General features: G+C 40.2%; 1 long non-coding RNA gene across 2 annotated transcripts; it reads left to right on the top strand.

The window, feature by feature from the left end:
• The first annotated feature begins 6,739 nt into the window (after positions 1–6,739).
• On the top strand, positions 6,740–91,250 carry LOC122070076. Of its 2 annotated transcripts, XR_006137662.1 has the most exons (8): positions 6,740–11,512; positions 19,734–20,228; positions 20,344–20,416; positions 22,044–23,004; positions 30,071–31,349; positions 42,613–42,687; positions 43,859–43,948; positions 91,173–91,250. It is a non-coding gene; the product is annotated as an uncharacterized LOC122070076 (long non-coding RNA). The 2 variants fall into 2 exon arrangements; XR_006137661.1 differs by lacking the exon at positions 91,173–91,250 and having other exon boundaries at positions 43,859–44,258.
• Positions 91,251–117,347: the final 26,097 nt, after the last annotated feature.

The raw sequence follows: 117,347 nt of genomic DNA, 5'->3' as shown, positions 1-117,347 counted from the left end.
GTTATCAAACGGGCCCTAAGTATCTCCTTCATCCCTCCTATGGTACTGTAGGAAATCACATCCTCCTCGTGCCTCTCTCTGAACAATTTCTCAGCAAGATCCATCTGCCTATTTGTTTCTACCCATGTTTCAGTTGGATAGACTGATCATGAAGACGTTGATGGCGATATGAATGACCGAGGGAAATGGAAAGAGAAAGCAAAACTCAGTGGAACACCTTAGGAAATTTGGTCAAGAGTGACCGGTGATGGTGCATATGAGAGAGAGAATATCTCAGAGAAGGTGCAAACACGTGGCTTAGGTAGGTGGAACAGTTATGGCTAGTATGAAAAAAATAACAATCCACTACCATGGCAGGAGGGCTTTTATGAAATGGATAACAATCCATTCCTCATAGTATTATCGTTCTCTTTTAATGGTATGCTTTTCTATCCATTACTTCATTTGAATTATGTACTTCTTTTACGTCTGATATTCATTTTAGCATTTTCCTTAAATGTCTATTTACACATCGTGATTAATTTAAGAAGTCCTTGGAGTGATCGAGGTAAGAGGAGAATACCACTGTCTGATAGAGGTTAAATTCATACATTGAGCTATCTGAAGGCTCTGGCATGCTTGCAAATGATTGACTCAACCAATGCACGGTCATTAAGGCCCCGTTTATTTGATGAATACAAATGGGTGGAAAACTTGTGCTGGTGGGTTCCACATGTTGTGAGTTGGGTTGACAAGGAAATGAAAGGAGAGGAAAGGAAATAATGGAATATGTAATTTTTAGTGGTTCCACCTCTATGGAAAAGATAAGAAATAGAAGTGAAAATGGGATTTTATGGGAAAAAGAGGAAGGACACAAACAACTTTTTGACGAAGTCCTATCAATTTTGGTAGGACTTTGAAAGTGAATGGGGTGGGAAAAATTAACCAACAGACAACAATTGTTGCATTAAATGATCTTGTCTGGTAAGTTTTCCACCACACTTATTCAAACACTTATTTGTGATTGTTTGTGGAAACAAGTACAAGTTTTTCATATTTTTTTTTTATCTTTTCCACTTTTCTCTGTCAAACATATAGGGTCCAAGGGAAATTATTTGCCAACACCATCTCTAGCGAAGCAACTAGAATGCCATTCCTCTTGACCTGATCACTGGACTGGAAGTTCTCATTGAAAATGTCTTGAACTTTCTATCTTGTAGGGTAGGGAAATGTGTGATGCCTAATTTAGTGTTTTTTTTTTTTTTTTTTTTTTTTTTAATGAAAAGAAAAATATCATTAAAAACAGAAAAGAGAAGTACATCATTATAAGACATCGGGTGGAGAATAGAAGCTTTCCTTGTGAGAACTCAAAAGGCCAACTATTTTAAGAAACTAAATACCTCATGAGAGGGTTTGAGATTGAAGTTAAATTAGTCAGAAAATTCTGAATATAGGCCATGTGCAAGTCCTGTGGTTTGTCAAAAAAATTTATAGAGCAGCAGAATCGATCCAGATGTCCCCATGTTGCTAGCCCTACTCTTTTGCATGTTTCACTCCCATAAGCAAGCTTCGAAGGTATGCTTCATCGATGCATCATGTCATGAGATAATCAACTTTAAATAAAACACATTGTTTTCATTGAGTATACAATAAGCCCAAGCAGAGTTTGTATTAATTTGATCAGTGACACCCACACATATGATGATCAATGGGGTCAAAGTGGGGGTAACAGGGCATGAGGTAGTCTCATGGATTGAGATCACAAGGGGATTAGATGTATCCTGTTTGAAAAGTAGTCCCATGACTCGATGTACTTCATCTTGGGCTACCTTCGTCTTTAGTAGCCCAAGACAAAGTACAACCCACACAAGAAAGAAGAAAGAAGAAAGAAGAAAGAAGATGGGAGAAAGGGTGTCAATTTGGAAGCAAATACTTAATATTGAAACTGACAATTTAAAATTGTGTCGAATCAAATCAAGGAAGGATTGGTACGAATTTAGTATCTAGAAAAGGAATCTTCTTTGGTATTGTATGATTTTGGTATCTAAGGTAAAAAAAGTTTATACAAAGAGAAACATATTGAACTACCTATTCTCAAACCGAACTGAGAATACTCATTAGATTGTTGATTTCATTGATCATGATCTAGTCCAACCATGGTACATGACAATGATGGGGAAGATGTTCAAGAAAATAATGAAGATGCCGATGAAAATGCTCATATGGATGATACATGCGATCTTGAATAGGGTTCCAAACCTCAAGAGCCACTAGTTTGACCTTAGTTGCGAAGATCTACCAGGGAGCGATAATTGTGTATCCACCAAATCAAGGCCCGGCTTTCTGAAAAGAGAGACATAAGGAACGCGAGGAAGAGGGTGACACGAAAAGAAAATCATCCTCCTGAAACGCTTACAATGCCTCGTTCAGACTTGACAGCTTCAACGTACAAGGACCCAGGCTAAGATCACATAGATAGATCACCGTAAGTATTAGGAGGGTTCATCCCCTTGGTAGGAAACACGTCCCAGTTCCTTGCCTTCAATTACATGTTGTCACTCCTTACCCCTGACCCCTTATCATACCATTAAAGCCCTACCCTACCATTCAACTAATGTATAATAATTAGCTAACCGAGAAAGGTATGTTTCCAAAGTTGGTCAAAAAAAGAACACAATCAGGGATGATTTGAAGAAATTATGGATGACCTTGAATGTGGAGAATGCACCTTACCTGGAGACCAACTATATACCATATCTTAGGTTGTGGGCTACTCTGAAAGGAATGGTGACCCGGCACAATAGCTTGCTTTTATTAATACTGGATTGGCTTGGTTAAGTCAACCTCATTTAGCTTGCCTTACAGTTAATGAGGTGACGCTTGAAGGAATGTATGCTATTGAGATGCAAATAGTTACCTTTTTAGCTTAGACGGAATAGCTACCAGGCTATGGCTCTGGAATGTCTTCTGCTCAAGTAGGATAAAGCCCCCGCGCTAACACACAAAATTGGTCCTTAGTCCTCGCCCCTAGACACAAAGGGCGGCATGTCACACAACCTTTTCTAAGATGTTGGAATATGACTCGGACACTTACCACACCATCCTCACCGACCTTTTGTGATCTTGAATGCAGTATCTTAACATTACAATCATATACACAGAATACTAAATACGATGCAACAATGTATAAAACAAAGTTTATTCGGTATCAAGTAGATCAAAACATATGAAATAACCCAAAATAGTAACTACATCAAAAACCCAAGTATCAAAATAGCAATGGTCAACACTATCCTCCTCACGACACATTGTAGACACAACAGTCACATGCATAATCAACATTGTGTTCCTCAGCCTCTAGCATCCACCAATCGTCGGCCATAGAAGAGGAAGGGTTGCTACCCACCAGCATCATTGTACAAGTATCATTATCTAAAAAGAGACACACACACACGTGGTGTGAGCTTCACTAAGCTTAGTGAGGGATGGAGAACATGCAAGTAGTCACAAATAGTCTATGATGCAGTGCATGAGTCCATTTTAATATAACCTTGGCTACAAAACTAAGGCAGAGGTGGTAGGGCTATTGCAACACATTAGGTAGTATCCCTAGTCTCGGAATCGTGCGTTGATCACCCATCGATACAAACCCTAGTTATAGTTAGGAGCTTGCCAGTCCTGGAATGCACCCTCGGTCACCCAGCAAACCCTTGAGCTTGGTCTGCCTCCGGCTATTATCAGACCGTACTGTAGAAGTGGTATACCATTATGGGTTATCCAACACCTGATCCCCTATTGGCAAAGGGTCGTAGCACAAGGTCAATGATTCTTAACCACATGTCCTTGGCATGTTAACCACATGTCATCTACATGTCCTTGGCATAATCACAGAGGTATATACAGTTAAGTATGGGAATACAGTACTGGAATCATCCCTTGACAAAACCACATCCAATATCCAATCCTGACTCTAATGCACATACAATCTAGCTAATGCAACATCATGGCGACCACGGTACCGGATTTCTTCCTCGATAACACCATGTCCCATGTCCACATACGACATGTCAATAGATTATATAGAATTTAAAGGATGGAATTTCATATATAATGTATACAATTCATAAGCAATTTAATCATGATACATATGCATCACATAAAATTTAGCATGTTAGAAAAATTTCGTAAAATAAAACCAAACAACCCACTAACCTGGTCTGTAGACTCGGTGATTTAACTTTGGAACCAATACCCCAACACCGAAAGGCTTCACCACGTAACTTGTCTTTGACCTAGTCAATAGGTGTAATATAGGTATTAATGATGGTGTTGAAATCCCCAAAAAGATCCCTGAAAGTTTCCCAAAAGCTCTAGGAATGGTTCAACAAGTCCCACCATTGAATGTTGTCTCACTAGTAGGTCTAACCGGTGGATGGGACAAGAGCTCCAAAACTAGAGTTTGTCCACCAGTAGGTCGCACCACTGGATTTGTGATCCACCGGTAGAGTGCCGAGAATCATTTCTCAGCTCATATTTCAACCCCCAATGGATCATTAGAGATTTTAGTGGACCTCTTTATTTTCCATTGTAACATCAATTCTATTGGTCCAATTAGGAGTTTGGTATGCATACCCACTTGAAACCCTAATATGTAAGTTTCCATCTGAGAACTTGGAAACAAACCTTAGGCCGCATGTCCCCATACCTGGGGAGTATGAAATGGCACTTTGCATTAATAGGAAGTTCACCCATACAAAGCCTATAACCCTGACATTGGGTTTCATACTTTCATCTGAAGCTCAGCTCAAGTCTAGCCTAGGTCACCTCAAGCTCAAAATTTAAGGAGGACAAGTAAGGAGGGAATTGCCAAACTTTGTGCTCAGTTACAAACAATTGGAATCAGAAACTCCAAGCTCCAAGCTCCAATCCTCTTCTTCTTCTTCCTCTCCCTCTCCCTTTCCAACGTTTTCCTCCCTTGGAAATAAATGAATGAGCATAAGGTTTAATCCTTACATAGGTTAGGACAACTAAGTTCCGTTTGCCCAATTAATGTGTTCTTCAAAGTCACTCAAATCATTATTAACTCATATGGGGCCACCTCCATCATGTCAGTAGGTGTAAATGGCCCCCCTAGAAGTGGTGGGCCAAGTGCAAGAGGACATCTGAGATGTGTAAATGCGAGGAAGCGGTCCCCACAATCAAATAACCCAGTCTGGTCATACAGATCCACCGGTTGATCCAGCCGATGGATCACTACCCATCAGTTGATTAACCAATCGGCTGTCCTTACTACACATGTTTTGACTATATTTCTTCTGTTTCTTAACCCAGGTGAGGAGAGGCCTCCACGGGGGATTTATGCATGATCATATAGTGATATGCTATATGCATACAAGGTACGTACATAGAGTTACGAATACTTACCTCTAAGGCTTATACAGTCTAAATTTCCTCCAATTCGATCGTCACTATCTGCACTGACATAAAGGGTCACTCCCTCCTTCTTCATAGTAGACTGTGGCAACCCAAATATCTCCGCTGTTGACACTCTCCCGAGCATCACCTATCATAAAAGGTCAAATTAGGTCATATTTGAGCATAGGTGTGGCTGAGAGAGACCTTAAACTTGGAACCTATAACCCATCTGATAAGGAGAAGCAACGAAGGAGAGAAGCATGGTGAGGCTGGTGGTTGTGTAGCAAAAGCAACCCTCCTTATCTCCTCTTACATCTTCTCTCTCTGACTTCAATTGCCTAAGATTGCACAACAAACTAATTCAGGTGGGTTATATACATATACATATACATTCCATCACTTCATAATGTATACGTTACATGCACTGTTTCCTTTAAATCAGTTTGGGGAGCTGAACTGATAAAGAAGGGCAAAACCCTGAACTATCTTCTCCTCTTTTCCCTTCTCAATTTGGAAAACCCTTTATTCAACAAGCTATAAGCCTAGATGATAACTAGGAATCTTGAGCAATTTGGTCTTCTTAGGCCAGAAGAATCACATTTAAGCTTAAATTCACCTGTTGATTTGGGGGTGATATTTGGTATTAGCAGTATAAAGGAAGACATGACAGACAATAGGTTGCAGGTGAAGGCATAAAGTGCAAAGAAAATCCTTATAATGGGAGGCACCAGATTTTATTGGTGTATTTTTATCACTTCTTGTCAAAGAAGGTCATCATTTATAGTTTTTTCTCTGAGTTTTTCTTTCCCTTTTCTGCCAAATAATTGAAACTAATAAGATTGGTCAGCTGAGCAAATTAAAAAAGAAAATGTATTGTTTGCACTTACGCAGGTTTTACCGGAGGGAAAGCACCATCTCGTTTATTGTTTGGTCATCTTTACTCTACGGTGAAGGGTTAAGGTTCAATAGGTTTGGATTTGTGTGTTAGGTAAAAGACTAAAATGATCTATTCAAATCAGTACTTTAAACAGATTGATGGTAAAGGGTCCGGTTCTAATTACCGGTAACGTAAAGAGAATTTTGTTCATAATGACACTCTACAGGGATGGCACCGTAAATTTTCCTAAAATACATATACATTTATTATTTTAACATATGCCACATCAACGCATCAACGCATCAGATTCATGCTCTTTTGATTGAACGATTTAATGAGTAAAGGCGGTATTTAGTTTTTTTTTTTTTTTTTTTTGTTGGTAGGAATATTTAATTGGATAACAGTGTAAACAAAAAAGAAAAAAAAAAAATACAAATAATCAGAAATAAGAGCTAGAGGAGCGAGGATATGTCGGTCCGGGTTTCGTGAAGAAAATTAAGTTTTAAGTTGGAAGCTCTCACTCTCCCACTAGCGAGGTCGGAATGTCGGATACGTTCATATGTGGAAGAGAGCGAGAGACAGGATATATAGGTTCTGGGTTTCGTGAAGACAATTAAGTTTTAAAAAATCTAGCCGTTGGACGCTCCCACTCTCGCACTAGCGAGGTCGGATCCGTTCATGGGAGGAAGGAGAGAGAGAGAGCAAGGATATGTCGGTCTGGGTTTCACAATTAAGTTTTAAAAAATCGAGCCGTTGGAAGCTCTCACTCTCCCACTAGCGAGGTCGGATCCGTTCATGGGAGGAAGCAGAGAGAGGCAGCGGAAGTGACCAGACCCACCGCCCTGAACCCAGTCCCTTTCACTCCGGTGACGAAAACTGCGGTCTCTTTTTCTCTCGCTAATTTTCGAATTTCTGTTTGTGCGGTTTTCGATGGTGCCGCCCCTATAATCAGTGACAAACCGTTGGCTGTAATCGGAGGGGGTAGCCGCTGGCTGTAAGCGCGAGCCACCGCCCTGGCTGAACCTATCCCGTTTCTTTCCGGTGAGGAAAACCACGGTCTCTTTCTCTCTATCATTATTTTTTCTGTAACCTATTTCTCTATTTTTCAAATTTCTGATAGTGCGGTTTGAGATGGTGCGGCCCCCATATTCAGGGACAAGCCGTTGGCTGTAATCGGAGAGGGTGATTCCGCCATGGAGGAGGCCAAGTTTTTTACCAAGTTTGGGTCTAGGGTTTTTATCAACAGCCGCTGGGATACTTTGAGGGTTTCGTACATTGACCAATCCTAAGATCGAGGTGGTGTGGAACTCGGTGGTCGAAGCCTATAGAGATGGAGATAAGGGGGTTTTCGGAGGTTTTAAAGGTGAATAACGTGGTGACTGGGCAGGTCTCAGATTCGAAGGTCCCTGGTTCGTTCTTTGCCGTCAGGTATGAGCCAGCATCCAGGTTCTTGGATTTCCAGATAGAATTTGGTTCTGATGGTTTACGTTGTGACGAAGCCCAGAACAACACATATGAGTGTTAGTGACTTTTGGCCCTGCTCTTACTTTTGTTTTCTCCATTCAGTCTTTCGGTATTCTCTGGAGTTGATTTTTTGAAGGTAAATGCAGTGTGTGGTATGTGTTTAATGTTTTTCCAGCTTCGAAACTTGGAAGTAGCCTCTCCTGTGAAGCAGGGGGTAAGGCTGCGCACTGGCCTCTTCCAGAGCCTGCAGTAGCTGGATCCTCCTGCACTGGGTTGCTCTTTTTTATTTTGTTGAACTTAGCAGAAATGGATGATATGTAAGAATAGCTTGCACTTTCCTGTTTGCTTGCCTTTTTTTCTTATTGAGTGGGTCTAATTTGTTTGATTTGCTAGTTTATTTGCATTTGGGGCTGTTTTGTTGCTTCATATAAATGCTGACTTTCTTTGGTAGATTGAATTTTTGTTTTGGCGTGTTGTAAATAGATCCTTTTCTATACATAGGCCCTATGATATTTTCAAAAAGTGATATGAATAATTATCTGGGCGAGAGGCTCATAGGATCTCCCCAACTTCCTCCAGGACCACCCTCAACAGTCGGTTTTGTGCATGGTTCTCCTCCTCTAAGTCTGTAATTCTTGATGAGTTGTGGCTCTGCATAATAAAATTCATGCTCTGTTGTAGTTCACATGCCCAGTGTCTCCCTTTATTACAAATGATAGAGAAAATGGTGGAAAAACCACCAATGTAGGGTGAAGCCTCCACTGATAGCTTAAATTGTTAACATGCTTGCTAGATTGCCTATCCATAAAGAACCAACCCAAATAAGCAGACCTATATAACAACTAACAAATTTATCTCTTAATTAAAAAACATTGTCTTTTTGTTTCATTATGGAGGACAAGTTTGAGTCTCTCTCTGTTTGTCTTTTGGTCACCAAGCTATCAAGTAGAAGAAAGTCACTCAAAATAGAATGATTTAACACATATTACTACATAGAATGGTATTGGTAGGGTTTTCCTTGGTCCTTAACAATCATTTGGTGGTAGGTGAGTTGGAAATGGTGCAAGGATCGATTCAAGAGAGGAGAGGAGAAGAAGAGAGAAGGAGATGGCAACCGAATGTGGGAGAGAAAGATTCCTCTCTTTATTTGATTTACTAACATGAAGTAAGAAATTACATACACCTCCCTAGGGAGGAAAAAGATAAAAAAGTAAAATTGCAACATAAGACAATAAGATACCAAACTAGTGCCCGAACTACCTTTATTACATCAACTCTAACAAGTTGTTATTGTTCAAAGACTGCTTATGAAGGTTTGTTCACCAAATTGTTTCTCCCTAACAATCCTTTGGTGCTACAGATAATATATCACAGGAAGAAGATAGAAGGATCAGCAACCAAAGATGATAGATATACTAGAGAAAGAAAGTACAAACAAGAACAGAGGTGGGATTCCATTCTGGTGCTTATCTCCATAAATGCTTCTGTTGAATAAAGATAAGGCCACCAAATAAGAATAGATGTTCCCATAACTGTCGAGCCCAATTTTGAAACCTCAAGCAGTGGATACTGACGCTTGAAGCATTTCCCTAAGAAATGGGTGAAAAATGGAGGTGCAAAATATATACTCATCTGCGAGAAACCAAAGACAATACAGCCAAATATAAATCCCTGCTGATAATAATTATTTGCCTATTTACCAAATGCATTTAAGGTCATAATTCCATGAAATTGAGACTTTGGTGAACATAAATCATGCTGTTGACATATTTATCCAACAAAGGGACCTTTGACCTAGTTAATGATTTAAGTCAAGGTAAGTAAGCAAGTGTTTCAAGCACTTGAACTCAAGATTCAAAATCACACAACATTTCGACAAACTAGTTTCATAAACGTTGTGAACTCAACTATACATAACTAGAAAATTATTAAAGGGGGAAAAGAAACAATTAAACTCTAGGGAAGTGGTTAGTGCAACACTAGATAAAGAAACAAACCTGTTTATGGCTGAGTGCAAGACTAGACAAGAAACAAGCTACAAAATCATTTTCAGAGAAGATGGCAGCAACAATCCAACTGTAAAGCCCAAACTAATGCAGTTGTACTGGCAAGTAAAAACTGGAATTTTTTTATGCACAATCGCTTCAGACCTGAAAATGGCTGTGATCAATTTTGATAAAAAAGGGGCTAACTAAAATCATAGCAAGATGCCATGTGATGCCTTCTTTGTGGCCACTGCGGCAACCAGTGTAGTATACCCAGATGAAACATAGAACTGCAGGGAAAAATATGAGGGCATTGGCTTACAAGACTGTGCACCTCATGAAAAGTTTTTTGTAGGAAAGAAAGAACTTTTAAAATCTTGCCAAAAATATGAGGTGTGGGTTTTGCTTGTTTGAAACATTATGTGGGTAGAGATTGGGTTTGGAAAAGGCTTGAGTTTCACAAGGAAGCAAAATTACTCAGGGATCTCTTAGGATCCAACAATAGTTGCTCCTGCAATTCAACCTCCAATCTGAAGGTTTTCTCCCTAACTTACTTATGAGACACCCTCAAGATCAAGGGGGTACCAGGGACAGTGGTGTGGAGTTTAATGTGAGCCCCACATCCACTCCTTCCAAATCCTGGGCAGGTCGCAGTTGAAGCTTTCCACCCGATATGGGGCTATTAAGTTCAGGCTCTAATGCAGCTGGATTCAACCACAATCTGATATGGGGCTTGGTCTAGGGTGACTTTTGGCCTAGTTCATTCTAGCTGAATGACCTTACTGGACTGAATAGTAGTCTAAGATCCAAATATCTAGATGATGATAATTTTCTGATAGTTGTTGGGTTTGAGACTCTAGTGGACAAATTTACTTCAATTAAGGTCTTATTACACAATAATAATAAACTGAAGACAATCTTAACCCCTAGGGAAAAAAAGTTTGCAAAGTTCTGTTTTATGCCCTAGAAAAAAAAAAAAGAAAGAAAAAAAGTTACAAAGTTATTTACATAATGAAAAAAAAAAAAAAAAACTTTTGATTGCCTTGTTCATTATCTTCTCAGTCTTCCTCTTGAACTTTCTCCGTCGCCCAATTGGTGCCATTCTAAAAGTCCTCATAAGGCACTCATCTTTGAAAATGAAATCCTATGACAATTCCAATTATCATTCCACATCCATAACCAATCAACACGGATTTCCAGTCAAATTCAAAGTCATTTGCTGACTTTGACTCCTCACTTGTGGTAGCGACATAGCGTAGCATTACTAATAGAGAGAAGAGAGGAGAAGAAGAGAGAAGGAAATGGCAACCGAATATGGGAGAGAAAAAATTCCTCTCCCCTATTTGATTTACTAACATGAAGTAAGAGTAAGAAATTACACACACCTCACCAGGGAGGTAAAAGGTAAAAAGTAAAATCAGAACATAAGACAATACAATACTAAACTAGTGCCCGAACTAATCTTATTATATAAGCTCTAACAAGGTGTTATTGTTCAAAGACTGCTTATGAAGGTTTGTTTACCCAAATTATTGCTCCATAACAATCCTTTAGTGCTATTCTTTAGTGTTCTTTGATTTAGGGATTTTCTTCATCTTGATTTGTCGATCTAATCTGCGGTTTTCTTCTCTATCTCTTTGTGTCGGTTTGAAGATAAGTTCTTTTAATAATTAATTGTACATGACTTTTCTAAGTAAAGATTTCTGACCTCATCATGTCTTGTAGCCATTCCATCATCTTCAGATGTGGTATTCAATGCAAATCTTTCCCTACTAATGATTGGTTATTACAGGTAAGTTTATCCTTTTTTTGCAACTAGAACATGTTTTAGAATATCGTTCTCTCTCTCGTGCTATTTCTCAATCAAGAACTGCAAAATTCTCTATGGTTCCCACAAGAAAGGATTAATGTTTGGTAAGGCGAGGGGCTTTAACCAGATGTGATGTTTATTGATGAGCATATTCTTATTGGTAGAATTCTATACAGTGATCCTGGTCTAGTTGCACAAATCTTTTGGTTTGGACATGATCATTGGGAATATTGATTATGAGGATGTGAAATATATTACCCAAGATTTCATTATTAGAACTGAAATATGTTTCTCAATCAAGAACTGCAAAATTCTACATGGTTCACTCAAGAAAGGATTAATGTTTAGCAAGGCATGGGGCTTTAAGTCTTTAACCAGATGTGATGTTTGCTGATGATCATAGTCTTATTGGTAGAATTCTATACAGTGATCCTGGTCCGATTGCAGAAATCTTTTGGTTTGGACATGATCACTGGGAATATTGATTATGAGGTTGCAAAATATATTACCCAAGATTTCATTATTAGAACAGTTAAATCACATTACATAATTATTCAGTTGTCTAGGTGAGTTGATCTGACTTGGTCTGATCTTATCCCCGATTCCATGTCGTAGTTCCTTGATTCCTACACTTTTTTTTTTGGGTGAATTAATAAATGCATTAAAAGAAGGGGGAGGGAGAAAACAAACCCAAAAAGGGTAACCAAAGTCAAATAATGACAATATCCAAGGCCCAGTGGGCTTCAGGACTAGAAGATTTATGACATGTCCATTACATTGCAAAGCCGACATGGGCTTAAAATAAAAAAAGAGCCTAGAAGCTTGAACAACTTAAAACTCTAAAGCCCATATGGACTGAACAAGAGCCAAGAAGCCCAAAGTAAGGAGGAGGGGTCAAACTCCAAACTCAAAATCCCACATGGGCTAAGAGACGAACCAAAAAGCCCAAATAATACAAGAAGCGCAAACAAGACAATTCCAAGTAGGGTTCCACCAAACCATACTCAACATGTGATGTAGATAAGTCACTTGGGCTTATTTTATTGCAAATAAGCCTTGGGTTGTGTTATATATGTGTTGGGCCTTTGATCCCAATGGTTTTTCTTTGAAGTAGACCACTTTAATCGGCCTTAAATATGGGTAGAAGGTAGTAAAACGGGATTTAATTCATTAGTTTAATTAGTTGTTATTTAATTCAATAAAGGCCCATTAGGCCATTGGTTGGTTTGTAAGGTCCTATATGGACTATTAGTTAGTTAGTCCTATTCCATGTTGGAGTCATCAAGTCAAGTCCTAGTCTTATTTTGAATTTCTAGTTGTAGTAGGAGTGTCTAGTCCTCTTTGGAAACTAGCTTCTAGTCATATTATGATTGTAAACTTCCTCTCTATAAATAGAGAGACATATGTACTGTTATTGGACAGATTTGAATGAAAAGAAAGTTTGCAACTGAATGCTTAGAGCAGCTGAGATAGCTGTGGGTGAGAAGCCCAGGCTGAGATAGCCACTTCCTTTATTCTCTTTCACCTTTCTCAACCCCCCATCGGTTCTATTATTTTTTTCTATTTTATTTTCTGTTCCTAATTACTGTTGCTGTGAGTATTAAAGAAGTTCAGATCTGTCCAAGCATTAAAAACCAGAATCGATCAGCAAAAGAGTTTCTGCTCTTGAAGCCAATCGACCCTCATTGCTGCCCAAGTCTGAGATCTAGTCTGAAGATCCTTTTGGGGATTGGTTCTACACTTTTAGAAGATCAATCGATCCTCTCTTGAAGACCATCTGAAGTCGACCAGTTGTTGTTCTGCAGAAACTTGAAGTTTTCTCTCTCCTAAGTCAGAAAATCAAGAAAGCTTGTAACTTCACAACCAGCCATCAGAATCCACTCAACTTTGGGGTTTTTTGTACCCTCCCTAGGGACTATCTACGCCCAAGAGTGCAACTCAATCGGACTCCTACAGACCTGGCCGCACCTCTCTCTCTCCAGCTCTATAGCAGGTCATTCTCTCTCCTATTGGGTTGGGTTTTGGGCTGATTTTGCTCCTGTATGGGTATTGTATCCTTGGAGTTTTATTTGATGGTTTTATTTCTTTGTTCCCTGGTTCTATTTGTATTGTTTGGGGTTATAAACTGCTGGGATAGTTTCTTGTAATCTACTTTTGCATTAACATGTTTCCACACTTTAGACTCCTAGCCGCCAAGACGAGAATAGGAGATCTGTCGGCAAGAAGGCAGGCACTACAGTTGGGCGTTGGCCTTGCGGAGGGCCTCGGCCAAGCAAGAAGTTGGCCAAGCGAAGGTGATAGCCGCGGCAGGGGGTGCCGGCCTTGCGGAGGGCAATGGCGAGGCGGTTGTCAGCCTCGCATGCTGGTCTTGAGAATGCTGGCAGAGCAAACCATTCCAGATTAGAGAGGAGATGGATGACATCCGATTTGGGCTGTGGTTAACGAAATGGGCAGCAGCTTATGGAAGGGTAGCTACAGGCAGAGCATGGAAGGGTAGAGCTTATGGAAGGGTAGCTACAGGAAAAGCATGAAAGGGTAGCTGTAGGTAGAGTGAGGAGAACTCAGCAAGAAGTCCAGATCTGCACCAACGGCAACGTCACTCCAGAGCTGAGTAAAGGCTTAAGAAAACACTGGATTTGAGCCTTGACGGTAGGATTCTCAAGGGAGTTGGCAAGGGTGGAACACAACCTCCCGAAAGTGTGGGACAGGGGAGGAAAGGAGAAAATAAAGGGTGAAAGCGAGAGAGAGAAGAAGAGAAGAAAGAGAGAAGAGAAGGAAAACAACAGTGGAGGGTGAGAGGTGGAGAAAGAAGGGTGCAAGAGAGGGAGGGGGGAGCAGCCTGGCTGCGGTGGCAGATCTGGAAAAACCTGCTGGGAGGGAGAGAGAGAGAGAGAGAGAGAGAGAGGGTTTCCTACACAGATTTTGTTTATGCTTTTGAAAGGATTGAGTAGATCCACTTTTTGATGCAAATCTAGAAGAAGCTGCTAAGATCCTGAGGTTGGTAGCTACAAGAATACCTCGCCATATCACAAGCGACGCATATATAGGGGTGGGCTTATAAATATATGACAATTGGTATTAATATTCTATCACTATATACCTCATTTTCTGATTTGGAAAAAGCATACGCTTAGAATCCTATGAACTCTAATATAATATCACTAAGTCCAGTATGGTTGATCAAATGATTGACATTCTCAGTTGCTTGGGTTCTTTTATTGTATCCATAGGACAAGTTATTGCATATCTTCTTTCTACCTTTTTATTTGCAACAACATTGTTGCATTAGAAGAAGGGGGGGGGGAAGGTTACGACTTACGATAGGTTTGAGAAAAATTACTTTGGTATAGGGAATTATTCTTTAGGTTAAATGATTCCTTTTTCTACAACTTATGTTCAATGAAAGAACGTCTATGTTTTATATGTTATCTTGTCATATTTAACTGTCTATTAGCACTTTCAGAATTATAGATTTTGAAACTGTTATTGAGCTATTTGGCTCCTTGTAAGAGGATTTGAGATAGGTTTGAGAAAAATTACTTTGGTATAGGGAATTATTCTTTAGGTTAAATGATTCCTTTTTCTACAAATTATGTTCAATGAAAGAATGTCTATGTTTTATATGTTATCTTGTCATATTTAACTGTCTATTAGCACTTTCAGAATTATAGATTTTGAAACTGTTAGAGCTATTTGGCTCCTTGTAAGACGATTTGCTGATGTAGATACACATTTTGGCAAGAGCTACCAAAGGAGGAAAGACCCAGCCAGGAAGGCCCAGCCAATTTTTAGTAAAACCACTTAAAATGGTTAATTTATTAATTAGGAATATGGGCCTCATGGACCTATCGATGCCCCTCTTTTAGGTAATTATTTTGTTAAGTATTAGAGGCCCACTAAGGCCTATCAATTTGTACCCCTAGTGGGCCTATTAAAGTGTACCCCTAGTGGACTATTAATGTATACCACTAGAGGGTTTTAGTTAGTCTAAGTTATGAGTCCTAGTTGTAATATGAATACTCTATTTGGAGTTAATTCCTAGTCCATTATGAACTATGATTGGTTGGTCCTGCCCTCTTTAAATAGGCAGGTTATTGTACAATTATTTTACAGATTGAAAAAAGAAAGAGTTGCAGATATTTGCTTTAGAACAATTGAGATAGTTGTGGGTGAGAAGCCCTGGCCGAGACAGCCACTCCTCCCCCACTTTCTCTTGTGTTTTTGCATCTTCTTTCTTACATTCAATCACCCTTTTATTTCTGTCCATTATTGCTATTGTTTACATCTTAAATCTGTCCAGAAATCCAGAAATCCGGAATCGATTAAGCAATCCTAGTTTCAATAGGAGAGGGGTCGATCTCCTTCTCTTTCCTTTTCTGTTCTCTGATCAGCAAGGTATCCTCAGAGGTTGTTCTAGGCTACAAGAGGGGACCTCGATCCCTGTTACAGCAGCAAGCATCAAGGCCAGCAGCAGCTATTGAGATTTCCTTCAGTTTTTCTCTCTCCAAGGGCTGAAATCAAGATTCTGTGGATCTCTTCAATCAACCATCAGAACCAGTTCAACTTTTTAGGGTTTTGTCGCCACAACAGGGCCTACACTCGATCCAAGTTGCAGCCCCTTTGGAGCTGTTTTGAGCCAGCCGCATCTCTCTCTTTGAACCCCAATCGCAGGTTTCTCTCTCCTACTTTTGGGTCTGATTTTTGGGTGTGATTTGCTACTGTTTTTTGGTTCTCATTACTGTTGTACTTGCTGGTTAATTACTATAATATTTCCTTGGGTCTTATTCTCTTGTAATTGAGTACCTTGTTGGGGAATTACTTTTGTATTTGGGGTTATACTTGTGGGGGTTAGTAATCTCTTACCTACTCCTACATTATTTGTCCTTTTTGCACTTGGTGGCATATAGTTGTCCTAGATGCATGCTTGTTTTTTATATGCACACCAAGATTGGATTATGGTCCTTTCTCCACAACATTACCTGGAATGTTTTCTTTCCACGAAATGGCGAGGCAACATTTTCTTAGATGCATGTTGTTGCCTTTTTATTTGCAATAATATTGTTGCATTGGAAGAAAAGGGAGGGGGAGGGCCGGAGGGTTATGACTTACGACAGGTTTGATTCTTTAGGTTAAATGAATCATTAACCTAAAGCATATGCATGTAGTTAATAGAGAAATCAACACTTGCCATATTTATGCATGTAGTTAATTGGAATTTTTGTGGCTGATTTTCAATTTTGTTAGTCATCACTACCAATTGGTATGCAGTATTTTGACTTTTGTTGGCTACTTTTCCCTTGCCTCAATTCTATAGTCGTTCTTCAAACTGGAGTATGAATTGTGGACAATGCATCTTGTTGCAAACCACAAGAAAGGTGGAAGGTTAGGTAAATGCCCCACCAATCATTGTCAGTTTCTCCTCTGCTTGGATCTAAATTAGGACAAAAGGCCTGGTTCAAAGTCCACATTCCCCGCCATAGCTTCACAACTTGGCGGGCTCTCACCAACTGCCTCCCTACGCAGTATTTCTTAATCTATCGTCATATCTAGGTCTCTCTTGTTTGCTGCCTATGCTGGAGAGGATCTGAGGATGTTGATCATCTTTTCTTCTCCTGCCCCTTTTCCTCCACCATCTGGAAGAAAGTTCTTTCTCATTGTTGGCCCTCTAGTAGAAGAGCCCTCCCTCTCTGTAGGGAATGGCTTTGGATTGATATAAGCCTTCACTGACCCACCATTTGTGATACCGTTGGTAAGTTTGCTTTTTGTGCCACCATCAACCACTTGTGGATGGAGAGGAACCTTCGTAGATGGACGTCTAAATCCCGCTCCTTTGAGAAGATTTAGAATGCCATCTTCTTCGACGTTAGCACCAAGTTTGCTACTTTCCCCTACTGCTCGGTCACTAACTCCTCAAGGAACAGGCTTATTGTTGCTTCATGGGGCCTCCCTTTTATCCATTATTTCCCCCTCCCCCTTGAGGATTTGTATCCATTAGTTGTTGTCCCCCTTTTTTGACTAGGTTTGTTCCCTTAGTTGGCTTATTTCCTTTTCCCCTTTTCTTCCCATGTATATTCTTTTCTCGTTGGGTTTATATATTTTTATTCATCCCAAAAAAAAAAAAAAAATAATCATTGTCTTTGATCGGAAACTATTAGTCGTACCATCATGGAATTCATTCAGACCGGGGATTCTAGTTTTTGTTTTATTTTATTTTTTATAAATTATGACCCATATATAGTTAGTGAAAATTTGTAGATGGAAGTTGCAAGAGTACACTAGTTTCAGTTTTAACTTGAATCTTTCTTCTACACTTTAGCAGCTAAATGGCTTGAGGAGGGAAAATTTTGTTGAAGAAAGAATCATTTTTTGCTTATATTTTTTTATCTTTATATATATACACCTGATAATTTATCCCAATATTTTGTCATATAATGGCAATGTATGAAATCTAGCAACCTAGCTTGTGGTTCCAAGACCTCCCATACCCCAACACAATTCCTTTTGGAATGCATTATATGAAGCTGGCTCAGGATGCATCTAAGGTGGACTTGGAGGATATGGAGAGAAAATCTTGGGGTCAAGCTCTAAATATGTGCAAAGCAATAGGTAGCATCTTATTGGGGCTATAGTTAGCAATTGCCCAAAATGTCTTCATTTTAGGGGTTCTTCCAAGGTGAATATTTTTTTGGTTATTTTTGGAATATAGTGTTTTTCAAGATCCGTATAGCAGACCCCATTTAGCACAGATTCTCCTGACTTGTTGGCTTGTGCCTCTTTCTTATTACTTTCATCTTTCACCTCTTACTTTTCATCTTGCATTTTTGCATTTTGAATCTTTCATTTGTCATGTTCCATTATTCACTTCTCTTACCCCCCCTTTTCCTTTGTTTAGAATTCAGTTCTCCTTATTTTTTTTGTTTGGATCCATGTTGTCGATCTCATTAAGTTGGGCTAAGGCTTAGTTTGTTGTTATTGTTGTAGTGTTTTTCAAGTGTGTATAATCATTAACTTTGTTTTCATGACATAAAGATGGTAATACTTATTGCTTCTTCTATTCATTACTCTTTGGTTTGTCTATTTGATCAGTTTCAGAATCCATATTGATTTATTAGGTTATTTGGACTCTTCAGCTTGTATTTGTATGCTAAAAAACACAAATATTTGTTTGGATACTTGTCTATATAGTAAATGAGATGATTGTCTATATAGATCAAATAAGTTTCCCAAAACATATGTTTGAGGTACCAGTTTTTGACCATGATAGTGATGTTTAGTCATGATCAAACTGTGCACTTAAATTGACTTTTGAATTTGTAAAACCTATGTCAAACCTTTTAAAGTGTGCCTATTATGGATTGGTTATTTAATGAACATGTTGGTCTGTATATATCATAAAATTATATGTACTGGGGCTCCACCGCTGATGTTTGTTGGAGGAAGGATTTGGTTAAGCTCTCTTCTTTGCTTAAGTCATAATTTTTTCAGTGTTATGGTAATTGGTTTTGCACATTGAATTATGGGTCAATTGTTGACATTGATTTTAAGATACTGCCAAGGACTCTAGGCTTTGCTTTTATGAGCTAAACTGACAACTAAGAATTTTTAGACTCACTACTGGTTTCAGGATTTCCTTCCCAACCCCTTGATACTCTTCTAGGCTATGCTTTTATGCCTGCTTTTGTGGTGCATGTACAAAGGTTTCTCTAATGAGGGTAAACCTCCTTAATATTGATGAAACTTATGCTATTGAATTTTATTCCACCTAACTTGGATTTTATTCCACCTAACTTGGGCCATTCTGCTTGGCCCTCAAATATTGAAATTAGATTGAGAGTTGGGGTTGTTGATAAGTAGTTTCTTTTGTTACCCTCGATTAGCGAGTTATTTTCTACAATCTTGATGCTTACTCTGTTGTTGCAATTTTGAATGATTATACTCCTTTTGTTTTTGGAATGATTACCTACTTCAATATACCTCTCTGTATTTTATATAGATTCAAGTAGGTACTTTGCTTCTCTTTGTCTCTCAATTGTTACAAATTGGTCTTCATAATTCATATCAAAATCAAGGTTACAAAAATATTTTCTTTGTTGCGGAAGATTTTCTTGTGTTTGTTTAGGGCATTTCATCTAAGGCTTCTTTGTTATCACCTGTATTTTTTTGAGGGGGTCAATGTTCTAATGCTTTATTTAAGGTGATATAGCCATGTTCAATGGAGGCCTTGGGATGCCTGAGTAATGAGGAGTGATCAGATCAAGATGGAAGGAGTTTAAAGGACTAGGGGCAGGCCTAAATGATCATAGATAATGTTGTAAGGACAGACATGCAGAAGCTAGGTCTGGACTCTGGTATGACCTCGAACATAACTGTTTGGAGGGCAACGATCCATGTAACAAACAGCTTTTAGGTGGGATGGCCTTGTGATGTTGCTTCATTTCCTCAAGGATCCATGTGGCCGACCCCATTTAGTTGGGAAAAGGCTGAGTTGTTGTTGCTCTTATGCTTTCCTTATTTGTATTTATTTTGTTGTTTCCTGTCTATTCCTATTTCCTATGTTTTGGAGCTCTATTTTTCTCAGGAGGAGAGGAGTTGGAGTTGTGATGATAATGTGGTGGAGGGACTGTGGTAGATTTTGAGATGTGGATTCTTCTTCTGCTGCTAAGATTTGTTTTTCCTTTCTTTATTTGGGATTCAAAAAGTTAAGGTTCCTTAGATGCATGCAACTTATTTGCTTTGACAACATTTTGTGTTTGTCTCTAAAGGAGGGGGTTGAAGGGTAAAATATACTTATATTTCTTTTTTCTTTTGTCTAGATAGTCTTAGCAAGTATGATTGTTCATTGAAGTCATCGAATCCTGTAGAATTGGAATTTACCTGGCAATATCCGTAAGTGAGAAGCGAAAGATTTGTTATATAAGAGAATAAGGTGACATATTTATTGGAATTGTTTCCTATATAGAATAATTGTTCAATAAGATATATACTTCTTTTACTTGTAGAATAATTGGTCTAACCTATCCTTTAAAGACATACTTCATAACTTCTTGGTTATGGGGAAGCACATTTCTATATTATTGGTTAGTGAATGTCCTAGCTGGAACTATATCACTGATTGCTTTGCCTCTTTAATTTCTTTAAATGTTGATCTTTTGACTTTGAACATTAAATGCAAAAAGCTCTTTGGGGTGTGGAATTCCGATTCCTAATGGACTTGTAATATTGGATTGCCTCCAAACACAGGCCTTACTTCCATGCCATTGATTGGTGATTGATAATATCCCAATTTGTTAGTTCCCACTTAATCTATGCTTAAGAAATATGATTACATTGATTGTTCTTTATTTTCTATAAATTGGATTTTTTTTTTATCCTTTTTTCTTGATTTATTTCCTCACTTTCTCAACAGATTTTTTTTTTCCAGGTGGCAACAAAGACACCCCCCACTCACATGTGTAAGCTTTGCAAAGGATCCCAGATAGTGGACCTTCCAAAGAAATAACTTTTAAACTTAGTTCCCAATGCATAAGTACAATTATTAATTAAGGACCCATGACCGCAGACAATTAAGCTGCTCATGGATAAGTGGGGGACCAGTTTACTCTGACTACGACTCCATATCGTTGGGTTATTGGAGTTGTTTAATTTCTTAGTAGGAAAACCATATTGGATTAGGTAATTTTAGTAAATTAAAAGTTGAGTCTGCAGAGGAACAATGAGCCAGACCAGGCAACACAGTGTATTGTGGACATTAAGCTGGCCCACAACCGGCCTAGACTGAAACTTGGGGCTCCAAAGGGATTCCCGTTTTTACCCGAAAAATAGACGGACTAGACAGTTAGACTTGTGAGGTATTGCAGTACAACAGAGATAGAAAGTACAACATACTTTAAATCAGTCAATATCACCTATTCACCACCCTGGTATGCAGATGCAATCGCAACCTTTCTTCTCAGAAGAGGAAGACAACATGGAGAGTTTAATCCCTCTGGTAAACAAGCTGCAGAGTACATGTACAGATGTACTTCTCTAAGTGACCTTGGAGAAGGGAGCGCATTGCCAGCCTTGTGGGATTTGTTGTTATTGGGCACTGTCGCCGGTGGACAGGTGAGCTGCTGATCTCGGACATAGTTGTCTTTCTCTTTTCTTTGTAAAGGGGCCAATTCACAGATGCAATCCAAGCTAATTTGGATGAAGGAGGTAGAAACTCTCCCCTTCCCCCCATTCCTTCTCTATCCTGAACTCTCTTTCTCACTTCACTTCTTAATTTCAGAAAAGAAGGAAAGTTGTTCAGTTGTGAGATCTGAGGGAATAGTTACCCCTGGTTATTTACACTAAGTAACTTCTTATTGCTTATTTGTGATGGACCCTAGACTTAATTTGTCCTGGGGCTGGTATATTCTTCATTATCTCTTTTATTTTCAATTGCTCTTCTCTTTAAAAAGAAGAAAGGGTTAATTTTTTTGTTGTCTTCCGATGGATAATTGCCTAATTTGGTTTTCTATTGTTCTTGTAGGGTGCTGAAAAAGCTGAGTTGCATGTGACGTGACATCCTGTTGGTGCAGAAAATACTGAAAGGGCTATTAACGATGTTGAATCTGTGTCACTATCTTCCAACAATCAGCTTCAAAGTGCAGCTGTTGCCCCTCCAACAGCAACTACGGATGACACTTCTACTCTAGCTTGTCTTTGCATATGGTAAGCCTGGAAAATCGGTTTCCAAGTATAGTCTCTCTAATTCACTTGAACTTAAAGTTTCAATTATTTGTTTTTCCTTTTCCCTTCATTTTTATCAGTTATTATTCTAGGATAAAGCTTGAACTAGATGCTTTTTCCCCACTAATAAGATTTGTTTCTATAAGTTTCTAGTCTTGATGAACTGATATCTTTTGCCTTATTTTATTTTATTATAAATTATTGGTATTGCATTTGTGAACTCTTCTATATGTCTAGCTAATATGGAAAATTTTCCGCTTGGGTGTATTTGAGAACCATTATGCTCGAGAAAATGGTGCAAGCTGGAAGGTTGTCTGCTGGGCTTTGAACACTCAAAAGGGTTGAGCAGACTTTACAAGATCTTGGGATTTGTTTACTTTGCCTTGCAAAAGTATATTTTACTTTATAATCGCATTTCTCAATGTTTCAGGAAGTATTCTGTAGATGATAGCATCAATTTGGCATGTTTCCTTTGTTAAATGGAGTAAGGATTTGGTTGAGCTTTCTTCTTTGCTTGTAGTCATAATTTTTTTTAGTGTTATGTTAGTTGGTTTTGCACATTGAATTATGGGCCAATTTTTGACATTGATTTTTCGATACTACCAAGGCCTCTAGGATTTGCTTTTATGAGGTAAATTGACAACTAAGCCTTTTTAGACTCACTATTGGTCTCAGGATTTCCTCCCTCCCCTTGATACTCTTTTAGGCTATGGCTTTATGTCTGCATTTGTGGAGCAGTTACAAAGGTTTATCTGATGGAGGTAAAACTCTTAATATTTATGAAACTTATATTATTTAAATCTATTCTTCATTTGACTTGGGTCATTCTTTTTGGCCCTCTAGTATTGAAACTAGATTGAGAGCTGGGGTTGTTGATAAGGAGATTCTGTTGTTTTCGTAGATTAGCGAGTTATTTCCTACAATCTTGATGCTTACTCTGGTGTTGCAATTTTGAATGATTATACTTCAACCTTTTATTTTTGGAATGTATTTAATTAGTGATGGCTTAGACTTAAGAGTCGCCTCTTTGTATTTTATGTAGATTTGTTTTTGGATGAATAAATAAATTTATTGCCAAAGGAGAGAGAAGAAAAAATAAATGGGAGAGGGGGGGAGAGGGGAACCTTAAGCCAATAAGGAAAAGCTAACTCGGGGGTGGGGGGAACAATTACATATTTACATTAAAGTAACAAAGAAACCAAACTAGCTGACCAGGGGATACATCCAAAATTTTTGGGGGGGGGGGAGGGGGGAAAAGGCAGGAAACAAAAAAAGGGGGGCTTCAAGTGTGAGGGATGGTGTCAATCAAAAGGTTCTAGGAGGCAATGATATGCCTATTCCGAAGGGAGTTTGGGACAGGGCGGGTATGAAGGGATTGGATTTTAGAGGTAACATCAAAGATGAGCGCTGCCCAACTCTTGTTTGGAGAGCGGGAGTTGAATGACCATCTACGGATGTTACGTTCCATCCAAAGGTGGTTTATGATTGCAGAAAAAGCATGTTTTTCAATGTTGTCACAAATGGAGGAGCCCGCATAGGTCATGTCAATACAGATCCATTCCCTATCAAAAGGCAGAATAGGTCTGCTGAAGGGCCAGCATCGTGAGAGGACTGCTTTCCAGATAGAGGAAAAGAGGGGGCAGGAGAAGAAATGGTGAGAGATGTTAATGCAGGAGTAGATTACAAGTAACTAACTCCGCAGTTTATAACCCCAAACAATACAAATAGGAGCAAGAAACAAAGAAATAATATCATCAAATAAACCCCCAAGGATACAATACCCATATAGGAGTAAAACCAGCCCAAAACCCAACCCGATAGGAGAGAGAAAGACCTTCTATAGAGCTGGAGAGAGAAAGGTGCGGCCAGGTCTGTGGGAGTCCGATTGAGCTATACTTTTGGGTGTAGATAGTCCCTAGGGAGGGCACAAAAACCCCCCAAATATGAAGGGCTTCTAACGGCTGGTTATGGAGTTACGCACTTTCTTGATTTTCAGACCTAAGAGAGAGAATGTGAAGAATTCTGCAGGAACATCAACTTGTCTTTTTCAGATAACCTTCAAGAGAGGATCAATTGATCTTCTTAGAGTATAGAACCGGTCCTCCAAAGGATTTGTAGATCAGATCTCAAACTTGGGTGGCAATGAAGGTCGATTGGCTTCAAGAACAAAAACTCTTTGGCTGGCTGATTCTGATTTTGTATGCTTTAACAGGTCTGAACTTCTAATAACAATAAATAGAAAATAAAAATAGAAAAAGAAGAATCGATGGGGGGGTTGAGAAGGGTGAAGGAGAATAAAGGAATAGGTATCTCACCCCTCAGGTTTTGGGTATCACACCCCTCAAAGGTTTAGGCATCTCACCTCTCAATAACAGTTTTTTTAGCTAAAGAGTAATCACTCAATAATTCATTCATTCAAATCTCTAATTATGAGTACATAGGCTCCTCTATTTATAGAGGGCAGAATAGCAATCAAACTACTTAGGAGCTAGTTTCCCAATAGGACTAGACACTCCTACTACAACTAGGAGCTAGTTTCCCAATAGGACTAGACACTCCTACTACAACTAGGAATTCAAAATAGGACTAGGACTTGACTTTATGACTCCAACATGGAGTAGAACTAGCTAACTAATAGTCCATATAGGACTTTACAACCAACTAATGGTCTAATGAGCCTCTATTGAATTAAATAGAAACAAATTAAACTAATGAATAAAATCCCGTTTTCCTACCTTCTACCCATATTTGAGGCCTATTAAAGTGGCCCATTTCAAAGAAAACCCATGGGATCAAAGGCCCAACACATATATAACACAACCTAAGGCTTATTTGTAATAAAATAAGCCCAAGTGACTTATCTACATCAGATGTCCTCCGAGCCAAGGGGCAGAGGCAGCAGGAGGGTTCACAACGATGTGGCGGTAAATGAGGAAGGATTGGGTTGGGAGGCAGTTGGAGAGGCACATCCACACAATGAAGCTATAGTAAGGAATATGACCTTTGAACTAGACGAGATTGCACCAAGGAACAACAGGGTAAGAGGATCTGATGAAGGACCAATAAGAGGCTGAGGAGAAAATCGCATTGGAAGAGAGGAGCTAAGTGCATTTATCTTCCCTTCCTCTATGCCGTGAGGTGAGCGGAGGGAGTGAAGATCAGAGGTCGGCAAGAGGGGGGAGAGCCCTAGGGAGAAATAACAAAGGAAATGGGAGAAGATTTGAGGAGGCCAGACGCCAGAGGAGTAGATGGTCCTGGGAGTGACCAGGGAGGAAAGGATACCGGAAGGGTGCCAGGGATCCAGCCAGAGAGAGGTTGATTGGCCATTGCCAATGGAGAGAGATGGCATTGAGGGCCAAGGGTCTGAGGTTTAGAATTTTCCTCCAGACCCAAGAAGCATCAGTAGGGGTGGGGGCAGTCCAAAGAGAGTTGTGATTAAGTAGGGGGAGTGGGTCCATTCGACTAGATACTTCTCTGCTTAGACACAATTTTTCAAATAAGCTTAAGGATACCCACAGAGTTGACCTCATCAATTCTTCTGATACCCATGCCTCCTTCAGCCTTATGGAAGCAAACCTTGCCCCAACATAGAGGATCGAGAAACTTAGAAGGGTTGGAACCCTTTCAGAGGAAGGAGCAAAAGAGTCATTCAATGGACTTGATAGTAGAAGCCGAGAGGACAAAAATGCTAGACTAGTAAAGGTACATGGACTAGAGAACTGATCTAATATGGGTGAGACAACTAGCATAGGAGAGGAGCTTACCTTTCCAGAGATGAAGTCTCTTCCGTAGGAGGTTAAGCGTGGGGGAGCAATGATGAGCAGAAAGCCTGAAGGAGATGAGAGGGAGACCCAGGGATTTGACAAGGAGTCGAAGGAGAAACCGGTGATTCCAAGGATATGAGCCTGGGTCTAGACAAAGACGCCAGAGAGAAATAGACTCAACTTGAGGAGGTTAATATTGAGACCTGAAAGACTTTCAAAGGATTGAAGAGAGGACATATTGGTGGAGATGGAAAGGGGGCCAGCCTTGGAGAAGATCATGATATCATCTATAAAAGTGAGATGAGAGAGATAAAGGGATTTAAATTTGGGGAGAGGAGAGATGAGATGGAGGTCAATAGCAGATTGGATGGAGCGAGACAAAACTTCCAGGGATAGGAGAAGAGAAAAGGGGAAAGGGGGTAGCTTTTCCTAATGCCACAACCAGAGGGAAAATAGCCCACTGGGCTTCCATTAACTAAAACAGAGAATCGGGGGGAAGAAATGCAGCAGTGGATGCAGTGGACAAAGGAGGGAGAGGACATATGAAGCAGGACTTTGGAGATGAAGTCCCAGCTTGACATGTCGAAAGCCTTGTGAATGTTAATTTTGAGGCAACAGAGGAGTGGGATTTCTGGTCAAATCCTCGGATAATCTCGTGGCAAAGGATGATATTGTCCATGATGCTCCTTCCAGCAATGAAAGCAGATTGATTTGGGTTCATTAGAGAGTCAATGACTTTCTGAGTCCAATTGGCGAGGATTTTGGCAATAAACTTGTAGAGGTTATAGAGAGAGATGGGTCTGAAATCATTAATGGAAGTTGCACCCTCTTTCTTGGGCATCGGCAAAGGAAGGTATGATTGATTCCATTGATCTGATTTGGTGATGTAGCAGCTCTATGATGGATCGACCCAAACCTGTTCAAGATCCTGGACCAAGAACCGGATCCAAGTTTGGTAGTTGATCAGTAGTATATTTAGAATATTTATTTTATTTGGCAAAGATTTGTAATCTTTTATTTTGGGTTATTTTTGGGTAGCTATTAGGTAAGTAGAAATTCCCGAATTTAGTTTTATTGTGTTTTTATTTTATTAGACTTTAATTTAGGAAGCAATTAGGAGTTTCTCTATTTCAATCTTAAAGTTTTTATTTTGAATTAATATAAGTAAGGCATGTAACACAAGGAACTGAGAAGATGATTAATGAAGAATGAATTGATTGGGAAACCCCCCTGCGTGGCTGTCTTCTCCCCCCGTGCAATCTTCCCTCTCTCTTCTTCTTCCCCTCCTTTTTTGGTGCGATCACTCTCCCTACCCCCTTTCTTCCTCTTCCCTGCGATCTCTCTATCTCCCCTCCCTTCTCCTATCCTTATTTCTCCTTGCTTCTTCTTCTTTGCTGGTTCTGTTCTTGCAAACTTAGCAGTCCAAAAAGAGAGGTATCGATCTCCCTTGACTCTTCATCTTTCCACCTTAGATTCTAGGAACTAAGCCAATACCCTAGGGCAATCCGGGTTGCCAAATCTGAGACGCAATAGTTCCCTGGACTGGAATTTCTAACCTGATTTTCAGTTCTGAATCCAAGCTCCACCGCCAGATCTGTTTCAGCAAACCTAGATCTTGCAATCGCTAATTATCTGACCTGATGGTTGCTTGCATTCAAGAGCCTTATGAGTGTAGAGGAGCTCCCTAAATTTTCAGACCCATCCGACCCATATTGAGGGAGTTTCTTTCCACCTGAAGACTCGCTGGACCTCCGCCTATTCTTCTTGGCTGGAGGTTGAAGTCAACCATCATCATGGGTTGTCAAGAAACCTATTTAATTCCTCTTTCCTCTTAATACCCCTCTCTCTCTCATATTCTTCATTGTCCTATTTATTTTTTCTTTCATTTAATTTATAGTTTACCCTTTCTACTATCACTTTGTAAACCGGCGCTAATGTCTTGAAGTTCTAAAAAATTACAAGTTTGCACCCTTGTGAACTTCACTTTCTTTACAGGAATGCCACTCCCTTCTAAACATCAACATATTTACACTCCCTTCTAAACATAAACATATTTACCACCTAATCTTAAACCTAAATTGTTTAAGTTCTTAAGTGGGCTCACAGCCAACCGGGTTGGGACTTTTGGGGCCCGCCGGCCCCGCATTAGAAAGACATGTAGAAGCTTGGTCTTGACTCTAGTATAACCTCAAATGGAGCTGTTTGGAGGGCAAAAATCCATGTAGCTGAACGCTTTTAGGTGGGATGGCCCTGTGATGTTGCTTTATTTTTTCCCTTTTTCTCTCTTTTTCTTTTATTTTGCTCTCGAGGATCCATGTAGCCGATCCCATTTAGTTGGGAAAATGCTGAGTTGTTGTTTTTCTTCTTATGGTTTCCTTGTTTGAGCCTATTTTGTTGTTTCCTTTCTATTCCTACGTTTTGTAGCTGTATTTCTCAAAAGGAAAGGAGTTGGGGTTGTGATGGAGGGACTACGGTAGATTTTGAGATGTGGATTCTTCTTTTGTTGTTAAGATTTGTTTGTCCTTTCTTTATTTGGGATTCTAAAAGTTAAGGTTCCTTTTAGATGCATGCAACTTATTTGCTTTGACATTATTTTTTGTCTGTGTCCGAAGGAGGGCTGAAGGGTAAAATATACTTATATTTTTTCTTCCTTCGTCTAGATAATGACAACAACGACAACAAAGTCAGACTTATCCCAACTTAATGGGGGCGCTACAAGGACATATACAAAACAAAATAGGAAAAAAGTCCAAACAAAAAAGGTGAAGGAAGAGAAAAAAGGTTGAGAAATGAGAAAAGAAAGAGGAGGGTAAAAAGATGTGAAGAGAGTGAGGCGAAATAGGCATGTCCTAACAAGTCGAGATAGTCAAAGCTATATGGGTCGGCTACATGGATCCTTGCTCTCCAATAGGCTCTATCCGAGGTCATATACTTGGGGCAAGACCGAGACTAAGCATGTCATTACTTACCACTTTGCCTATGGTCATTTTGGGCCGGCCCCCTAGCTCTTTGAGCTTCTTCAATCTGAATTGATCACTCCTTCTTACTTGGGAACTTTTGCATTATGTAGTTCTCTTAGATTGAATTATAGCATAGGTATTAGTTTATGGATTGGAATATGGGTTGATACAAAAATGTAAAGAAGTTTTCTTGTTGTGCAGACTTTTGATTTCATACTATTATTTTTGGGAGTTTGTGCAGCTATTTGTTTAGGATGGGGAATACCTGAAACAAGAAAGGCTGTATGGAATTCGCTAACGAAATATTATTACAAGAGGGGAAAAAATACACAATAATGGCAAAACAAAAAAGGAGAAAAGTGATAAAAAATGAGATTATTGTCACTAGGACAGTAAAGTTGCTGCTTCATAGTCCGCATCTTCAAAAAGAAAAAACGGAGGCTCTATTGTCACTAAGTCAACAAAAGGTGCATCACAAATGATTCAAATACAAGAACAAAATTTCCAACTTAATGTGTAAAGGGGATAAAAGTGGCAGCAGAGGCACAAAAACACTCCATGTAAAACATATTATTCTACAAAAATAGTCCAACAAAGACACCCCCATGCTCACATGTGTAAGATTTGCAAAGGATCTTAAATTGGGGTTTGCAAATGATCCTAAATTGAGGACCTTCCAAAGATATAACTTTTAAACTAAGTTCCCTATGCATAAGTAAAATTTAATTAAGGAGACCCATAACCTCAAACAATTAAGCTGCTCATGGATAAGTGGGAACCAATTTACTCTGACTATTGCTTTATATCTTTGGTTTCCTAGAGATGTTTAATTTGTTAGTAGGAAAACCATATTGAAGTACATAAATTATAGGTCGAGTCTGCACAAGAATAGTGAGCCAGACCAAGCAACATAGTGTATTGTGGACATTAAGCTGGCCCACAACAGGCCTAGACTGAAACTTAGGGCTCGAAAGGGCTTCCCTTTTTTTGCTGGAAAAACAGACGACTGGACGTTTAGACTTGTGAGGTATCATATGCTAGCATAGAAGGTATTTCATCCTTAAAAGCAATCGATATCACCTGTTCTCCACCCCGGTACGCAGATACAATCACAACCTTTCTTCTCAGGAGGAGAAGACAACATGGAGAATTTAATCACTCTGATGAATAAGCAGCAGAGGACATGTACTTCTCTAGGTGACGATGGAGAAGGGAGCGCATTGCCAATCTTGGAGATTTGTTGCTATTGAGCACTGTCGCCAGTGGACAGGTGAGCTGTTGATCTCCGACATAGTTTTCTTTTTTATTTCATATAGTTTTATTTTTTTCTCTTTGTAAAGGCTAATCTTGGAGATTTGTTGCTATTGAGCACTGTCGCCAGTGGACAGGTGAGCTGTTGATCTCCGACATAATTTTCTTTCTTATTTCATATAGTTTTCTTTTTTTCTCTTTGTAAAGGCCAACACACAGATGCAATCACAAGCTGATTCAGATGAAAGAGGTAGAAACTCTCCCCTTCCCCCCATTCCTTCTCTATCCCGAACTCTCTTTCTCACTTCACTTCTTAATTTCAGGAAAGAAGGAAAGTTGTTCAGTCATACATCTGAGGAATAGTTATCCTTGGTTATTTACACAAAGTAACTTCTTATTGCTTATTAGTGATGGATATTAGACTTAAATTGCTCTGCGACTAGTATATTCTTCCTTTTCTCTCTTATTCTCGATTTCTCTTCTCTTCAAAAAGATGGGTTAGTTTTTCTTTTGTCTTCTGATGAATAATTGCCTAATTTGGTTTTCTATTGTTCTTATATGGTGCTGAAGAAGCTGAGTTGCATGTGATGTTCACTGTTGGTGCAAAAAATACAGAAAGGGCTATTAAGAATGTTGAATTTGTGTCCCTATCTTCCAACAATCAGCTTCAAAATGCAGCTGTTGCACCTTCAACAGCAACTATTGATGGTACTTCTACTCCAGCTTCTGTTGCTTATGGTAACCCTGGAAAATCAGTTTCCAATTATGGTCTCTCTAATTCACTTGAACTTAAAATTTCAATTCTTCGTTGTTCATCTGTTCCTTTTCCCTTCGTTTTCATCATTTATTATTCTAGGAGAAAGCTTGTCCTAGATGCTTTTTCCCCACTAATAAGATTTGTTCCTACAAGGTTTTAGTCTTGAGGTACTGATATCTTTTGCCTTATTTTATTTTATAATATTTTATTGGTATTGCATCTGTGAACTCTTCTATATGTCTAGCTGACATTGAAAAGTATCGGCTTAGGTTGTATTTGAGAACCACTGTGCTCGATAACATGGTGCAAGCTGGAAGCTTATTTACTAGGCTTTGAACAATCAAAAGGGTTGAGTGGACTTTACAAGATCTGGGGTTTGTTTACTTTGCCTTCCCAAAAATATATTTTACTTTATAATCGCATTTCCATGTTTCGGGAGGTATTTTGTAGATGATAGTATCTGTTTGACATGTTTCATTAGTCTATATTAACACGCTATTGCCTATTGGACTATTTTATTTATTTATTTATTTGTTTTTGTGTTTCTTAGCTGTTTTTGTGTTGCCCTTACCTCTTTGGTTTTAGTGCATTTTTTTTTTTTTTTACATTCATACCTCTGAGCATATTGTAGTGCTTATATATTGGAGTCTCTTCCTCTTCTTGTGCTTTTCCTCTGTTGCTATTTTCTGCAATAATCCTAACTGAAAAGGAAATAAGAGTTTTAATAGGTCAAATTCTTCCCCCTCCCCCTCTCTTTTCCCCGCCTAGCTCACCTTCTGGAGTGCATCTAGTACTATTTCTTTGGCCCTTTGGAAAATTAATGCATCAGTGATGTATGAAAATTATAGGATTTTGTTACTCATTGACATTTTTGTTTCTATATTTTCATGTGTTATTGAACTTTTGGGACCCAATGACCAAATCTCCCATGATGTTCAAAGATTTGTTTTGTTTAATTCAGCAAAGTAAATAGTTAACTTTATCTTCTGAAATACATTATAGAACTCTCAACAAACAACTAAAGTTGTGTAACCTTGTGCATTATATTCAATATTATTCTAAGGAATTTATTCTGTTGAAACTGAGTTCTTGTTGGTCCTGTTGGGATCTTGTTGTCTACCATTTGTTATCAATTCAAGTTCTTCTGTGATCAATTCAAGTTCTTCTGTGCAAGTTGGTGATTTTTTTTGCAATTTTGGTTACATGACGATTCTAGTACTAAATCTACCAGTCTCAGCACTTGGGCATGGATGCTTTGCAATATGTTTTTGACAAATCATATGTTGGTGAGAGAATTCAAAATTATATTTTCATTTCTTATGTAAGAGATGCAATTACACCTGATATTGACATTAAGAAACACCCCCTGTAAAGGGGGGAAAAACAAAACTTTGCAATAGATACCTATTATATGAGATCATAGCAATGATGACACAAGTTTTGGAAGCAATGATGACACAAGTTTTGGAATAACATCTAAATTTTTTTTCCACAACTAGAATGCCATCTCTTTCTTCCAGGCTTTACTTGTAGAGAAAACAGTGCTCTTTTTCATGTTGTAAAAGGGGAATACAAGTATTGAAGAATAGAAGTTTGTAATAAGCTGGTTGGTTCAAATATCTTAACTCAAATTTTCAAGGTATATAATTTACCTTCTTGATTGATGCATGATACCCAAGGTTTTGCTACCAAGTGACATTATATACTATAACGGAAAAGGACGATAATAGAATATGCAAGTGAAATTGGGTTATGCGAAAGGCTGTCCATGTAAGGTTCATTTCTTTGTGTGGACAGCTTTCAAAAGTAGTGTATTTACCATTGACCATCCTATTGCTAGAGGTCAAACTTTTCCTAATCTCATTCTGTTCTGTCTAAAGGTTGCTGAATCAGTTTCTCATTTGCTTCCCATTTAATGAATGCAATTTTTGATAGATTCCATTTTCAACTAGGGTGAGATGAGGACATTGAGAATTAAGAAATATTTTTGTTTGAGATATGGAATAGGCAATACATGAATAATGGTGGAAGAAGATATGGGTCTGATTGCAGGTGCTATTATGTAGTGAATTTGAAGGCAGGTAATGGTATCCATAGCACAGAAGAAGACAAGTAATGATATTGACTTAATTGTGGGAGCTCTTTTTTTATTTATTTTTTTATTTTTAATATTTTTTACTTTTAAAAGATGAACCTGGATAATGACTTAATTTCTGCAAAATTCCATCACATGTTGTATTTCTTCAGTTTTGACAGAAAAAAGAACAAATAATATTATAATTTAGCTTAAATGATCTCGATCTTCACGAAAGACTCTATTTTCACATATTGATTATGAGTTTTAAACTCTTCTTTGTCTTTCATGTAGGTAGACAACTGCAGCTCTTCATGGTTGACCGTCTACAAAAATTCTTCTTCTTCTTCAACATGCTTTACTCCTAGTCTCCAAGGATTGTCCTCCAAAGATTGGGTCCCACTGCTCTTTATAATGTAGACTAGGATAAGGGTCTAACCAAGTCTTAAACTGTAGGAAAGTTTAATCAAAGAACAACCAATAACAAGTATAACAGCAACTCAGATTAAATCAGATCAAAGGAACAAGTCTGGAAACCAAGTCTGCCGACTCCACAGTTCAAGGATTCAGAGACCAGAATAGGGTTAACTGAATAGGGTCAGAAGGGTACAGAACTGAGCCCAAAAATCACTCAATACATATGATCAGACTTCAAGTAATCAGAGTAATCAAGCCCAACCAATTGATCCCTCTATCAGGTCTGAAAACAGAACCGAAATCACCACAGGGCAGGGATTAGATGATTTATGATATCTCACTAACCAGAGGTCAGATTAGCCTGGAAATTGGATCGAAGGGAGTCCTTAATGAGAGGAAGACTCGATCCAAAGAACAGCCCTGGGGGATGGCTAGTTTACTCTAGGAAATTTAGGAACCGATGCACAATTAACTCAGAAAATTCTGGACAGAACTGAGAACAAGTACTGATCTAAATACTTGTAGCAGTAAGGCAGCAATAGAGTCTTGTAGATAACCTGGAAGAAGAAAGAAAACACTTGAAGAAGAAGAAAACACTTGTAGCAGATCCTCCCGGGCTTCCCACCGCAAGGAGTCGAATGGATCAAACACCACTCCTTTCCACTCTGATCAAACCCACAACAATCCCAACAGAGACATAGCAGCAAGCTTCTTTTTTTCATTCATAAATCGTGCTCTACTAATGAGAGCTCTCCTTTGTTTATAATAATGATGGGGGGGGTTACAAAATAGAAAATCAGTTTAGTTTCCAAAACTGAAATAGGAAACTAAATAAAAAACAACTCTAGTTTCCAATTCTGAAAATAGAAACTAGAAAAATACAATTATTGAAATTAGAAACTAACTATTGATTGAAATTGGAAACTAATTAACCCCATTAAAGCCCAACTAAAAAGGAAACTAACTAGTAATCCCGTATTCAATCTTAGAGCCACTCTTTTAGACCCATAAAAGTGGCCGAATACACTCAAACCACATGGACTGAAGGCCCAACACATATACAACCCAACCCTAGGCTTATTCCTAATAAAACAAGCCTATTTTGGTTATTAATCCGCATCACTTTACATGTCTCACATGGATTAGAAGATTGAAACACACTTTAATAATGGTTTCCATGTCCAAAACATATCTATCAAAATGATATAATTCAAGGACACAAGGCTACCCTAGATTTTCCGCAAAGTTTTTCATCACCTGCGGTTTCCTGAAAATCTCTAGTTCAAGGCCGTAAAGCTACCCCGGATTTTCCGCTAACCCAGTTTTTCATATTCAATTTCATAATTTTCAGTTTTTTCAAGAGTCCTTTGGTTTAAGGCCTCAACACTACCCCCCAATTTTAAAAATAATTATATTATATAGCTTATTTCATTGAAAATCCTTTGGTTTAAGGTTTCAAAGCAAGCCCCTGGATTTCTCACCCTTGGTTATTCCTTCGATTTCAATTAGGCGACTAAGGGCCAATTTCGTTGTTTTTATCTTTATTTTACACATTAACATCTTTGAGCAAGGTGCTGAAAGTTATTCTCACCTTGACAAAGTGGAGTGTTTGAGGATCCACTTCTTTGACTTGCGACTTTTGCATAATCTTAGTCAAAGAGGGGCATTCTTTAGACACCAAATTTTTTTGTCACCCCTGGGGAACGATGATGAATTGAAATTACTTTGGATTGTGGTGGGATCTTTTAGTTGTAGCTGATAGAATTCTCTTTTCCCTTGGCAGTAATTTGCGTATCCATGCTAGTATTGGATGGTTTTTTTTTTAAAGATGTTTTTTAAATTTGGTTACTGGTTTTGAAATGTTTAGAGTAAAGCTCAAACCACCTTGATTGGTCCTAGTTTGAGCAAAGGGCCCAATTGGATCAGACCCATGGTCAGAACTATACTGACTCAGGCCAGCACCATTTGCAGATAGATTGACGTTTTCCATATGACCGGCGTCAGCTGCATATCAGCTCTGCGATATCTACGGGATTTACGGATTTTGACATGAGACCTTGTTCATATGACTTCCTTGTTGCCTAAGGCTTGCTCTTAGACATAGTTTAAGACCCTAAGAACATCCTACAAGACTCTAGATTCCCAAGAAACGAAGGTAACCCTTCCTTGGCTATGGAGGAGGAATAGTTTTTTCCCAAAAATAGCTACTTAGACCCCTCTTTTATGAAGAAAAGAAATCCCCCAAGAATGGAGGCTAATAGAGTCTTATTTGGCCGACCTAATGGCCCAAGGCTATAAATAAATGACCCTCTCACGTTTTTAGAGGATTCCGCACATATTGCATCGGTACTCTTATATGTCGAAATCATTTTTGGAGCTGTTCTGTTGCTCTAATTTCTACTTGGAAGCCATGTAGCTTGACCCTATGCCCCTCCAACCACCAAGCACTCTTTTGCAAAGTTGTAGCTAGGTGAGTCTTATTCCTTTTTATTTTGGTTTCATTTAATTCTTTTTTTTTTTTTTTTCAGTGAAGAGTTATATCTTCTGCACAGGTCACTGGTGCCCTCAGTAGGGGCAGTGGTGTTGTGCACCAGTTATATGTTTTCCGTTGGTTTTTTCGGAAACCTTTCTTCTTAAAAGTTGTAAATCTATGTCTCTAGTTTTAAACATGATTTTTATAGTTTTTTCAAAATTTTCCTTGTATTTTTTTAGCTTTGTCAGTATGTTTTTTGTCTAGATTTTCACCAGTTTTAATCAATGTTTTCAACCGTGTATATTATCATCTCGAGTTTTTATCCATGTTTTTCAGAGAGTTTTAAGATGATTTTGATAAGTTTTCATAAATTTTAAGTTGTTTTGAGTTTAGGGTTGATCCCCAGCTCCATTTTTTATGCTTTTTCTTCCTAGTCTAGAGTTTAGGTCTAGGGATATTTTTGTAATTTTCTTGGTATACAAATTTTCTATTGTTTATTTCGAATTTTCCCTACCTTGAGATTCTGTATATTGTCTTTATGTTCACATGACCCCCATCCGCATATTTGGACAATTTTCATATTTGAATGACAATCATATATTAGGGGTATCTTGGTCATTTCATATATGTGAAGTTTATATGTTTTCTTTAGCATTTTCTGTGGTTTATTTCGAATTTTCCCTTCCTTGAGATTCTGTATATTGTCTTTATGTTCACATGACCCCCATCCCCATATTTGGACAATTTTCATATTTGAATGACAAATATATATTAGGGGTATCTTGGTCATTTCATCTATGTGAAGTTTATATGTTTTCTTTAGCTTTTTCTGTGGTTTATTTCGAATTTTCCCTACCTTGAGATTCTATATATTGTCTTTATGTTCATATGACCCCCATCCCCATATTTGGACAATTTTCATATTTGAATGACAATCATATATTAGGGGTATCTTGGTCATTTCATATATGTGGAGTTTATATGTTTTCTTTAGCTTTTTCTGTTGTTTAGCATGTTTGTGTGATGATTTTAAGGTTATATGATCCCAATTCCATGTCCCCCATGATTTTGAATATTCCAAGAACGTGTATTGCGCGTATGCCATAATAGGGGTTGTTTAATAATTTCCAGCAAGTTAGAACAGTATAGGTGGAGTCATTTTTTTTAGATATTGGTCCTAGACCCTAAATCTAGGTGTTGACTCTTTATCATTAGACATGGTGGACCCATTTACCCTTCTTTTCACGAGAGAGTTGGAGTGGTTTCACGAATTCCTTTGTCCCCACAATAGTTCTTCTCCAGTGCCCTAACTTGCTGCTGTAGATTCAATTTTCTTTACAGCTATGTTCTTCTTCGTTTGGAATCTCTTTCTCACTCGCTTAGGAGCTGCAAAATTCTTCATGGTTCACACAAAAAAAGATTAATGTTTGGTAAGCAAAGTGCTTTAATCAGATGTGATGTTTACTGATGAGCATAGTCTTTTTGGAAGAATTCTATACGCTAATCCTGGTTTGGACACAACCACTGGAAATATTGGTTATGAGGTTGTAAAATGTATTACCCTAAATTTCATTGATAGACTGTTAAAGCACATTACATAGTTATTCAGTTGTGCGGGTGCGTTGATCTGATATGGTCTGATCTTATCCTTGATTCCATGCCGTAGTTCTTTATTTCCTACTAGATCCACTTTCTAATGCAACTCGGGAAGAAGCTACTAAGATCGCGAGGTTGATAGCTAGAAGAATACTTGGCCATATCACAATCTATGCATATATAGGGGTGAGATTGTACATATATGACAATCGGTGTTAATATCTTATCCCTGTATACGTATTTTTGTGGTTTGGAAAACGCATATGGTTAGAATTCTATGAACTCTGATATAATATCACTAAGTCCAGTATGGAGATCAAATGATTGATAGTTTGAGTTGCTTGGGTTCTATTATCGTATCCATGGGAGGAGTTATTGCATGTCTCCTTTCTTCTACCTTTTTATTTGCAACAACATTAGAAGAAAAAAAAAGCAAGGGGGAGGGGGAGGAGGGTTACAACAGGTTTGAGAAAAATTACTTTGGTATAAGGGATGATTTTTTAGGCTACATAACGTTTTTCCATTCTATGAAAACAAAAAACAGAATAAAGCGTTTGGTGCCAACTTGGTCTTTTTTGGTTTTTTTGGAACGAAAAAGGAAAAAAAAAATGCTAGAAACACAAAATGATGGAACGACGAAACCTTGTTCCGTTATTTCGGTTTCGTTCCAAATACAAAAAAAGTGAACAACTTGGGTAATCGTTCCTGAAACAGGTTCACCAAACACCATTTTTTTGTTTTAAAATGGCATTTTGACACAGAAACTGAAAATTATGTTTTTGACATGAAATGTCATTTCTGGAACTGAATGACTACCAAATGCAGCCTTAGAATGATTCCCTTTTCTACAACTTATTTTCAATGAAAGAATGTCTATGTTTCATATATTGTCAGTGTTGGTTTTTTCTCCTGATATTTGTTACATCCTCATTGAAAGACTGATCCAATGATGCATTCGTTTCAGAAAAGAATATTAGGCCTACTAGATGACAGTATCCTGCAAGAGCTTCTGTAGACTTGTTTCAGATATAATTGAAAGTAAAAAGGGTTGAGAAGACTAACAGAATTGTATAATATTCTGTGTTGTTTTACATGGGAGCTTTTTATGGTTAAGCTGTAGATTTCTTTGATAGGGTATTGACCTAATTATATGCTGCAATTTTCTTTAATTGGCTGATTTATTGGAATTGTCACAAACAGATAGAACTTTCTGCTGCAATTCTAGGTATGCTGGTTGGTCAAAACCGATAGAGGTTGCACATTCCATTTGTGACAGACCGTGTCTTGGAATCATCATCTGGCTTTAAACGTTATAAGATTAGGCAGGATCATGATCAATAAATGCACAATTAGAAAGCAAATACATGCATTTATTCGGCCCAGCTGTTAGAGGTCAAGTGTTTTTTTTTTTCCCTAATAAAATTGCAATGAAGTATTTATTTCTTCTTTGATCGATAACAAAGAAGAAATAATTATTATGACAGATAAAAAAAAAAGGGATACAAGTAAGGCCTTGGCTGTCAGGTCCCAAAGGGGGGAGGTAAGTCAACCCAGAAAAAAATACAAATAGAATAAACAGTTAGAGCAGCAACATACTTTACATTTGTAATCAGGCCAGTAAAATCTGGGATGGATTGTGAGCTAAGTTATAAGCTGGCCCTGGTATTCATTGGGATGAAATGTTTGACAGCATACCAATGCATGAGCCTCTTTATTGTTGTGAGAATCCACAGAGGCTGTTGCAAGGCCATGAAGCAAGCCAATGAAAATAAGGTGCTTGCTTCCAAAGCCAATCTGTGTCTCTGGGGAAGAAAAGTAATTTTAGATACCTCGGTTCAATCATAAGTAAAGAAACAGAAATGAAAAAAGATGTTACACATGGAATTACCGAATTAGAGAAGGTGGTTGAAGTGAAGAGGTACTTCTGGAGTGTTGTGTGATTGATATATTCCACTAAAATAGAGAAGGAAATTTTTATAGAACAGCCATAATAGAGCAGCAATGACTTGTGGAGCTGAATGTTGGATAGTGAAGAAAGAGCATATCATTAAAGTAAATGAGGATATCGTGAAAGCTAAGTAGCAAAACCAGAATAGAGAGAATAAGGAATGAACATATTAGAGATTTAGAGGTAATATAGGAGTAGCTCTGAATCTCTGATACATGGTAAGTTGAGAGTTAGTTGCTTGAGGTCGCATGTATGTATGCAATGAAGACCTCCAAATGCTCTACTAAGTAGGAGTGTGTATACTGGTATAATTCAGATCAGAGGAGCTAGAAAGCAAGGCATAGGTCTAAATGACTTGTATAGTGAAAAAAGTAAAATGCATGGATATTGAAACTCTTATTAAGCTAGTTGTATGGATGTATGTTTCTTTTTATATACACATCATGATTGGATTATGGTTCTTTCTCCACAATGTTACTTGGAATGTTATCTTTCCCCTGAAAGGCAAGGCAACATTTTCTTAGGAGGTAACAGGAAAATCACACTTGCCATATTTATGCATGTAGTTAACTGAACTTTTTGTGGCGTAATTTCAATTTTTTTAGTCACCACTACCAATTGGTATGCAGTATTTTGACTTTTGTTGGCTTCTTTTTTACCCTTGCCTCAATTCTGTAGTCATTCTTCAAACTTGAGTATGAATGGTGGACACTGTATCTTGTTGCAAACCACAAGAAAGGTGGAAGGATAGGTAAATATCCCTACAATCATTGTCTTTGATCGGCGACTGTCAGTCTTACTATCGGCCAATTCTTTCAGACTGGAGCTTCCAATTTTTAAATTATGACCCATGAATGAGCAATGAAAATTGCTTGGCGGAAGTTGCTAGTACACCAGTTTCAGGTTTAACTTGAATCTTTCTTCTACAGTTTAGATTCTAAATGGCTTGAAGAGGGAAAATTTTGTTGAGTAAAGAATCATTTTTTTGTGTATACTTTTTATCTTTATATATATACACCTGCTGGTTTATCCTAATAATTTGTCATATTATATCAATGTATGAAAATATAGCTGACTCCTGCATGTGATTCCAAGACCTCCCATAAATCCCCGACACGATTCTTTTCGGAATGCATCATGGGAAGCTGGCTCAGTATGCATATGTGGACTTGGAGGATATGGAATTAAAATCTTGGGGTCAAGCTTTGAATATTGGCAAAGCAATATAGGGGTAGCATCTTATGGGGCCACATTTAGCTACTGCACAAAATACCTTCATTTTTAGGGGTTCTTCTAAGGTAAATATTTTTTCTTTGTTTTTGAAATATAGTGTTTTTCAAGTGTATAACCATTTAAATTTATTTTCATGACATAAAGATGGTGATACTTCTTGCTTCTTCTATTCATTACTCTTTGGTTTGCCTTTATTTTTTTTTTGGTTGAATAAATAAATTTGTTACCAAGAAGAAGAATATACAAGGGATGAAAGAAGGGGGGCCAAAAGGAGCAAAACCTCAAGTGGGGGCGATGATGCTGGGGGAAAGGCCCAAGAGGCAATCATATGCCTATTCCTGGTAGGGTCTCTGACAGGCCGATGGCGAAGGAAGCTAATTTTGGAGCTGACATCAAAGTAAATGGCTTTCCAAATCTTATCAAAAGATTGGTAATTATAAATCCATCTACGAAGATTATGCTTTATCCAAATATGAGAGATTGTGACTCCAAAAGCAAGCTTCCCGATGGTGTCACAAATAGAGGGCCTCCGAAAGTCATATCAATCCATATCCATTCTCTGGAGAAAAGGAGAATTCTTCTACAGGTGGGCTAGTAGGAAAGGACGACTTTTTTCCAAATGGTGGAGGAGAAGAGGCAAGAGAAGAATATAGGTGGTCTATGTGTTCGATGCCATTCTAGCATAGGCAACTAGAGGGGGGGACATGGATGTGCCGATGGATTAGGAAATCTTGGGTAGGGAGGCAATTTGAGATTGCTCGCCAAACAGTGAAGCTGTGACGCAGGATGTGGCTATTGAACCAAATGGAGTTGCACCAAGGCACAAGGGGGAGCTTTGGATCTGAAAAACTCCTAGGCAGAGGCTGTAGTGAATAAACCGGACTAGGAGGGGAGCCACAGAATCTTTTTTCTACCCTGATGTCCAGGAGGAAATAGGGGGAGGGAAGACCAGAGATTGGCAAGGGGAGGGGGCAATTTCATACCCAACCCTGGCTGCTGCGCCCTATGTGTTCATCATTCGCTAGAAGAATATTTTGGCTGTTGCAGTTGCAACTGAGTACTCTTTCCCACATTTTTCATAGATGAGTATAGAGGAGCTCAGTAGTTGGGACTCTGTCTGATTTTACATTCAAGACTGTTTTCTTACTATATAGAGCTTAAAAGGATGTGTATGAACATTCCTAAATAGAAGTGATTCTGGGGCTTTGAGACATCATAAGTGGGTCCTGTTGGCATGTCTAAATCAGTTAACATGTGCAACCAGTGTTCTTTAGACTCTATGTCATTATTGTTCCTCACCTCCAACCCCTTTGGAAAGGACCAATGACCATTATAGGTTTGCCAATCCATTGGAATATCTGAATCAGGAGCATTCACAGATCCTAATGACTCTCCCTGAGCCCCCAAATCTCCTTGGAAAATATTAGAAAACACCATCATACTTTCACCTTCATATCTTGAATCTCATGGTTTCGCATTTTAGACAGATCATATCCATCTGTACCTATGCATCCTCTCATGTGCAGTTGACTGCAAATAAATTGAGCTAAACCAAAAGTCTGGACAATATTTGGAGGTGATATTTCCTTGTTGCATTGTCAATAAATCACTTCATTGCTTCAAGTCATAATAAAGGTTTGCATGCATGTTGAGAATTTGGGAAACCCTTGTGTGCTTCTCTTGGACTCCTGCTGAGCTGATGTCAGTTGAAGATGAGTCCTACAAATGTTTGCTACTTTTCCCTTTTTTTTTCTTGTTAGGAGGTGTAAAACTTAAAACACCCATTGCATATTTTTTGCTCTCATTGCATCTAAATGAACTGGCATATATTCTTCTCTCTCTCTTCATTGCTGGACCAGTTAGTAATTTTTACAACCTTGCCTGGCAAACATGCAGGAGCAATTGACGAATGACCTGGTACTAGTGGATAGACTATTCCAACAGGCTCTAGAAGCTGGAATTTGCATACAGGTACTTTAGATTCATCTAGCTAACTTTAATGTGCATTTAATCAATGCTTAGTTGGGAAAAGCCTAATCTGTTGCCGAAACATTTATGCATGGTGTGCATCTCTTTTATAAGATCCAATTTCAAAGATATAAGCAAGTTTATGTTTTGAGAACCAAGTTGGACTTCAAGAATGAAAGTAGGTGTATTGATTTCCTAGGTTCTGAAAGCACAAGGTGAATGGATTTAGATTTTCGTGAAGCTGAATGTAGGTTGTTATGGCTGGAAGGCTGGAACTGGCTCTATTTATGCTCAGTTGAATTGGGAAGTATGTGGGAAACAGTGGAAGTTGATTGATAATCGTGCTCCAATGAAAAAAGTAACCAGGCTCTAGTCATGGGCTTTGGTGTGGAGTCTTTAAACATTTTACCTTCAGAATTGGCCAACTCTCGATTAACAACTTAGTTACTCCTAGAAGCTGTAAAACGAACCCTGCAGTAACCCTCTTAAAGCCCATAAAATTATAAGCCGATGAAACCTGAAATACAATTGAGCTTAAGGCCTAAGGCCATTGAGAATTGTACTACCACTGTAGCACAGAATTTCATTGATTGGATGTATCTTTTAACCTACCCTGCCTATAAGAAACTCATATAACCACATGTACTGCTTACTAAGCTTCAACTTCTTGTCATAAACTCCATGCCTGAAAGTGCATTATAGGGTTCACAGGAAATCACAAGTCTGTCGTGCTACATATAATTCCAAAAATAAAAATAAAATGGAAGGAATTCTTTTTCTTCTCTTTCCTATTCCTAGAATTTGACTCCCCATCAAGAGAAGTGCTTTTACATTTATATGTGATTGTAGGGAATGCTATGGTAGCATAGTCTGTCAAGATTAATGTTGTTCATAATCAAACCCCTGAAGGAAAGCAACAAAATGACCTTCATGATCATCTTTATCTTGAATAAATAAAGTTAGACATGAATTTGCATTGTAGTGCTGCAACCCATGCTGACTATAAATAATACTATATTTTTCAGCTTTCTATGGTGTTGTGTATTTGTACTTGAAAATTCAGCATTAGGTTTCTGTTTACATTTTGTGATTCAACTGTTATTGTGCCTGTGAAGGTTTGGCCAGGTTTTTTTTTGTAGTAGGTTTGATGAATTTTGCTTGTGTTACAATGCAGGTCAATCAGTGGTGAAGAAATTTTTATCCTCGTATCTTCGGGGAAATATATTGTGATTACTTGAGTCGACCAGCATAAGCTGGAGTATGGGTATTGTTCTGAGACACTTCTTAAGTTTCTTTTTTCCCCCTTCATTTATTTGATAGGATGTTTTTGCAAGGCCCAACAACTTGTTTCATTTCATTGTTTTGGTGTTTTTACCGAATTTTTGACGAAACAGTGTACTTTTTCTATATGTTTCGCTAGGCCATTTTGAAGGGCTAATGACTGAAGTGTCTAAAATTAGCAAAATGAGCGAAACAAAATGTTTGAGATAACCAACACCTCGTTTCATTTCATTGTTTTGGTGTTTTTACGAAGTGAGCAAAATTTTGAAATGAAATGACCGTAATATGACCAAGATGGCCAAAATTATGTACTTCTGTGTTTCGTATGTCATTTCGTTTCGGTGGGAAAAAAAAATACCGAAATATTTGAGATTTCAGCAACGATAGCACCGAGTTTTTGAACCATGTGTTGTGCATTTTTTTTTCTAGACTATTTATAGGGTGATGTTTGGTGCATGAATGGGAAACTGGTAGGCCAAGGAGGGAAGATCCCCTCTCTTTTTTTAATTGACATGCATACATGTATGTACATGTCATTTGATGTGATGACATGCATACATGTATGTACATGTCATTTGATGTGAATGTATGCATGTATTTCGTAGGTAAGTATATTAATTTTTAATTGGCCTCTTAGATTTGAGGGGCATGGAGCTTAAACGGATGGACTATTTGAGGCACCATTAGATAGGCAACCTTGTGTATCAGCCACATTAAAATCTCTGTATCTATCATCACTGCATAGATCACCAATTAGGATTTGAAATCTTTTTCTATTTCCATTTAGTGTTGAAATCTTTTTCTATTTCCATTTAGTGTACTTTTAACTAAAATTTGTCTAAAATAGGTGATGTGGTGGTCCACATATGGAGATTGGAGACCTTATAGGTTAGGAAGGCTGGCTTCAGTGATGCCTGCAGTACTCTTTAAGAGGGGGGGGGGACACCATAAAGCAGGGAGGAGGGGATGAATTAAAGATTGGGTGAGGGAGATGACCTGACAATGAATCGTGTCGGATGTTGGAGCAGGGTTGCCACTAGCAGAGAGATGGATGGAGGGGACTCTCGAGGCAGGGGCTGTAGAGGTCGCAGCTTGGAGGCTTGAACCTAGAATTTAAAGTGGAGTCATCGTGTGGTGGAGGCTTGCCTAATAGGAAGGGGCCTGCATGCATTTATCAGAGAAGACTTGCAGGTACTTGAGGGGGGTTGAAGAAGAAGTGGCATGAACCTGCTGCTTCTTGGAGAGCGAGGTGGGGGGAGAGTTCCCCTCTTTTCTCCTTAAAGGGGAAGGGAGAAGGGCTACCGGTAATGAAGACAAGTGGGATCTAACATAATTTGGAGAAGATGTGGCATGGTCCTGCTAATGCTTGAAGAGTATACAGTGCATGGCAGAGACCAGATGGTTGGAGAGCATAAGCGATGTTGACAAAGTGGCGGGGGCATTTTGCTTGACTAGCATAGAAGACAAAAATGAAGTTGCTGGAGAAAACAGAGTGCCAGAATTAATCTGTTGGGGAAGACGATCTGAGCAAAGACGAACCTGGCAATGAGGCCAGAAGAGGATCAAGGGGGGAGTGAGAGGCATACAAGAGATGTTATGAGACGAAGAGGGGTTGGGGTCGGTAAAGAAGAATGACCAAGGGGAGATCCTACAAGAAGATGGGTCGATGTTTTTGAGGATAGGTGGAGGGTGGAGGGTGGAGGCTTGGGTCGGGTGTGGGGAGGAGGTGGTCTGAGAATGGAGATGGGCCAAGGAACATAATGGGTCTGGTTAGAAACAGGGTTAACTCAGAGGATAAGTTAAGGAATTTTTCGGTGGTAGGGAGGGCTTAAGTTCGAAGAGAAATAGGGTTTGACCATTGGGATGGAATTGGGTAAGGATCACTTCCTTCGATTTCTCGAAAAGGCAGGAGATCAGGATTGGTAGACGAGGAGTGAAAGAAGAAGAATGGATGCTTAAGTCAAAGGAAGGCGACGAAGATTGGCAGGAGCCGACAAGGCCGGGTCTGGGAGACAACAGGGGGCCAAAAGTGTTGCGACTTGCAGGGCGGAGGCTACGGACAGATGGTCCGAGGGAAGGACTAGAAGACAATTTGTGACTCTTAGAGGGGGTGACAAAGGTCAGAGGATGGTTTGGTGAGGGCGGCGCTTCATACTCCACCTCCTGCCACGACTGGGGTCACGAGTAACTACAACGGAGTTGTGGGGAGGAGGGTAGAGGGAGATGATCTGTTGAGTGTAAGGTCGGTCAGAAATGACTGTCTTCGATGGTGGAGGGCATAATGGAGGGAGTGGGAGCAACAGAAGTGGAGTGGATGACCATCATTTCATCAGGAGTTGGAGGTGAGAGCAGCAATTCTCCAAATGGTGACAAAAAAAATTTGCATGCCGAGCAATGAGGATGAACCCAATCATAGCATATTTATTGGTGGAAAGCAATTCCTTCACCATCCATGACAAGCACAGAGGTGGGAGGAGGGATTTAGGCTGATACTTCAACACATATTCTCACGTAAGAGTGTCTTTGCATCCTCTTGGCTCCTATATCAGTGAAGAGAGGCTTGCCCACAACTGAGCCTATAATGCTTAGGCCCTTCTTACACCAGAAATGCAAAGGAATGTTAGGGAGGGAAATCCACAAGGGAATGGAGCAATAATCCAGTTTGTGAAGTTGCATAAAACGATTCCATTAATGTAGGAGTTTCGGTTTGTTGCTAACATGCCATGGACCTCCTTCCATAGCCTTAAGCACATCTTGTTCCATAGAGAAATTGAAGATGTTTACTCCATTTTCCAAAAGGTATGTCACCATAGGTGCTTGAGCTTTCCATTATTTGTTGAGAGAGCTTTTGACGATAGGGATAAGAGGATCCTTTTGAACGAATGAAATCCCAAGCAGAGGAAGAAGTGAACAGTTCCAAAGGGAACGGGTACAAGATAATCTTGTCTCGTCTTCCTTGATGATAGGGAATGGGGGGAGGGAGGACCAAGGATCAGCAAGGAGAGAGAAGGAGGGGGAGACCAATCTCCTTGAGAGATGATAGAGGCAATATTGGCAGATCTACCCAGGCCGGAAGAGTAAACAATAGTGGGGGAGATCAGTAAGAGGAGAATGCTAGCGGGATGCCATAGGGAGGTGGAGGAACCATCACTTATGGAATGAGAAATCACACCGAGTGGAACAGTTTTGGAGTAGAGAATATTCCAAGAGTGGTCAGAAAGGAGAGAGGCAGTCCTTAGGGAATCATTTTTTAGGACGTGGAATAGACCCAAGAAACCCAAATACTGTTATACTTGGAGGCAATTTTCCAAATAAGCTTGAGGATGCCAATAGAATTAACATCTTTGATTCTTCTCAGGCCTAGACCCCCTTTCTGATTTTGGGTGGCAAACTAGTTAGAATATGTGAATGGAGAGGAACAATGAGATGTGAGAAGAGGAAGAAGATGGAGAAGTAGAAGAGGGAGAATGAGAGGGAATCGATGGTATGTTGGAATAGTGTGTTGTGAGAGAAAACTCACTTACACCAATATATCCTTTACTAATATATTTACAAGATATTACACAAACCTCCCTATGGAGGGAAATTACACATACCTCCCTAAGGAGGAAAAGGAAAATAAAACATAATGTGACAAACTACTAAACTACCCTTAGAGAAACATAACTAATATCTCTAACAAAACTTTGGCTCGAATCAGAGGATGAAGGAAATATTGATGAGTCCGTAACTTTCTAGAGGTAGGAATAAAGCAAATGCTCTATGGATTTGGAGGTGGCAGCAGGGAGGGAGAAAATGCCAGACCAGTAGAGATATATGGATTTAAGGACTAGCTGACCAACATAAGAGAGGAGCTTACCCTTCCAGAGTTGGAGTCTCTTTCTTAAGAGGTCAAGCAGCGGGGAGCAGTGATGGTCCGAAAGTCTGGAGGAAATAAGAGGAAGGCCAAGATATTTAACGGAGAAAGAATTAAGGGAGAATCCATTGATTTGGATATGTCTTGGTAGGAATCAGAGACCCCGGAGAGAAAAAGATTGGATTTAAGAAGATTTATGTGGAGAATAAAGAGGTGCTCAAAGAGATGAAGGGAGGACATAATGATGGAGATGGAGGAGGGATCAACTTTGGAGAAGATCATGAGATCATCCGTAAAAGAAAAATGGGTGAGCATTGAGGGATTTGTATTTAGGAATAGGAGAAATGAGATGAAGATCAGTAAAAGATTGGATGGCATGGGAGAGGACCTAAAAACTATGGGAGAAAAGGAAGGGGAAGAGAGGACAACCTTGCCTAATACCAACCGAGGAGGGGAAGTATCTAGCAGGACTACTGTTGACAAGGGTAGAGAAGGAAGGGGTGGAGATGCAGGAGTACATTCAAAGGACGAAAGAGGCTGAAAGACATCTAAAGGACTTTGGAGATGAAATCCTAGCAGATGGAATCAAAAGCTTTATGGATGTCAATTTTAAGTAGGGCGGAGAGGAGTGAGATTTTTCATCAAAGCCTCCGACAACCTCGTGACATAGGATGATATTGTCAGCAATGCTTCTTCCAGCTATGAAATCTGATTGATGGACCAATTGGATTTTGCTAACAAAGATTTCGACTAACACCTAGAATGACTTCTCCTGATTTCTTTCTCCCACTAAAAACTATCCCCAACCCCCAATTTTCTCTTCCTCTCATGCAACCTAGCAAAATTCTCTTGTTTTTCTCTCTCACAAACTAACAACTCCGAATAAATCAAATACATGCATTAATCTAATTCCTGATGGAATCTTTATTTCATTTTCTTTCCTTTTTTTTTTTTGTTGCATTTCTTATCAAATAAATACGGGAATTTCCATTCCATCAACTAGTACCGATTGATTGATGGGGGATCCCATCACCCGATTTTCGCTTTCCTTCTCTACCCGCAACCCCTTACTCAAATTTCTTTCTTCTCCTGATCTCTCTCATATGACCCATCATAACCTCTCTAGATTTTCTCTCCCTCTCGCACAACCTAGCAAAAATTCTCCTAATTTTTCTCCCACTAATAACTTCCCAAGGACACAATTTTCCCTCTCCTTAGATCTCTGTCGCACGACCTACCAAAAATTCTCTCGATTTTTTCTCCCACTAATACTATCCTAGCCTTCGATTTTCTCTTTCCCTCTTTACTCCCAACCTATTTCTCGAATCTCTCTCTTCTCTCAATCTCTCTCGCACGACCCAACATAACTTCTCTTGATTCTCTCCCACTAATAACCATCCTAGCCCCCGATTTTCTCTCCCTCGGACGACCTAGCAAAAATTCTCCAGATTTTCTTTCCCACTAATAACTATCCCAGCACTCGATTTTCTCTCCTTCTCTACCCCTGATCCCTTTCTCAAATCTCTTCTCCCGATCTGTCTCGTACGACCTAACATGACTTCTCTCGATTTTCTCTCCTACTAAAAACTGTCCCACAACCGCTGATTTTCTCCCTGTCACACAACCTAACAAAAATTCTCCTTATTTTCTTTTCCACTAACAACTATCACAATACCCGATTTTCTCGCCTAGATCTTTCTCCCACAACCTAGCGGAGATTCTCAAGATTTTTTCTCCCACTAATAACTATCATAGCCCTCGGGTTTTCCTTTCCACCTCTACCCCAACTCTTTCTCAAATTTGTCTCTCTTGATCTCTCGCATGACCTAGCCTGAGTTATCCTGATTTTCTCTCCCATTAATAACTATTTCAACCCCCAATTTTTTCTCCCTCTCGCACGACTTAGAAAAAATTATCCCTATTTTTCTGCACTAATAACTATCCTAACATCCAATTTTCTCCCTCGATCTCTCTTTCTCGATTTGGAAAAAAAATCCCGATTTTCTCTCCCACTAATAACTATCCCAGCCCCTGATTTCTCTTTCCTCTACCCCCAACCCTTTCTCGAATCTCTCTATTCTCTCGATCTATCTCGTATAACCTAGCATGACTTCTACCCATTTTCTCTCAAACTAATAACTATCATAGCCCTCAATTTTCTCTCCCTCTTGCACGGCCTAGCAAAAGTTCTCCCGATTTTCTATCTCACTAATAACTATCCCAGCATCCGATTTTCTCACCCTAGATCACTCTCGCATAACCTTAAAAAATTCTCCCATCTTCTCCCTATAATAACTATCCTAGCCCCCGATTATCTCCTTATTTATCCCCGACCCCTTTCTCGAATCTCTCTACTCAATCTCTCTCACGACCTAGAATAACTTCTCCTAATTTTTTTTCTCACTAATAACTATCCTAGCCCCCGATTTTGTCTCCTTCTCGCATGTCCTATAAATATTCTCCGTATTTTCTCTCCTTTGATCTCTCACACAAAGTAACCAAAATTCTCTCGATTTTCTCTCCCACTAATAACTATCCGAACCCTTGATTTTCTCTACTTCTCTACACCCATCACCTTTCTTGAATATCTCTTGTACGACCTAACATGACTTCTCTAGATTTTCTTTCCCTCTCACACGACCTAGCAAAAATTCTCCTATTTTTTTTCTCCAACTTATAACTATCCTCAGCACCCAATTTTCTCTCTCCTCCACCCCTGGCCCCTTTCTCGAATCTCTCTTCTCTTGATGTCTCTCGTATAACCTAACATAACTTCTCATGGTTTTATCTCCCACTATTAACTACTCGAACCCTTGATTTTATTCCTCACACGACCTAACAAAATTTCCCTCGATATTCTTTCCCACTAATATCAATCCTAGGAACCTCTTTTCGCTTTCACTCGATCTCTTTTGCACGACTTACGAAAAATTCTTCCTGTCTTTTATACCACTAAGAACTAATCCAACCCTCGATTTTCTCTCCTTCGTACTACCAACCACTTTCTCGAATCTCACTCACTTCACTCGATCTCACTTCTCGAATCCTAAGACCTTGTATGACTTGTCCTGATTTTCTTGCACATTAATAATTATCCCAACCCCTGATTTTCTCTCACACTCTTGCATGACTTAGCAAAATTCTCTCGATTTTCTCTCTCCTCGATCTCTTTCGAACAATCTAACAAAAACACTCCTGATTTTCTCTCCCACTAATAGTTATCTCAGCCCCAATTTCTCTCTACTCCAACCGTTTTTAGAATCTCTCTGTTCTCTCGATCTCTCTCATATGACTTCTTATTTTCTCAAACTAATACCTATACCAGCCTCCGATTTTCTCTCCCTATCGCACGACCTAGCAAAACGCCTCCCGATTTTCTCTCCCTCGATCTCTCTCATGGCCTAAAAAAATTCTCCATTTTCTCTCTTACTAATAATTATCCTAACCGCCGATTTTCTTTCCTCATTACCACTGACCCTTTTCTTAAATCTCTCTCGCTCGACCTAGTATGACTTCTCCCGATTTTCTCTCCCACTAATAACTATCCTAGCCCCTAATTTTCTTCTCGCACAACTAAGCAAAAATTTTTCGAATTTTCTCTCCATCAATCTCTCTAGCACGACCTAGTAAAAATTCTCATGATTTTCTTTCCCATTAATAACTATCCCAGCCCCTGAATTTCTCTCCTTCTCTACTCCCAACCCCTTTCTCAAATCGGTCTCTTCTCTGGATTTCTCTCACCCGACCTAGCTTGATTTGTCTCGATTATATCCCTCTCTCGCACGTCCTAGAAAAAATTCTCTCAATTGTCTCTCTCAATCACTCTCGCACGACCTAACAAAAAATCTCCCATTTTTCTCTCCCATTAATAACTATCCCAGGCTTCCAGCTCCCGATTTATCCTCTACCCCCAAACCTTTCTCGAATCTCTCTGTTTTCTCGATCTCTTTCGCATAACCTAGTATTACTACTCCCCAATTCTTCTCTAAGTAATAACTATCCCAACCACCAATTTTTTCTCCCTTTTGGACAACAAAGTTAAAATTCTCCTAAATTTCTCTCCCTTTTCGACGACCTAGCAAAAATTCTCCCGATTTTCTCTCCCATTAATAAATATTCATGTCCCAGATTTTCACCCTTTTGCTTGATAGATAAAAGATTCTCCGTATTTTCTCTTTAACTCAATCTCTCTTGCACGAGCTAACAAATATTCTCCCGATTTTTTCTCCCATATTAACTATCAAGCCCCCAATTTTCTTTCCCCTTGTTTACCCGTAATTCTTTCTCGAATCCCTCTTCTCCTAATGACTCTTGTACGACCCAGCTTGACTTCTTGATTTTCTCTCCAATTAATAACAACCCGAACCCTTGATTTTATCCGTCCCACAAAACATAAAAAAAATTCTCCCGATTTTCTCTCCTAATAATTCTTTCCCAGGAATCGATTTTCTCTCTCCCTCGATCTCTCTCGCACGTCTTAGCAAAAGTTCTCCCGATTTTCTCTCCCACTACAAACTAACCCATTTCTCGAATCTCACTGACTTCTCTCGATCTCTCGCATAAGCTAGCATGACTTGTCCCAACTTTTTGTCCCATTAATAACTATCCCAACCCCTAATTTTCTCTCCCTCTCTCGCACGACTTAGAAAAAATTCTCCCGATTTTCTCTCGACTAATAACTATCCTAACACCCAATTTTCTCTCCCTCGATCTCTCTTTCTCGAATTGGAAAAAATATCCCGATTTCTCTCCCACTAATAACTATTCCAGCCCCCGATTTCTCTCCCACTAATAACTATCCCAGCCCTTAATTTCTCTTTCGTCTACCCCCAATCCTTTCTCGAATCTCTCTATTCTCTCGATCTATCTCGTATGACCTAGCATGACTTCTACCCATTCTCTCAAACTAATAACATCATAGCCCCCAATTTTCTCTCCCTCTTGCACGACATTACAAAAGTTCTCCCGATTTTCTATCCCCTTAATAACTATCCCAACACCTATTTTCCTCACCCTAGATCACTCTCGCATGACCTTAAAAAAATTCTCCCATTTTATCTCCCTATAATAACTATCCTAGCCCCCGATTCTCTCCTTATTTACCCCCGACCCCTTTCTTGAATCTTCTCTCAATCTCTCGCACGACTAAGCGTGACTTCTTAATATTTTCTCTCACTAATAGCTATCCTAGAACCCGAATATGTACCCTTCTCGCATGTCCTATAAAAATTCTCCTTATTTTATCTCTCCTTTGATCTCTCCCGCACAACGTAACAAATATTCTCCCGATTTTCCCTTCCACTAATACTATCCTAGCCTTTGATTTTCTCTCTACTTCTCTACCCCCAACACCTTTCTCAAATCTCTCTCTTCTCCTGATCTCTCTCGTATGACCTAACATGACCTCTAGATTTTCTCTCCCTCTCGCACGTCGTAGCAAAAATTCTTCTATTTTTTTCTCCCACTGATAACTATCCTCAGCAACTGATTTTCTCTTTCCTCCACACCAACATCTTTCTCGAATCTCACTTCTCTCAATGCCTTTCGTATAACCTAACATGACTTCTCACGATTTTTTCCCCACTAATAACTACTCGAAACTTTGATTTTATTACTCTCACACGACCTAACCAAATTTCTCTTGATATTCTCTCCCTTTAATATCAATCCTTAGAACTTTTCTCTTTCCCTCGATCTCTTTTACACGACTTACCAAAAATTCTCCCTGTTTTATATCCCACTAAGAACTAGTCTAGCCCTCGATTTTTTCTCCTTCATACTACCAACCCCATTCTCGAATCTCACTCACTTCTCTGGATGTCTCACATAAACTAGCATGACTTGTCCCGATTTTCTCTCACATTAATAACTATCCCAACCCCTGATTTTCTCCCACTCTTATATGACTTGGCAAATTCTCTCAATTTTCTCTCTGCTCGATCTCTTTCGAACAACCTAACAAAAACTCTCCTGCTTCTCTCCCATTAATAGTTATCTCAGCCCTGATTTCTCTCTCCTCTACCCTATCCGTTTTTAGAATCTCTCTGTTCTCTCGATCTCTCACATGACTTCTTAGTTTCTCTCCAACTAATACCTATACCACCCCCGATTTTCTCTTCCTATCGCATGATCTAGCAAAAATTCTCCTGATTTTCTCTCTCGATTTCTCACGGCCTAAAAAAATTCTCCCATTTTCTCTCCCACTAATAATTATCCTAACCGCCGATTTTGTTTCCTTATTACTACTGACCCTTTCTCAAAGCTGTCTCTTCTCTAGATATCTCTCACCCTACCTAGTCTGACTTCTTGATTCTCTCTCCCTCAATCACTCTTGCATGACCTAACAAAAAATCTCCAATTTTTCTTTCCCATTAATAACTATCTCAGGCTTCCAGGTCCCGATTTATCCTCAACCCCCAACCCTTTCTCAAATCTCTCTCTGTTCTCTCGATCTATCTATATGGCCTAGCATTTCTTCTCCCCATTTCTTCTCCAAGTAATAACTATCCTAGCCACCAATTTTCTCTCTTTTGGAGGACGAAGCAAAAATTCGCTCGATTTTCTCTCCCACTAATAAATATTCTAGCACCAAATTTTCTCCCTCTTGCTTGATCGATAAAAGATCCTCCGTATTTTCTCTTTCCCTCGATCTCTCGCACGAGCTAAAAAATATTCTCCAGATTTTTTCTCCCACTAATAATTATCAAGCCCCCAATTTTCTTTTTCCTATACCCGTAATTCTTTCTCGAATCCCTCTTCTCCTGATCTCTCGTACGACCCAGCATGATTTCTCGATTTTCTCTTCCATTAATAACTACCTGAACCCTTGATTTTCTCCTTCCCACAGAACCTAAGAAAAATTCTCTCAGTTTTCTCTCCCACTTATATCTTTGCCAGGAATCGATTTTCTCTCTCCCTCGATCTCTCGCACATCTTAGCAAAAATTCTCCCGATTTTCTCACATTGATAAATAACCCATTTCTTAAATCTCACTCACTTCTCTCGATCTCTCGCACGAGCTAGCATGACTTGTCCAAACTTTCTATCCCATTTATAACTATCCTAACCCTTACTTTTCTATCCCTCTCTCGCACGACTTAGAAAAAATTCCCCCGATTTTCTCTCCACTTTTAACTATCCTATCATCCATATTTCTCTCTCCCTCGATCTCTCTTTCTCAATCTGGAAAAAAATATCCTGATTTTCTCTCCCACTAATAACTATCCCAGCCCTTGATTTCTCTTTCTTCTACCCCCAACCCTTTCTCGAATCTCTCTCTATTCTCTCGATCTATCTCGTATGCCCTAGCATGACTTCTACCCATTTTCTCTCAAACTAATAACTATCATAGCCCCCAATTTTCTCTCCCTCTTGCACGACCGAGTAAAAGTTCTCCCGATTTTCTATCTCATTAATAACTATCCCAGCACCCGATTTTCTCCCCCTAGATCACTCTCGTATGACCTTAAAAAAATTCTCCTCTTTTCTCTCCCTATAATAACTATCCTAGACCCCGATTCTCTCCTTATTTATCCCCGACCCCTTTCTCAAATCTCTCTCCCCTTAATCTCTCGCAAGACCTAACATGAATTCTTCTGATTTTTTTTTGCACTACTAACTATCCAAGCCCTTGATTTTGTCCCCTTCTCGTATGTCCTATAAAAATTCTCTATATTTTTCCTCCCTTGATCTCTCTCGCACAGCGTAACAAAAATTCTCCCAATTTTCCCTCCCACTAATAACTATCCTGGCCCTTGATTTTCTCTGTACTTCTCTACACCCCAACACCTTTCTCGAATCTCTCTCTTCACCTGATCTCTCTCGTACGACCTAACATGACTTCTCTAGATTTTTTCTCCCTCTTGCACATCCTAGAAAAAAATCTCCTGTTTTTTTCTCCCACTGATAACTATCATCAGCACATGATTTTCTCTCTCCTCCATCCCGGCCCCTTTCTCGAATCTCACTTCTCTCGATGTCTTTCGTATAACCTAATATGACTTCTCACAATTTTATCTCCCACTAATAATTACTCGAACCCTTGATTTTATTCCTCACACGACATAACAAAATTTCTCTTGATATGCTCTCCCACTAATATCATTCCTAAGAACTAATTTTCTCTTTCCCTCGATCTCTTTTGCACGACTTACTAAAAATTCTCCCTGTTTTTTATCCCACTAAGAACTAGTCCAGCCTTCGATTTTCTCTCCTTTGTACTACCAACCCCTTTCTCGAATCTCACTCACTTCTCTCGATGTCTCGCATGACCTAGCATGACTTGTCCCGATTTTCTCTCACATTAATAACTATCCCAACCCCTGATTTTCTCTCCCAATCTTGCATGACTTAGTAAAATTCTCTAAATTTTCTCTTTCCTCGATCTCTTTCGAACAACCTAACAAAAACTCTCTTGATTTTCACTCCCACTAATAGTCATCTCAGCCCCGATTTCTCTCTCCTCTATCCCATCCGTTTTTAGAATCTCTCTCAGTTCTCTCGATCTCTCATATGACTTCTTATTTTCTCTCCAACTAATACCCATACCAGCCCTCGATTTTCTCTCCCTATCGCATGACCTAGATAAAATTCTCTCGATTTTCTATCTCAATTTCTCTCATGGCCTAAAAAAATTCTCCCTTTTTCTCTCCCACTAATAATTATCCTAATTGCCGATTTTCTTTCCTAATTACCACTGACCCTTTCTCAAATCTGTGTCTGCTCTGGATCTCTCTCACCCTACCAAGCATGACTTCTCCCGATTTTCAATCACTCTCTCGCATGTCCTAAAAAAAATTCTCTCGATTCTCTCTCCCTCAATCACTTTCGCTTTACCTAACAAAAAATATCTCATTTTTCTCTCCCATTTATAACTATCCCAGGCTTCCAGCTCCTGATTTATCCTCTACCCCCAACCCTTTCTCGAATCTCTCTATTCTCTCAATCTATCTCGCATAACCTAGCATTACTTCTCCCCATTTCTTCTCCAAGTAATAACTATCCCAGCCACAAATTTTCTCTCTCACAAATAAATATTCTAGCCCCAAATTTTCTACCTCTTGCTTGATCGATAAAAGATTCTCCGTATTTTCTTTTTCCCTCGATCTCTCTCGCACGAGCTAACAATTATTCTCTCAATTTTTTCTCCTAATAATAATTATCAAGCCCCCAATTTTCTTTCTCCTTCTCTACTTGTAATTCTTTCTCGAATCCCTCTTCTGTTGATCTCTCTCATACGACCCAACTTGACTTCTCGATTCTCTCCCATCAATAACTTCCCGAACCCTTGATTTTTTCCCTCCCATAGAACTTAAGAAAAATTCTCTCGATTTTCTCTCCCATTAATATCTTTCCCAGGAATCGATTCTCTCCCTCGATCTCTCTTGCACGTCTTAGCAAAAATTCTCCTGATTTTCTCTCCCATTAATAACTAACCCATTTCCTGGATCTCATTAACTTTTCTAGATCTCTCGCATGAGCTAACATGACTTGCCCAACTTTCTATCCCATTAATAACAATCCTAACCTCTAATTTTCTCTCCCTCACTCGCACGACTTAGAAAAAATTCTCCCAATTTTCTCTCCACTTATAACTATCCTATCACCCAATTTTCTCTCCCTTAATCTACCTTTCTAGATCTGAAAAATAATTTTCCGATTTTCTCTCCCACTAATAACTATCCCAGCCCCTGATTTCTCTTTCCTTTACCCCTAACCAACCCTTTCTTGAATCTCTCTATTCTCTCAATCTATCTCGTATGACCTGGCATGACTTCTACCATTTTCTCTCAAATTAATAACTATCATAGCCCCCAATTTTCTCTCCCTCTTGCACATCCTAGCAAAAGTTCTCCAGATTTTCTATCCCACTAATAACTATCCTAGCACCCGTTTTCTCACCCTAGATCACTCTCGCATGACCTTAAAAAAATTCTCCCATTTTTTCTCCCTATAATAACTATCCTAGCCCTCAATTCTCTCCTTATTTACCCCAACCCCGACCCCTTTCTCGAATCTCTCTCCTCTCAATCTCTCGCACGACCTAACATGACTTCACTCGATTTTTTTTCTCACTAATAACTATCCTAGCCCCCGATTTTGTCCCCTTCTCTCATGTCTTATAAAAATTCTCTGTATTTTCTCTCGTTTGATCTCCCGCACAACGAAACAAAAATTCTCTCGATTTTCTCTCTCACTAATAACTTTCCCAGCCCTTGATTTTCTCTCTACTTCTCTACCCCAAACACCTTTTGCGATTCTCTTTTCTCCTGATCTCTCTCGTACGACCTAACATGACTTCTCTAGATTTTTTCTCCTCACACGACCTAGCAAAAATTCTCCTATTTTTTTCTCCCACTAATTACTATCTTCAGCACCTGATTTTCTCTCTCCTCCACCCCCGGCCCCTTAAATCTCTCTTCTCTCGATGTCTCTTGTATAACCTAACATGACTTCTCTCGATTTTATCTCTCGCTAATAACTATTCGAACACTTGATTTTATTCCTCTCACACGACCTAACAAAATTTCCCTCGATATTCTCTCCCACTAATATCAATCCTAGAAACTACTTTTCTCTTTCCCTCGATCTCTTTTGCACGACTTACCAAAAATTCTCCCTGTTTTTTATCCCACTAAGAAAACTAGTATTGGTTTTTTCGATGACAAAAGAATCGAGAAAACTTCCCAGACGAGGGCGGTCGAATTCCAAACCTTTTCTCTCCAGTATATCCATTACCAAAGAATGGACATCACTTTGGGACACATGCGGATAGCCGACCCGCGTGGCTAAAAGTAAGCTAAGAGAGCTCAAACTCTTTTTTTTAGTTCCAATAGCAAAAATACTTCCTGTTTTTTATCCCACTAAGAAAACTAGTCCAGCCCTCGATTTTCTCTCCTTCGTACTACCAACCCCTTTCTCGATCTCTCATATGACCTAGCATGATTTGTCCCGATTTTCTCTCACATCAATAACTATCCCATCCACTGATTTTCTCTCCCACTCTTGCATGACTTAGCAAAATTCTCTCGATTTTATCTCCTCTCGATCTCTTTCGAACGACCTAACAAAAACACCTGATTTTCTCTCCCACTAGTAGTTATCTCTGCCCTAATTTCTCTCTCCTTTACCCTAACCATTTTTAGAATCTCTCTGTTCTCTCGATCTCTCTCACATGACTTCTTATTTTCTCTCCAACTAATACCTATACCAGTCCTCGATTTTCTCTCCCTATCGCACGACCTAGAAAAATTCTCCCGATTTCTCTTCCTCGATTTCTCTCACGGCGTAAAAAAATTCACCCATTTTCTCTCCCACTAATTAACCTAACCACCGATTTTCTTTCCTCAAACCACTGACTGTTTTCTCAAATCTCGCTCGCTCAACCTAGTATTACTTCTCCCGATTTTCTCTTCCATTAAAAATTATCCTAAGCCCCCAATTTTCTTCTTCTCGCACAACTAAGCAAAAATTCTTCTGATTTTATTTCTCTATCAATCTTTCTAGCACGACCTAGTAAAAATTCTCCTGATCTTCTTTCCCACTAATAACTAGCCCAACCCTTGAATTTCTCTCTCCTTCTCTACCCCCAACCCCTTTTTCAAATCTGTCTCTTCTTTGGATCTCTCTCACCCGACCTATCATGACTTCTCCCGATTTTCTATCCCTCTCTTGCACGTCCTAGAAAAAATTCTCTCGATTCTCTCTCCCTCAATCACTGTCGCACGACCTAACAAAAAATCTCCTATTTTTCTCTCCCATTAATAACTATCCCAAGCTTTCAGCTCTTGATTTATCCTCTACCCCCAACCCTTTCTCGAATCTCTCTCTATTCTCTCGATCTCTCTCGATCTCTCTTGTATGACCTGGCATTATTTCTCCCTATTACTTCTTCAAGTAATAACTATCCCAACCACCAATTTTCTCTCCCTTTTCGACGACTTACAAAAAATTCTCCCGACTTTCTCTCCCATTAATAGATATTCTAGCCCCAGATTTTCTCCCTCTTGCTTGATCGATAAAGATTCTTCATATTTTCTCTCCCTCGATCTCTCTCGCACGAGCTAACAAATATTCTTCCGATTTTTTCTCCCACTAATAACTATCAAGCCCTTAATTTTCTTTCTCCTTCTCTACTCGTAATTCTTTTTCGAATCCCTCTTCTCCTGATCTCTCTTGTACGACCCAGCTTGACTTCTTGATTTTCTCTCCCATTAATAACTACCCGAACCCTTGATTTTCTCCCTCCCATAGAACCTAAGAAAAATTCTCTTGATTTTCTCTCCCACTAATATCTTTCCCGGGAATCGATTCTCTCCCTCGATCTCTCTCGCATGTCTTAGGAAAAATTCTCCTGATTTTCTCTCCCATTAATAACTAACCCATTTCTTGAATCTCAGTTCTCTCGATCTCTCATACGAGCTAGCAGGACTTGTTCCAACTTTCTATCGCATTAATAACTATCCCAACCCCTGATTTTCTCTCCCTCTCTCGCATGACTTAGAAAAAATTCTCCCGATTTTCACTCCACTTATAACTATCCTAAGACCCAATTTTCTCTGTCCCTCAATCTCTCTTTCTCGATCTGGAAAAAAATATCCCGATTTTCTCTCCCACTAATAATTCGCATAACCGTTGATTTTCATTCCTCATTACCATTGACCCGTTTCTCAAATCTCTCTTGCTCGACCTAGTATGACTTATCCCGATTTTCTCTCCCACTAATAACTATCTCAGCCCTAATTTTCTTCTCGCAAAACTAAGCAAAAATTCTTTTGATTTTCTCTCTCCATCAGTCTCTCTTGCACGATCTAGTAAAAATTCTCGTGGTTTTTCTTTCCCACTAATAACTAGCCCAACCTCTGAATTTCTCTCTCCTTCTCTACCCCCAACCCCTCTCTCAAATATGTGTCTCTTCTCTGGATCTCTCTTACCCAACCTTGCTAGACTTCTCCCGATTTTCTATCCCTCTCTCGCACGTCTTGGAAAAAATTCTCTTGATTCTTTCTCCCTCAATCACTCTCGCACGACATAACATAAAATCTCCCATTTTCTCTCCCATTAATAACCAACATAGGCTTTTAGCTCCCGATTTATCCTTTACCCCCAACCCTTTCTCGAATTGCTCTGTTCTCTTGATCTCTCTCGCGTGACCTGGCATTACTTCTTCCCATTTTTTCTCCAAGTAATAACAATCCCAGCCATCAATTTTTTCTCTCTTTTGTACGACGAAGCAAAAATTCTCCCATTTTTCTCCCTTTTCGACGACCTAGTAAAAATTCTCCCGCTTTTGTCTCCCAATCATAAATATTCTAACCCTGGATTTTCTCTCCTTGCTTGATCGATAAAAAATCTCCGTATTTTCTCTCCCTCGATCTCTCTCACATGAGCTAATAAATATTCTCCCGATTTTTTCTCCCACTAATAACTATCAAGCCCCCAATTTTCTTTCTCCTTGTCTACCCGTAATTCTTTCTCGAATCCCTCCTCTCCTGATCACTCCCGTACGACCCAGCTTGACTTCTTGATTTTCTCTCCCATTAATAACTACCCGAACCCTTGATTTTCTCCGTCCCACAAAACATAAGAAAAATTCTCCCGATTTTCTCTCCCAATAATTTCTTTCCCAGGAATCGATTCTCTCTCCCTTGATCTCTCTCGCACATCTTAGCAAAAATTCTCCCAATTTTCTCTCCCACTATTAACTAACCCATTTCTTGAATCTCACTCACTTCTCTTGACCTCTCGCACGAGCTAGCAGGACTTGTCCTAACTTTCTATCCCATTAATAAGTATCCCAACCATTAATTTTCTCTTCCTCTCTCACACGACTTAGAAAAAATTCTCCCGATATTCACTCCACGAGTAACTATCCTAACATCCAATTTTCTCTCCCTCGATCTCTCTTTCTCGATTTGGAAAAAATATCTTGATTTTCTCTCCCTTTAATAACTATCCCTGCCCCCGATTTCTCTTTCCTCTACCCCCAACCCTTTCTCGAATCTCTCTATTCTCTTGATCTATCTCGTATGACCTAGCATGACTTCTACCCATTCTCTCAAACTAATAACTATCATAGCTCCCAATTTTCTCTCCCTCTTACACGACATTGTAAAAGTTCTCTCAATTTTCTATCCCATTAATAACTATCCCAACACCCAATTTTCTCACCCTGGATCACTCTCGCATGACCTTAAAAAAATTTTCCCATTTTATCTCCCTATAATAACTTTCCTAGCCCCCGATTCTCTCCTTATTTACCCCCGACCCCTTTCTCGAATCTTCTCTCAATCTCGCATGACCTAGCATAACTTATCCAGATTTTCTCTCACTAATAACTATCCTAGCCCCGATTATGTCCCCTTCTCGCATGTCCTATAAAAATTCTCTGTATTTTCTCTCTCCTTTGATCTCTCCTGCACAACGTAACAAAAATTCTCCCGAATTTCCCTTCCACTAATAACTATCCCAGCCCTTAATTTTCTCTACACTTCTCTACCCCTAACACCTTTCTGAAATCTCTCTGTTCTCCTGATCTCTCTCGTACGACCTAATATGACTTCTCTAGATTCTCTCCCTCTCGCACGTCCTAGAAAAATTCTCCTATTTTTTTCTCCCACTGATAACTATCCTCAGCACCTGGTTTTCTCTCTCCACACCGGCATCTTTCTCCAATCTCACTTCTCTCAATCTCTTTCGTATAACCTAATATGACTTCTCACGATTTATTCTCCCACTAATAACTATCTCAACCCCCGATTTCTCTTTCCTCTACCCCCAACCCTTTCTCGAATCTCTCTATTCTCTCGATCTATCTCGTATGACCTAGCATGACTTCTATCCATTCGCTCAAACTAATAACTATCATAGCCCCCAATTTTCTCTCCCTCTTGCACACATTACAAAAGTTCTCTCGATTTTCTATGCCATTAATAACTATCCCAACACCCGATTTTCTCACCCTACATCACTTTCCCATGACCTTAAAAAAATTCTCACATTTTATCTCCCTATAATAACTATCCTAGCCCCCGATTCTCTCCTTATTTACCCCCGACCCCTTTCTCGAATCTTCTCTCAATCTCTCGCACGACCTAGCATGACTTCTCCAGATTTTCTCTCACTAATAACTATCTTAGCCCCCAAATATGTCCCCTTCTTGCATGTCCTATAAAAATTCTCCGTATTTTCTCTCCTTTGATCTCTCCCGCACAACGTAACAAAAATTCTCCCGATTTTTCCTTCCACTAATAACTATCCCAGCCCTTGATTTTCTCTCTGCTTCTCTACCCCCAACACCTTTCTCAAATCTCTCTTCTCCTGATCTCTCTCGTACGACCTAACATGACTTCTCTAGTTTTCCTCTCCCTCTCGCACGTCCTAGCAAAAATTCACCTATTTTTTTCTCCCGGTGATAACTATCCTCAGCACCTGATTTTCTCTCTCCTCCACACCGGCATCTTTCTCGAATCTCACTTCTCTCAATGTCTTTCGGATAACCTAACATGACTTCTCACGATTTTTTCTCCCACTAATAACTACTCGAAACTTTGATTTTATTCCTCTCACACGACCTAACCAAATTTCTCTCGATATTCTCTCCCACTAATATCAAAACTAAGAATTTTTCTCTTTCCCTTGATCTCTTTTGCATGACTTACCAAAAATTCTCCCTATTTTTTATCCCACTAAGAACTAGTCCAGCCCTCGATTTTCTCTCCTTCGTACTACCAACCCCTTTCTCGAGTCTCACTCACTTCTCTCGTTGTCTCGCATGAACTAGCATGACTTGTCCCGATTTTCTCACATTAATAACTATCCAAACCCCTGATTTTCACTCCCACTCTTGCATAACTTAGCAAAATTCTCAATTTTCTCTCTCCTCAATCTCTTCCGAACAACTTGACAAAAACTCTCCTGATTTTCTTCCCCACTAATAGTTATCTTAGCCCTGATTTCTCTCCTCTACCCCTTCTGTTTTTAGAATCTCTCGGTTCTCTCGATCTCTCTCACATGGTTTCTTATTTTCTCTCCAACTAATACCTATTCCAACCCCGATTTTCTCTCCCTATCGCACGACTCAGCAAAAATTCTCCCGATTTCTCTCCCTATCGCACAACCTAGTAAAAATTCTCCCGATTTTCTCTCCCTCGATTTCTCTCACGGTCTAAAAAAATTCTCCCATTTTCTCTCCCACTGATAATTATCCAAACCGCCAATTTTCTTTCCGTATTACTACTAAACCTTTCTCAAATCTGTCTCTTCTCTGGATATCTCTCACCCTACCTAGCCTGACTTCTCCAGATTTTCTATCCCTCTCTCTCATGTCCTAGAAAAAATTCTCTTCTCTTTCCCTTAATCTCTCTCGCATGACCTAACAAAAAATCTCCCATTTTTCTTTCCCATTAATAACTATCCCAAGCTTCCAGGTCCCGATTTATCGTCTACCCCTAACCCTTTCTCAAATCTCTCTCTGTTCTCTCGATCTATCTCGCATGACCAAGCATTTCTTCTCCCCATTTCTTGTCAAAGTAATAACTATCCCAGCCACCAATTTTCTCTCCCTTTTGGCGGTCAAAGCAAAAATTCGCCCGATTTTCTCTTCCACTAATAAATATTCTAGCCCCAAATTTCTCCCTCTTGCTTGATCGATAAAAGATTCTCCATATTTTCTTTCCCTCGATCTATCGCACGAGCTAACAAATTTTCTCCCACTCATAATTATCAAGTCCCCAATTTTCATTCTCCTCTACCCATAATTCTTTCTCGAATCCCTCTTCTCTTGATCTCTCTCATGCGACCCAGCTTGATTTCTCTATTTTATCTCCCACTAATAACTACTCAAACCTTTGATTTTATTCCCCTCACACGACCTAAAAAAATTTCTCTCGATATTCTCTCCCACTAATATCAATCCTAGGAACCTCTTTTCTCTTTACCTTGATTTATTTTGCACGACTTACTAAAATTCTCACCCTTTTTTTCCCATTAAGATCTTGTCCAGCCTTGATTTTCTCTCCTTTATACTACCAACCCCTTTCTCGAATCTCAATCACTTCTCTCGATCTCTCGTATGATATAGCATGACTTGTCCCAATTTTCTCTCCCAATAATTTCTTTCCCACGAATCGATTTTCTCTCTCCCTCAATCTCTCTTGCACGTCTTGGCAAAAATTCTCTCGATTTTCTCTCCCACTAATAACTAACCCATTTCTCGAATCTCACTCACTTCTCTCGACCTCTCGCACGAGCTAGTATGACTTGTCCTAACTTTCTATCCCATTAATAAATATCCTAACCCCTAATTTTCTCTCCCTCTCTCGCAAGACTTAGAAAAAATTCTCATGATTTTCTCTCCACTTATAACTACCCTATCACCCAATTTTCTCTCCCTCGATCTCTTTTTCTCGATTTGGAAAAAAACATCCCAATTTTCTCTCCCACTAATAACTATCTCAGCCCCCGATTTTTCTTTCCTCTAGCCCCAACCCTTTCTCGAATCTCTCTCTATTCTCTCGATCTATCTCGTATGACCTAGCATGACTTTTACCCATTTTCTCTCAAACTAATAACTATAATAGCCCCCAATTTTCTCTCCCTCTTGCACGACCTAGTAAAAGTTCTCTCGATTTTCTATCTCATTAATATCTATCCCTGCACCCGATTTTCTCACCCTAGATCACTCTCGCATGACCTTAAAAAAATTCTCCCATTTTATCTCCCTATAATAACTATCCTAGCCCCCGATTCTCTCCTTATTTACCCCCGACACCTTTCTCGAATCTTCTCTCAATCTCGCATGACCTAGCATGACTTATCCAGATTTTCTCTCACTAATAACTATCCTCGCTTCCGAATATGCCCCCTTCTCGCATGTCCTATAAAAATTCTCCGTATTTTCTCTCTCCTTTGATCTCTCCCGCACAACGTAACAAAAATTCTTCGATTTTCCCTCCCAATAATAACTATCTCAGCCCTTAATTTTCTCTATACTTCTCTACCCCCAACACCTTTCTGAAATCTCTCTTCTCCTGATCTCTCTCGTACGACCTAACATGACTTCTCTAGATTTTCTCTCCCTCTCGCACGTCCTAGCAAAAATTCTCCTATTTTTTTCCTCCCACTGATAGCTATCCTCAGCACCTGATTTTCTCTCTCCTCCACACCGGCATCTTTCTCGAATCTCACTTCTCTCAATGTCTTTCATATAACCTAACATGACTTCTCACGATTTTTTCTCCCACTAATAATTACTCGAAACTTTGATTTTATTCCTCTCACACGACCTAGCCAAATTTCTCTCGATATTCTCTCCCACTAATATCAATACTAAGAACTTTTCTCTTTCCCGCGATCTCTTTTGCACGTCTTACCAAAATCTCTCCCTTTTTTTATCCCACTAAGAACCAGTCCAGCCCTCGATTTTCTCTCCTTCGTACTACCAACCCCTTTCTCGAATCTCACTCACTTATCTCGTTGTCTCGCATGAACTAGCATGACTTGTCCCGATTTTCTCACATTAATAACTATCCAAACCCCTGATTTTTCCTCCCACTCTTGCATGACTTAGCAAAATTCTCAATTTTCTCTCTCCTCAATCTCTTTCGAACATCCTAACAAAAACTCTCTTGATTTTCTCCCCCACTATAGTTATCTTAGCCATGATTTCTCACCTTTACCCCTTCCGTTTTAAGAATCTCTCGGTTCTCTCGATCTCTCTCACATGGCTTCTTATTTTCTCTCCAACTAATGCCTATACCACCCCCGATTTCTCTCCCTATCGCAGACTCAGCAAAAATTCTCTCGATTTTCTCTCCCTATCGCACAACCTAGCAAAAATTCTCCCGATTTTCTCTCCCTCAATTACTCTCACGGCCTAAAAAATTCTCCCATTTTCTCTCCCACTAATAATTATCCTAACCGCCGATTTTGTTTCCTTATTACTATTGATTCTTTCTAAAATCTGTGTCTCTTCTCTGTATATCTCTCACCCTACCTAGCCTGACTTCTCCAGATTTTCTATCCCTCTCTCGCATGTCCTAGAAAAAATTCTCTTAATTCTCTTTTCCTCAATCTCTCTCACATGACCTAACAAGAAATCTCCCATTTTTCTTTCCCATTAATAACTATCCCAAGCTTCCAGGTCCCGATTTATCGTCTTCCCCCAACCCTTTCTCAAATCTCTCTCTGTTCTCTCGATCTATCTCGCATGACCTAGCATTTCTTCTCCCCATTTCTTTTCCAAGTAATAACTATCCCAGCCACCAATTTTCTCTCCCTTTTGGTGGTAGAAGCAAATATTCGCCCGATTTTCTCTTCCTCTAATAAATATTTTAGCCCCAAATTTCTCCCTCTTGCTTGATCGATAAAAGATTCTTCGTATTTTCTCTTTCCCTCGATCTCTCGCATGAGCTAACAAATATTCTCCCAATTTTTTCTCCGACTAATAATTATCAAGCCCCCAATTTTCTTTCTCCTCTACCCATAATTCTTTCTCGAATCCCTCTTCTCCTGATCTCTCTCGTATGACCCAGCTTGATTTCTCGATTTTATCTCCCACTAATAACTACTCGAACCTTTGATTTTATTCCCCTCACACGACCTAATAAAATTTCTCTCGATATTCTCTCCCACTAATATCAATCCTAGGAACCTCTTTTCTCTTTACCTCGATTTATTTTGCACAACTTACTAAAATTCTGCCCTTTTTTTTTTCCTATTAAGATCTAGTCCAGCCCTTGATTTTCTCTCCTTCGTACTACCAACCCCTTTCTCCAATCTCAATCACTTCTCTCGATCTCTCGCATGACATAGATTCTCTTGATTTTCTCTCTCCTCGATCTCTTTTGAACAACCCAACAAAAACTCTCCTATTTTTCTTTCCCACTAATAGTTATCTCAGCCCTGATTTCCCTCTCGTCTGCGTCGACCATTTTTAGACTCTCTCTCCATTCTCTCGATCTCTCTCAAATGACTTCTATTTTCCCTCAAACTAATGCCTATACCAGCCCTCGGTTTTTTCTCCCTGTCGTACGACCTAGCAAAAATTCTCCCAATTTTCTCTCCTTCGATCTCTCTCACGGCCTAAAAAAATTCTCCAATTTTCTCTCCTATTAATAATTATCCTAACCGCCGATTTACTTTCCTTGTTACCACTGACCATTTTCTAAATTCTCTCTTGCTAGACGTAGTATAACTTCTCCTGATTTTCTCTCCCACTAATAACTATCCTAGCCCCCAATTTTTTTCTTCTTGCACAACTATGCAAAAATTCTTTTGATTTTCTCTCCATCAATCTCTCTAGCACGACCGAGTAAAATTTCTCCTGATTTTCTTTCCCACAAATAACAAGCCGAGCCCCTGATTTTCTCTCTCCTTCAGTCCTTCTTTACCCCCAACCCCTTTCTCAAATCAGTCTCTTCTCGAGATCTCTCTCACCCGACCTCGCATGACTTCTCCCGATTTTCTATCCCTCTCTCTCACATCCAATAAAAAATTCTCTTGATTCTCTCCCTCACTCTTGTAAGACCTAGCAAAAAATTTCCCATCTTTCTCTCCCATTAATAACTATCCCAGGTTTCCAACTCCCGATTTATCCTCTACCTCCAACCCTTTCTCGAATCTCTCTGTTCTCTTGTTCTCTCTCGCATGACCTAGCATTACTTCTCCCCATTTCTTCTCCAAGTAATAACTGTCCCAACCACCAATTTTCTCTCCCTTTTGGACGACGAAGCAAAAATTCTTCTGATTTTCTCTCCCACTAATAAATATTCTAGCCCCAGATTTTCTCCACCTTGCTTGATTGATAAAAGATTCTCCGTATTTTCTCTTTCCCTTGATCTCTCTTGCACGAGCTAACAAATATTCTCCCGATTTTTTCTCCCACTAATAACTATCAAGCCCCCAATTTTCTTTCCCCTTGTCTACCCGTAATTCTTTCTCGAATCCCTCTTCTCCTGATCACTCTCGTACGACCCAGCTTGAGTTCTTGATTTTCTCTCCAATTAATAACAACCTGAACCCTTGATTTTCTCCCTCCCACAGAACCTAAGAAAAACTCTCGATTTTCTCTCCCAATAATATCTTTCCTGGGAGTCGATTTTGTCTCGCCCTTGATCTCTCGCATGTCTTAGCAAAAATTCTCCCGATTTTCTCTCCCATTAATAACTAATCCTTTTCTTGAATCTTACTTCTCTCGATCTCGCGTACAAGCTAGCATGAATTGTCCCAACTTTCTATCCCATTAATAACTACCCTATCACCCAATTTTCTCTCCCTCAATCTCTTTTTCTCGATTTGGAAAAAATATCCCAATTTTCTCTCCCACTAATAACTATCTCAGCCCCCGATTTTTCTTTCCTCTAGCCCCAACCCTTTCTCGAATCTCTCTCTATTCTCTCGATCTATCTCGTATGACCTAGCATGACTTCTACCCATTTTCTCTCAATCTAATAACTATAATAGCCCCCAATTTTCTCTCCCTTTTGCACGACCTAGTAAAAGTTCTCCCGATTTTCTATCTCATTAATATCTATCCCTGCACCCGATTTTCTCCCCTAGATCACTCTCGCATGACCTTAAAAAAATTCTCCCATTTTCTGTCCCTATAATAACTTTCCTAGCCCTTGATTCTCTCCTTATTTACCCCCGACCCCTTTCTCTAATCTCTCCTCTCAATCTCTCACACAACCTAGCATGACTTCTCCTGATTTTTTTCTCACTACTATCCTAGCCCCTGATTTTTGTCCCCTTCTCGCATGTCCTATAAAAATTCTCCGTATTTTCTCTCCTTTGATCTCTCTCACATGACGTAACAAAAATTCTCCCGATTTTCCCTCCCACTAATACTATCCCAGCCCTTGATTTTCTCTTTCCCCTCTAACACCTTTCTCGTATCTCTCTCTTCTCCTAATCTCTCTCGTACGACTTAACATGACTTCTCTAGATTCTCTCCCTCTCGCACAACCTAGCAAAAATTCTCCTATTTTTGTCTCCCACTTATAACTATCCTCAGCAGCTAATTTTCTCTCTCCTCCTCCACCCGGCCCCTTTCTCGAATCTCACTTCTCTCGATGTCTTTCGTATAACCTAATATGACTTCTCACGATTTTGTCTCCCACTAATAACTACTCGAACCTTTGATTTTATTCCTCTCACACGACCTAACAAAATTTCTCTCGATATTCTCTCCCACTAATATCAATCCTAAGAACTTATTTTCTCTTTCCCTCGATCTCTTTTGCACGACTTATCCCCCTGTTTTTTATCCCACTAAGAACTAGTCCAGCCCTCGATTTTCTCTCCTTCGTACTACCAACCCCTTTCTTGAATCTCACTCACTTCTCTTGATGTTTCGCATAACCTAGCATGACTTGCCCCGATTTTCTCTCACATTTATAACTATACCAACCCCTGATTTTCTCTCCCACTCTTGTATGACTTAGCAAAATTCTCTCAATTTTCTCTCTCGATCTCTTTTGAACAACCTAAAAAAAACTCTCCTGACTTTCTCTCCCACTAATAGTTATCTCAGCCCCGATTTCTCTCTCCTCTACCCCATCCGTTTTTAGAATCACTCTCTGTTCTCTCGATCTCTCTCATATAACTTCTTATTTTCTCTCCAACTAATACCTATACCAGCCCCCGATTTTCTCTTCCTATTGCACGACCTAGCAAAAATTCTCCTGATTTTCTCTCCCTCGATTTCACTAACGGCATAAAAAAATTCTCCCATTTTCTCTCTCACTAATAATTATCCTAACTGCCGATTTTCTTTCCTAATTACCTTTGACCATTTCTCAAATTTGTGTCTGCTCTAGAGCTCTCTCCCCCTACCTAGCATGACTTCTCTCAATTCTCTCTCCCTTAATCACTCTCGCTTTACCTAACAAAAAACTCCCATTTTTCTCACCCATTAATAACTATCCCAGGCTTCTAGCTCCCGATTTATCCTCTACCCCCAACCCTTTCTCGAATCTCTCTGTTCTCTCGATCTATCTTGCATGACCTAGCATTACTTCTCCCTATTTCTTCTCTAAGTAATAACTATTCCAGCCACCAATTTTCTCTCCCTTTTGGACGACGAAGCAAAATTTCTCCCGATTTTCTTTCCATAAATAAATATTCTAGCCCAAAATTTTCTTCCTCTTGCTTGATCGATAAATGATTCTCCGTATTTTCTTTTTTTCCTCGATCTCTCTTGCACGAGCTAACAATTATTCTCTCGATTTTTTCTCCTACTAATAATTATCAAGCCCCTAATTTTCTTTCTCCTCTACCCGTAATTCTTTCTCGAATCCCTCTTCTCCTGATCTCTCTCGTACGACCCAACTTGACTTCTCAATTCTCTCCCATCAATAACTTTCCGAACCCTTAATTTTCTCTCCCACAGAACCTAAGAAAAATGCTCTCGATTTTCTCTCCCATTAATATCTTTCCCAAGAATCGATTCTCTCCCTCGATCTCTCTTTCACGTCTTAGCAAAAATTCTCCCAATTTTCTCTCCTATTAATAACTAACCTATTTCCTGAATCTCATTAACTTCTCTAGATCTCTCGCATGAGCTAGCATGACTTGTCCCAACTTTCTATCCCATTAATAACAATCCTAACCTCTAATTTTCTCTCCCTCACTCGCACGACTTAGAAAAAATTCTCCCGATTTTCTCTCCACTTATAACTATCCTATCACCCAATTTTCTTTCCCTCGATCTCTCTTTCTAGATCTGAAAAATAATATCCCGATTTTCTCTCCCACTAATAACTATCTCAGCCCCTGATTTCTCCTTCCTTTACCCCTAGCCAACCCTTTCTTGAATCTCTATATTCTCTCAAATTAATAACTATCATAGCCCCCAATTTTCTCTCCCTCTTGCACATCCTAGCAAAAGTTCTCCCGATTTTCTATCCCACTAATAACTATCCTAGCACCCGTTTTCTCACCCTAGATCACTCTCGCATGACCTTAAAAAAATTCTCCCATTTTTTCTCCCTATAATAACTATCCTAGCCCCCGATTCTCTCCTTATTTACCCCAACCCCGACCCTTTTCTCGAATCTCTCTTCTCTCAATCTCTCGCACGACCTAACATGACTTCACTTGATTTTTTTTCTCACTAATAACTATCCTAGCCCTCGATTTTGTCCCCTTCTCTCATGTCTTATAAAAATTCTCCATATTTTCTCTCGTTTGATCTCCCGCACAACGAAACAAAAATTCTCTCGATTTTCTCTCACTAATAACTTTCCCAGCCCTTGATTTTCTCTCTACTTCTCTACCCCGAACACCTTTCTCGAGTCTCTTTTCTCCTGATCTCTCTCGTACGACCTAACTTGACTTCTCTATATTTTTTCTCTTCACACGAGCTAGCAAAAATTCTTTCCCTCTCGCACGACTTAGAAAAAATTCTCCCGATTTTCACTCCACTAGTAACTATCCTAACACCCAATTTTCTCTCCCTCGATCTCTCTTTCTCGAATTGGAAAAAATATCCTGATTTTCTCTCCCACTAATAACTATCCCAACCCCCGATTTCTCTTTCCTCTACCCCCAACCCTTTCTTGAATCTCTCTATTGTCTCGATCTATCTCGTATGACCTAGCATGACTTCTACCCATTCTCTCAAACTAATTACTATCATAGCTCCCAATTTTCTCTCCCTCTTACACGACATTGCAAAAGTTCTCACGATTTTCTATCCCATTAATAACTATCCTCAGCACCCAATTTTCTCACCCTAGATCACTCTCGCATGACCTTATAAAAATTCTCCCATTTTATCTCCCAATAATAACTATCCAAGCCCCCGATTCTCTTTTTATTTACCCCCGACCCGTTTCTCAAATCTTCTCTCAATCTCTCGTACGACCTAGCATGACTTCTCCCGATTTTCTCTCACTAATAACTATCCTAGCCCCCGAATATGTCCCCTTCTTGCATATCCTATAAAAATTCTCCGTATTTTCTCTCTCCTTTGATCTCTCCTGTACAACGCAACAAAAATTCTCCCGATTTTCCCTTCCTCTAATATCTATCTCAGCCTTTAATTTTCTCTCTACTTCTCTACCCCCAACACCTTTCTGAAATCTCTCTTCTCTGATCTCTCTCGTACGACCAAACATGACTTCTCTAGATTTTCTCTCCCTCTCGCACGTCCTAGCAAAAATTCTCCTATTTTTTTCTCCCACTGATAACTATCCTCAACACCTGATTTTATCTCTCCTCCACACTGGCGTCTTTCTCGATTCTCACTTCTCTCAATGTCTTTCGTATAACCTAACATGACTTCTCACGATTTTTTCTCCCACTAATAACTACTCGAAACTTTGATTTTATTCCTCTCACACGACCTAACCAAATTTCTCTCAATATTCTCTCCCACTAATATCAATACTAAGAACTTTTCTCTTTCCCTCGATCTCTTTTGCACGACTTACCAAAAATTCTCCCTGTTTTTTATCCCACTAAGAACTAGTCGAGCCCTCGATTCTCTCCTTCGTACTACTAACCCCTTTCTCAAATCTCACTCACTTCTCTCGTTGTCTCGCATGAACTAGCTTGAGTTATCCTGATTTTCTCACATTAATAACTATCCTAACCCCTGATTTTCACTCCCACTCTTGCATGACTTAGCAAAATTTTCAATTTTCTCCCTCAATCTCTTTCGACCAACCTAACAAAAACTTTCCTGATTTTCTCCCCCACTAACAGTTATCTTAGCCCTGATTTCTCTCCTTTACCCCTTCCGTTTTTAGAATCTCTCGGTTCTCTCGATCTCTCTCACATGGCTTCTTATTTTCTCTCCAACTAATACCTATACCACCCCCGTTTTTCTCTTCCTATCGCATGACTCAGCAAAAATTCTCCCGATTTTCTCTCCCTGTCGTACGACCTAGCAAAAATTCTCTCGATTGTTTCTCCCTCGATTTCTCTCACGGCCTAAGAAAATTCTCCCATTTTCTCTCCCACTAATAATTATCCTAACCGCCGATTTTCTTTCCTTATTACTACTGACCCTTTCTCAAATCTGTGTCTCTTCTCTGGATATCTCTCACCCTACCTAGCCTGACTTCTCCAGATTTTCTATCCCTCTCTTGCATGTCCTTGAAAAAATTCTCTTGATTCTCTTTCCTTCAATCTCCCTCACATGACCTAACAAAAAATCTCCCATTTTTCTTTCCCATTAATAACTATCCCAAGCTTCCAGGTCCCGATTTATCGTCTACCCCCAACCCTTTCTCAAATCTCTTTGTTCTCTCAATCTATCTTACATGACCTAGCATTTCTTCTCCCCACTTCTTCTCCAAGTAATAACTATCCCAGCCACCAATTTTCTCTCCCTTTTGGAGGTCGAAGCAAAAATTCGCCCGATTTTCTCTCCCACTAATAAATATTCTAGCCCTAAATTTCTCCCTCTTGCTTGATCGATAAAAGATTCTCCGTATTTTCTCTTTCCCTCGATCTCTCGCACGAGCTAACAAATATTCTCCCAATTTTTTCTCCCACTAATAATATCAAGCCCCCAATTTTCTTTCTCCTCTACTCGTAATTCTTTCTCGAATCCCTCTTCTGATCTCTCTCGTACGACCTAGCTTGATTTCTCGATTTTATCTCCCACTAATAACTACTCGAACCTTTGATTTTATTCCCCTCACACGACCTAAAAAAATTTCTCTCGATATTCTTTCCCACTAATATCAATCTTAGGAACCTCTTTTCTCTTTACCTCGATTTCTTTTGCATGACTTACTAAAATTCTCCTTTTTTTTCCCATTAAGATCTAGTCCAGCCCTTGATTTTCTCTCCTTCGTACTACCAACCCTTTTCTCGAATCTCAAATACTTCTCTCGATCTCTCGTATGGCATAACATGACTTGTCCCCATTTTCTCTCACATTAATAACTATCCCACCCCCAGTTTTCTATCCCACTCTTCCATGTCTTAGCAAGATTCTCTCGATTTTTCTCTCCTCGATCTCTTTCGAACAACCCAACAAAAACTCTCCTATTTTTCTTTCCCACTAATAGTTATCTCAGCCCTGATTTCCCTCTCCTCTACCTCAACCTCAACCTCAACCGTTTTTAGAATCACTCTCCGTTCTCTCGATCTCTCTCAAATGGCTTCTATTTTCCCTCAAACTAATGCCTATACCAGCCCTCGATTTTTTCTCCCTATCGTACGACCTAGCAAAAATTCTCCTAATTTTCTCTCCCGCGTTCTCTCTCACGGCCTAAAAAAATTCTTTAATTTTCTCTCCTACTAATAATTATCCTAACCGCCGATTTACTTTCCTTGTTACCACTGACCATTTTCTAAATTCTCTCGCTAGACCTAGTATAACTTCTCCCGATTTTCTCTCCCACTAATAACTATCCTAGCCCCCAATTTTTTTCTTCTTGCACAACTAAGCAAAAATTCTTTTGATTTTCTCTCCATTAATCTCTCTAGCACGAGCTAGTAAAATTTCTCTTGATTTTCTTTCCCACAAATAATAAGCCGAGCCCCTGAATATCTCTCTCCTTCAATCCTTCTCTACCCCCAACCCCTTTCTCAAATCTGTCTCTTCTCGAGATCTCTCTCACCCGACCTCGCATGACTTCTCCCGATTTTCTATCCCTCTCACACGTCTAATAAAAATTCTCTCGATTCTCTCACTCACTCTCGCATGACCTAGCAAAAAATTTTCCATTTTTCTCTCCCATTAATAACTATCCCAAGTTTCCAACTCCCGATTTATCCTCTACCCCCAACCCTTTCTCGAATCTCTCTCTGTTCTCTTGATCTCTCTCGCATGACCTAGCATTACTTCTCCCCATTTCTTCTCCAAGTAATAACTGTCCCAGCCACCAATTTTCTCTCCCTTTTGGACGACGAAGCATAAATTCTTCTGATTTTTTCTCCCACTAATAAATATTCTAGCCCCAGATTTTCTCCATCTTGCTTGATCGATAAAAGATTCTCCGTATTTTCTCTTTCCCTTGATCTCTCTCGCATGAGCTAACAATTATTCTCCCGATTTTTTCTCCCACTAATAATTATCATTCCCCCAATTTTCTTTCTCCTTCTCTACCCGTAATTCTTTCTCGAATCCCTCTTCTCCTAATCTCTCCCGTATGACCCAGCTTGACTTCTCGATTTTCTCTCCCAATAATAACTTGCCGAACCCTTGATTTTCTCCCTCCCACAGAACCTAAGAAAAACTCTCTCGATTTTCTCTCCCAATAATATCTTTCCCAGGAATCGATTTTGTCTCTCCCTTGATCTCTCGCATGTTTTAGCAAAAATTCTCCCTATTTTCTCTCCTATTAATAACTAATTCATTTCTTAAATCTCACTCACTTCTCTCGATCTCTCGTGCGAGCTTGCATGACTTGTCCTAACTTTCTATCCCATTAATAACTATCCTAACCCCTAATTTTCTCTCCCTCTCTCGTAAGACTTAGAAAAAATTCTCCTGATTTTCTCTCCACTTATAACTACCCCATCACCCAATTTTCTCTCCCTCGATCTCTTTTTCTCGATCTGGAAAAAAATATCTCGATTTTCTCTCCCACTATTAACTATCCCAGGCTTCTAGCTCCCGATTTATCCTCTACCCCCAACCCTTTCTCGAATCTCTCTATTCTCTCGATCTATCCTGCATGACTAGCATTAGTTCTCCCCATTTCTTCTCTAAGTAATAACCATTCCAGCCTCCAATTTTCTCTCCCTTTCGGACGACGAAGCAAAAATTCTCTCGATTTTCTCTCCCACAAATAAATAATCTAGCCCAAAATTTTCTCCCTCTTGCTTGGTCGATAAAAGATTCTCCGTATTTTTTATTTCCCTCGATCACTCTTACACGAGTTAACAAATATTCTTCCGATTTTTTCTCCCACTAATAATTATAAAGCCCCTAATTTTCTTTCTCCTTCTCTACCCGTAATTCTTTCTCGAATCCCTCTTCTCCTAATTTCTCTCGTACGACCCAACTTGACTTCTCAATTTTCTCTCCCATTAATAACTTCCTGAACCCTTGATTTTGTCCCTCCCACAGAACCTAAGAAAAATTCTCTCAATTTCTCTCCCACTTATATCTTTCCCAGGATTCGAATCTCTCTCCCTCGCATGTCTTAGAAAACGTTCTCTTGATTTTCTCTCCCACTAATAAGTAATCCATTTCTTGAATCTCACTCGCTTCTCTAGATCACTCGCACGAGCTAGCAGGACTTGTCCCAACTTTCTATCCCATTAATAACTATCCTAACCTCTAATTTTCTCTCCCTCTCTCGCACGACTTAGAAAAAATTCTCCTGATTTTCTCTCCACTTATAACTATCCTATCACCCAATTTTCTCTCTCCTTCGATCTCTCTTTCTAGATCTGGAAAATAATATCCCGATTTTATCTCCCACTAATAACTGTCCCAGCCCTTGATTTCTCTTTCCTTTACCGCCAACCCTTTCTCGAATCTTTCTATTCTCTCGATCTATCTCGTATGACCTGGCATGACTTCTACCCATTTTCTCTCAAACTAATAACTATCATTGCCCCTAATTTTCTCTCCCTCTTGCACGACCTAGCAAAAGTTCTCCCGATTTTCTATCCCATTAATAACTATCCTAGCACCCGATTTTCTCACCCTAGATCACTCTCGCATGGCCTTAAAAAAATTCTCCCATTTTCTCTCTATAATAACTATCATAGCCCTCGATTCTCTCCTTATTTAGCCCGACCCCTTTCTCGAATCTCTCTCCTCAATCTCTCGCACGACCTAACATGACTTCTCCTGATTTTTTTTCTCACTAATAACTATCCTAGCCCCCGATTTTCTCCCCTTGTTGCATGTCCTATAAAAATTCTTCCTATTTTTGCTCCTTTGATCTCTCTTGCACAACGTAACAAAAATTATCCCAATTTTCTCTCCCTCTAATAACTATCCCAACCCTTGATTTTCTCTGTACTTCTCTACCCCCAACACCTTTCTCAAATCTCTCTCTTCTCCTGATCTCTCTCGTACGACCTAACGTGACTTCTCTAGATTTTCTCTCCCTCTCGCACGACCTAGCAAAAATTCTCCTATTTTTTTTCTCCCATTAATAACTATCCTCAGCACCCAATTTTCTCTCCCCTCCACCCCCGGCCACCTTTCTCGAATCTCTCTTCTCTCGATGTCTCTCGTATAACCTAACATGACTTCTCATGATTTTATCTCTAATAACTACTCGAACACTTGATTTTATTCCTCTCACATGACCTAACAAAATTTTTCTCGATATTCTCTCCCACTATTATCAATCCTAGAAACTACTTTTCTCTTTCCCTCGATCTCTTTTACACGACTTACCAAAAATTCTCCCTATTTTTTATCCCACTAAGAAAACTAGTCCAGCCCTCAATTTTCTCTCCTTCATACTACCAACCCCTTTCTCGAATCTCACTCACTTCACTCGATCTCTCGCACGACCTTGCATGACTTGTCCCGATTTTCTCTCACATTAATATCTGTCCTAACCCCTGATTTTCTCTCCCACTCTTGCATGACTTAGCAAAATTCTCTCGATTTTCTCTCGGTCTCTTTCGAACAACCTCATAAAAACACACCTGATTTTCTCTCCCACTAATAGTTTATCTCAGCCCCGATTTCTCTCCTTTACCCCAACTATTTTTAGAATCACTCTGTTCTCTCGATCTCTCTCACATGACTTCTTATTTTCTCTCCAACTAATACCTATACCAGCCCCTGATTTTCTCTCCCTATCGCACGACTTAGTAAAAATTCTCCCGATTTTCTTTCCATTGATCTCTCTCACGGCCTAAAAAAATTCTCCCGTTTTCTCTCCCACTAATAATTATCCTAATCGTCGATTTTCTTTCCTCATTACCACTGACCCTTTTCTTAAATCTCACGCTTGACCTAGTATGACTTATCCTTATTTTCTCTTCCACTAATAACTATCCTAGCCCCCAATTTTCTTCTTCTCGCACAACTAAGCAAAAATTCTTTTGATTTTTTCTCTCCCACTAATAGCTAGCCCAACCCTTGAATTTTTCTCCTTTACCCTCAACCCCTTTCTTAAATCTGTGTCGCTTCTCATGATCTCTCTCATCCGACCTAGCTTGACTTCTCCCGATTTTCTATCCCTCTCTTGTACCTCCTAGAAAAAATTCTTTTGATTCTTTCTCCCTCAATCACTCTCGCACGACCTAACATAAAATCTCCCATTTTCTCTCCCATTAATAACTATCCCAGGCTTTCAGCTCTCGATTTATCCTTTACCCCCAACCCTTTCTCGAATCTCTCTATTCTCTTGATCTCTCTCGTATGACCTGGCATTACTTCTTCCCATTTCTTCTCGAAGTAATAACTATCCCAGCCACCAATTTTTTCTCCCTTTTGGACGAAAAAGCGAAAATTCTCCCATTATTCTCCCTTTTCGGCGACCTAGTGAAAATTCTCCTGATTTTCTCTCCTAGTAATAACATTCTAACCTTAGATTTTCTCCCACTTGCTTGATCGATAAAAAAGTCTTCGTATTTTCTCTCCCTCGATCTCTCTCGCACGAGCTAACTAATATTCTCCCGATTTTTTCTCCCACTATTAACTATTAAGCCGCCAATTTTCTTTCTCCTTGTCTACCCATAATTCTTTCTCGAATCCCTCTTCTCTTGATCACTCTTGTATGACCCAGCTTGACTTCTCGATTTTCTCTCCCATTAATAACTACCCGAACCCTTGATTTTCTCCCTCCCATAGAACCTAAGAAAAATTCTCTTGATTTTCTCTCCCACTAATATCTTTCCCAGGAATCAATTTTCTCTCTCCCTCGATCTCTCTCGCACGTCTTAGCAAAAATTCTCCCGATTTTTTATCCCATTAATAACTAACCCATTTCTCGAATCTCACTCACTTCTCTCGATCTCTCGCACGAGCTAGTGTGATTTGTCCCAACTTTCTATCCTATTAATAACTATCCCCACCCCCATGTTTCTCTCCCTCTCTCGCATGACTTATTAAAATTCTCCCGATTTTCTCTCCCACTAATAACTGTCCTAGGACCCGATTTTCTCTCCCTCAATCTCCTTCGCAGGACCTTGCAAAAATTCTCCTAATATCTCTCCCACTAATAGCTATCCCAACCCTAATTTCTCCCTCCTCTACCCTAACCCTTTCTCAAATCTCTTGCATTACCTAGCATGACTTCTCCACATTTTCTCTCCAACTGATACATATACTAGCCACCGATTTTCTCTCCCTCTCGCACAACCTAGAAAAAGTTCTCCCGATTTTCTCTCCCACTAATAACTATCCCAGTACTTGATTTCCTCACCCTCGATTACTCTTGCATAACCTAGAAAAATCTCCCATTTTCTCTCCCTATAATAACTATCTTAACCCCCAATTTTGTCTCCTCGTATGACCTATAAAAAATTCTCCATATTTTCTCTCCTTTGATCTCTATCGCACGACATAATTAGAATTCTCCCAATTGTCTCTCCCACCAATAACTATCCCAGCCCCCGATTCTCTCCCCTCTACCCCCAACTCCTTTCTCGAATCTCACTCTCTTCTCCCGATCTCTCTCATACGACCTAGTATGCTTCTCCCGATTTTCTCCCTCTCGCACAACCTAGTAAAAAATTCTCTTTTTTTTCTCCTACTAATAACTATCCCAGTACTCGATTTTCTCTCTCCTTCTTGACCCCAACCCCTTTCACGAATCTCTCTTCTCCTGATCTCTCTCATACAGCCTAGCATGACCTCTCTCGATTTTATCTCCCACTAATAACTTCCTAAACCCCTGATTTTCTTACTCTCACATGACCTATAAAATTTCTCTCGATAGTCTCTCCCACTAATATCTATCCCAGGAACCTCTTTTCTCTCTCCCTTGATCTCTTTTGCACAACTTAGCAAAATATTCTCCCTGTTTTTTTCCCACTTATAACTATTCCAGCCCCTGATTTTCTCTCCTTTTGTACCACCAATCCTTTTCTCAAGTCTCACTCACTTCTCTCGATCTCTCGCACGACCTAGCACGACTTGTCATGATTTTCTCACATTAATAACTATCCCAACCCCTGATTTTCTCTCCCTCTCTTGCATGAAAAATTCTTCCGATTCTCTCTCCAACTAATAACTATTTCAAAACCCGATTTTCTCTCCCTCAATCTCTCACATGATATAGCAAAAATTCTGCTGATTTTCTCTTCCACTAATAGTTATCCCAGCCCCGATTTCTCTCCTCTACCCCAACCCTTTCTCAAGTCTATCTTTGTTCTTTCATTCTCCCACATGACTTCTTATTTTCTCTCTAGCTAATACCTATACCAGCCCCCGATTTTCTCTCCCTATCGCACGACATAGCAAAAATTCTCCCGATTTTCCCTCCCTCGATCTCTTTCACGGCCTAAAAAAATTCTCTCATTTTCTCTCCCACTAATAATTATCCCAGCCATCGATTTTCTTTCCTTCATTACCATCGACCCTTTTCTCAAATCTCTCTCGCTCGACCTAGCATGACTTCTCTCTATTTTCTCCCTCTTGCATGACCTAGCAAAAATTCTTTCGTTTTCTCTCTCCATCGATCTCTCTAGCACGACCTAGGAAAAATTCTCTTAATTTTCTTTCCCACTAATAGCTAGCCTAGCCCCTGAATATCTCTCTCCTTCTCTACCCCTAACCCCTTTCTCGAATCTGTCTCTCATCTCGATCTCTCTTACTTGACCTAGCATGAGTTCTCTCGATTTTCACTCCTATTAATAACAATCCCAACCCCCCGATTTTCTCTCCCACTCTCGTATGACCTAGAAAAATTCTCTCGATTCCTTCTCCCTTAATCTCTCTCATATGACTTGGCAAAACATCTCCTATTTTTTTCTCATTAATAACTTTCCCAGCTCCTGATTTATCCTCTACCCCTAGCCTTTCTCGAATCTCCCTCTATTCTCTCGAACTCTCTCGCATGATCTAGCATTACTTCTCCCCATTTGCTCTTCAACTAATAAATATCCCAGCCAGCAATTTTCTCTCCCTTTTGGACGACCTAGCAAAAATTCTCCTGATTTTCTCTCCCACTAATAACTATCCTAGCACCGATTTTCTCACCCTCGATCTTTGTCGCACGACCTAGAAAAAACTCTCCCATTTTCTCTTCCAATAATAACTATCCTAGCCCATGATTTTCTTTCCTTCTTTACCTCCGACCCCTTTATCAAATCTCTCTTCTCTCAATCTCTCTCGCACGACCTAACATTTTCTCTCCCAATAGTACTCGATTTTCTCTGCCATTAATAACTATTCTAGGACCAGATAATCTCCTGATTTTTTCTTCGACTAATAACTATCCCAGCCCTTGATTTCCTCTGTCCTTCTCCATCCCTAACCCTTTTCTCGTCTCTCTCTCTCGTATAACCTAGCATGACTTCTCCTAATTTTCTCTCCTATTAATAGCTATCCCAATTTTCTCTCTCCCTCGATCTCTTTTGCATAACCTAACAAAAAATCTCCCAATTTTCTCTCCCCCTAATAACAATCACAGTCCCCGATTTCTTTTTCCTCTAAGCCAAGTAGGCCCCAACCCTTTATGATATCTCTATGTTCTTATGTTCTCTCTCGTATGACTTTTTTTTTTGCTAATGACATGTATCCAGGCCTTCGGCCTGACTAGTCCCGCAAGCCTATATTGACCCCACAACTGCATGGACTGGGTCATACCGGGGTTGAATGAGAACCACTCAACTTTTACTTAAAGCAGTGAAGAGCACTAAACAACACCCTATGTGAGTGGCTCTTCGTATGACCTAGCATAACTTCTCCCCTTTTTTTCTCTAACTAATAACTATCCCAGCCCCCAATTTTTTCTCGCTTGCACTACCTATTAGAAATTCTCCCATTTTTCTCTTCCACTAATAACTATATCCCACCCCCCATTTTCCCTTCTTTACCCCCAACCCCTTTCTTGAATCTCTCTCTTCCCTCAATCTCTCGCATGACCTAGCACGGCTTCTCCTGATTTTCTTTCCCATTAATAACTATCCTAGCCCCTGATTTTCTCTCCCTCTTGCATGACCTATAAAAAATTCTCCGTCTTTTCTCTTCCTCGATCTCTCTCGTATGACATAGCAAAAATTCTCCCGATTCTCTCCCATTAATAACTTTCCCAGCCCCCTGTTTTCTCTCTCTTTCTCTACCCATAACCCGTTTCTCAAATCTCTCTTCTCTCGATCTCTTTTGTACGACCTAACATGACTTCTCCCGATTTTCACTCCCTCTCACATGACCTAGAAAAATTTCTCCTTGTTTTTTCTCTCACTAACAACTATCTCAGCACCCGATTTTCTCTCCTTTATTCCGACCCCTTTCTCGAATATCTCTCTTCTCCCGATCTCACTTATACAACCTAACATGACTTCTCTCTATTTTCTCTTCACTAATAATTGCCCGAACTTGAAGATGTTGACCATCTTTTCATCTCTTGCCCTTTCTCCTCCTCATTCTGGAAGCAGGTGCTTCGCTCTTGCAGGATTTATAGTAAAACTATTCTTCGTCTTTCTAGAGAATGGATCTAGGTGGATATGACTTTTGAAGGATCTTCTATTTGTGATTCTATCGGAAAACTTGCTTTTGGTGCGATGATTTCCTATATTTGTATGAAATGCAACATGCGTAGACGGATGTCTTACTCTAGATCCCTTGGTAAGATTTGAAATTCCATCTACTTTGACGTCATCACCAAGATTGGTAGTCTTCATCGCTGTCAGGTCCGCAACACCCCAAGGAACATGCTCATTGTTGTGTCGGGGGGTCTCCCTTCGACCATCATAACCCCCTTGATGTATCCCTTACTTTAGATAGGCTCTGCCCATTGTTACAGCTGCCTCCCAAGAGGCTTTGTCCCTTGCAGCTTCCTCCCCCTTTCTCTTGTATATTCTGCTCCTTTTAATGCATTTATTTGTTCACCAATTAAAAATAATTGCCTGAACCTCTGATTTTCTCCCTTACACGACCTAACAAAATTCTTTGGATTTTCTCTCCCACTAATATCTATCCTAGGAATTGATTTTCTCTCACTCGATCTCTCTCGCACAACTTAGCAAAAACTCTCCCGATTTTCTCTCCTTCTCTCCTTCTCTACCCTGACCCCTTTCTTGACTCTTTCTTCTCTCGATCTCTCGCACGACCTAGCATGACTTGTCCCGATTTTCTCTCCCACTAATAAAATCCCAACTCCTGATTTCTCTCCCTCTCTTGCATGACTTAGGAAAATTCTCCCAATTTTCTTTCTCCCTCGATGTCTCTCGCACAATCTAGCAAAAATTCTCATTTTCTCTCCCACTAATAAATATCCCAACCCCGATTTCTTTCTCCTCTACCCCTATGGCTTTCTTGAATCTCTCTCTATTTTCTTAATCTCTCTCGATTGACCTAGCATGACTTCTCTCCATTTTCTCTCCAATTAATAACTATCCCAGACCCCAATTTTCTCTCCCTCTTGCACGACCTAACAAAAATTCTCCCATTTTTCTCTTCCACTAATAACTATCCCAACCCCCAGTTTTCTCTCCTTTACCCCGCCCCTTTCTCGAATCTCTCTTCTCTCGATATCTCTCGATATCTCTCGCACGACGTAGCATGACTTCTCTTGATTTTCTCCCCCTTGATCTCTAAATGGCAGAAGGCCAGCGGCAAGGAGGGGTGCAGGAGCGGTCTGCACGGATTAGAGTGCCGATGAAGCACCTTCCAAGGTGGGAGTTGGCGGTGAAGGAACGGTGGCAATAAAAGGACAACAATGAGCAAGGTTGGCATCGGGTAAGGAAGGAGCTGACAAAAAGGTGGGGAGAATACCCAAATAGGGGTTGGAAGTGTGCGGTAGGGTTGGATGTGGAGATAATGATGGTTAACCAAGAGCTGGTCAGGTTGGATGTGGTGATGGTGATGGTTATCTAGGAGAGGGAAAATGGTCGGGTCAGATGGGTAGATTGAAGGGTTAGGAGATGGATCGGGTCAGAAGAACTGGTTTGGTTTAAATGAGAGGGGAGGTTGGACCGGGCTAAAGGAGGGTGAAGGTTGAGAGGAGAGAGAAGGTTTGAGTCAGTGGAAGGAAGTGGACGTCTTGGAGAATCCGCTGGAGGAGGGCCCACAACGGAAGGTATGGAGGATCCATCTAGAATGATGGCGATAGAACGGAGGTTATCATGAAAGGGGGGTAAAGCAAAGGGGGAGAGGGGGGATAGTATTCTAAGAGCAAAGAGGGCAGAGGTCAGGGCACAAGAGAGACTGTGAGGGACAACATCACCAGCAAGGGCTGTCGATCAAGGAGGGGCATCTTTCGGCAAGGCAATTGTAGAGGGAGTCTTGGCATCTGTACCAGATTCATCAGATTGCAAGGAAATCTCACCTTCTTCATGGTCAGATAGGGACAGCAGGATTGAGTATCTGTTATGCCCATCAACTAAAGACTGGAGGTCCAAAGGATCCAAGGAGGAAGGTCTGACATGTGCAGAGGCATCTTCGGCATGGAGTGGGTTTGCCATAAGGCTATGCTGCCTGCGACGGTGACGAAGCTTTATCCAGCCACGAGTGGTTAGAGGAGAGGGGGATCTGGCCAAGTGGGTTAATTCTTCAACCAAAGCAGGGGGCGACTTCGGTGGAGGGGCGAGGATCGCTTGAGGAGATTGGCGCATAATGCTTGGAATGATAACCAAAAGTTTTGCAAAAAACACACTATGTGGGAAGCCACTCGTAATAAGCTTGCTGATCGAATGAATTTCCTTCCTCATATTTGATAGTTACACAAGTTAGAGGAATATCGGTGGCAGAAATTTCAATGCGAATTCGCGCAAAGGCCAGTCTGTCCATTGTTTTAGTTCTAAGGTCCGAGAACAAAGGCTTTCCAATGATCGACCCTACAATGCTTAGCCCTTGAGGGCACCAATAGTGGAGAGGAAGGTTAGGGAGATCCACCCAAACTGGGATGGACTTGAAGTCGACCTTCTGAAGACAGTGAACTGATCCCAGACCCTCATTAAGATGGGCTTCTAACCAACTAGCCGAGGACCTCTTCCAGAGCAATAACCTTGTCTTCTTTCAAGGAGAACTTGAATATGAATATACCATTGTCTGACCAGATAGGTGGAGAGCTGGCCATTGATCCTCCATTGCTTGTGAAGAGAGGCTTTAACAATATTGAATGGCGGTCTACTACCCTAAAAGTGTCCAATGAGGCAGTGTTTCCATTTTGCAATTTCGGGGTCAAGGAGCCCAGAGGGAAAAAAGCCAATTTTCTTCTTGTTTTAAAGGGCTGGGGGGGCGGGGGGAAGAAGAACATGGTATGACCATCCCTGGAAGCAAAGGAGGGACTAGCAACAGAAACCCAAGGGCGGGAGCAAGGAAGAGGTTTGGGGAGAGAGTAACAGGGGAAGGCTGGGGAGAGGTCAGGGGAATGGTGGAGGGAAGAGGGTTGTGGGTTCCTGATGGTGAAGACCACCGGGGAAAAGGGTGGCATAAGGATGAGGTTTAGGAAGGAAGCATCCACAGGGTAATATTTGTTAGGGTCTTAGTGTATTCACTTCTAAGAATAATGGCAAACTTTTAATTATATTGAAGTTACGAGTGGGATGGCAATCTAGAAAATACAAGCTGAAAACCAAAAGCAAGAAAAGAACAAAAGGATGTGTAACGTATTAGGTGGGAGGGGTAATAGGATGAATAGAGATAGGGATTCTATCACAATACTTCAAGCACAAATGACAAAATCCATAAAGAAGATGTTGGACAAAACAGAATTTCAACAAGGGGAGGAAGAGACTAAACAACTTAAACCAATAAAATAAGAAAACAGAAAGGTAATGTAAAAGAGGGTTATCTTCTTCCTTTGTCAACCAAAACCAGAACCAGAACCCAGCTGAAGTTTTAGAACAGCTTAGCTGCAGGTTGTAGTTTTTCCGTGTTTGTTGCAGTATTAAGGACTTATATCATGGGATTTTTGTCACCCCTACAGCAAGTTTCAGCACACAAAATCAGAGGAGAACAGAAGAAAGATCAAAGGAGATTGATCCAACTTTGGGGGTCTTGGTGCTGCCCAGAAAACAAAGGTTCAACCAGCAAAACAAAGAAGAATGAGAAGGTTAAGAAGAAAGATGCAGGGAAAGAAGGGGGAGGGAAAATCTCTCGCTGGCTCTTATGGCTTAACAGCAAAACAACTTCACTAATCAATTCATTCAATTCTCATATCTAACATTTCCATCATCTTACATGACTTTTTATTAAAGAAAAACAAGAGAACTAATTGAAGTTTACAGAATGGTGGCTAAGCCGCTAATGGACACTACCAGCTAACTGCCAACTATTAAATGAACTGAAAACTGCCAGAGACTAACCCAAAAGAAAAACTTCCTACGCTACGTAACTATGATAATAAAGAAATAAAATCCTCGAAGTAGCCTACTAGAATACCTGTTTGGGTTGGTTGTGTCTTGGCTTAGGCCTCCAAAGAGGATTGGTCCGGTCCAGCAAAGCCAAGGCATCAGCATCAGCATCACATAATTGTTTTTCCTATTAAATCAAAACCCTATGTTACAAGGATCTAGGTGTGGTATTAGAACCAACCATTGACCTGAGGTGTTTGGATTCAGGGATGGTATGATGTTTCCTTCACTGTTCATTAAGGGAGGCTTACATACGTGGCCTTAGAAATATTCCATGCAACTACTTTGTTGATTCCATATTTTTGTGCATATATTATTTTGTCCATGTCAGCCTTGATACGTCTGTTAAGTTTAAACACATTTCAATGCAAAAGCATTACATGACCTGGTAAAATCAATAGGTCCATTTTAGTTAGGATTTAGATGGAGAGGGAAAAGATTCAATACATGGTGGACCATAAGACTGAGTTTGGTTTCCATCGAGATGGTTCCTTGTCTACCCCATTGTAGACACCCAATTGTGTCACCCACGTCCCACCCAGGCAGTGATGACATACAAGGAATGATCGAGGTTTGTACTGCACATCGGAAGGGAATCTAGGCCTTTGGTGACGATCCAAATGACGACAGTGACTCGAGAATCAACCCTAAACCCTAATTCAGTCTTGAACCTGGCAATGGCCTGAATTAGCAGTTAGAATATGTAGATGAGAAAGAACAATTAGATGAGAGTTGAAGAAGAAGATTACTTCACTAACATATTTACAGGAAATTACATATAGCTCCCTAAGGAGGAGAAAAGGGAAAAATAAAACATATATAATATGACAAATTACTAAACTGCCCTTAGAGTAACATAACTAATATCTCTAACACTCCCTCTCAAGCTAGAGAGAATAAATTCATTCATTCCCAGCTTGGATGACAGAGAACTGAACTGATGATGGAGAAGACCCTCTATGAAGATATCAGGAAGCTGATCTCCAGTTCTCACAAAAGGTGTGCATATGTAGCCAATGTCAATCTTTTCTTTAATGAATGTCTATCCACCTCTATGTGCTTTGTCCTGTCATGTTGCACAGGGTTGTGGGCTATGCTTATGGCAACCTTGTTGTCATAGTAAAGCCTCATAGGTGCCTCAGTATCAAAACCCAACTCTTGGACTAACCTGCTTAACCAGAGAAGCTCACACACTCCTTGAGCAATTGCTCTAAATTCTGCCTCTGCACTAGACCGAGCCACCACATATTGTTTCTTGCTCTGCCTTGTAACTAGGTTTCTACCTACAAATGTGCAATAGCTTGATGTAGATCTCCTATCAGAGATTGAGCTTGTCCAATCTGCATTAGTGAAGCCTTCTATCCTCATATGATTATACTTAGAAAAAAAAGGTCATTTTCCTGAGAAGACTTCATATGATTATACTTAGAAAAAAAAGGTCATTTTCCTGAGAAGACTTTAAGTATTGGAGAATGTGGTAAATCGCATCCAAGTGCCCACTCTTAGGAGCATGCATAAACTGACTCACCACCTCCACTGCATGTGTAATGTCTAGATGAGTCAAGGACAAATATATAAGCTTCCCAACTAGCCTCTGATATTTCCTTGTATTAACAAAGAGAACAGTCAACGTCTTGTCCTAGCTTATGATTCTGCTCAATAGGAGAATTTGTAGGTTTGTAGCTTAACATTCCCATTTCTTTCAAAAGGTCTAGAATAAACTTCCTTTGGAATATATTTATGCCCTTCTTGGATTTAGGCACTTCAATCCCCAGAGGGTCCTAAATTCTTAATTTTAAACTGTTGGGCTGAGTAGTTCTTCAGATTGGCTATCTCAGCTCTGTCATCTCCAGTTACCACAATATCATCAACATATACAATCAGGGTTATAATGGTCCCACTACCGCGCTTAGTGAACAGAGTGTGGTCATCCTGACTTTGGGAATAACCATTCTTCAGGATGGCTTGTCTGAACCTTTCAAACCAGCCCTTTGAAGATTGTTTAAGACCATTCAGAGCCTTCTTGAGAAGGCACACCTTTCCTGCAGCTGAAGGAAACTTAAAGCCAAGAGCAGTTTGCATATACACCTCCTCTTCTAAGTCGCCATATAGGAAGGCAATCTACACATCCAATTGATACAATGGCCAATTTTTATTTGCTACCAAAGATAAAGGACCCTTATGGTGTTATGCTTAGCCACAGGAGCAAATGTCTCTTGATGGCAAGGATTAAAGTATTGGTATCGGTCGACCAAAATTAAGATACGTATCAGAGGGTATCGTATCGTATCGGAGATACACTAAGATACGCTAAAGATACGCACATAAACGGATATGAAACACCCTTTTAAACACTTTTGCATAAAAATTTTGTTAAAAAAAACTATTGATAACATGTATTATGCATAAACACTAAATTGAGGGTATCGCACTAAGAATTCAAGATTTGTAGTTGTCCCATAAATGTAAAATCCTTGTTCCCAACCTTGATTTCCACTTTAGTTAGAGAGAAATATGACTGGAAGCAACTTTGGAACAAAAACCCCTCAAAAATTCGTGTTTTCTAAAAAAAATACTCATCTTGGTCATTATATGACCGTAGCGCACTGTATCGGTACATACCGATACTCACCGATATGTATTGATCGATACATACCGATACTCACCGATACGTACTAATACTCATCGATACGTACCGATCGATACATACAAATACTCACTGATACGTACTGATATATACCGAAACGTATATTTCACCTTGATTTTATATTTTCTGTAGAGTATCAGTACGTATCAATAGTGTATTGGTGCATATCGATATGTATCATAGGATATATATATCAATACGAAAGGATTTTAAAAATTCCATGTATTGTATCGGTGTGTATCGTATCGGTTGGCTAAATTTAAGATACGTATCGGAGGGTATCGTATCGGTATCGGAGATACTTTAAACCATGCCTGATAATCAATCTCATACACTTGACTGTATCCTTTTGCCACCAGCCTTGCCTTGTACCTCTCAATAGTACCATTAGACCGGTACTTGATTGTGTAGACCCACCTGCATCCAATTGGAATTCTCCCCCTTAGAAGGTCAACAAATTTTCAGATACAATTTTTCTCCAGGGTCATCATTTCCTCAGTCATGGCTTGCTTCCACTTAGAGTCAGACATAGCTTCAGAAGCATTCTTGGGAATAGAAGCAGATGAGAGTGCAATAGTAAATGCAACACCTGTAGGAGAGAGAGAGTCATAGGAAACAAAGTGGGCTATTGGCATGAAGCAAGGAGCTAGGACAATTTTTGAGTATTATAACACTCATTAGTCTTTGGGAGGAGTATGATCACTATAGGGACCTCCAACTGTCCAATCTTGAGGATGAAACTAAGGTTTACCGGACATGTGAAAATCTACTAACTGGTGGACCATAGTTAAGATAGGCCACACAATTTCAACATATCAATGATTCAGTGGTTCTCTATCTGTCCATCAGTGTAATCAATCAAACTAGCCCTTCATGTGGCTAAGTTTTTCTATATGGGGCCGTGTAAATAATTTTTCTGTTAAAAAGAATTTCTTATGCTATATTGAAACAAACAATTCTATTCATTTTTTTTTCAAAGGATTATTTGCATGCATTATGTGTAATCTATATTTCTTTACATATTATATGTCTAATTTAGGGAACAAAATATAGGATAACTCCTATTTTGAAGTTTCCATGTAAGATGACCATAATGCAACTCAGACTAACACATGATTCACTGAATATAACCTTTGTTAAATCCCACATATTCAGACAATGAGTCTCGTACAATTCAAAGTGAATTAGAGCCAAATCGGTTTACAAAATCATTTTGAGAAGAATCCTTTTAACTAGTATTAATTCAGATACTGAAACACCTAATTGGTCTGACTTGATAAATTCTTATGGTTCTTACAGGTTACAACTGAGTTGACATGGTGGAAATATGTCAAACATAGTTCTGCAAAAAGTTACTTTTACTGAAAAATTCGAACACTTGTCTAAATCGTTTATTCCTTCTTTGACTTCCCTTGGGAAAGTCTTAGAGATTTGTGAATTTTTTTATTTTTATTTTTATTTTACACAAATTTTTTGGGGGTATAATATTTTACAAACACATACACACACACACACACACACACATATATATATATATAGGGTCCTTTCTCCTTTTTCGTTTGACCTCGGATTTCCCTATTTTAGTTTCCATAGATCCATGTTATTGACCCTATTAAGTTGGGACAAGGCTGAGTTTGTTTTTGCTACTGTTGTTGTATATATAGGGTCCTTTTTATTCGTCACTATGAAGAGTAAAGTGGATTACTTCACTTTACCATTTTTGCCATTCTTTTCATTAATGTTATTCAATATGTTGAGGGTTGTTAACAGGAAGAATGGGAGAATGCTTGTGTGTCTTCAACTAATCACACAAGTCCTCTATTTATAATATAAAATTATAATAGATTCATAATAGGAGTCATGACTAGCATGATAGAGTCATGATAGGAGTACAAAACAAAAGAAATAAATGTGTTTACAATTATACCCCTTATCCAGCCGCCCCACTCTAATTAGGGTCGGTGGAGGGGGGAAACCCGAATGTGCCCCCTTGTGGCACATTAATCTCTATTCCAACACTCCCCCTCTAGTTGGTGCATAGATGTCACACATACCCAACTTGACTAAACTAGGATGAAATAGCTTTCCAACCAGTTCTTTAGTGAACACATTAGCTAGTTGATCGTTAGACTTCACAAAAGGAACACAAATCAAACCAGCATCCAACTTCTCTTTGATGAAGTGTTTATCAATCTCCACGTGTTTGGTTCAGTCATGCTGTACTCAAAGTTCAAAATATTGAGTTTCGACCCTTGGGGAGACTAAAATTTCGGTCGAAATCTGAAAAATTTCAAAGAAACCAGGGAAATTTCCCCAGTTTGGTGGAAACTTTGGTTTTGACCCACAAAATGTGTTTTTTTTTTTTGCCTGATTTTTTGTGTCCGTCCTATTTTAGACATTTCTAACCCATTTATATAATTAGTTTTATGGATAAAAATACCTGAAGTCATACTTGTGGTGTTAATCTAAGTTTGCTAATGTACGTTGAGTCATTGACTGAAACTATACTGCATAAGTTTCATAGCCATTCTTCTGAATACACCACATATGAGTCTCATGACATGTTTTGGGCCCAATTATTTTGGTAGTCCGTTATTGTCCATCTATAAGTTGCATCATTGTTAGGATTTAAAATGTAACCGTAAGTGTGCGGATCAGTGTAGCTACATGTCGAACACAAGGAGAGCAACCACTTTATTTTTGGCTTCTTTTAATAATGCGAAAGTGAACCGATTAATAGTTGTAATCAAATTCTAACTACCGTCCTAAACATATGTATTTAAAATAACATCCTAACCTTTCGTCATCTAAGAATTTAAATACGTAAGCCATGCAATTAAAATTAAATAAATAAATAACTGAAAATAAACAACCCACGCAATTAAAAAGCAATGAAGAAAAAAAATGCTGAAATAAAAATAAAGTAAAAGAAAGGTGATAAAGCTAGAGAGAGGTTCATAAGTAGGTTTCTCTACTTAGCCCTAGGGATGCATCATAATATGAGCTTCCCTACTTGATCAGAGAGTCACTCTTACAAGGTTTACTCTACTTGGCTTTAGGGAAAGGGAGACAATTAAAATAAAAAATAATAAAATGATGATTCTATGGTTAGAAGGGGCAAAGCCAACACATACACTAGCCATAAACCTTGGGGGAAAGGGATAGCAATAATGTAATGACTGAAATTAAAATCCTAAATTAAGAAAGAAAGGGTAATCAGAAGAGGGAATGAGAGGGGGGAGAGAAGATTATTGAAGAAGCCTACCTACCTGAATCAATGCTTGAACTTGAAAGCTTGGGTGATTTGAGATACTGCCAACCTTAAAATCCAGATCTGGAATAAACCAAATCTGAAATTTCTAGGCCTGGAGAAAACAAATCTTGAAAAAAAAAAAAACTGAACTTGAAAATATTGATGTTCCATGGCTCGTGATCTTGTCACCTAGATCTAAGCCTAGAACTATAACTTAAAAATTACAACTCAATTGCATAAATCATAAATATAAAAGGCTGAATAAAAATAAAAAAGTGATTGCATTAATTGAAATAAAAAGCTATTACAAAAGTGATTAAAGTAAAAACAAAGAACAACTAATACTAAAGAGAGCGAGAGAGAGAGAGAGAGAGAGAGAGAGAGAGAGCAACTAAAAAAAAACCTAGAAGAAGAATGAAGTGTCTCCCCTCCTCTTACATGAGTTGTATTGATAGGGAATGGGGAGGTAGGGTAACAAATTTCTTTCCTAAAAGGGAGAAACCCATAATTGTTAGGTGAGATCTTCTGAGACCAAAAGTGCTAAGGTGGAGGAGAGAGAAGAGAGAAATAAACTTGGAGAAATTTCTTATAATTTTTTTGCTTACTTTCTTTCCTTTTTTTAATTTAGTTTTCTCTTTTTTTTCTCCCTCACTTCAAATCTTGCACACAACCTTTGTTGGCCGATTTTTTTTCATTCCCTTAGACGATTTTCCTTCTATGAGACCTCCTGGTGAGCAAGAGAATTTTGCACACCATAACTCACCAACTATACTAGGTAGTTATTATTGGAGAGATATGATGCTCGATAATGCTTAAGGCCTTTAAAATACAAAACCTGCAAAAAGAGAGTAAAACCCAAGATAGCTTCATTCTAAATCTGTAAAAATGCATGCTTTACTACTTAGATTTCACACATAAATGTGCTCATCAATCATCAACATCAGCTGGGTATCCCAGCTTAAGGATTGGCTCAGTCACAATGATAGGATGTGGATGTGGCACACAAAGTCAGGATGGATACCTAAAGATATTGTCAACAAAAGATGACCCACCACCTGAAATACCCTCCTGTCCAAATGAAGTAAAAGATCCACCATATTGTCCATACCCACCACCATATCCCAATGAACCGATGTTCTCGAAGGATGGCTCACAAGGTTTGGGGAAGATATGATTTACCTTTTTGGTCCAAGCTCCCTTCCTTAGGTAGATTTGCTATAAATGTGCAAGATCCAAGCTTAGAATGAAGATTTGATGACACAAGAGCAAAATCTTACGTGTTTTCCCAAGTTTCCCACTTAATAGAGAAGAAATAAGGGGAGAAGTTTAAAATTTTTAAATAAGAAGGCTTGATTTCTCATTTAAAAAGGTTTTATAAAGGTTGACCATTGGTCCACTCGAAAATTCCCACATTTCGGTCGAAAAATAGGAATTTTGGTCGATACTAGTCGAAAATGTGACTTTTATATGTCATATGGAATTTGCAATCGGAGTTCTGGGATACCGTTGAAATTCCCACATTTTGACGTTATCGGTGGAAACCTTGAACTATAGCTGTACTAGATTATGAGCAATGCTGATAGTAGCCTTTTTTTCACAGTAAAACATCATAGGTAGATGAACAGGTACACCATTATCATCCAATAGTGTATGTAACCATAGTAACTCACAAATCCCACATGCCATGGCACGAAATTCTACTTCAGCACTAGATCTAGCCACCACACGCAAGTGACAAGATTCCCTCCTATGAAGGTATAATAACCACGGATAGACTTTCTGTCAGGTGAGCCAGCCCAATTAGCATCTGTATAAGCTTTAACTCCTAGGTGATCATGGGGAGATAAGAGAATCCCATTTCCTGGAGCTAACATTAAGTATCGTAAGATATGCATAACAACTTCCATATGAAAGGAATAGGGATCATGCATAAATTGGCTACCCAAACTTACAACCACAGCAATGTCAGGTCGTGTATGTAAGAGATATATTAGTTTTCCTACCAACCGTTGGTAGCGACCTTCGTCAACTGGTTCACCCTCCTCCTTGAGATGACTACTAGCTTCCCATAGGAATATTAAAAGGATGACAACCCAACATACCTGTCTCGGATAGCAGATCAATGATGTACTAATTTTTGAGAGAGAAAGAAGCCTTTTGAGGACCTGGTAACTTCAATCCCAAGAAAGTACCATAATTTTCCAAAATCCTTTTTCTCAAATTCTTTGCCCAGAAAACCTTTGAGATAATCAATCTCAATGCTATCATTTCCTATTACCACGATGTCATCCACATAGACAATGAGTATAGTAACTTTTTCACCAGACTTCTTTATGAACAATGTGTGGTCAGCATTACTTTGCTTATGAATATAGTAACCCACAGATGTCATGGCCTTTTGAAATCTTCCATACGACGCTCTAGGTGACTGCTTCAAACCATAAAGAGCACGCCTCAACTTACATACCTTGCCTTGAGTTATTGTGCTAGAGAAACCTGGTGGGATTTCCATATAAACTTCCTCATCGAGCTCTCTATGGAGGAAAGCATTCTTTATATCAAGTTGTTGGAGTTCCCATATTAGGATCACAACACATAAGAGTAACACTCGCACAGAAGTCAACTTGGCAACCGGTGCAAATGTCTCCTGGTAGTCGATTCCATAAATCTGAGTGAACCCTTTAGCCACAATCTTTTCCTTGTATCTGTCAATAGAGCCATCGATCTTCTGTTTTACCACAAACACCCACTTACAGCTAATAGGTCTCTTCCCAAGTTCCCATGTATCATTCCTTTTTAAGGCATCTATTTCTTCCTCCATTGCGGCCTTCCATTTTTTTTCTACAAGAGCTTCTTGCCAATTCTTGGGGACACAAGTAGATAAAAGAGAAGACACAAAGGCACGATAGGAGGGAGAAAGAGAATCATATGAAACAACATTAGATATAGGGTGTTGAGTATAGGTCCCAGTGCCTTTTCTGACGGCAATAGGTTGATCAGAGGGAGAGTTTATACTTGAAGTACGAGACTTAGTCGGTTCTGGATCCAGGGCTGGTGAAGGGATGTGTGGAGGTGCTATAGTAGTGGTGATTGTCTGAAGTTGCTTATTTTTGGTATGTCTCCTACTATAAACTTGAAGTGTGGAGTCATCAATTTGTCTCTGGAATTCACCAATGGATCTTTGAACTTGAGTCATCTCCCCCTAAGTTGGAACAACAGGTTCTGTAATCTCCCCCTCAGTTGGAATAATAGGTTCTATCCTTTCACTATCTTTTGGAGAATGAGGATCCTAAGGTGATGATGGTGGGTATACCGGTGGAGCAAGCAGATTTAGATTCATCTCTTCTTCAATAGTAACTCCAAACTCCCCCTGAAAAGGTGACGATGAGTAGTAACCAACAGATTCATGAAACACAACATCCATTGTTACTATTATACGCCGGGTAAGAAGATGGTAGCACTTATATCCTTTTTGTGTATGAGAGTAACCTAGAAAGATACACTTCGTACTTGAGGTTCTAATTTTCCTAATGAATGATGATCTCTAGCATAGCAAACACACCCAAAAGTCTTTGGAGGAACCAAGAAGGATGTAGTCCCTTTTTTTTTTGGAAGAATAAATAATTCATTACCAAGAGAGAAGAAAGAATATACAAAGGAAAAAGGGGGGGAGGGAGGCTTAAGCTAACAAGGACAAGCCAACCCAAGGGGAACAAAACAAAAACAAAACCTTACACAAAACCATTATAAACCAAAAATTTGGCGGGCCCACCAAAAAACTCACATGCCTGCCATTTTTTAATCCAAAAATAATAAAAAAATAAAAAATATATATTTTAGGAAATTCTGTTGGACTCGTAGGATCCACCCACAGGCCTGTCTAAACCTCCACGGGTATATCCAGACCCCCACGGGCCTGTCTAGACCTCCACGGGCCCGTCCATTCCACCACTGACCGGTCCAGGCCTTCACGTACCTGCCAATTCCCTGCCAAAAAAGGAAATAAAAGTAAGGAAAAAATGAGAAAAATAAAAAATGGTTCTCTTTATTTAGAAATGCCTTTTTAGGAATGATTTTGGGACAGGTCCACCAATGCTTTGACGGATCTGCCAGTTTCAAATAAATAAGGAATGTTTGGCATATTTAAAACATGAAAAATTCACTTTTGGAAAGTAAATTTGACGGACCCGTGGGAGCCTACCAGTTTTGGATGGCTGGCCTGTGGAAATTTTTGGGAAACCTATAAGAGGGAGGGGTTGTACCTATAAATAGTGCTTCCCTCTCCCCTATAAAGACACACAGGAAAAAAAAGAGAAGACAGAGACTAGAAGAAGGAGAAGAGAGGAAGAGAGAAATATGAGAGAAAAGAGAGAAGGAAGCAAGGAAGAGTGGGGTGAGGGAATTCCTCCACCTCCAACCCTCGAGGAGTGCATCGGAGCTTGGACAGCTACTGAAGGCCTAGATTCTCTGAAGGAGAGAAGCAAGCAGCTGAAGTTAGTCCCGTCTGAGCCAGAGATCCTCGCAAGAGCCACCAAAGCATCAACCGAGGTCCACCCCCTCTTGACCCGAAACAAGGGTTAAGGTCGGGTAAAATCCCTCAACACAGTAGCCATAATGTAGACCCTCATATTAAATACAACATGTGTATAGTATAGTATATTAGTAGTATAGTCATGCATGTGGATTAGGACAAAAGAAGGGGAATATTCGAAAACCAACATCTAATGGGAAGACCGGTTCAACACGGTGAAGTGGGTGCCTAACACCTTCTTAACTTCATAACCTGGCACTTACCCTAATCTCTGGACTAGACCGAGTCAATCTCGGGTCTATCCTAATGGATCGGGCCCACGTCCTGGGTCTTAGGCCCTAACCTTAGGTGGCGACTCCAAATGTTTATCATTATTTTTAGAAGATACCCGAGGCGGATAGCCCCGCGAAATAGGACCCCTATGTGTCTTCGAGCTAGAACGCGGTGGTTCGAGGGAGAGGCCCTTTTGCCCGGCGACCACCCCCTCCACACCCATGCTATGATTGCCACATCAATCCTCTATTGATTTGATGGCTGAGAATACGTTAGAGAAGATGTACTAACTAGTGGACCATAGTTGAGATAGGCCACACGATTCAACATGTCAATGATTCAGTGGTTCTCTATCTATCAATCAGTGCAATCAATCAAACCAGCCCTTCATGTGGCTAAGCTTTTCTATATGGGGCCATGTAAATAATTTTTCCGTTAAAAAGAATTTTTTATGCTGTATTGAAACAAACAATTCTATTCCTTTTTTGTTCAATGGATTATTTGCGTATATTATGTGTAAGCTATATTTTCTTTATATATTATATGTCTAATTTAGGGAACAAAATATATGATAGCTCCTATTTTGAAGTTTCGAGGTAAGATGACCACAATACAACTCGGACTAACACATGATTCACTGAATATAACCTTTGTTAAATCCCACATATTCAGACAATGAGTCTCGTACAATTCAAAGTGAATTAGTGCCAAAGCGATTTACAAAATCATTTTGAGGAGAATCCTTTTAACCGGTATTAATTCAGATACTGAAACACCTAATTGGTCTGACTGATAAATTCTTATGGTTCTTACAGGTTACACCTGAGTTGACATGGTGGAAATATGTCAAACACAGTTCTGCAACAAGTTACTTTTACAAAAAAATTCCAACACTTGTCTAAATCCTTTATTCCTTCTCTGACTTCCTTTAGGAAAGTCTTAGAGATTTTTGAAGTTTTTTATTTTTATTTTTTTTTTACACAAATTTTTTGGGGGTACAATATTTTACACACACACACACACACACACACACACACACACATCTATATAGGGTCCTTTCTCCTTTTTCGTTTGACCTTAGATTTCCCTATTTTGTTTTGTATGGATCCATGTTGCTGACCCATTAAGTTGGGATAAAGTTGAGTTTGTTTTTGTTGTTGTTGTTGTATTTGTATATATAGGGTCCTTTTTATTCATCACTATGAAGAGTAAAGTGGATTGCTTCACTTTACCTTTTTTGCCATGCTTTTCATTAATGTTATTCAATATGTTGAGGGTTGTTAACAGGAAGAATGGGAGAATGCTTGTGTGTCTTCAACTAATCACACAAGTCCTCTATTTATAATCTAAAATCATGATAGACTCATAATAGGAGTCATGACTATCATAACAAAGTCACAATAGGAGTACAAAACAAAACAAATAAATGTGTTTACAATTATACCCCCCATCTAGCCGCCCCACTCTAATTAGGGTCAGTGGAGGGGGGAAAACCTGAATGTGCCCTTGCGGCACACTAATCCCTATTCTAACACTTCCCCTCAAGTTGGTGCATAGATGTCACACATGCTCAACTTAACTAAACTAGGATGAAATAGCTTTTCAACCAGTCCTTTAGTGAACACATCAACTAGTTGATCACTAGAATTCACAAAAGGAACACAAATGAAACTAGCATCCAACTTCTCTTTGATTAAGTGTCTATCAATCTCCACATGGGGAGAGCTACACTAGCCTAGTGAGAGGTGAGCAGGCAAGCACACATCCATCTCATGATGCTAGATGCAATGCATGCTTAGCCATACACAGTTCATAATACATTAGTAGTGCTTATCCACATGATTCCATTTTTATTACACAAATTACCTACATAATAATACTGTAATTGGGTCTTAGTGATTTAAGCAACGTAAGTGGTATCCCGTCCCCAGTACATCAGGCTACAGAGATACATGCTAGTTGTAAGCAGGAGTCAGACAATCTCAGAAGGAACCTCGGCCCCCAGCCAACCCTAAATGGTAACCTCAACAGTCATACGTACAGTATGTCGTACCATGCCATCTGACAGCGAGGCATACAATACGTTGTACCATATTGTGTCCACTTTGGACACAGTCCTTCGTACCCCGGGTGGTGTAGTCTCTTCAGACCTACCACCATCGGGATTAGCCTATACTTCACCCCTGTTGGCAATAGGTTATAGCACTAGGGTTATGATCCTAGCCCTATGCAATTCTAAATGCATACAGTTCAGCCAATGTCATCCATACATCTACACATACACAAGCACTTCTGGGCACATGGTACTGGAATATAGCGTGTCCCAGCCCATCAACTCATCCACATCCACATCCACATCCACATCCACATCCATCCACAATTATATCCACAGGTGCAATAATAAGAAATATAAATACATAACATAACACAGATAATTCCATCTCACATGTGCAAGCAGAAGTAAAATATATAAAAACACTCCTCAAAATAATACAATTTAATGGTTACGGTTGAATTCCCATCACCGCTTGTCGAGCGGATTAGGTTCCTATATATTATTCAAATTATATTGTCAGTTTTTACAACCTATATTGTCACTGGACAGCCTCTACTCAAACCCTAACCCAAATTTCAGTTGAATTCCCCTTATCTGGACTCCCCAATAGACCATACAGAGGGGCATTGACATGTGTCAGGTTCCTTCCCTCACACAGACCTATACAAGTCCAGACTAACCTCCACTAACCCATACACAGGCCATTCTCACAACACACACAAACCACATACACTAGCCCAACTTGCTGAGCCCTACAAGGGTTTAATAGCATATGGCAGACCCCACTGGTGGGTGACCACTAGCTACAGAACCTAGGGCAGCACACCCTATAAAATCACCCACTAGAAGGTCAGCTGTAGGGGCACCGGCCAGCCACAAGCACCTGCCGGTGAAGGTGTTCCAGCCATGGTTTGAGAACCCGAGCGAAGCATGTTTAGAAAGTATCGCCAGGGGTTGAAGTGAAACCTCAGGTGGCTTTTAAAAAACACCTATTTCGACTAGGTATCGACCAGTTTCGACATGTTTCGACCTTATTTCCCATGTTTCAACCAAAACATGGGAAATTTTAAGCTAAACCACCTGGTTTGGGTCGAACCAGGTCTTATTTAAGTTATTTCAATCGAATTCGACCCTCCCTTGTTCTTTTTTCTCGTAAGTGTGGGAAACTTGGGGAAACAGTAGAGATTTGCAATTTTTTCCTACCAAACTTGAATCTAAGGGTGATTAATGCTTCATCTACAAAAGAAAGGCATCTTGGACCAAAAAGGTAAGTCCCAACTTGCCCAAAAAGCATTTTATTTTTTATTTTTTTATATAATATGCTAGTAAATAGGGTAGAATCAAGTAATTTTTTTTATATGTTACTTAGGAGGACCCGATATACGCATTAACGGTGGCCAATTTTTGTTTTTGCATGTTAATGCTTCTTTTTTTTTTTTTTTAAATGCATTTATATACAACGTTTTTTTCAAAAAATAAAAAGGGTTAATAGTTGATCTTTGGTGTTCAATTTAATATATGTTGAACACTATCGGCCAATCTACAAGTTCATGGTTTCAATTTTTTTTTCATGTTATTATTATTATTTTTTTTAATTTCAAAAGTTCATTAAATATATTCTGAAAATATTTAAAAAATGTGAGTAATTAAGTCACTACTGTTGAGTGTTGATAGATAACTGTTGATGATGTAATTTTTTTATTTATCTTGGATCATTTGGATTATGTCTTATGTTTTGATGTAGATTGTCGACGATATATAGAGTAGACTATGTCATTATGTAGTATAGTTTCAGAATTTAAATCAACAAGTTAGCGTAATGATTATCGAACCTTTGGTTCACCACATAAGTAAGACTTTGTGTTTTTTTACGAAACTAATGATGTGAATGTGTTAGAAATGTTTAAAATAGGATGTAAACAAAAAATTAGGCAAAAAAAAACACTGTTTGGGGGTCGAAACCTAAGTTTCCACCATACCGGGAAAAATTCCCCGGTATCCTCGAAATTTCTCAGGTTTCGACCGAAATTTCGGTCTCTCCAGGGGTCGAAACCTGAAGCTGCTGAACTCCACCCTGGGATGAGGTTTTTCTGCCTCTCTGAGCACCCTATTTACTTCCTCTGGGTGCCTTCATTATGGGTGAACATATCCCAAACCTGAGGAATCATTTCATAGTGGGTTAGCCCCTGCCAACAAGGTCATTTACCCACACTTGTATCATTTTTTGCTGAATTCACCAGTGCACTAGTAGGCACTGCTGGCTTGCGGTTTCCCTGTCCCAAATTGGCCATATGCAGCTCCTAAATTGGAATTGGGTAGCCTCAGAAAAATGGTGTACCCCAATTCAATTCCAAATGAATTACCACTGGTGAACTGGAAAGGGTTCAAAGAGAAAACTAAAGAATTGAACCCAGTTCAGCAGTGCACAGTTAGGGTCTCTAAATTTTGGGCTTCATGTCAAGGGCAATCACCAATTTGAAATTCAACAACCCTAAAGGTATTGGCTGTACCAATTTCCAAAACCAATTGAATCTTAATTGGTGACTTGGATAGGGGTTCGGGCATATTTACCCAACACCAAGCTTAATTCCAGCTTTTATTGTTCATATCCCAAGTCCCAACTGGGTAGAACACTTAGGCATTTCATTGGGTAGGAACCCAAGTCCCAACCCCAATTACACCATTCCAGCCTTGAGTAGCAAAACCACCAAATTGCTGAGGTCTACAGAGATGGGTCAGAGATGAATGTGGGTCTCTGGACCACTCCACAATTCAACTTTCAGCTCTGGGATGGTTCCCAGTTCTGGAATTGGGTTCCCATACTTGGAAAGTCTGCACCCAGCCTGTGGGTCGCTACAGGGATGATGTACATACCTGTACACCCCCCTCCCCAATTATATGCTTAGCATGCCTACCATATCCCTTTTAAAAAATTCACCAGCTACACTGCACATACTTCATCTCTATAGCTGGGTTTCAAGCTCAGACGGGAATCCCCTACATGCAAGGTCTGAAACCCAGTTTTGGGTGACTGCAGAGACAAGTACTGGTCTGTGTACTATCCCATTTACATGGACAGCAACCTTATTTCACAAATTTCCCCATACAACTGGATTTTCCAACTCTGGGATGACAATCCCTGACATCCAAGCCCCAATTTAGCTGTAGAAGACTGCAGAGACAAGTCCTAGAGTCTGTACACTGTCCTAATTAACAAATCAGCATACATATTGTACTCATACATCCTCTACAACAGAAATTAACACAAATCTTTTACCCAAAAAAAAAAATTTGACACAAATCCCATGCATACAGTCCAAGGTTCCCAATTCTGGGTGGCTGCATGCTTGGGAATTGGCTACTGATCATGCATACATCCTACCAAACTGAAGAAATCAAAGAAATACGAGATGTACTCACCTCAGTTGACATGTGCAGCAGCAGGTACAGCTGCAGTAGGAGCAGCAGAACCACCTTCCAAGCGCCTTGCTTCTCCTTCCGTTCTTTTTCTTCTTCTTTTCCTTTTCTACTCTCCTCCCCACCGAATTCAGCTTGTGAATGAGTGAAATGAGAGAATGGGAGGATGGAAATGGGTTTTATAGTGGCTATGAGTCCCCACTAAGGCCTGTTTGTTTTTTAGGCTTCAAACTTACCATTTACATTGATTCTCTGTACTGGTATATGGGCCCACCTGATCCTCTGCATGCCAGGTGCTATAAGACCAGTAATGGATGTCCTATCAACCTACGGGAATAGTTAAACCATCCCTGCAGGGCAGTGGGGCCCACAAACAAAGAATGCAGTTTTCTGCAATACAACACCACCGATAGGTGGCACCGGCTGGCCAGTAATCAGACAAGTAACCTGCTTTTGGCCTCAAATCTTTCCACCAGGCAGTCCCCTGCGATGGGCGCTAAGGTCAACTATATGTGTGACCCTGAGACCACTGAGCAAGCCCACTTTCCTTCACAACTAGGCTCAAGTGCACAAGAAAATGTAGATGAACGATTTCATTGTGTACACTTCTGGCCAAGCAAGCAACCCAACTGTACTCGGTGCCTACTATGACCTAGCACCCAAGGCATATAGCTGAATTTGGACACGGGGTGTCACATTCCACCCTCACAAAATTGCATCCTTGAAATTGAATTGCTCATCTTGATCGAGGATATCACATGGCACAACACTTGCTTATCTTTCACACTTACTCTGGAAATGTGTGAGATCCTAACAACACTTAAGTTTGAGAGACCAAAACAGAAACTGTTAAGCTCAAGTAAGGCAGAATGATTGCAGATAACCCTTCCCCTCCGATGACGTGACCTGCAATGTCTCCTTCCCCTTTGGTGGCCTCTGCCGCCTGAACCCCCTCAACCCTCACCATTAACCTCCTTCTTCGTTCATCTGATGGCCACCCCTCTTCCCCTCCCCTCCTCCAGCCTCCCATATCTCCCACGACTTGACCCTAGGCCTCGGTAGTCACCTCCACCCCTCCTTCCTCTGCTGGACACTCACTCTTTTTCCACCCTCCTCTGACCCATAATTCTTCCCCTGTTGGCCTTTATCCGCCGGGACTGTTAGATACTGAGAGTCAAAAGTGGAAATGCTGTGTGGTTGGGTGGTTTTTAGGAAGCAGACCACTGTTCATCACTGTAAAATCTTCCCTGGAGAAGCAATGGAAGCCAGTTTGTGCTATGTCCACCTTTATGCTCAATAATGGGACTTTCATATTCCAGTTCAACTTTGAAACCAATAAAGCCTTCGCTGTTGATGGTGAACCTTGGCATGTTGGAAAGAAACCGATATTTCTTAGGCAATGGGACGCTCGCATGTCGTTCTCCAAGATGGAACCCACCTCCATTCCAGTCTGGGTGACTTTCCCCTATCTGACTCTTCATTATTGGTGTGTGAAAGGCCTTAGCTTGGTTGGATCCCTAATCGGAAAACCACTGTACTCCGACAAACATACCAAGACCATGGATAGATTGTCGTTTGCAAGAATCTATATAGACGTGGAAGCTGATCGTATACTCCCATCTTTAATAACAATTTTTGAAGGGGAAGATTATTCCTTCAGCCAGGAAGTCCACTACAACTGGCGGCCCCCTTCTTGCACAATCTGTAAGTGCTTCGGTCACAAAACAGGGACCTGCAACATTGCCACTCAGGATGTCTAGTTCCAGCCTCTGAACAAGAACCCTCGAGTGACCACACTCTTGCTGATAAACAAACCCGCTCTTTGAATCTCGATCTCAGTTCTGACCAACCCCAACAATCCACCTTCTCGGTGAAGATCTCTAAGAAAATCAAACGGATAAGGCCCCAGAGGACCCTGCCGTCGACCTCTGTCTTTGGTTCTGACCCCCTCCCGACGAACCCTCTGCTCCTATTAACCTTTGATCCAACACCTCCGCCTTTGCCCATCGGTCTTAACCCTTTCTCGGTTTTGGACATATCAGATTTTAATGGAACTACTCACCAACCTCCTGATCTCTTGACTGACAATCCTAGGCAGAATCTCCTTCCTCTTCTTCCTCTCCCTGCTTCAGCAGCCGATACCCTATCCTCGTTGACCTTGAACTCTAACCCTTTTCCCTCTTCTGGACAACCTTCTTATGGTTTTGAGACTAATCGGTCCATCCTTGAACCGGTCCACTCCTTATCTGGGAATCCTTCACTTGCCACCAAATCAAACCGGTCCATCCCTAAGCCCCTTTTTATCCCTCTGAACCAGTTTTTACCAGTTCACATGCTTAATCAATTTTTTTAAATACCCGACGGATCACCCCTTATACCCAGGTAACCTCTACAACCCGAACCACCCTTTCAACCAACCCAACCCACCCATCTCCTCACCCAACCATTTGAACACTACCCATCCTACCCATCAACCTATCTCTCTGGCCGACCCACCCACCAATGCCCATATCCTTAACCCGTTATAGGTCATGCCTGACCCAGCTGACCTATCCTCTTTTCCCGGTTATGTTTCCCCTCATCTGAATCTCCCTGGCCACCCCTTTCGACTAACATTGACGATCAACAATGCTTCCTTCAGTCCCTCTGGGCTTCCCATCTTGCCGTCAGCCTCGGTTCCTGCTATGACTTCATTGCCATACCTGATTGCTTACCTCCCTGCCTCGGACGTCTCTCCGCTGACCTTAGAAGGCCACGCCTCTGCTTGCACCATTCCATGCAACATCGGTTGGCTCTTGCCTCTAGCCTCGGAAGGCCACATCTCTGCCTCTTCTTGGTTGCCCTTGGAAAATGATTTACATTTGAATTGCAGCCCTGGAGCCAACTCCAGCTTCACCAGTGGCTCGACCTTTGTTTCTCCGGCGACTCGAAGCTCACAGCCTTATTCCGTTGACCTTACCCTGCTCTCTAGGGTCCACTCGCCTCCGCCTTGCCACAACATCATCCCCGACAGCCTTTGAAGACCTCTGTCTCCAAGCATCTCAGCTGCCCTGCTACTTAGGCCCAAATCGTAACTGCAGCTCTGCCCATAGCACCAGGAAGGCCCCATTGCAGCTCCCCTTGTTTAGGACTCTCCTCGGCAACCTATGCAACCAAGTCTTTTGGGCGCTACTACCATTGACAACACTAATGCCTCCCTAAATATGTGCAATTCACTGCAAAACCAACCAAAAGAAAACCATTCGGCTGGCACTCTACATTTTATGCCTCCTCTGTTGACCCAACCACCATTACCACCCCACCGACCATTAACAACCCTTCATCCACCAAAACCAACCAAAAGAAAACAAGCAAAAAACCTTCCACCAAAACCAGATCTTCTTACTCCCCAACTGCCTCTCCTATCATTGGCTATAGCCGTTGGCCTCCCCCTAGGTCCCCTCATTCCCAAGACCCCCGTTGCTCCACTAAACGTTCGATTCCCCTAACCCTCGGTTCCTCATGATTCCTTGGATCGTATGGAATGTCCGAGGTCTCAATTCCTTGGCCAAACAAATGGATATTAGATCTCTCATTCGCTCCTCTAAATCCAACCTCTGTTGCCTTCTGGAAACTCACGTTTTGGAAGCCAATGCATACCGGATCGCCTCCTCGATAGCTCCCTCTGGGTCTTTTGTTTCCAATTATCTCCACAGCCCTAATGGGAGGATTTGGATCCTTTGGGATCCCTCCTTTCTGTCCATTTCCAGTCTCTCCTCCTCTGCCCAAGCCATTCACTTATCTATCTCTCATCACTTTGGCCCCTTCATTTGCTTTCTCTCAATCATCTATGCCTTCAACCGGGCCCCCCTTAGGCTTTCCCTTTGGGTTGACCTGCTTTCCTTAGCCCCCATCTGGATCCAGTCCCTGGGGCATTACGGGAGACTTCAATGTCACTCGTTATAGCCACAAAAAGCATAGAGGAAACCCCATTGATTCCTCATCAGTTGACTCTTTCAACGATTGCATTGAAGATTTAAATCTCACTGATCTCCGTTGGTTAGGTGCCAAATTTACCTGGCATAACCGGAGATCAGGAAATTTCAGGGTGGCATGCAAGCTTGATCAAGCCCTTCTCAATGAAGCCTAGCTAGCTTCTTTTCCATCTTCGCATGTTACCTTTGGTCTTCCTGGTATCTCTGATCACAACCCCATCTCTATCTATGTTCTTCCCTTTCGCTCCTTTGGCCCTAAACCTTTCAAGTTCTTTGATATGTGGGTCTCCCATCTAGACTTATTCCCTCTTGTCCAAAATGCTTGGAATATGCCCACCCCTCGCTCTCTTTCCCCCCTCTTGGCTTTTGCTAAAAAGCTAAAGAATGTGAAAGCTTCCCTTAAGCTTTGGAATTCCTCAACTTTCGGGAACATCTCTCGGGTTGCTTCCTGTCGAGACACTCCTCTCCATCCAAGCTAGACTCCCGCAGGATCTCCTTAATCCTGCCCTAGCTAAGGAGGAAAAAGTTGCTTGAGCTGGGAGACTCCAATTCTGCTTACTTCCATCGTTCCCTCAAATTCATGAACAATGTCAATGCCATCCCCAAGTTTATATCCTCCTCTGGGGTTGGGCTCCTCTCCCCCGATCTCATCAAGGCTGAAGCAGCCTCTCATTTGAGAGACTCTTTAGTCCTTCCCCTCCACCCCCATCCCCTAATCTCATTAATAAGTTTGTCCCCACTGAGCTCTTTTCGCTCGTCCAATCCATCCCCAATTATGAGGAAATCCTTATGGACATTCTTTCCCACAAGGCCAATAAAGCCCCAGTTCCCAATGGCTTTAGCATGGGTTTCTTCTCCGCTTGTTGGAACATCATTCGAAACGACCTCATTCAAGCGGTGCGTAGTTTCTTCTTAAATACTAATCCAATTGGCAGAACCAATCATACTTTCCTTTACCTAATCCCAAAAAAGGAATGTGCGGAGTGTATGAGTGACTTTAGACCCATTTCCCCGTGTAATCTCCTCTACAAGTTCATTTCCAAAATCCTAGCCAACAGGATTCAAAAAGTCATTGACTCTTGTTAGTCCCAATTAAGTCGCTTTCATTGTTGGAAGGAGCATCTCTGATAATATCATCCTGTCATAAAATTGTCCGTGGTTTCGACTGCAAGTCTCACTCCCCTGCTGCCCTCCTCAAGATTGACATTCATAAAGCTTTTGACACGATCAGTTGGGATTTCATCTCCAATGTGTTGACTCTTATGTCCTCTCCCTCCTTCGTCTATTAGATTCGCACTTACATTTCCACCCCTCGTTTCTCTATCCTCGTGAATGGTAGTCCAACTGGATACTTTCCCTCTAGTTATAGTATCCGTCAGGGATGTCCCCTCTCCCCCCTCTTCTCCTTATCCCTTGAGGTTCTTTTGTGCTCCATTCAATCCGCAACGGACCTTCATCTCATTTCTCCCATCCCCAAATGTAAATCCCTTCTCCTTTCCCATTTGGCATTTGCTGACATCATGATCTTCTCCAAGGCAGATGCCCTCTCCATCTCCACTATCATAGATTCCCTCCATTCCTTTGAATCTCTTTTGGGTCTCAGCATCAACCTCCTTAAATCCAACGTGTTTCTTTCTAGCCTCCAGCCCAATGTCCAAAATATCCTCAGATTCTCTGGTATCCCTATAGGCTACCTGCCTGTTAAATACATGTGGCTCCCCCTCATTTCCTCCAAGCTGTCTTCTCACCATTGTACCCCTTTGATCAGTTGAGGAAGAGGCTTCAACTTTGGGAAGGCAAGCTCCTCTCATTCGCCGGTCATCTCACTCTCATCAAATCATTGATCCAGTCCATGTACCTTTATTGGTCTAGCACCTTTATCCTTTCTGTGTCTGTGATTAAGTCTTTTGAAAGTCTCTTGTGCTCCTTCCTCTGGAAAGGTTCTAACTCCTCCAAATTCCTCGTCCTCTCAGCTAAAAGAAGGTATGCCTTCCCAAATCTGAGGGAGGGCTTGGAATTAGGAGAATCAAGGATGCCAACTCTGTCGGGGTCCTTAAGATCATCTGAAAAATCGTGTCCAAGCACAAAAGCATCTGAGTTGATTGGATCCATGCTGGGTTCCTCAAGCACAACTCGCTCTGGACTGCCACTAACATTCCCAATGCCTCCTGGATCTGGCGAAAGATCCTTGATCATAGACCCATAGCACTTTCTGCCATCTCCTTCTCCATCGGCAATGGTCTGTCCACTTCTCTTTGGAAAGACCCTTGGCACCCTGCTGCATCCTCTCCCATTTGATATCTCCCATAATCATCTATTCCTTTGGTCTTCCTGCCAACGCTCTTATCCCCTCTATTCTTTCCCCCTCAGGTTGGTCCCCCCTCTTCTCAGCCTCCTCTTCTTGATCTCTAGACCACCCTCCCTCCTCTCGCCCTGGCCACATAGGTAGAGAGGACAAGTGTAGTTGGCTCCCCTCCTCCTCTGGGATCTTTTCCTTTGCCTCAGCTTGGTCTGACATCTGTACCCCCGCGGTTCCTTGGCACAAGTTGGTTTGGTTTAAAGGCCATATTCCTGGCTAAAGTTTCACCCTCTGGCGTTGCCTTTCTAATTGCCTCCCCACCAAATCCTTCATCATTCACCAGTAGATCCCAGCCAACCCCTCCTGCTGTCTCTGCCCCCAGGGTGTGGAGGATATCCCTCATCTTTTCTTCTCCTGCCCTCTCTCTTCCTCTGTCTGGAAGTTTTTCCTCTCCAAGTGCTGGCAGGCTAGGAGACCCATCCTTCGCTTCTCCAGGGAGTGGAATTGGATTCACATGACCTTCTCGGGCTCTTCTATCTGTGATACTGTTGGTAAATTGGCTTTCTCTGCAACCATCAATCACCTTTGGATGGAACGTAACATTCGTAGATGGACCCCAAATCTCACTCTCAGAAGATTTGGAAAGCTATCTACTTTGATGTTACCTCCAAAATCTATACCCTTCATGGCCGCTCAGTTGCCAACTCCCTTAGAAATGTCCACATTATCACCTCTTGGAACCTGAGGGTGGAAACCATCCCTCCTTCTGAAGCCACCATAGTCCCCCCCCCTTTGCCTAGATGATGCCTTCCCCTCTCCTCCTCCCCCCTCCTCCTCCTCCTCCTCCCCCTCCCTTCTCCTTGGGATGGTTTTGTTGATTTTAGTTTTGTTTGTTTGTTGTAGTTTGCCTTGAGATGGCTTTTCCTTGTTGGCTTAAGCCTTCTCCTCCCCCCTTCTCCTTGGGATGGTTTTGTTGATTTTAGTTTTGTTTGTTTGTTGTAGTTTGATTCATCCAAAAAAAAAAAAAAATAGTTTGAGAGACCTAATTTGAGACTAGGACATGCGAGAGGCACCATGTAACGTCTCCACTAAGGTATCATGAAATGCCTAGTTACTAACTGTGTTGTTGGACATGTTACCAGATTTGTATGTTGGATTATCGGCCAACTTTGGTTATTAACCAAATAACTTACCAACAAATGGAATCGCAACCGATCCTAGAGTATAAACAACATTCAGCACTGGTGCCATAGATTTGCCTTCCGTTCCCTTTTCACCAAATGTAAGTGTAATTGGGAATGCTATCCATAGGCGTGTTGTCTAGGCATGATGGGCTAGATACAACTGACATCACCCTCATCTTTTGAAATTAATTCATTTGCACAAGATGAGTACCTATGACCTACTGGGTTAGCTTCGGATTTTTTATTACTCAATATGCACGTCTTACTTGACATGCAATGTTTAACATTGTTGTTCTGGTCCAAGTTTGACCAATAACAAAGTCAAGGTTTTTGGAGGTCCTTGATAACAACTTTCGAGGCTACGCATGCTAACGCATTACAAGTGTGTATTTTCATCGGCACTAGCATAGGTCACCTTAAGTTTCACGTAGTTTAAGCATCAAATACCTGGATAACCAATACCACTTTTACTTCCTTATGAGGGGAATACTCCTACTACATCTGCTTTTTGGAACTTATGCCCGAAGTCGCCGTTGAAGACCACTCTTGATAAATAGTAATTACAGATGAACTCCTCTTATTTGCCAATGTTATGGAGGTCCTTGATAACAACTTTCAAGGTTGCACTGTCGCCGTTGAAGACCACTCTTGATAAATAGTAATTACAGATGAACTCTTCTTAGTTTCCCATGTTACAACTCAATGATAGCCGTTGCATCACCTAGGGCAAATATGCAATAGTATCTCACCACACATCTTACTTAAAATGCAATGCTCAACATTGTCACTGGTCCAAGTTTGACCAATAACAATTTCAAGGTTTTTAGAGGTCCTTGATAAAAACTTTCAAAATTACGCGTGCCAATGCATTACAAGAGTGTATTTTCATCGGCACCAGCATAGGTTACCCTAAGTTACGTGTAGTTTAAACATCATCTACCTGGATAACCAATATCACTCTTACTTCCTTATGTGGAGAATACTTCTACTACTGCATCTGCTTTTCGGTACTTACGATTGAAGTTGCCGTTGAAGACCACTCTTGATAAATAGTAATTACAGATGAACTCCTCTTATTTGCCCATGTTACGACTTAACGATAGCATTGCATCACCCAGGGCAAGTATGCAATAGTATTTCACTGCACATCTAACTTGAAATGTAATGTTTAACATTGTCGCTTCGGTCCAAGTTTGAGCAATAACGATGTCAATGTTTTTGGAGGTCCTTGATTACAACTTTCAAGGTTACGCGTGGCAATGCATCACACGTGTGTATTTTCATCGGCATCAGCAGAGGTTATCCTAAGTTGCTCGTGGTTTAAGCATTAGCTACCTGGATAACCAATACCACTCTTACTTCCTTATGAGGAGAATACTTCTACTACTTCATCTGCCTTTTGGTACTTACGGCCGAAGTTGTCGTTGAAGACCACTCTTGATAAATAGTAATTACAGATGAACTCTTATTAGCCCATGTTATGGAGGTCCTTGATAATAACTTTCATGGTTACGCGTGCCAATGCATTACAAGTGTGTATTTTCATCGGCACCATCATAGGTTACCCTAAGTTGCACATAGTTTAAACATCAGCTACCTGGATAACCAATACCACTCTTATTTCCTTATGAGGAGAATACTCCTACTACTTCATCTGCTTTTTGGTACTTATGGCCAAAGTCGCCGTTGAAGACACCACTCGGTCTGGGTCTCCACAAAATCAAGGATATCAATACGGCTGCTATCTTTAAACTCATCTGGAAAATCATCACCAAGCAAAAGAGCATTTGGGTCTCTTAGGTCTATTCTAATCCCCTCAAAAGAGACTTCCTCTGGACTGCCTCTCCTTCTGTTGATGCTTCCTGGATCTAGAGGTGTATTCTTAATGCCAGACCTCATGCCCTCCCTGCTATCACTTGCAACATTGGCAATGGTTCCTCCACCTCACTCTGGCTTGACCCCTGGCACCCAGTGGGTATTCTCCTCCCCCTAGTCTCCCCTAGAATCATTTCCACCATAGGCTCGTCCCGATCAACCACTGTTGCCTCCATCCTCTCCCCTACGGGCTGGGCTCCTACCCCTCCCTCCTCCTTTGTCGGACCTCTGGGCTGCCCTCCCCCCCATCCCTCCTGGCCATCGAGGATTACAGGACTCCATCAAATGGCTTCCCTCCCCCTCTGGCCACTTCTCCTCTTCCTTTGCCTAGAACTTCTCCCGTTTCATCTCCTACCTTGGCATAATTTCACCTAGTTCAAAGGCCACATCCCTCGCTGTAGCTTTACTGCCTAGCGAGCTCTCTCCTACTGTCTTCCAACTTAGTCTTTCCTTAACTACCATCACATCCAGGTTCCCACCTCTTGTTGTATGTGTTGCTATGACACCGAAGATGTTAATCATCTTTTCTTCTCTCGCCCTTTATCCGCCTCTATCTAGAAAAAGGTCCTTAATTCTTGCTGGCCTTCCAACCAAACCATTCTCCCCCTTCCAAGAGAATGGATATGGGTAGACATGACCTTCAATGGATCCACGCCTCCACCATTTGTGACAGTCTGGAAACTTGCTTTTCATGCTACCATCATCCACCTTTGGATGGAAAGGAATCTTTTTAGATGGACCACCAAATCCCGTTTCTTAGAAGGGATTTGGAAAGCCATCTACTTTGATGTCTCTTCCAAGATTAGAGCTCTCCGCCATCGACCGGTCCGTGATACCCAAGGAACAGGCTTATTGTTGTCTCCTGGGGTCTTTCTTCTTCTTTCATCTCCCCCCCTAGATGTCTCCCATAGTTAGCCCCTTATTGTGCTGCCTCCCCCCCCCCTTTTTTTGGGTTTAGTTCCTATGTTGTGGGATTTATCCCTTAGCTCTTTTCTTTGTTGTTTTTCTTCTTCCCCTTGTTTATTCTTTCTCTTGGTAATGCATTATTCATTCATCCAAAAAAAAAAGTAGAGCCGTTTCTCCTCATGCCCACTACCAATAATCCTCATCTCCAAATTCTGAAAGAGACGATGAGAAGGAAAAAATGTGACAACAATTTAAAGATTTTGTCATGTGACTTGCAGATAAAAGATTAGTGGCAAGGTTAGGGACATGAAGAACAGAGTCAAGTGAAATGGAAGAAGTAACTGGAATGCTACCTTTACTATAAATGGAGGGAGCCATCAGCTACCCTAACATTATTGCCGCCGGAACAAATGGTGTAGGATTTATGATAATAGGACGTACCAATCATGTGGCCAGTGGCACCAGAATCAATAAGCCAAGATGAAGTTATGGAAGGAGTAGAAGTGGAAACCTGCTAGGTTGAAGGTTAAGAGTCTGGCCTTGTGAATGAAGAAGATGAGCCACCTAGCTATGACATGATCCTGCGGAATGCTACAATATCCTCCCTAGTAAGGGAGTTATGCTCTGTTTGTATGCTGAGAGGAACCCTGTATTTTCAGTCACAGTCTGCACATTTTGTGCTCTGGCTCCCCCTCTACAGCCACCACAGTACAACTAGATCCACCAAGTGTACCAGGAGGACGACCATTAAGAACCCAACATCCCTCTTTGATGTGCCCAGATTTTCCATAATGATCACATCATTTGTCATCTCCACGAGGTGGCCTTTGGCCTCTGCCGTCACCACATCAACCCCTTTGAGAGCTAGAAGTAAGAGTTAATCGCTCAAGATGGGGTCAAGTTCCATGACCACTTGTCGAGTCTCCTTATTCTGCAAATAACTACGCACCTCATCAAGGGATGGAAGGGGAGATCTGTCTAGGATTTGTATCCAGATTGGCTCATACTCTGGATTCAAACCACTAAGTAAGATAAAAACATGCTCCTTTTCAAGTATGCGGTAAACCTTAGCTTTATCTTCTTGATTGGACAACTGAAGGTCCCTATATGATCATACTCTTCCCGGAGGCTAATGATAGTATTGTAGTACTCAGAAATGGTTATATCTCCTTGTTTCATTATAATGGCCTTCTGGAGTAGTTGATAGACCTTAGCCGAGTCTCCCACTCGGTCAAAAGTTTTGGCAACACTATCCCAAATGTTCTTGACAGTAGCTTTTCACATAAACCTCCTACCAATCTCAGGTTTCATAGAGAATATCAGCCAAGTCATAGCAGTAGAGTTTTTAGTCTCCCATTTTGGATATGTTGGGTCATCTTGGTTAGGAGCTTGGATGGTACCCGTAACATACCCGAACGTTCCCCTACTCCGCAGGGAAAACTTCATAGAGTGAGCCCAATCTAAATAGTTGGTGTTGTCTAGCTTCAAAATAGAGATTTGAGTATTTGGATTCTCAAAAGTCATCTGAGTAGGATGAGCACTACTTGTACTCGATACACTGGCAGAAACTTCACGAAGTCCATTGTCTTCAAACATATTGTATAAAAGAAACTTTTGAGAGCAACACACAAGATGGAGAGTACACAATCAACCCAAATCTTCCTTTCCAAAACTCCGAAACAAATTCAGCAAGGGTATTAAACACACAACACCAAAAAATCCAAATCAAATGCTCATTTCAAGGTGAGCTTACACTTTAATAGCTCAAACAATACATCTCATCAACCCAATATTGTTGGAATCCACCATAAATTGCATTTTAGATGCAAAAAGTAACAAAAAACAGGGGAGAAGGTACCTTGAGAGAGAGCAAGTTTTGAGTTGTAGCTTCACAACTCTATTCTCCTTGTACTGAGGGCATACAAGTACGATAGGTATGCCTTGGGCAATCCAAAAGGGTCAATACCCCACCTCTAATGGTGGTCAGATGAGAGAGAAAGAGGAATCCCAAGAAGAAGCTGGCGGTAGCTTTGTTGAACATATTTTTTGTTAATGTGTGCTCCAAATAGCTCCAATCTTCTGTATCTTAACATAGAATTTCTTCTTAGGGTTTTTTTTTTTTTTTTTTTTTTTTTTTGTGAATTAATAAATGCATTAAAAGAAGGGGGAGGGAGAATATATCCCCTAAGGGAGATTACAAACCCTATAAGAGTAACTAAAGTTCATAAAAGACAACATCCAAGGCCCAATGGGCTTGAGGAGTAGGAGACGTCCACTATAACATGAAGCCCACATGAGCTTAAAATAAAAAGAGCCAAGAAGCCCAACAACTTAAAATTCTAAAGCTCATATGGGCTGAACAAGAACCAAAAAGCCTAAAGTAGGAGGGGCGAACAAGGAAATTTCAGGTAGCGTTCCACCAAACCCTACCATTGTATTTCATCACTTCAACTTTCTAGCCGGCAGGACATGAATTGGAGCTTCGACAAAAAAATGCAGGCATAGTGGTGGGGTGCGGGCCTTGTGGAGGGCCAGGGACAAGCGAGAAGCTGGTCTCACGGAAGTGACAGCCGTGAAGACGGAGCGTTGGCCTTGTGGAGGACATCGGCGAAGCAGTTGTCAGCCAAGCATGGCGGGCAGGCTTGCTGGTTGCAAGCCTTGCAAGTAGCTCGCCAAGAAAGCACAGGAGCAAACGATTCGATCAGGGAGGAAACTTGAGAAGATGTTTGATCTCCTAAGGATCAATAAGAGAGCATGGCTTCGCCAGTGGCACAAATGCACACCCGAATTGTTCAGCGACTCAAGGATGAGTGTCTACAGGCCCAAAGAGCGTCGACAGAGGGGGGTGGAGGAGCCAACGAATTGATCTGGGAGCAGGTCAGAGCAGCGGTTACCTGGAGACATAAAGCCAAACCCGATCAGAGCAACAACTCGAGGATAAGCAGCTGCAGACCCAGAGAACACCAACGGAGGGAGTAGCCAACGAGTCTATCTGGGAGGATCACGAGTCAATCAGGTTGAGAGTCATTCTTTAAGTCAAACTTAGGGTTGTTTGGGTCTTCCAATTAAACTCATTTCGTGTGTTCTAGATTTTCACATAATGGTCTCTTTCTGGGAAGCTGAGACAAAAATGGAGGTGGGAACTTAAAGAACGACTCTCAAACCAAGATTGTAGTGCTCTGATACCAAGTTATAATGTAAAGATTGAAAGAGAACAAGAGAGTTAGAGAAGAGAGAAGATTAGGGAAGGAGGTAGAAGGAGAAGAAGAGAGATTGAGGGTAGAGTATTGTGTAGAGATATACAGTAACACAAACTGCAACTGCTGAAACTACAACTTAAGCAACTTCTTTGTTATTATCATAGGTTAATAACTAGGATAAGACCAATTCATCTGTCCCAAAACAACACCTTTATTTCATAACTAAGTCTCACATTAAGCTTGGCTATCTTGGCACCCATAAAAACCAAGACTTCGACGTAAAGAGGAAAATCAAGATCTTAAACTCAAGTCTGGGTATCATCCTAGACAACAAGATAACAATAACTTCTCAGAACAGCAATTGTCAAACTATGAAACACTACAAACTCATCTAACTGAAGTCGTTCCCAAACATATTTAAAAGACAACATTTCAATAAATCAGAGGAAAACCATAGAAGAGAACAGCAATTACAGGTGGAGTAACTCAAGAGATAGGGATGCAAA

Source organism: Macadamia integrifolia, unplaced genomic scaffold (genome assembly GCF_013358625.1).
Source record: "Macadamia integrifolia cultivar HAES 741 unplaced genomic scaffold, SCU_Mint_v3 scaffold816, whole genome shotgun sequence".
NCBI classification, from domain to species: domain Eukaryota; kingdom Viridiplantae; phylum Streptophyta; class Magnoliopsida; order Proteales; family Proteaceae; genus Macadamia; species Macadamia integrifolia.
Note: the sequence above shows the minus strand (reverse complement) of the source record. Positions and strands in the feature narration are given on the sequence as shown.